The sequence below is a fragment of the Ambystoma mexicanum genome, chromosome 1p (genome assembly GCF_040938575.1).
Source record: "Ambystoma mexicanum isolate Mex_15411 chromosome 1p, UKY_AmexF1_1, whole genome shotgun sequence".
NCBI classification, from domain to species: domain Eukaryota; kingdom Metazoa; phylum Chordata; class Amphibia; order Caudata; family Ambystomatidae; genus Ambystoma; species Ambystoma mexicanum.
Genome location: NC_090921.1, coordinates 444951313 through 445095491, shown reverse-complemented (window position 1 = coordinate 445095491; position 144179 = coordinate 444951313). Strand labels below are relative to the sequence as shown.

The following is a 144179-nucleotide window of genomic DNA, read 5'->3' as shown; positions in this document are numbered from 1 at the left end:
GGCAGCTCCTGATTTATTAGCGGAAGGGGAGGCTCACGAAGTGGACTGAACGCTCCGACATGTCTTACTGACTATAATAGTTTGGGGAAGCCATCCATCGGGAAATCAGGGGGCCATAATAAATTCACAGAAGGGGGGTTTGTGTCTCAAACTCTTGAGAGAAACGCAGATCTCCACTCACCGGGACATTGGAGGCATGAATCAGGAGAGAGAACTGCATAGAGCGACTCTGAGTTTTGGTGCGGCCTCACACCCGCTCTCGCATGGCCCGTCAATGGTCTTTGAACTCCATCAATCTGGTGGAGCTGGATGGAGAGAGGGGATAATATCCCTTTGGGGGAGGATGCCGGCTCCCGCTCTGGAACTTTGAAGAAGATCCTTGTGATGCACACTTGGTCTGACCTGAGGCCTAAGGAGATCATATCCTCAATATAGGGTGTACGGGCGCCCCAAGCGGATTACGCCCGGATTGTTGAAGGTTAATTGATGTTGGTTAATCTTAGGAGGTCATTGCAAGCCTCCATAGTGCTGAATGTCCTTCTTTTAATTTTGTCTTTTAAGTTTTCCTTCTTGGTATTATTGATGATCACACATATTTCTTATTATTCTTACTTTGTCCTTTTTCCTTTCCCGCCATTTATCTGTTGTGTAATGTGCACTGACTCATAGGTAGATGATCCTATTTCATCTGGGATCCTTCTTTATTTTCCTCATCTACCTTAGTTGTGTCATCTGCGCCGATATATGGTTCATTTCATTTGGTGCGCGTTATAAATGAAAAAAATCAAAATCAAAATCAATCAACCACCCAAATTTAACCTGACCCCATTGGGCTGGTATTTTGCTTTTACTCACCATAGACCAATCACAGCTCACACTGTAACGACTCACCTGAGGGAGGGCCTTACCCTCACTCTCTTTAATTGCGCTTGTGTGAGGTGAAGACCTGAGCGACCCTAACATGGCAACCCCGAACCTTAAGTGCATTTCCCTTAATGTGCAAGGCCTGAACTCCCCTCTGAAACATAAAGCACTGTTTCATAGACTGGGGTCCCTAGATGCATAATTTGTATTCCTCCAGGAGACCCACTTGCGACCGGAGGATGAATTCCGCCTTAGCGACAGGCTCTACCCCACCAAATTCTTTGCCTCAAGTGGAATGAAAAAACAAGGGGTTGCCATCCTGGTGCGCATGGGTGTTGCCCTCAAGATCCTGGGGGTGGTCCGGGATGAGGAGGGAAGGTTTCTGTTAGTGAATACTGTGCTAAATGGACGTAAAATCACGTTGGTTTCTATATATGCCCCAAACACTAGGCAAGACATGTTTTTTACAAAATTGTCTAAAGCTTTATTTGAACATGTAGAGGGAGAGGTGATTCTAGGCGGGGACTTCAATGCAGTGATTAACCCACTAGTTCATAAGACTCTGGCACCAACATTAAATGACAGGAACAACTTTAGGGCTCTCACCGCATTGCTAAAGGACCACTTGTTAATTGAAGTGTGGAGGTATTGCCACCAAGAAGAAAGAAATTACACATACTTTTCAGCAGTCCACGGGGGATTCTCAAGGCTGGACATGTTCCTTATCTCAGATTCGCTCATTCACAAGGTGCTGGATGTAGATATACTCCCTGGGGCGCTTTCAGACCACTCCCCGGTTTTACTGACAATGGCCCCTCTCCAAGCCACCCCTCCTATGAGACTCCCCTGGAGACTAAATGACTTCTTACTAGACGACCCAATGATCTGTGCCCATAGAAAAGAAGCTATGGAGTTATATTACAGGGAGAATGACACTGCCGATGTTAGTTGGGGTACAATTTGGGATGCAAGCAATGTAGTGTTCAAAGGGCACTTTATTGAGCAGGCTAGATAGCGGGGAAGGGATAGGAGGCTACTGCAGGAACACCTAGAGAGCAAAGCCTTTAGATTAGAGGAGGCGAATAAAAAGAAACCCTCGCAGCGAGCATTGAGAGACCTACGGATGGCTAAGAAAGCGCTTGAGGCACACCACATGGGGAGAGCGGCCTACTGCATGATGCGTACTAAACAATTTTATTACACGAAGGGAAACAAGGCTAATAAATTATTAGCAGCCAAGTTGGGGAAATAAGCAAGACAGATTAGGATTGACTTCCTGCGGGATGGGACAGGCAAGGGCACTTTCTCAGAAAAGGGTAAATGCCGTATTATTGAAGAATGTTTTTAAAGCACACGCAACCCCTCATTGGGGAGACCCACAAATTGCCAGTGATTTCATAAACACAGCAAATCTCCCACAGCTCCCACAAATATTACATGAGCCTCTAGAAGACCCAATATCTGCAGAGGAAGTCGAATCAGCTATTAAATCACTCCCTCTTGGCAAAGCCCCGGGCCCAGATGGGTTCACAAACAAGTTCTATAAAACCTTTTGCAAGGAGCTCACCCCCCATCTTACAAAACTATTTAACGTCATATGGAAAACAGGCTCGGTTACACAGTCCATGGCAGAATCAAATAAAACCCTAATTCTAAAACTGGGGAAGGATCTGGCAGAATGTTCATCCTACCGGCCTATAGCCCTGCTTAACACTGATGTAAAGTTATTTAGCAGGATCATAGCGACGGCTGGGAGAGGTCCTACCTTTGATCGTAGATAGGGATCAGACAGGCTTTATTCAGGGTAGATCTGCCCACGACAACATTTTCAGGGCAGTAGACCTAATAAACCCTCGCCCCCTTGGTCCCAGGCCCCCTCTCTTTGCTTTGTTTAGACGCCGACAGGGCATTTGATAGCATGTCATGGGACTACATGCAATTAGTACTAAAAGGGTTTGGGTTTGGCCTGAAATTCTCTAGATTGGTCCTGTCGAACTTCCAGATCCCTTCCACCCGAATACGAGTAAACTCGCAATGGACGCCCCGGATATCCCTTGGTAAGGGGACCAGACAAGGGTGCCCCCTATCCCCACTCATCTTTGGGCTAGCGATGGAACCCTTAGCCCAAAATGTTCGCCTTCACCCGGAAATCCAGGGGTTCGAGGTGGGAGATCAGTGCCATAAAGTTGCATTATACGCAGATGATGTGCTCTGCTTCCTGAAAGAGGCTCAGGCCTCGGTTCCACCACTTATGGATTTGCTAGACCAATTTGCGCAGATCTCGGGATTCACGATAAACATGGCAAAATCAACAGGCCTGAACTTGTCCGAGTCCCCAGACACATTAGACGCCTTGCAGGAAAGGTATTGCCTTAGCTAGAAAAACTCCAAGATTACATACCTTGGAGTGCACCTGACTCCCACCTACCCAGACATGTTAAAAGCCAACATCCCTCCCCTAAAAAAAGAGTCTAAAGAATCCCTACAAACGTGGGCACTGCAGGAGATTTTATGGCTGGGGCGCTTAAGCGCAGTTAAAATGACCTTACTTCCGTGGCTTCTCTATACATTTCAGACTCTCCCTGTCACGATTCCTGCACGAAATCTATTGGACCTACAGAGGGAGATAAGCCGCTTTATTTGGCAGCAGAAAACACCTAGAATCCAGCATAATATTCTCACTCGGAGCAGGCAGTTGGCCTCCCCTCCATCTCTCGATACTACTGAGCAGCTCAAATCGCCCCCATCGTAGGCTGGACCAACACAATTGACCCCCCCAAATGGCAGGATATTGAACAGTTTCTCTCTTGGGTCCCTCTATCTCACCTCCCTTTTCACCCGTGGGACGCACATTTCTTCGAAACCCCTCCTCCCGACTACGGGGTCCACTCTTTGTTGCTGGGATAGATATTGTGCAACTTGGGGACTCCCCTCAGGATTAGGCCCCCTTTCACTGGTCACACAGAACCCAGCCTTTACTCCGGGGCTTCACCCCAACTCATACAAACTCTAAGGACAAGGAAAGGTCCCTTCAGACTACAAGAGCTCTATACAGACAACCTTCTGCTGACCTTTGCCCAATGCAAGGAGACGTTTAACCTCCCTGAGACCGAGAGATTTAGGTATATACAGCTCCGACACTGGATCACTAACCCGACTGTCAAAAAGGCTGGCATTAGGCCCCCGACAGGACTGGAAATAACAATCTCGGAAGGGCAGAGCACTCATAGAATAACGACTTGCTACCGCCTTCTGGAAAATGTTTGGAAGACGAGACACTCCCCTACATGCGGGCATGGGAGAGGGAACTGGGGATTGAGGTACTCGGGAGTCGTGGCAGAGAATCTGGGATAGAGCTCATAGGTCCTCCAGATGTACGACAGTTAGGGAGTGTGCACTTAAGATCTGCTACCGATGGTATTTCTCTCTGCAGAAGTTACACGCAATGAATCCAGACTACCCTGATTCATGCTGGCATGGCTGTGGAGGGAGGGGAGACCTGGGGCATTTGTGGTGGCATTGCCCAATCATCCAATCCTACTGGCTAGAAATCAGGTCTAAAATCAAAGATGTATGTGGAACCCTGCTCCCAATGGACCCTCTGATAATGCTACTAGGTGACGTTCCAGACAACTGGACCTACCCACTGTCTGGCCCAAGAGCTAACCTGATCACTCGATTACTCATGGCGGCTCGCCTTATGCGAGCCCGATTGTGGAAAGAACTTGAGGGCCCCCACATAGCGTATTGGTGGATAAAGGCTTGGGAACTTCTTGGAGTGGACAAAATGTTAGTCGCGATAGAGGGTCGGAAATCTAAATTCTCTCGCATCTGGGGCCCATTCTTGGACCATTTGGCAGAAAGGGAACACATGTTTTTCCTGCCTAGGATGGTCAAGTACCTTCTGCAGCCTTGACATGCTTTTGATGTGGTTGATGTACCCGCTGGACTGAAACGCGAGCTGGGGGGAGATACGCCTTCCCAGAGGGCAGGGTCACGAAATGCTACTAGTCTTGGTGAGTCCCTTTTTTTTTCTTTTTTTTCGTTCTTTCTATTCTCAACTAAGAGCGCTACCGGTTCATAAGTCGAATTATATTCTTCCTGAATAGTTGATGAAATCAGACAACAAAATGTTAAAATGAAATGTTGATGTGTTGTCTAAGAGGCTAATTAATGTTGCAATTGTAATGGTGAATGTAGAATCTTAGTCTTACCCTGAGCATGCCGATGAAATTGGTATAAAGGAGTTGCAGAATTGTCAAATGAAATGTAGAGGTACTTCGCACAAGATCAATTAATGTGACAACTTGCAATGATTTTCGATGAAATAATGTCTGCTCAATATTTCAATAAAAAGATGTTGACAAAAAAATAAATGTTCTCAGTGTTCTCAGGCCATACAGGCAGCACAAAAAGACATTGAGGACCTCTGTGAAGAGAAAAATGGACTCCACAAGCAGGTGGCAGCTTAAGAGCAGGTAATGGAGGCCTGTCACACCCTGATAGCAGAGCAAAAGGCTCAGACCGTTGCCTACTATCAAGAGGTAGGGGCTGTTAGGCAGAATCCTGTGCAGTGCACTTAAGGACCACTACACACAATTAAGACCACAGGTGGTAATACAAGTTTTGCCTTTGGTACAAGCCTGTACTACTATGTCAAAGTGGTAGCAGTAGCGGAGCAGCCAGGCTTATCTCAAGAGTATATGAGCAGTAGTAGAGATTACACAAAGGGACCATAATTACTGTGACTCAAGCAAACACTGATTCAAGGTTTCAGGTAGAATAATATAGGTACATTTATTTTTAAACCATTTGTTGTAAACACAACACTTCTATTAATTGCAAAACCACACGAAAAATATACTACAACTAACCAATTCACTTTGTACAGTATGACTCATGGTAAGTACCCTGTGTTTGAATGGACCGGTTTTCCGAAACTAGACACGTTACCGTGAATACGAAGGTGATCACTTTTTGACAGTTCGGTCTACTAAATAAACGCATATCTGTGACAAGAAATGCTACCGGGGCAAAAACACACTTAGCACCTGAGATACCCAGAGGGAGTTGGAGGCAAAAATCATAGGCAATATTATAGTTAGGCAGACAGGATCGAAGAACACTCATAGACAGGAATTCAAGAGTCAAATGGCCGGAGCCAGGGTCCAGTGACACCGGGTGCCTGTTGTCGAGAATCACACAGTCGGACAGTTCACGATTCAGCATAGCCAAGAGTACTTTGATATTGTCAATGTTCGGAAGCAAAAGTTATAAGAAGGAGGGAAGACAAGGGCAAGCCTTGGAGATGAAGAAAAGGGATTCACCGTAATTCCTCAAGCAGGACACAGTACCTTATTCAATGGGGAAGCTGGTGCCCTGGCAGTTGTTCCTGTTGGTTTCCTGCAGATCCACGGTTCCTGGAGCTTCGATGTGAAGGAGGACATCTGGAGTGGTCTGCACCACACAGGGATGAAGCAGGCAGCAGTGACGATGAATAAAAGGTGCGCGCCTTAAAAACAGGAGAGGCTCTTCAGATGGCTATCGGGACCACTACAGCAGTGTGCAGAGATTTCGACCAAGAAGAGGATCCTCTGGCTGTAGAAGATGAGCTGGTTATCCCCACCAAGCTCAAGGGAAGGAGACTCGGGACTGGATCTTCTCTAGTCGTAGAAGGGTAGATAGCTCAGGACTGCAGCAGGGCTTCACCGGGACGGGGTAGTTGCAGCAGCCGACTTCTCCGCTTCTCTTCGGTTCCTTGTAGTTCCATTGGCGACTCTCTGACTTCTAGCCCAAGAGTTTATGCGAAAAAAACCCATTCACACAGCCTGGTTGTCAATCACGCAGCAGGGGGGTTGTCCAGCCCGGACAACCACCTCAGCCAATCATGGCAAAGTGCGATTTGGGTTTCCTAGGATACCCTGTGCAGGGGGTGACTACACCCCTCCCTCACATTCAGGCCACCTAGACACCCAGGCGCCTGGAGGAGGGCTTCTGAGCAGAAGCCCGCCAAAAGACGGTGAACAAAGGAGGCAAACCTGGTTTGCCGCACAAAGTAAGACACAAGAAGGACTTTAACAAAAAGAAATGGCGAATACACCCGACCAGAGCCAAAAGTAAAAGTATTTGGTCAAGCGGGTTTAAGTTCGAGGCTAATATAATAGCCTAAAACAATGCCACGTTTATCTAATATAATTGCGGTAGAAACGTTAGGATAGATACCACTGCCACCAGCCAAGTGTAAATGTTAAAAGAGCGAAACAATGCTCTAGGAGGTACAGATGCAAAGGGATACGAAGTAACCCTTTACAGCACTCCATGGAAGATGGGGTGTACTGGGTCTGTGGTAATTTGACTAAGTAAAGTAAATGGTAACTTTACCCTTTTCTGGGGGACTGTAGTCAGCCCCAGAAATGGAGTCGGTGGGAAGTCTAAAAGACAACCCTGTGTCACTGCACTGAAGGTGCTGTGTAACACACATAAGAAGGGGGCTACTGAAGTGGTGTACTCCAGAGTCCACAATCATAAAACAGGTAAAAGACACATGGCAAAACATGGGTAATAGTGGGGAAAAGCTCACACTGTTACCAAGTGAAAGAAATAAACTCCAGAATTCCAGCAAAGCTGCTGGGGGACTCACTAGGTGAGGGAAATTAGACATAAATGAGAATTCTCCCTAACACTCGCCCCCTCCCAGACTAAGGGACAGGAGGATTTAATCCACTCCTGGATGGACCTCATACCTCTGGTCAGTTGAAAACATCCTACAGAGACCATCAGCATTTTGGTGGTGACTTCCTGCTCTATGCTCAATGGAAAAATCAAATCCTTGAAGGCAGATTGACCATCTGAGTAACTTTGGGTTTTCCCCTTTCATTTGCATCAGCCATCTCAAGGGTTGGTGGTCAGTCTGAATGGTGAAGGTAGGCCCATGCAAGTATGGTCTAAACCTCTTCAGTGACCACACAATAGCAAAACATTCTCGTTCTATTGTTGCCCACCTTGTCTCAGGATCCTTTACCTTCCTGCTGATGAAACAAATGGGGTGTTCCCTACCTTTCTCATCCAGTTGACTAAGGACCGCACCTATACCTACATTAGAAGCATCAGTTTGTACAATGAAGGATTGGTGATAGTCAGGAGCTCTTAGGACTGGAGCTTGACAAAGGGCTTTCTTTAGACCTTCAAAGGCTTGATTGCACTCCTCATTCCACCGGACCTTTTTAGGGAATTTGGAAGAGAAGATGACATTCAAGGGAGAAGCTATGGTCCCATAGTTCTCTATGAAGTTCTTATAATACCCAGTGAGACCTAAGAAGGCTCTCACTTGGGTTTGAGTAGTAGGGGTGGCCCAGTTTTGTATAGCTTGTACTTTGCTAGGCAATGGCCTGATTTCACCTCTTCCTACCTCATGTCCAAGGTAGACCACTGAACTCTGACCAATTTGACATTTGCTTGGCTTCATGGTCAGATGGGCCTGTTACAAAGCCTGCAATACATATCTTAGGTGTTCAATATGTTCTTTCCATGTAGGGCTGAACACTGCAATGTCATCCAAGTATGCCATGCAGAAGTCATCTATCCCATTAAGAACTTGATTGACCATCCTCTGAAATGTAGCAGGTGCATTTTTTAGTCCAGAAGGCATTACCTTGAATTGGTAGAGGCCATCCGGGGTGGAGAATGCAGTTTTCTCCTTGGCATGGTCTGTCAGGGCTTTTTGCCAATAGCCTGACGTTAGGTCGAATGTGCTGAGGTACTTGGCTGCACCAAGTTTGTCCACCAGCTCATCTGTCCTAGACAAAGGATGGGCATCAGTCTTTGTGACTGCAATTAGAGCTCTATAGTCCACGCAGAATCTCAACTCTTTGGATCCTGCCTTTGGTACAAGCACAACTGGGCTAGACCATGGGCTAGCAGAGGGCTTTATAACCCCGTGATCAAGCATCTTGTTGACCTCATTCCTTATGTGGGATCTTACATGGTCTGACATTCGGTACCCCCTGCTTTTGACAGGCAAACAGTCACCAGTGAGTATGTCATGCTGGCCCCAATCGGGTGAGAACAAGGAGGCAAACTGATTTAACAGTAATTTGCACTCATCCTGCTGGTCAGATGTGAGACTGGAAGAGAGATTAACTCCTTCCACTTGCTCATCTAAAGGTAAGCCTCTGAGGAGGTCAGGCAGAGGTTCACTCTCCTCCTCCTCCTGAGCTGATGTTAGGAGCAAAGCTCCTATGTCAGGTCTGGAGACATAAGCCTTTAAACGGTTGGTGTGAAAGACTCTGGGAGCCTCCTTAGGATTGCCTAAGTCCACCAGATAGTTCACCGCTCCAAGTTTACCCACAACCTTGAAGAGTCCTATCCACTTGTCCTGCAAGGCCCTCTGCCTCGTTGGGACCATAACAAGAACAAGCTGGTCTTGAGTGAACTCAACCATATTAGCCCTCTGGTCATGCCAATGCTTGCCCAGAGCTTGACCAGCCTTCAAGTTATCGGTCTCTGCCATCATGTGTGACATTCTCCACCGGAAACCTATCACATAGTCAGTCACTCTGACTGGCATGGGGGAAGGAGCACTCTCCAACCCCTCCCTAATCAGGGCCAATGGACCTCTGACTGGATGGCCCTGCAGAAGTTAGAAGGGACTGAATCCTATTCCCTCCTGAGGAACTTCTCTATATGCAAAGAGAAGGCATGGAAGTAGCACTTTCTTCTAAGGGGTTCTTCTAAAGCACCTATCATGCTCTTCATAGTTCTGTTAAACCTCTCCACCAATCCATTGGTTTGGGGATGGTAGGCAGTTGAGAACTTGTAGGTGACTCCACAGGTTTTCCACATGGCTTGCATGTAGTGGGACATAAAATGTGATCCTCTGTCAGATATCACCTCCTTAGGAAAACCTACTCTGGTAAAAATACCAATTAGGGCCTTAGCCACAGCCGGAGCCGTAACAGTCCTCATAGGTATGGCTTCAGGAAATCTAGTGGCATGGTCCACTAGAACCAGGCTAAACCTGTTACCTGAAGATGTGGGAGGGTCAAGAGGACCAACAATGTCAATCCCAACCCTCTCAAAAGGAACTCCCACCAATGGGAGAGGCACCAATTCGTGGCTCCACTCTTGCCAGAGGTTTGGCAAGTGTGGCAGCTTCTGCAGAATTTGTCTACTTCTGAACCCATCTTAGGCCAGTAGAAGTAAACAGAGAGCCTTTCTTTGTTCTTCTTAAAACTTAAGTGACCAGCCAAAGGTACCTCATGGGCTAACTGCAGAAACTGGAGTCGGTTCACTAGAGGTACTACAAGTCTCTTGCAGTCTCCAGGGGTTGACTCAGTTGGTTCACTGTAGAAGAGGCCATCCTCCCAGTGTAACCTATACTTCCCAGGCTCAGTCCAATTGAGCTAAGAAGCTGCCTGTAGGCAAAGATCTTCCAGGGTAGGACACTCTCTTTGTCCTTTGATGAAGTCTGCCCTGTTGGGTCCACCTTCTGCCAGTAAAGACTGCAGCTCAGGATGGTCAACAGGGTCAAGATCTCCTACCAGAGCAAGATCTTCTTCTAGATCTGATTCTTCAGTATCTAGCTTAACCATACAGGGTTGAACCTCACACTCAGCCTCGGCTGGTGGAGGAGTCACAGAGGTGACTTTGGACAGTCTTGGAGATGTCCTTCTCTGCACAGGAGTGCTTGCTGGTTTCCTGCTGGCAGACTTGGGTTTCCCCTTGGTCTCTTTCTGTCCTGCAATAGCAGTAAGTAAGTCCTGTGGACTTGGGGTGATAGTTTTCTCTATCATGTCCCCAGGAGAGCCTCTCAAGGTTCTCTCCCTTGCAGATCTAGTGAGCTCCTGCTTCCTTCTGCTGGGGGGTCTGGGGGTACCAGACACAACTCCAAGAGTTTTAACGTCATTACCCAGCAGGACCCTCCCAGGTACGTTATTTTGCACACTTACAGGTATTCTGACAGTCATGTCATTACAATGGATGAGAGCTGGTAACTGGGGAACCATTTGCACAGGGCCTCCGGTTAACTTGGTTAGGTGTTTGGGTGCCTTAAGAACATCCTCCACTTTGAAAAAACATTCATCAACCACAGTTATGCTGGCTCCAGTCTCTGATGGCAGGGGTTTCCTGTCCATTCACAAGAACACTATATTTGTAATACTCTTTAGTATTATCTGGGATTGAGTTATAGACATCCAGGTTCTGTTGTTCCCAAAGACCCAAGGACACTAAATAAACTCTAGCTGAGACTCTCATGGGCTCATCAGCTATAACTGAAAGTTTCCACTGGCCATAGGTACTTCATCCACCTGGGAGAAGGCTAAGGAGACGGTGTTGATCCCTGAAGGTTTACCCTTACACCTGGGATCTCCTTTCACATGGCCAGGTAACCCACAAACAAAGCATTTCCCAAATGCTCTTTGGAATGGGGGTTTGTTCTGACCTCCATCTGGTGTGGAACCAGGTGGTACACTAGCCTGATTCGGTTTACCTTGTGGATTACCCTGGTTATGTTTGGGGCCCACTTTTGGATTGGAATTATTGGAATTCTCTTTGTTGTCTTTCTTTGGCTGCTTCCCCTCCTCCTTTTTCTGAGTAGCCCCAGAATCCTTGTGAGTAGCCCTGTTGGCAACCCACAAGTCAGCAGCCTTAGCTAACTTCTTAGGATCTATCTCCTTTGAATCAGCCAAGTGCTGTCTAAGCTCAGGAGAGCAGACATCGAAAATAGACTCCAACATTACAAGATTCCTCAAACCTTCATAAGTGTTCACTTTGTAACCCTTAACCCAACCATCTAGGTTTTTCAAACATTCACACACCCGGGTAGCCCAAGGGGTACCATCATGCTTTTTGAGGTTTCTAAACCTCTTAAAATACTGGGAAGGGGTCTTCCCAAACCTTGCTATTAATGCTAGTTTCACACACTCACAATCCTGTTTATCCTCCTCCCCCAATGCCATTACAGCATCACTTGCAACAGGGGGAAGCCTAGAGAAAAGCCAAGGAATCAACTGATTGCCTGAGATACCTTGAATCCCATGATTGTACTCAAACATTGCTAACCAATCCAAAACATCAAGTTTAGTCTCATACATACCAATCATTTATTTTGGCATACAGGGTCTCTTAGGGCTGGAAGACCTAGAGGACTCTGGTAGAGAAACATTTTCTACAGACAATTTTTTCATCTCTAGTTCATGATTCAGCTCCATTTCTCTGAGCCTTAACTCCTGATGTTTCATGGAAGTTTGTGCATCAATACGTTTCACTTCCAATTCAAGTCTCATTTTCTCAAGTGCAATAAACTCAGGAGTAAGTGTAGGACTGTCAGGGGACAAACCTTGGGATCCTGTGAACAAAGCCCAATTGGGGCATATGTACCTGTAAATATTGGCAAACTAAAAACATCAGTAACATGGAACACATTACAGCCCTATAAAAGGCTTTTGTGTCCTCACTGCAGGAAAGGAGCCTGCAGAACTACATCCCCCAAGCACCTCTGGGGCAGGAACTACTTAATGGGGCCCACGTTGGGCGAGGCACGCACGCGCGTATGCGTCAGAACCAACGCACAGAGCTTGTGCTCCAGCTCTCGACCAGAGAAGACGTGCCGAGCAGAGCTCCAGCAATGGGGATTAGCACGAGGGGCCACGCCCCGCCATACCTCCACAACGGCCCCTCGCCAGCAAAAGATAAGTCGCGCAGCATGGGGGGAGGTCCACAATGTTGTGAAAGCAGTTCGTAGTCGCGTTACTAAAGAAAAGCAGGAAACCGCCCAGAGAAGCAGTAGGGGCACCCGCAGGGGGCACAGCCCAGCACTTCAGGTCCCTTGCATCATCAAAAGCTAAGTCATAGTTTTGGCATCATAGACAGCAGCGCGCATATCTACCGAGCAACGCCCCCACGGGGAGAGCGTTAGTCGGAGCATCAAAGGAATACCTAATTAGCCACGCGGCGAACAAAGCGTTCGCAGCCTTCTAGTGCGGCTGACCCAGTCGCAACCAGCCACGTGCGGCGAACGCACAGCCCAATGCCTTAGGAGGCAACTTCTGAAGACAAGCACCAAAAGGTTTAGGCGGAACGCGGAGCCACGTGCGGCGTAATACCGCACACCCCCGAATTTTCCTCTTGCATGTCACTAATACATAGGCAAGGAGCACACTAGGAAAGGGCATTAACCTAGTGCATGCAAAAGTGTTGTATATGAGTGTGTGAGTGTGTGAAGGAACACATCAAGTAATACCTGCTCTCTTTGCAGCACTGCCACTGCTCCGTAACTGGACCTGAGAGTGCACAGGCAGGAGGCCAGCACTCACCCCAAAGCTAAGTGCCTTTCTAATTTAAAGAGTGGTGCATGCCAGAGTGTGATCAACATATTGTGTAATATTGCATTGTCTATTGTGTTTTCCCCATGTTCCCGGTCCTATCCACTTCCCCTCTCCTAATCCATTTTCCGGTTACCCTCAAGAACTGAACCAAGTCCTGCGCGGATACCTAGATGTATTTGCAGTAGTATGCAACCAACGATTCCCTAACCCTCTTTCCTCACTGGGGTCTCGGAGGTCTGTGTGGGCTTTGGCTTGCAGGCACCTAGACCACATGGGGGATGGTTGGTTCGTGCCACTCCTGGACCTGGAAATTTGGAAGCCTGACAGGAGCACAAGCCCAAGTGTGACAGGTCCCTGAGTGGTACGAGTCGCCAGAATCATGGAGGAGCTCACCAAGGTTTTACAGGACTTGCAGGCCGAACTTGCTGCTACGAGGCAGGACTATGCTGTGTTAGCAACCCAAGTGCGGAGTTTGAGCGCACAAAGATCCCCTCTCCCGTCCAAAGGCCCTGTTCCTACACCAGTTCAAGTTCATGTTTCCCCAGAACCCGTGGTCCCATTGGCCCCACCTGAGAGGTATTCAGGGGATCCGCAAAAATATGATACCTTTTTAACACAATGTAAACTCCATTTCTTGACTAAATCAGCTGCCTTTAAAGTTGCTCAGGCTAGAACTGCCTTTGTTATATCTCATCTCACTGGGGATGCGGCAGCCTGGGCAAACCCTCTGGTACAAAGAGATGACAGGGTATTATATGATTGGGAGGAGTTCCAAGTAGAATTTGGAAAGATATTTAACCGCAGGGCAGCAACCATGTACAAAGATCGGGAACTCTTGACCTTACGACAAGGAGGCAAGGAATTGGAAACTTATGTCACACAATTTAATCGTTTGGTAGCAGAAGCGAACTGGCCCCGGGAAAAACAGATGTCCCTCTTTTATCAAGGCCTGAGGGACGAGCTTAAAGACCTAATAGCTCAGGTAGATCCTCAACCTAGAGATTGCTCCACCATGATCGACTTGGCTTTACGCCTAGATCATCGACAGACCGAACGTCATGGAGACAAAAGGCGTGGTGATCCACGTCCAATAGCTCGATTGGACCAATTTCTTGTCTCTCGGCCTACAGGCCCTGTTGAAAAGACCTCTGGGGAAGAACCCATGCAAATTGGGTCCGTCCGGGGAGCACTTACTAAAGAAGAGAAAGAGCGTCGGCGCAAGGAGGGGCTCTGCTTGTATTGTGGAACTACAGGACACTTCGTAAGAGTATGTCTCAAAAAACCGAAGACACAGGGAAACGCCTCCGCTCGACAATAGTGGGGGTGATACGGTCGAGCCAAGCGATGAAGGTTACCCCAGTCATCGGACTTTTGAATTATGCTCCGCATGTAACTATGTCCGGAACCTTAGGGTTTCTTGGTCAGGAGGTTCTTGTTACCCTTCTCTTAGATTCTGGGGCTACGGGTAACTTCATGGACGTTGCTTATGCCAACAAACTAGGAGTCCCTCTATGTCTAAAAGAAGTACCAGAATCCGTGAAAGCAGTGGACGGAACAGCGTTGTGTTCAGGCCCTATCACACACCGTACTCAGGTTCTAAGTTTACTTTGCCAACAAGGGCATATGGAAAGTATCCAGTTTGATCTAATAGCGGCTCCTCAGTTTGGCATTATCCTTGGGCTACCATGGTTTTGTAAGCATGATCCCCAGGTGATCTGGTCGGAAGGGAGGGTAATTCTGTCCTCCACAAAGTGTTTAACACATTGTTATGATCCCACGCAAGAGCTAAGGCAGGTACAACTGGCTGGGAGTGCCCTATGTGGCACATCCTGGGAGGGTGTTGATCTGAGCTCTCTACCTCCGGAGTACCAGGACTATAAAGAGGTGTTTAGTAAAAAGGCTGCGGAAACCTTGCCACCCCACAGACCCTTCGACTGTCGTATAGACTTAGAACCAGGTGCTGTGTTGCCATGTAGTCGCATTTATGCACTTACTGAGGCTGAGACGTTGCATTTGAAGAATTATATTGATACGAATCTCAGGAACGGGTTTATCAGGCACTCGAACTCGCCTGTATCGTCACCTCTCTTTTTTATACCCAAAAAGACTGGTGATTTGAGAATGTGCATCGATTATCGCAGAGTAAACCGCATTACCATCAAAAACAGATACCCGTTACCTCTTATTCCAGTATTGCTGGATCAAGTGCGCAAAGCAACGGTCTATACTAAATTGGACTTACGGGGGGCCTATCACCTGGTACGCGTACGAGCCGGAGACGAATGGAAGACGGCATTCCGGACCAAATTCGGTTTGTACGAGTATCAGGTCATGCCTTTCGGCCTGTGCAATGCCCCAGCAGCATTCCAACACTTTCTCGACCAAGTCCTGCACGGATACCTAGATGTATTTGCAGTAGTATGCATAGATGATATTCTAATATATTCCGAAAGTATGCATGAACATGTAAAACACGTTTGTGCGGTATTGCAACGCTTACAAGAACATCGATTGTATGCTAAAATCGAGACATGTGAATTTCACCGATCTACGGTGGAATTCCTGGGGTATTTCTTGACACCAGCAGGAGTTCAAATGGATCAGCGGAAAGTCCAAGCTATCCTAGAATGGTCAGTTCCTACGTCGGTCAAAGAAGTGCAAGCCTTTGTAGGTTTCGCCAACTTCTATCGGCGTTTTATTAAGAATTTCTCAGAGTTGATAACACCTATCACAGCATTACTTAAAAAAGGAAAGACATTACTGTGGAGTAAAGCGGCAGAACAAAGCTTTCAACAGTTAAAGCAGGCTTTCACCTCAGCACCTGTACTCAGACATCCGGATCTAGCTTTACCATTGATTGTAGAAACAGATGCTTCTAGTTACGCTCTAGGTGCGATATTATCACAACGAGATCCTCAGACAGGTTTATTGCATCTGGTAGCCTTTTAGTCCCGGAAATTGCTCCCGGTGGAGGTCAACTATGCTATCGCCGATCGAGAATTACTGGCGGTGAAGGCAGCCTTTGAAGAGTGGCAGCATTACCTGTTGGGGGCTCGTCACACAGTCACGGTAATTACAGATCATCGGAATCTGCAATTCATCAAGACCGCAAAAACGCTTAGCCCTCGTCAATTACGTTGGGCATTGTTTTTTGCTGATTTTGATTTCTTAATTACCTATCGCCCTGGTACTGACCACCGAAAGGCAGATATATTGTCACGGTATCCGGAAAAAGAAACAGGGAAGATGCCGGAGCCTCATACCATAGTACCAGTTAAACGTATCATCGGAGTGGTAGGCAGACCCAACATCTTCGAAGATGTTCTCAAAGCCATGTCGGCGCAGGAGTTACAAGACTGGTGTCTAAAAGGAGTACAACATTCTTTAGAGAATGGCATTCCTTATTACGCCAAGGCTTTATACCTACCTACGATTGAGTTAAGGAAAGAGGTGATGCAATGGTGTCATGATGCCCCTACGGCCGGGCATCCAGGGATAACCAAAACTCAGCAAAATGTGGCTCGACATTATTGGTGGCCTACTTTGAATTGCGATGTACGTCTGTATGTCTCTGGCTGTAGTACTTGTGGACGGCAGAAAGCCAGCCATCAAAAACTGGCAGGATTGTTACAACCTTTACCTACCCCACCGTTTCCTTGGCATACCGTGACCATGGATTTAATCGTAGATCTACCACAAATTCAGGGCTTTACTTCAATTTTGGTGGTAGTAGATTCCTTCACAAAAATGAGTCATTTTATCCCTTCTAAGGGCACTCCTTCGGCAGGAGAATTAGCAGAATTATTCTTACAAAACGTAGTGCGGTTACATGGCTTGCCTATGCGTGTTATTACAGACCGTGGCCCACAGTTCACTTCCCGCTTTTGGCTGGCTTTCTGTCGACTGATAGGTATGGAAGTGAGTTTGTCTTCTGGTTTCCATCCGGAGACAGATGGCCAAACAGAAAAAGTAAACCAGGGTTTGGAACAATTCTTACGTTGCTATGCCACCAGTGCCGAAACATCCTGGGTGCAATATGTTTGGTTAGCAGAGATCGCTTACAATAACACTGAACATACCTCCACAAAATATACCCCCTTCTATGGTACCTACGGTTTTCATCCAAGGGTTTTGCCCACAGTCGCTAATTCCCCACCAATAAATTTACCCACTTTGGTGGGACGCCATGCCTATGCCCAACAAATTTGGACCCATATACGTGAAAACTTAGAGGCAGCAAAAGCAATCTATAAGACCTATGCTGATAAAAAAAAGACGACAAAGCCCCTCGTATCAACAGGGTGATCGTGTGTGGTTGTCCACTCGTAACATTAAAATGCCAGGACCACGTAAATTGCAACCTCGATATCTGGCCATAGTCAATCCAGTAGCAGTGAGGTTGAGCCTGCCTAGTCAAATGAAGATTCACCCCACCTTCCATGTCTCTTTGTTGAATCCGGCCCACCCCACTATTCGTACGGAAAGGCCACCGCCCATAATTGTTCAAGGTCACCCAGAATATGAAGTTCAGGCTATCTTGAATTCACAACTACGAAAGGATGGGATCTATTATTTCATTGATTGGGTGGGGTATGGGCCGGAGGATCGGTCTTGGGAACCTGCCCGGAATGTTCATGCCCCAAGGTTGATAAAGCAATTTCATTTGAATTACCCGGACAAGCCTGGACCCAGGTCCTTCTGTGCGGGGGGGATTACTGTCAGGGGACAAACCTTGGGATCATGTGAACAAAGCCCAATTGGGGCATATGTACCTGCAAATATTGGCAAACTAAAAACATCAGTAACATGGAACACATTACAGCCCTATAAAAGGGTTTTGTGTCCTAACTACAGGAAAGGAGCCTGCAGAACTACATCCCCCAAGCACCTCTGGGGTAGGAACTACTTGATGGGGCCCACGTTGGGCGAGGCACGCGCGCTTTTGCGTCAGAACCAACGCACGGAGCTTGTGCTCCAGCTCTCGACCAGAGAAGACGTGCCGAGCAGAGCTCCAGCAACTGGGATTAACACGAGGGGCCACGCCCCGCCATACCTCCACAACGGCCCCTCGCCAGCAAAAGATAAGTCGCGCAGCACGGGGGGAGGTCCACAATGTTGTGAAAGCAGTTCGTAGTCGCGTTACTAAAGAAAAGCAGGAAACCGCCCAGGGAAGCAGTGGGGGCACGCGGAGGGGGCACAGCCCAGCACTTCAGGTCCCCTGCATCATCAAAAGCTAAGTCATAGTTTTGGTATCATAGACAGCAGCGCGCATATCTACCGAGCAACGCCCCCACGGAGAGAGCGTTAGTCGGAGCATCAAAGGAATACCTAATTAGCCACGCGGCGAACGAAGCGTTCGCAGCCTTCTAGTGCGGCTGACCCAGTCGCAACCAGCCACGTGCGGCGAACGCACAGCCCAATGCCTTAGGAGGCAACTTCTGAAGACAAGCACCAAAAGGTTTAGGCGGAACGCAGAGCCACGTGCGGCGTAATACCGCATACCCCTGAATTTTCCCCTTGCATGTCACTAATACGTAGACAAGGAGCACACTAGGAAAGGGCATTAACCTAGTGCATGCAAAAGTGTTGTATATGAGTGTGTGAGTGTGTGAAGGAACACATCAAGTAATACCTGCTCTCTTTGCAGCACTGACACTGCTCCGTAACTGGACCTGAGAGTGCGCAGGCAAGAGGCCAGCACTCACCCCAAAGCTAAGTGCCTTTCTAATTTTAAGAGTGTTGCATGCCAGAGTGTGATAAACATATTGTGTAATATTGCATTGTCTATTTTGTTTTCCCCATGTTCCCGGTCCTATCCACTTCCCCTGTCCTAATCCATTTTCCGGTTACCCTCAAGAACTGAACCATCCAACCAACGATTCCCTAACCCTCTTTCCCCACTGGGGTCTCGGAGGTCTGTGTGGGCTTTGGCTTGCAGGCACCTAGACCGCATGGGGGATGGTTGGTTCGTGCCACTCCTGGACCTGGAAATTTGGAAGCCTGACAAGGACCTGTGGGGGTCCCTGTGGACAGAGGTTGTGCATTCTGAGCAGGCAAGGGAGTTGTAGTGTTTTCTAACAACGACTCATCTACATCTTCACAATTAACACTCTCAGAATCAGAAACATCAGTATCCACATTTGCTGGAGGGGTAGGCCCTTCTGACCCACTCTCCAGACTTTGTTTTCCCATTAACTTTGCAATCAATTCAGATTTCTTTCCTTTACCAGAGAGACTCCTCTCCCTACATATGGTTCTTAAAACCTCAGCAGTGTAGTTCAAGAGACCCTCTTCAGTGTAGGTTTCCATATTTTACATGATTTCTTAGTTTAATAGAATTAGTGGTGTTAGCCTTGTGGTAAGTTGAACCCAAGCAATAGCAGCACTCTAAGTGTAATCACTCTACTTCCAAATCCCACCGCTGCTACCAGTGTTAGGCAGCATCCTGTGCAGTGCCCTTAGGGACCACTACACACAATTAAGACCACAGGTGGCAATACAAATGTTACCTTTGGTACAAGCCTGTACTACTATGGTAAAGTGGTAGCAGTAGCGGAGCAGCCAGGCTTATCTCAAGAGTATATGAGCAGTAGAAGAGATTACACAAAGGGACCACAAATACTGTGACTCAAGCAAACACTGACTCAAGGTTTCAGGTACAAAAATATAAGTACATTTATTTTTAAACCATTTCTTATAAACACAACACTTCTATTAATTGCAAAACCACACGAAAAATATACTACAACTAACCAATTCACTTTGAACAGTATGACTCAAAGTAAATACCCTGTGTTTGAATGGACCGGTGTTACGATACTAGACACGTTACCGTGAATATGATGGTGATCACTTTTTGACAGTTCGGTCTACTGAATAAACACATATCCGTGACATGAAATGTTACTGGAGCAAAAAAACACTTAGCACCTGAGATGCCCAGAGGGAGTTGGAGGCAAAAATCATAGGCAATATTATAGTTAGGCAGACTGGATCGAAGAACACTTATAGACAGGAGTCAAAGGGCCGGAGCCAGGGTCAAGTGACACTGGGTGCCTGTTGTCGAGGATCACACAGTCGGACAGTTCACGATTCAACAAGAGCCAAGAGTACTTTGATATTGTCAATGTTCGGAAGCAAAAGTTAAAAGAAGGCGGGAAGACAAGGGCAAGCCTTGAAGATGAAGAAAAGAGATTCACCCTAATTCCTCAAGCGGGACACAGTACCTTATTCAATGGAGAAGCTGGTGCCCTGGCAGTTGTTCCTGTTGGTTTCCCGCAGACCCATGGTTCCTGGAGCTTCGATGTGAAGGAGGACATCTGGAGGGGTCTGCACCACACAGGGATGAAGTCGGTAGCAGCGACGATGAATAAATGTGCGCTCCTTAAAAACAGGAGAGGCTCTTCAGATGGCTATCCGGACCACTACATCAGTGTGCAGCGATTTCGACCAAGAAGACGATCCTCTGGCTGTAGAAGATGAGCTGGTTATCCCCACCAAGCTCAAGGGAAGAAGACTCCGGACTGGATCTTCTCTGGTCGTAGAAGGGTAGATAGCTCAGGACTGCAGCCGACTTCTTCTCCGCTTCTCTTCGGTTCCTTGTAGTTCCAGTGGCGACTCTGACTTCTAGCCCAAGAGACCTGGCTTTTATGGGAAAAGCCCCCATTCACACAGCCTGGCTGTCAGTCACGCAGCAGGGGGGTTGTCCAGCCTGGACAACCACCTCAGCCAATCATGGCAAAGTGCGACTTGGGTTTCCTAGGATACCCTGTGCAGGGGGTGACTACATCCCTCCCTCACATTCAGCCCACCTAGACACCCAGGCGCCTGGAGGAGGGCTTCTGAGCAGAAGCCCACCAAAAGACAGCAAACAAAGGAGGCAAGCCTGGTTTGCCGCGCAAAGTAAGACACAAGAAGGACTTTAACAAAAAGAAATGGTGAATAAACCCGACAGGAGTCAAAAGAAAAAGTATTTGGTCAAGCGGGTTTAAGTTCGAGGCTAATATAATAGCCTTAAACAATACCACGTTTATCTAATATAATCACGGTAGAAACGTTAGGGTAGATACCACTGCCACCAACCAAGTCTAAATGTTAAAAGAGCGAAACAATGCTCTAGGAGGTACAGATACAAAGGGATACGAAGTAACCCTTTCCAGCACTCCATGGAAGATGGGGTGTACTGGATCTGTGGTAATTTGACTAAGTAAAGTCAATGGCAACTTTACCCTTTTCTGGGGGACTGTAGTCAGCCCCAGAAATGGAGTCGGTGGGAAGTCTAAAAGACAACCCTGTGTCACTGCACAGAAGGTGCTGTGCAACACACAAAAGAAGGGGGCTACTGAAGTGGTGTACTCCAGAGTCCACAATCATAAAACCGGTAAAAGACACATGGCAAAACATGGGTAAGAGTGGGGAAAAGCTCACACTCTTACCAAGTGAAAGAAATAAACTCCAGAAGTCCAGAAAAGCTGCTGGGGGACTCACTAGGTGAGGGAAATTAGCCATAAATGAGAATTCTCCCTAACAGGGGCTCAGGAGAAACTAGGGAGGTTAGAAAAAGAGTTTGCTAGATTAAATAAAAACTTGAGCGACTCCGAGCAAGTGGAGAGGGACAAGGCCACCCCTGATCACAGTGTGATGCCCTCTGTACTAAGGGCCGCAAACCCATTGACCCCCTTGTATACTCAAGACACTGCTCACTTCACGTTTACAGGTTCACGTGAGCCAGAAACTGTGAGAGAGTCAGAATTAAATAGGCCTAGCATGATTGAACAGGCAGGCCACCGCCCATCAGAGATTGATGGACGGGCATCCATGTACCGATTCAAAAATATTATGGCTGATGTCTCTGACCAGGAAGCCTCCTATGAGGAGAAACTCAGGGAGTTAGACCTGCAGAAGCACCATTGCCAAAAGGACCATTTGGTTCACTTTACAGAACACAAAGAGCGTGAATTGAGGCCCCAAAAGAGCATCTTAAAAACCTCCACCCAATCAGGGCTGTGGGGGAACCTGCACTAATCCTGGAAGCAAAAAGGAGTCCGAAGACTACTCTCCTGTGCGCCACAGGGGAGAAGAAACTATGCCCCACCATTCTGAGAGCTACTTACCAGCTCTAAGAATCAGGGAGCGCCTAGACGAGAACGAGGGGACCTCGACCAGTAGCAGCTATGAGTCTGAGGGCGAATGGACTCAGGTGAAGTGGCAAAAGAAGGCTAATAAACAAAAGAAAGCTCAGGTGAAAGACCCCATTAGGTAGATTAAGGCTAGGCTATTAGGAATTTCATGACTCTATATCATAAAAATGCAAAATATTGTCTGGGAGCATCTGGAATTATATGAACAGATGATGGACTCTTTTAACATAAAATAAAAGCCAGAATTACATAGACTATGCCAAGTGGACTTTCTCTCCGGAGTACTCCAGCTTCTTTTCTGGATTGAAAGACCAAAACCATTCAAAGTGGTCCACCGATAAGGCGGCCATCTTGAAGCACTTTTCCGCCTACAGAAACCCCAAGGATGCTCGCAAAGCGGCCTACAATCTGCAGTGTGGACAGGATCAGCCCCCAAGAGAATTTGTGCAGAAGCTAAAACGCATCTTTGTACAAACTACCAGGCGGGTGTACACTAATAGTAGAGAATTTATAACCACCGATTTTCATGCGCTCCAAAAATATATAATGACCCAGCTGGTAAGGGATTTTAATGACAACAGGACCCTGGACTGGGTAATAGAGCAGGCTACCCAGATCTCAGAGGTCCAAAAACCTGCAGAAAACAAAAATCCAACAAAAAAACCCACACCAACCAACACTCCTGCTGCTGCTGCTAAGGTGGCGGAGGTGAAAATTGCCCCCATTCTGGACCTAGAAATGGAGGGGCCTAAAAATACACCTTTTCAAAACCAGCCAAATCAGAGGCAAAGAAGGCCATCTGATCAATCAGCAGCAGGTGGTAGTCAGGTAGGTAACCCCACCAATGGGACCTCTAACTCTGCAAATTATATCAGTCCTAGATATAAGGCCAAAAGACCTATCTTGGGGTATGTGTGGACTCCGCTAGCCCAAGGAGGGATCCAACCAGGTGAACACTGCCCCAGGAAACTTCCCTCCGGAGGGTGGTAATTTTCCAAATCATGGGTTAGGTTTCTTCCCCCGGTACCTTCCAAACCCCAACCTGCAGGACAACCCTCCTTTCTTTCCGCGCTTTCAGGACTCCAGACCACCCAATCCAGGAGAGGGGAAGCCAAGGGTGGAGGGTCACCAAGGGAATCCCCAATACCCAGGGTACTCCGTGAGAAGGGATAGTTACACTTCCAGGGAAATGAAAAAATAAAAAGTCTTCCAAAAGCACTGGGTTTGAGCAAAGACCCCCAAACCAGCCAGAGCGGGTGTCCCAACTGGAGCGCCAGGTCCAGAACCTCACTCAGGATCTGAGTTGCATGTTGAGGGCTCAGCAGCACCCTCAGATGAACATGGCTGCTCAGAACCCCACAAACCAAGACTCTGGCACCCCTGAACAATGACGGGGAGGGAACCCTGACAATCCACCGGTTCCAGAGGAGGAGGCACGGGAGGAAGGGGGGAAGCTTCCTTCCTTACCTGTGAAAAGCCCCTGGACAACCCGGAACCGGAATTAAAATCTCTTGCCCCCAAAAATCTGCAACCCAGGGGTTCCCTGAAGAGGGTGGGTAGGAGAAACTATGAAATCAAAAAAACCCATTTTGTGGAGGAAGTCAGTGTCCTCCAGTTTGAAGAGGAAGAATCCTTGGAGGATTCTGGGAAGAAAATCTTATCCTTCAGGGATGGGGGAATTCCTCCCAAGGAAAATGGGTCCCAACAGACCAGAACAACAGAACCAGACTGGGTAGGTGGGGGACTGATGCAGAATCGCCCATCCCTGAACCCCAGAATTACCATCCAGAAAACGAAATATTGATGGAGGAATCCTCCCCACAAACTGGTTCTAGTGACTGCCACCAGGTAAGAGGGGGCAGCACAGAGATAAGGGAAAAAGGGGATTCCGAAATCCCACATATTTCAGGATGCCGCATTTTTGTTACAGATTCCCAGACTCCGGCACAGAAAACTGTCCAAATCTCCACTGTGTCAGAGTCCAAAATAAAGAAATTGACCACCCAGCTTGCCCAAAATGCCCATAACCCTTGGAGGAGAAAGAAGGTAGATTCTACGCCCCGGTCCGAGTGCAAGTGCAATGTGCATTTTCAGCACTGGTGGACACTGGATCCCAAGCCACTCTTCTGTCAAAAAGGGCCTTTGAGTAGCTAAATTCAGGAAGGGGGAAGAGACACCAGATCCCTCTCACCCCTCTTCCTGGACAACTCCATAACTTTGACGAGAATGAAATTCCTGTCGAGGGGACTGCATATCTGGAAATTAAAATTGTGCGATATAAGGTGAAGCTCCTTGGAGGAGAAAGAAGGTAGATTCTATGCCCCCGTTCGAGTGCAAGGGCAATGTGCATTTTCATCACTGGTGGACACTAGATCCCAAAACAATCTTCTCTCAAAAAGGGCCTTTGAGCAGCTAAATTCAGGAAGGGGGGAGAGACACCAGATCCCTCTCGCCCCTCCTCCTGGACAACTCCAGAACTTCAACGGGAATGAAATTCCTGTTGAGGGGACTGCGGATCTGGAAATTAAAATTGGGTGACATTAGGTGAAGCACCTGGTCATAGTCGTGACTCCAGAGGTGACCCAATGTCTATTAGGTAATGACCTCCTCCAGAGGTTGTCTCCCCTGCTAGACTGTGTAAATAAGGTCCTCTGGACTCAGACTAACCGACTAATAAAATTACAACAAAGTGTCTACCATGTTAGTTTGAAAGGCACATGCCACATGGTTGAACAAACTGTTCAAATTGAGTTTCATTTCCAAAATAATGAAATACCTGACATTACAGTAATTGCTGTAGGACGACAAACTGGTGATGGGAACTGCTCTCCATTCCTGAAAATCAACCTTCCTTCCAGACCAAGTGGCATTCCACACTGGAAGGAAATACTTTGAAATTTTCCAAATTATATAGTCAAAAGTGATGAAAAACCAGCTCAAATTTTAGGTGACATTCAGAAAATTAGAGAACAGCTGTTCCTCCCTAGTCAGTTAAATGAGGGGAAGGAGTCTGTTCTCGCCAGAGTGTACTTGAACAACGGAAAGAGCTTCATCAGAGAAGCCATGTTCAGGAAACTCCCAAAAGATCCAACCATTCTCACATTTAAATTGATTGATAAGTGGGAAATGGGCCTGGAATCTCCCAATTCCAAACATCTCCTGCCTAGCAGGTGTATGCTCAAAATGTCCATTGGTTACAAAAGCATAGAGCATAATTGTTGGGTTGTGCAAGATGTCCCTGCTGCATTCTATTTAGGGAGTGACATTCTCAATCGGTTTGTAATTAATGTGGACCTTATAAATTACAAGGCCTGGTCCCGACTGGGGGGAAATCCAATTGGCTTTGATGATTCTGAAAAATCATTTTGGTCAGCTCTATTGCTGTTGTATGTGGTTGAAGTTCAAATTGGAGAGGAGGTCACCATCCCAGGATGGACCCGACAATTCCCACTTGACTTAAAAATTAAAAGAGGACAGAAGCTGCAAAATCCTAACGCCTATATACAGCTCAATACCCATCTTCAACAGCAGGGGTTGGGGTTAAACCCAACACCATTAGTCAATGTAGAACACAACACCATTCCAATAGTGGTGGATAACACCGACCTCAGGAGTATCACTCTAGGCACAGGCACCATTATTGGAATGGCGGTTGATGACCAACATTTTTCCATGGATCTAGGAAATGAACTGATAGGACCAATTCCCAATGACTGCTATGACAATGACACACCACTAGAAAGGATTTTCACACGGCAAGGGTGGAATTTCTTGATGTACTCTTCTTGCCCATATGGGGGAGAAGTGGTGACCTGTGACATCAGGAAGGATGAAGTGATCTTCCAGGTCCACAACGACTGCCTCTCCTATCTGAAACCCCCTGTCCAGATGAACACTTTAACCAGAGACCTCTCCACCCAATTGGAGGAGGCCACAGAGATCGTTAAACCCGAAGTTTTTCCAGGCTTCATGCAGATGGTTGAAGAGCGGGTCAACCTCGCTGATGCCTGTGAGACTGAGGAGCAAAAGCAAAAGTTGAAACAGGTGTTCTTAGATTTCCAATATAACTTTGCTGTGGACTCATACGACTGTGGTCGCACCGAGATACATACTACCTCAATTTCCACGGACCCTGGAATGACTCCTGTGTTTGTGAAGCAATATCGCTTGCCTCTTGCATCCATGGAGTCCCTGACAGAAATAATCAAAAACCTAGAGTCCTGTGGGATAATATGTCCAGTCCACAGCACCTTTAATAATCCAGTGCTGGCGATTTTAAAACCAAATGGCCAGTCAAACCAGCCCCCCCAGAAACAGCCCCAAGCTGCTTGGTCCAAGGTGCAAAGGTACCGGAAGATGAGATAGACCTGCTCTGACTTACGATCGGGAATCGACCGACTGCGGAACTAAAAGTTGAAAATAACGATGCTGCGGGCCCCAAGCAGCCCATACCCCACTCCAAGGTGTATGCCATCAATCTACCCATGGAGGAGAACTCAGTTATGTTCTATCGCCCTGGCCCCATTGGCTAGAGGGACGAAGAAGGCCCGGTTGGCCATGGGAGATGCCGAAATGGAAAAATCGGCCTCCCGCATTTCCACAAGTTTACTCTCCCGTTGGAGAGATCACAAAACCCAGCCACAGGAGATCTGCACCGACGCTTCGCCTATACATGATGATTGAATCTCACTTCCCCCCTCCTCAGGTTCAGCCCCAGGCGCTGGAGGATACTCGAGAGGCCCCTCATCCGCACGAAAAACTGAATTTCCTGACGATGAACGTCAGGGGCTTAAACTCCCCGCAGAAGAGGAAATCTGTGGCGCTTGCAGAACGATGCAGCATCTGTTGTCTTCCGCCAAGAGACCCACTTGACCACGGCAGATTTCACCCGGCTTCGCGATAGACAATTCCCATTGCAGTTCCTGGCATCAAATGACACTAAGAAAGGTAAGGCGGCGGTGCTCTTCGCCAAGGGCCTCAGACCACAAATCTTGGACACTCTGCTTTGCCCGGAAGGCCGCTTCGTAGTAATCAAATGCCGGATCTACGGCCAACTCTACTCGCTCGTCTCGGTATACGCTCCAAACGACAAACAAGAGGAGTTTTACTTAGCCCTAGAAGAAGCCCTCCCACAATTTGTTGAGGGCCAGACGATCATCGGGGGAGATTTCAACGCAGTGCCAGATCCAATCAAGGATAAATCACACCCTCCAGCTCGGAAAGATTTTAGCTTAGCAGCGGCCCTACTCAAATTGTTCAGATCCCCAGATGTGGTGGACACTTGGAGTCCTACATCCAGAGGAACGAGACTACTCGTTCTATTACTATGTGCATAGAACCTACTCTTGCATCAACCTGCTCCTGGCTTCCCCTCAAGTCTTGGCTTTCACTGACGATGTGACCATTGGCCCTAGGGTTCTATCAGATCACACCCCGATCATTCTAACGCTTAGAGCCCATAACCCTGACCCGGCCAGAGGCGGAGGTGGGCTCTATATGATCCGATCCTGGGAGACATGTCATTGAGAGATGCAGTAGCAAAATCTATCAGGGAGTTTTTTAGGGAAAACAAAAACGAAGATACCTCCCCAGCTAACACCTGGGACACAATGAAGGCGGTGGTGAGAGGAGCCCTAATTTCTCAAGGAACAGCTTACCATAAAAAGAAGCAGCAAGCCCGCCAGATGCTCGAGGACAAAGTACAGGAAGCGCAAGCAGTTGTAAAGCTATAAACTGGACCCCGAGGACCCACCGGGCCCTGCAGGCAGCCAGGAAAAAGCTTGAAGCACACTAAGTGGAGGATACTGCCCAGCTTCTAGCCAGAACTAAACAAAGCTACTACGCCAAAGGGAATAATGCAAACAAATTCCTGGTGGAGAAATTAGCGAAGGTCAGAAAGAGAAACACCATCCTAGGCCTTTGGGATCCCCAGGGTACAATCCAATTTGCGGATAGGGACAAGCTACGAATAGCAGCGGACCACCTTACAGATACTATGTCGGCATCACCGAGATCGCACGAAGAGCAACAGTCCTATCTGCGAGACGCAGCCCTCCCTCATATCACTCCCGCGATAAGAGAAGAGCTAGAGGCCCCGATCAAAAGCAAAGAGGTCGACGTTGCCATCAAAAGTCTCAAACCAAGAGCCCCAGGACCAGACGGGTACTCGACCCGATTCTATAAAATCTTCCGTCCCCAGCTGCTGACCCCCCTGACAACACTCTTTAACTCCTTCGCCCTCTCGGGGACGATTAACCTGTCAATGCAAGAATCGATCACAGTCCTCGCTCTCAAGCCGGGAAAAGACTCCAGGGATAACACGGCATATAGACCCATTTCCCTACTAAATCTGGATGCTAATATATATTCGAAAGTCCTGGCAAACCGACTGGCGAAAGTCCTCCCAGACATTATAGACCCAGAACAGACAGGATTTATAATGAATAGAGCTACTACAGACAACATACAAAGGGTCCTCAATTTGATTGAGGTCACAAATTTAGATTCACGAAAATTAGCAGTACTAGCCTTGGACGCAACCAAGGCTTTCGATAAAGTGGATTGGTCGTTCCTTCGACTCACCTTGGAATCCTTCCATTTTGGGCCCTCTTTTCAAAAACTCATCCTGGCGAACCACCAAGCCCCAAAAACCCTCCTCTGGATCAATGGCCTACTATCCAATCCAATCCCTGTAACATGCGGATCCAGGCAGGGATGCCCCCTCTCCACCTTGTTCTTCACTCTAGTTATGGAACCCCTGGTTCAACGATTCCGCCTCAACCCTAGAATTAAAGGCCTCCAAGTAGGCCCCTCTCAACACAAGATTGCGCTATATGCAGATGATGTGATGCTAACCATAACGGACACCGCTCAGTCACTGAGATCTTCCCTAGCAGAAATTCATAGGTTCGGAAGGGTATCGGGATTCTATTAACTTTGCAAAATCATCAGCCGTATGGGTGGGCCTGGAACCAGAAGACAAAATATCCTTCAGAACCCACTGCTCGATCCAATTGAGCGAAATCCCTGGAGGGCCCCCTAATGATTCTGTGGTGGCTAAAACTCTGGGACATCTTCATAGCGGAAAAGATCACAGCGGCAAATAGAGGACTCCTTCACCGCTTCACAAATATCTGGTCACCTGTGATAGACTGAGACCAGAGCTACCCAGCACTAACATATAAGCCACGTTTAGTGGCGAATGCCCTACTGGCCAAAAATAAGAATACGGTACAACGATCGGAGGAGTGAGAACTGGACAGTGATTGGGGGTAATGGGAGGAGGGACACCTTAAGGGAATGTGAATAGATGGCTTAATCAGTTGCAAAAATGTAAATCTCTGTAATGCATGATGCTCCTGTGTGCTGATCAAAAATAAACAAGTAAAAAAAAACAAATGGCCAATGGAGACTCTGTGCAGACCTTAGGGACCTGAACAAACGGGTCTACATCTCCCAATGGCCTCTTCCTTACATTGAACCAAGGGCTGGCCCAGATCCAGGGTTCAAAGGTGAACACCGCCAATGAACTGACAAATGGATACTGGACCGTGCCCGTCAATAGGGAGGACCAGTACAAGCTAGGCTTTACCTTCGTGGGCAGCCGTACACATGGACCCAGACTCCCTTTGGATACATAAACTCTGACGAGTTCAACATCTTCTTACACAAGGCCATGCACAACTTGGGTGAAAGGGGTAACCTGGCCTATGTGGATGATGTCTTGATTAACTCTGGAGGAACACATAGCAGAAATCTGTTATGTTTTGACCGAGTTGAGGGTTGCCGGAGCAAAACTGCCCTTCCAGAAGGCACAGTGGTGCAGGACCCGGGTCAACTTCTTGGGACATGAAATAACCCATGAGGTTCTCTGTCCCCAGACAAAGAAAGTGGAAGCACTACTAAAAGACCCTGCAACTCTGCGTGAGATAAGAAACCTCCTTGGAGTGACTAACTACAGTAGGAAGATCATTGAGGATTATGCAGAGGTCACAAGACCCCTGGTCGATCTGTTGAAGGAGGGGGTCAAGTAGGAGTGGGGTCCAAAACAAGCCAAGGCAGTAAAACAAGTCAAAAGAAGTCTCTCACAAGCGCCTTGTCTAGCTTACCCTGTCAAAAACAAGGAGTTCTTCTTGGAGACGGAGTTCTCGAATACATGCTTGACAGCAGTATTATACAAAAGGCATGACAAGGTCAATAAAGTAATCTCCTATACAAGTAAGACTTTATCCTCCGTGGAGGGAAAATTCAACGATTGGGAGAAGGCACTCCTGGCAACGGTGTGGGCATTGAAAAATTACCACCCGTTTATCCAGGGGGAGAAAATCATAGTTGAGACTCCACACCAGCATTTGCAATACCTCCAAAGAGACAGAATACGGGCAGGAAATGTAAGTAATTCAAGAATTATTTCCTGGATTCTGTCCATGCAAGGCTTTCCTGTGGAGGTCAGATATGGCCAAAACAAGAAGAGTCCCCTCGCGTAAGGTCTGGCTGACTTGCATGATTGTGCCAGAGAAAACTGTCTTGAGGTCGAAAGTCTCAAAACCCAGGACAACAAGGAGGCGTAACTGAATTCCCAACACAAAATCTATGAAGATGACAAGTGCGAGGGGATGCCCACCGTTTATGTGGACGGGAGCTGCTACCATGTTGGCAACAACGGGGAAAAGGAACTGGTGGCCGGCATTGGGAATGCCTTGGTGAATGATGCCCCGGAGCCCTCCGTTGGGTACAAAATCGGTCCCCGCAGTAGTCAAGTGGCGGAGTTGATGGCAGTTCATCAGGCCATCATCACTGCCATGCAACAGCAACTCCACAAAATGGTCATAATCACTGATTCAGATTATGTCCGGAACGGGTTTGTGGAGCACCTGATCAACGGAGGACCAGAGGCGTGCTGTGTGCAAAAAACAAACCACTTAAACATGGTAAACTCATACAAAATATTGATGATCTGGTCACCTCTAATGGGATGACCATCTATTGGAAAAAGATTAAGGGTCATTCCAGAATAGAGAGCCAGACAAAACTGGAAATGACCCGGCTGATCAATTGGTCAAACCGGAGCAATCCAGGGGGGATCTCCTTGAGATCGAGTCCCTGTTGGGGGAAATCCAGGTCACTGCTGTCACCAGGTCCCAGACAAACGCTCACAATGAACTCTCAACTGCCCAGTGGATTTAATCACGGCACAAAAAGGGGATCTGATTATTGGGAAATTTTACCAAAACATTGAGGACACTGAGAACTTTCCTCTGACGGAAACCGACTACATTAGGAAAGAGGACCTCAGGGTATTGATGAAGTGTCCCAAAATGTTCTGAATCCAAGATGGTTTGTTGGTAAGGAGATCCATCTCTGGATGTGACCAGTGGGTGGTACCTACCTCATTCCGAAGCCTGATGCCAAGTTACGCCCATGACGCGGCCACAACCAGTCATTGGGGGTTTCATACTACACTAGAAATCTTGAAGTAGGTTGGCCACACATGGGGCAGGACCGCAACCAATATTTGAAGGTGTTTTTTGTGTGTGCATAATTTCAGCCAAGTTCAATCACACACCGAGCTCCCCTCCAGAAGAAGGGGATGACACTGCCTTGGTCAGATTTACAAGTAGATTTCATCGGGCATGTGATTTGCTCCTCTAGGGGGAACAGGTACATGTTAACAGTAACTTGCTTGTTCACCATATGGGTGGAATGTCTCTCAGACCCAAATTGCAAGGCAGAAACAGCAGCTGCCCTGATGATCAACCACATCTTCTCGTGTTTTGGCCTAACCCTAAGCATTGAGTCAGACCGAGGAAATCACTTTACCAGCGAAGTGATGACAAAGATGGGGAGATACTTGGGGTAAAAGGAAACTTCATATTGCATACCACCGATCCTCTAGTGGGGGAGTTGAGAGGTACAATAAAACCATTCGAGCATTCTAAAAAAGTTTGTGGCAGATTCGGAGGCAAGTTGGGACATCCGATTACCGCTTGTCCTGATGGCCATCAGATCTACACCATCTTCTGCGAGCAAAACGTCTCCATTTGAGCTAATGACTGGGCGAAAAATGGTGCTACCTCAGCATCTGCTCAATAAAACACAAGAGCAGACACTGATAAACGCCTCCACAAGTCATGAATATGTTGATAATCTAAGAAAACACCTTCAGCATGCTTTTGTGTACGCTCAGCGGAATCTGGAGAAATCGGCAGAGGGGATGAAAACTCAACATGATTTAAAAACAACCAAAATGGAATACCAAGTAGGAGACGGTCTATTTGTACAATTCTCAGAGGAACCAGACTAAGGAGAGAAATGTTCTCCCCTCCTGGCGCGGTCCCTTTGAAATTGTAGACAAAATATCACCTGTCGCCTACTGAATCTGCATCTCCAAAGGCAAGCTGTCAGAAGAGAAATGGTTCCGCATTAATCAGTTAAAGAGTTGTCACGCCAGACACACTTTGCAGCTGACCGAGGAGCCAAAGAAAAGTCAAATAGAGGAGACACCTGAAGAATGAGAAGAAAAGCAGAAGGGAATAGGTAGGTCCCGAGGTATATCTATGTAACAGGGAGTACTTTTAATTATTGTTATAGAACACAAAACTATGGTGTAAAAGTTCAATCATGTCTTTGCATTGTCAAGTAATTATTTGTTGATATTGTTCAAGTACTTTAATAAATGTAAATGTATGTTTTGTCCCACTGATGTCAACCTTCTGGGAGGACTGTCAGTGAAATATTCTAAAACCGGTCTTTATCTATCTCCTATTAGAGTACTAATTCTATTCCCTTTTAGACCGATGAGGACCTCCCAGGGAACCTGGAAAGGGAAGGAAGGAAAGGGAGTGTCGCTCCACACTCTCCAACGAAAGAAAGATGGAAGATATGGGCGTGCTGCTCCACACTCTCCAACAAAAGACCAAAGGAAGATATAGGCTTGCCGCTCCCAGATGAAAGAAGAACTGTGGGGTACATATACCAGCCCAGTAGAACTCCCCTACATCACCAAACTTAATTTTCACCAGTTGCATGAAGAATGACTCCACTGGCTCTGCTGAGCACTTATTTCCTTGCATCAAAACTGGGTTTAGCAGTTACCAAAAGTAATAGCTGCGCTAGCTCTGTTGAGCACATATGGGGCAAGAGGAAACATAGAACACCCCGAAGATTGCTGCAGTTATATTCTTCATATGCACCCAAAAGAAGAATTCTAAAGCAGCCTGGAGCAGCGCTGCTATGCTGAAAGCTCAAGATTTCCAACTGAAAGAGAAAATGTTCTGTGTTTAAAATTACTGCGTACTGATGCTATTTCCATCTTTTCAACATAACACAGATAAGACACATTGAAAAAATCCAAGATTCAAAAATCCAACTCAACATGAGATATCCAGACATCCAACATTCACCCTGCAAAATTCCAGATTCCAGTGCCAGGCCAGGGGTAGCAGACAGCAGATCCAGGCTGAACCTCTAATCCAGAATTAAACCCTACAAAAATCCCAATAAATCAGAGAAAAAGGGGAAAAGGCTGCTGAACCCTTTTGGGATTATCCTGCTTTGCCCAACTACCTGCTTTGCCCAGCTGATGCGCCCTGCTGTCTATTGAGACTAGACTCCGGTTGCCCCGCTGTGTCCCTAGAAGAGAGCGCAGCTGTTGCTCAAGTGACTAAATCTTTGTCCCGTGTCCCGAGTCCTGGCTGGCAGTCGAAACTATTCCATTCAAGTGCTTCTTGTAAGTATTTCCCTTCCCCAGTAACCAAAAACTGCATCCCTTGCTTTGTTACCTGGTATTATGTCCAATCCCATAGAAACCCTATAAATACCCTAGCAAAATCCTTAAAATTGTCAGAATCCTCTGTGTATCCTGTCTTTAGGAAAATCTGTGTTAATCTCCATGTGTTAGCACAATTCTTTCCAAACCATTTCAGTCCGCTATATAAGTCCTTAGTACTATTTTGAATAATTAAATTCATCCCCATACAGAGCTGAACATGGTGTGGATAGGTTAGACCTTGTAAGTAACCTGCTCACGTACCGTGTCTTTCTTTAACAATCTAGCAATTAAATATATAGTTGCAGTAGAATAAATCAGTTTTCTAACAAAACCGAGTTGGCTGTGAAAGTGTTTCCCTTTTTAAAACTCAATTTCCTTTCCTTTCAAGAATCACATATTGTAACCCATAAAGTCACGCTTTCACTTTCATATCATCCATGTTATGAGCCTTAATAACTTAGCATTAAAACTGCATTCCAATTTTGTCTGTTTAGCGCATTTTCAAAGCCTTTTTTCTGTTTTAAACCCACGAAATGTAGCAATTGCAATTTTGCCATGCAGGATTCTTGCTGCACTGGGTTTCCAACAGTGTATGTCTGTTGTTTAGTCCGTAGCTTGTGAGTTTTATTGCCTCTTTGATACAGCCATACACATTCTTGCTTTATGCATTCAACTGCACATGTAAAACAACTGTTTAGTAATTCTGAGTGCCATTTTGCTCATTTTTCAAGGGAGCTCAATCCTATTTTTGCATCCCATTCAGGGGTGGTAGGTCGGATTTTCAATCCGATTTCTGCATAGTATACCTGACTCATTGCTACTCCTCTCCACTCACACAAAATCTGGTTAACAGGGGTTTGAGGGAGTGTTGCCGGGGGAATACTTAACTGTGGTGCCATTTAAAAGCACTACCCACAGGTAACCTTGCTTTCATTTATCTGTGCATTGTATATCTTAAACTAGAAATTTAAACTAAGTGTATTCTATCATTTTACTGTGTAATTATCACACTGGTGATTGCTGCCCTATATTGAATGTGTTTGATTTTATTCAAAATTAAATAAATAAATATTCTATCATTACACACCGGCCTGGTTCATGGTCCATTGAGACACGGGGTGTATGTTAAGGGGGGTGTGAGACGGGTTGGCTGCCTTCTCAAAGCTGAATCCAAATTCATAAACATAAAAGCATTTTGATTGTGCGCTGCACCCTTGGCCAGCATAAAGAGTCCTAGTGTGGAGTGTGACGCCTCTTTAAAATCCTTATCAATACAGGGTGGGATTGTGATTGGACATCTACTATCAGGTTGACAACTTATGCCTACCTCTAAAACATGTCATCTTCAATATTTTTAGGTACACGGTATATCATTGGTTCTCAAACTATAACACCCTCTGTTATACAGCCCTCTACAATTGGTTGGCAAGTTCGTGCCATGTCTGGAACAGTTGGTTCACTTAGCAGCACGTACGCGCATACACAGGTGCCAGGGGGTGGATTTGCCTTTACCTCCCCACTCAATTAGCCCAACATCTCTCATGACACTTGCCTTCTGCCATGAAGATTTTCTTTGGCCTTGCAATGTATTCTTGTCTCTGGGAACATAAGGGTGTGCGAGAATGCGCTATCGTTGTTCTAGGACTCCAAGCTCAACTCTATTTCCATCCTTGGCTCACTTGACTGGAGACCATTATTTGGTCCATTTTGCGTCATTTAAATGTCTTAAATGATTAAAACTTGCCACGCTCTGTGTTCTTTCTTCGCACCTTAACAAGGGATGATTCAGCTTCTCACGTTCACTGCCTTCAAGAATAGATAACAGAACTTGGCTGCTTCAGCTTTGATACCAGGCGAAACAGCCCCGCCATTCGTATCCACAATCTCAGCTAATTCTTGCTGCAACACAGTTCTCTGCATTTCCTCTCCATGGGTCCGGGCCTACTAAATTCATGACACTGATGTCACGCTGCTATACAATGGCGGCTCTGCCTGCAGTCTAGTCACTACATATAGCCAGCTTCTAAGATTACTAAGTCCACTTGCATTGCTACATCTGCACAGTTATTGAACGGCTTGCATTTTCTGCAGGCGTCACACATGTGCAATCTTCTTCTTGCACATGAAAGTTTAGTCAATTCTTAACTTCATCATCAGTTTCTGTAAAATCCATACATTCTCTTCATCCAGTATCTGCAAGATGTCACACTCGTCTCTTGTGACATCACTGGCTCCTCTTTCACTCTTTTTCATATTCCTTCATGGTGTTCCTCCCTCAGATTGTTGTCTCTTTGGGGATACATTTGATAAGGTTTCCAACATACTGGAGGTAGGGTGCGGGATTTCCTGCAGAGGCATGCAACTGCTCCTCTAGAGGATGTTTGTGCGATTCATCCTCAGACCTTCCTTCACAGACAGGATTCTTTCAAGATATAACTTTTGTGTCTCGTTGCCATTGCCGGGGGAAGATAGTCGGTTGGTTGAGTCATAGGCATCTTGTTTTTGTTCAACTGGGTGTGGAACTCCTTTTTCATTGTTAAGGCATTGTTTTGTTATTCTTCAGGAACCCTTTGGAACATGCGCTCGGCGAACCTTTTTTGGAGGAGGTTTCCACTCTCTACTCCCCGAGTATGGTGGAGATCTCTTGGTTCTTTGGTACGAGTAGGTATATTCCCTATGGCCATGGAGATTGTCTGAGGTAACAGAAGTGTTTATTCTCTGTTTTCCTCTCTAGCTATTAACAGTTTACGTTCCTCATTTAGAGTTAGAAACCGTGCATATGACGGCAGCGCGGATGGCAAGGTTACTTGGGAGTTCTTTTCAGGCTCAGTTGGAGGTGGCACCGAAATCTCCCTCCTCTCCTCAGAGAACCCTTTCTGGGGGCAGGAAGATCCTGTTCAATGTCTACAAAGTCAGAGACCAACAACTCCAAAAGCTCCTGGTCTATCTGAACATCCACGCCAGATAGGTTGGAAGCCTTTGGATTTTCCCCTATCTCACTAGTTTGAACTCGTGGGTGTAGTTCTGGATCTTTCTCAAAGAATATTTAAAAAAATTTAACTTTAAAGAAATGTAGGATTTGGCTTTAAATGTTAAAGACTGGCCGGCTCTACAGAAAGCATGTAGATCCAGGCACCAATGATTGGTGCTGCCTGGAGAGTGAGTCAGACAATTCCTGTCTTTTCAAGCTCAAGATATAGCAGCTGAATAATAATTAAATAAGTATGGGGATGTCTGGTTCCACATCATAGTAAACTTAGCATTAAAAATGATTTTATTTGACTCCTATAAAAGAGGCAGTTGATACTTAACATGGTTTCAGACAGTAGTCGTACCATGAATACATACAGAACAACATAATCGCGTTACTAGAGTGATGCTTCTTTAAGATGTAAAACAAGCCTATAAGTAGGTCAGCTATGCGGGTCGCCCAGGCCTTGTCTCTCGGGCACCCACCTCCAAATCACGAATAGGAAGCTGCTTTGGCACACGTACAAAACCTAGCATTAGGGCCATGCAAACCCCTTAACTTGTCTCCATCTTTGCAAGGACAGCTGTTTGTCAGCTGCAAACGGAAGCAAGTCCTCTAATTTAACAATGACGTTTGGGTGATAAAAGCTGATGGCGGCTTTTGCATCAGAAAGCCACCACATATCATCCATACGTAAATCTGCATCCTTTACTCAGACTATTAATTGGAGTCACAAAATCATTCTTTGCCTCATTTTTAAATAAATGTTTTTCTTGAGGTCTTTTCCCCTTTTTCAGAGTGTCACATTTTCTTTACATTGTGCATAATCACAAGCTGCAGGCTGTGTTTCTTTAAGCTTTCAAATTAAGTTGCAGAAACAACAGGAACATTATTAGTCTTACACAGCATTCCGTTACTTGTACTGCTCCTTTCTGATTGGCAGAACATAAAGCTACATTAATACATGTTTTGCTTAATGGATTGATGGTTTTGTCAGATTTCTTTTATTTTTGTACAAACCAGAGCTAAGGTCAATCATGGGTCCGTGTTGCAGACTGTGATTAAATCCAAACTTCTCCACGTAATTAAAGTATGTTGTCTTGGAAATCATTTTCTCTTACTACAAGCTACCTGCCAAATATGTTTAGTGCATTCTAGGGATTCGGTGTATAGACTACCCTTTCCGAAAAAGACTCAATCACAGTTTAATAGACTATACATGTAGCTACATTTAAAATATTAGCAACCAATCATATCCACTTCAAAACGTGTTGTTGCTGACAGGTGCTATGTCCATATTTGCATAAAGTAAGCATTTATAACTTAAGAGTGTGATGAAAATACATTGTGCTCTAGGTGGTCTTGGCGCTCAACATGGTCGAGTCAGGACGCTCTGCAGGCCTCTGTGATAGAGGGTGAGACTAGAGTAAGCTGGGGGTCCATCAGGCAGCAAGACGGTTCGCCGAGCGTAGCTGGACGTATGGCTACATGCTGGCCTACACGGCGGCTTGGGGTTAGGCATTGTTGTCTCATTGCTGTTCAGCTGGTCTGAAGCTTTGGTCGAGACATCTTGAATGTCTTTACATGACTGCAGCTTGACAAAAGTCAGCGTTGCAGTCAGTTGAAGCTCGAGGAAATAACTGGCTCGAAAATGCTCATCAAGGCACTTCTAGCTTCTTCAATGGGCTTGTGTTGTCCTTTAGGGCGGATGGCCCACATCTGTGGAGTGTGTTGCAGGCAGCTGCCTTGTCCTTGGTTGAAGGTTCAGAGACCTTCTGGCCCTCCTTATCCAGGAAGCTTGCAGCAGATCCTAGCAGGGCACGCTGTGTGCTGGCTGGGTACCAGTTCTGGAGTGGCTGGAGGGTCCTCTGAGTTTTGTTTCTCCCTACGTTCCCTGTGAAAGGTTTAGGGGAGGGATCTTGCTTCCCGCTTTGAATAGCCTGGACTTTCTTCAGTGGCAGAAGATGTAAGGCAGACCTTCAGCCAGGGTCCAAGGTTTAGCTCTTCTTTGTTACTTCAAGTCTTCAGATGATCTTCCAAAAGAGGGGCACAGCCCTCCTTTAAATCCATGAATAGGAAGCTGCTTTGGCACACATACAAAACCAGGAATTAGGGCCATGCAAACTCCCTAATTTGTCTCCATCTTTGTAATGACAGCTCTTTTTCAGCCGCGAATGGCAGCAAGTCCTCTAATTTAACATTAACATTTGGGCGATAAAAGCTGATGGGCGGCTTTTGCATCAGAAAGCCAATACATATCTTCCACACGTAAATCTGCATCTTCTCATAAGACTATTAATTGGAGTCACAAAATCGCCTTTTCTCTCATTTTTAAACAAATGTTTTTCCATGAGGTCTTTTCCTATTTCAGAGTTTCACATGTTCTTTACTTTGTGCATAATCACAAGCTGCAGGCTGTGATTCCCTAAACCTTTAAATTAAGTTGCAGAAACGACAGGGAAATTATTAGTCTTACATAGCATTCCGTTACTTGTCTAGTTCTTTTCTGATTGGCCTGAAATAAAGCTACAATATTAAATGTTTTGCTTAATGGAGTTATGTTTTTGTCAGATTTGTTTATTTTATTTTTGTACAAACCAGAGCTAAGAAGAGATGTGGTCAATCATGGGCCCGCGTTGCAGACTGTGCTGAAATCCCAACTTCTCCATGTAATTAAAGCGTGTTGTTTTGGAAATCATGTTCTCTTACTACAAGTTACCTGCCAAAATGTTTAGTCCATAGTAGGGATTCCATTATATAGACTACTGTTTCCGAAAAAGAAAAAGACTCAATCACAGTTTAATAGACTATACATGTAGCTCCATGCTTCCCGCTTTGGTTATCCTGGACTTCCTTCGCTGGCAGAAGATGTAAGTCAGACTGTACCTTCAGCCAGGGTCCAAGGTTTAGTTCTTCTTTGTTACTTCAAGTCTTCAGATGATCTGCCAAAAGAGTGGCACAGCCCACCTTTAAAGCCAGGTGGCCCACAGTGATTAGTGTAGGCTAAGCTCCCTTAATGAACCAACCGTGGAGTCCCTACAAACAATCTCCTGTATGCATGAGGTCAGGTTGCAACAGGAAAGGTAAAGGGGTGAACATTTGTGATACTAAGTCCCACCAATCTTCCTGTCTGCTGTTGACCAAAGAGTCTCAGTGGTTCCTGATTAAAGTAGCAGGTCACCCTTGAAGCTGCGGCGAGATCAGACTCTCTGGCTCCTGCAAATTATGAATGGGATCCCCTACCGGGATGGCCTACTGTAAACACACAGTCCCAGACATGACAGCTCACTGTCAATGATACTGAGGGCTGGCCCTGGCTTCAGGTTGACACAGTTACATATGAAAGGTTGTTGGGTTTCCTGTCTCCTTTGTTAACCTCTGCAGCCAGGCCCCATGTTTGCCTGCTTGAAGTGCCTTCTATTTGGTATGTTAATCACTGCCATCAGCTGCAGGGCCTTACAAAAGAGAAGGGTGGAACCATGGAGCCTTTGTTAGTTAAACAGGCTGGCCATGGCATGGAGAAGCTTGGCCCTCCCCCTTCCTGGAGATGACATAGTGGACTCCTGGCTGTCATATTCCAACTAAATATGACAGGACGGACTGTGCATGTAAGCTGTGTCCACCCAGAGTACACAGGCCCATGCATTTGTCGTGGTGTGAGCATTAGAGAATGTGTATGGATTAGCCCCACACATTTTACTTAGGTTGATCTACCATCATTCCATTTAATTAAACATTTCGAAAAGCCAAGGCGAGGGCACGCCCAACATGCAGATGGTCGAATTCGTCACATTTTGACTCGTTTGATGGGTTTTGCAGAAAAATTGTACTAAAGCAACACCCCAGATTGGAAATTGTAGGAAAGATCAATTAAATAAACAAGGAAAATATTAAAGAAGGAGAACAAAAATACAGTTTCGGCCAAATGAGACCACTTTGATGCATCTGTTGCCTTTTCCTGGCAAAGTCACTTAATGCTCTGTTTGTGCTGCCAGCGCCAGGGTTGTTTGTGGCCAGGTGCTCAGGTAAACATCTTATGCTGAGCATAAACGAAGCTCCTCCACTTCTGGTGTTTCCACACAGATACTTTACCTGAAGCTCGCTCTCTAGACAATCACTGGTCCTTTATATACTTTACAGTGGGCAGAGGCTGTAGAAAATCATAGACCTGCCAATGCATTCCTCTTTCATTAATGAAAGCCCTACCCTGTTTCCCTTTCCTACCATGTCTCCCACCCATAAGCCCCCCCTTCACAACAAATACAAAACTGGATACGTCACTTCAAATAGCATCGCATCATGACACCTGAATAATCATCACACAGGGTTTGCAGTGATAACAAAATATTTGTTTTACTATATATTCACTGGAAAAAACCTTAGTTAAGGTGCAGTAAAGTTGCTCAGATTTAACGCAGCAAAACCCTTGAAATTCAGAGGATGTGGGAAGTCATGATCAGCTTAATTCAGCACACTCACATTGATGTCCCCCATAATGCCATGTCCCCCATAAAGCCATTTTGTATGTCATTGTCAATCCCTTCTCTTATAATATGTGTGCGCTCATGGGAATGTTTATGTTACGCTAGTCATGACTTTCGACGTCCCCTGAATTTTAAGGGCTATGTTGTGTTAAATCTGCACAACTTAACTGCATCTTAACCAAGGTTTTTTCAGTGAATTTCAAGGGGTTTGTTATACCATCATTTTCTTACGGGACACTGCCATGGCCCTCCGTCATGGCCTTGTCCACTGTATATTTTAAAACACTACCGGGCCACTAGCCATGGCCTTTCGCCATGGCCAGTGGCCAAAGCCAAAGGCCGTTTCCACTGTATATGTTCCCCCAATATGCTTCTTTTGGCCGTGGCCACTATACATGTCTTTCAGGCCCACTAGACAGCGCCTTCGGCCATGCCTACTGTATATTTTAAAACACCACAGAACCACTAGCCATGGCCTTCAGCTATGGCCAGTGGCCACAGCCTTTGGCCGTGGCCACTGCCCATGTTCCCCACAGGGCCATTTTGCACCCTTTGCCATGTTGCCCCAATAGGTTACCCACATATCACTGTAAAATGTTGGTATTAATCTCATTTTTAACTCTCTTTTGTTAAATGTATTTTCCCATAACCATGGTTATATCAGCAATGAACTACAAATAACCCTGAATATTTTGATAATATTTGTGGTTATTTTACATGTAATGCACCCAAACCCCAACTCCCCAATTTCACATGGTGTCATACTTCCCCCTCTCCACCTCTAGCCTGATGCCATTATATCCTTTTTCCTCATCCAAATCGCATTTTTTCAACTGTTCATTCACGAATAACCACATTTACAATACATTACTATGAAGTGTGGAGTAGGTGCACTAAATGAGAAACAGTGGGAGCAGTGGCTATTCCGTTTACCAATTAACAAATGCACACATCCAGTCACTTGATCTTTGCTCAACACTGAAATGCGGCCATCAGCATCCCCCTTTTGTAAGATGAACAACTAGTCCCTGACAAACTCTTTACCTGCCCCTCTGAAACCACCTTCACCTCTTTGGAAACATTTTCGGAATACTTTTTGTGGTTACAACATTTCAATACCATAACACCATGGCCCTTACAAGCAGTAGACAACAAAGAAACCTGTTTGTTGATGGAGTTAGGGGTGTGTGAAATCCTGAGAATATGCTGTGTGGATTTTGCAAGGGCATATTCATATTTTTCTAACTTTCAACCACTCAAACAAAATGTGCACTTGCTGCACACATTATTTCAAATATTTCTGCCGAAAATATTGCATAATCACTAAATTGCACATATTTCACTTTCAGAATGTACATTATTACAGGGTTAGGATGGAGAGGTTTACTGCTCAACATTCTTTTGTTCTCCATGAATTGGAAAAAGTTGAGTAAATTGTGAATCGCTTCCCAATGTCTGTAGTTGTAGACCGCACAAAAATATGAAAGATATATTGTTTTTTAGCAAGGTGGGAATTGAGTTTTGAAGGCTGCTGATCATGGGACATGGAAACACTTAGCAATCAGGGCCACGCCTCTATACCTCCATGTACTGCCATCTACAATAGCAGATTCTCGTTTTCAAGCACATGGAGTATTACCAGATTCCAGTTGCCTTTAGATAATCAAAAAAACACTCAGCTCCGAAGTAGGCACCTATACTCAGCTGGCCCTGGGCAAAAACAAATAAACCATTCCGATAAAACGATGGGTTACCCACTCCAATTATCCTTGGTGAATCACAAAAACATTCCTATCCAGTGCCACATTCGCCACATCCTCAGCGACTGATGGCCATGCAATCCAAAAATTGGCATACCAGGGCATGCATATATCGAGAGTATTGGCGTATGTTGGTTGCCAGATTTCACAATCCATATCCAGAGTGTCTGCCGATTGCACAATCCCACTGTTAGAATACATGGTGGCTCTAAAAATACAAAAAGAATATAATTTCAGACTATGACATCTTTTACACAGCGCCAATCATCGTAATGTGATATTCAAATACATTTTTCAATTTTTTCTTTTCAAACATTAACAGATACTGTGTTATGTTTTCCATGGATCATTGGTAATCACAGTAAATGCAGTTTTTCTTAAAAATCGACATTTCAATCAGTTTGTGTGAACTAATCCCGGCTACACAGCTTAATCAAAATGTGTGATCTTTGACAAATTCTCAAATCCCACCATGCATGGCCTGCCAAAATTGGAAGTTCACAAAACCCTGCATATTTCATACATAGGAACCCCAGGTGTCAAATCAGGTCCGAATCAGTCTGTGATTAAAGAACATTTTTGAGACACATCTACATTAAGCTAAGAGAATCAAATTTCAAGGTGATAAATTAAAAGGTGGACATTATACCGAGATTTTGTTTGGAAACACTGATGTCTTTCAGCATGCCGGAACGGCCACGTTTTGTACTGAGCTCAAGCTCCCTTCCACATTCATTATGATTATCCAATGAAAGCGAGAGATAATAATAAACCCCTTGTGTTATCTGCCAATATGGCACGTGAGAAAAAAAGTCTCAATTTATATGAATATTTTAATTTTCTCGAGGGCCACCTCTATAGCCGGTCAATCTTTCCATGGTTAAACTGAGTTCTTGTGCTCAGTGTGCTAGTGTCAGTATTGTGTGAGACAGCGGAAGTTGAAACTATTTTAAATCGATATCATGTGGCCTCAATTCTAGCTCACAGTTAACAGATAAAGCACGGTGCGCATTAGCACCAAGCACCCTTTCACATGTAAATGGTGACTCTTAACACGCTGAGCGTTCCTTGCACGCAGAAAATAGGCCCGGAAGTGCCCTATGCTTTTTACCGCTTTGCTCACACATAACAAATAATATAAATTGTAAAGTATACTTGAAAGTACAAAAGGAGTGCAATAGACCACATTAGACAACAGCTAAAACATTCTGAGAAGCAACTAGAATGTTCTAAACAGAACTTAAGATGGCATCAAAATAGAACCGGATCCAGTAGAAACCTTAAGACAGCATTAACGCAGTGCCAAGCGTTTCCTTTAAATATTCAAATACAGTTTTCCATCCGCAGCAATACACAACATATTTCAAAGTAAGCATCAGCCTCTTAAATCCAATGTCAGACCCCAGCACTTGTCCCTGTGATAATGTATTGGGCCTGAATCACAAAGTGTTTTTAGTGGGGATAAACCTACCACAGGTCACATGCGCTGCCACGTTAAATATTTGCGAAAATAATTTACAGTAATTAGCACTCTGAGAGTTAGAAGAAGCATGGAGGGAAAGAGTTGTGGCCATATGTTATGTGTGTGTGTGTTTGAATGCGTGAATGTGTGTGCGTGTGTGCAGGATCTTACTCCTCGATTTGGGGGGAGATAGAAAGCTGCAGCGCATGCAGGGAGAGAGAGATTGACAGCATGCAGAGAGAGCGACAGCATGCGGAGAGCGAGAGAGAGAGAGCAACAGCATGCAGAGGGAGAGAGCAGCAGCGTGCGGAGAGACCAACAATGTGTGGCGAGCAAGAGAGCAACAACGTGCAGAGAGAGCACAATTGTTGTAAAAATAGATGATGCAGCAGCAATAGAAGCCTTTGCAGCAGCAACATGCAGGGGAGTGACCTTCATTTTGATACTGAACATAAACATGGGATAATGAAGGACTCAGAAAAAGCAAAAGATAGATTGAACCTCCCTAGGTCTCACCCCTTAACCTGAGACATCCAGACGAACAGCGCAGACATTTTCATTGGAGAAAACACAACTATTTCAAAGCACCTCCCGTACAGGCTGGATGAATGGGAATCTAATTTTGGTAGAAAGAACAAACCCATATACTGGGTTTAGACCATAGAAAACACACACCGAGTAGCCAATACAATGTTAAGCGAGAAATCCATCAGACCGCAATTCAGGAATGGACTGCTGCCAATGATCTCTGCATTAACGCCAGTAAGACTGAGATCCTCCTCATCAGAACAGCAGCTTCATCCTTTCCTCTCACTATCTGGTCGCAAACTCTAGGCCCTCTTCTTGCTCTAATTGTGAGGCTCCACCCTTTTCTTCTCTCCTCACATCTCTGACGTCTCTAAGAAGTCAAACTATAAGCTGCTCCACCTCAGAGGTATTCTTACTTTCCTCACTTTCCCCCAGAAGCTCACTGTCTCCAGAGCTCTGGTCCTCTCAAGGCTGGACTACTGCAACAGCCTCATTCTGAATCTGCCTGCCTCTACTCTCCGACCTCTACAACTTATCCAGAACAGGACTACGAGACTTGTCCTTGGCCTCAAGCCCAGGGATCAGATCTCTCCAGCTCTGAAGTCTCTTCATTGACTCCCAGTGGCGGCAAGGACCAAGTTCAAGACCCTCTGCATCATCCACAAGGCTTTCTGGGGCATATGAGCCTGCACTATGTCTTACTAGCTCTTCCAAAATAGCTCCATTCTCAAGCTCTCTGCTCATACACCGCCAACTCTCTGAGGGTCAGTCGCTTTTCCAAGCAGAGAGTTGGGGTAGACCTCTATCTTCGGCTGGGGTCTCCCTCTGGGACAGTCTCCCTGCCTCTTTCAAACTTGAGCAGAACCACCTCTGGTTCCGGAAGCAACTCAAGACCTTAATTTTCGCTTCTGCTCTCTCTCCCCAACTGACCTCCCGACTGCTTCACGCACTGGTCACCTGCCTACCTCTGAACCTGGGCCCAGGCTCCTGTATGTCTAGTTGCACTTCGCACTGCCTCCTGGCTCCCATAGCGGATAGCTCAGCGGCAATGTGCATGCTTTGGAAGCAAGACAACACAAAGCAACACAGGTTCGATCCCTGGGTCCGCGCTGAGAAACCTCTGGGTATTTAAGCGCATTATAAATACGCAACTAAGACAACAACAAAAAAAAACAATTGCGCTACAAAAAAAAAAACAATTCCTGTAACAGTGCCTCAATGCACCCGGGCTGTGTGAGCACTTTAAAAATGCTAAATAAAATAAATAAATAAAATAAAAATAGCACCCCTAGCACTTGTGGTCTGTATCTGCAACCCTACAGTCCCTTCTCTCTGCACTTATGGGCCACTAGTTGGCGTAACCTTTTTTGTTACCTGCACTTAGCCACATGCTGGCTTCACTCTTGCTTTACCTGCACTTCTCCCTTCCCTTTCCACTTCCCTGCACTTGTGTAATCTGAATGACACAGGGCCTAATAAGACTGTTGTTTTGTCCTCCGTTTGTTTCCCCCTCCTTGTCTTGTCACGCCTAGAAACACTTGTGTACAGGCACATTATAAATACCATCTCATATAATATCATATTAGTGCCAGACGTGTGCTTATGCTTTGTAAATGCGGCATACAATGTTAGGTAAGCGACTCTAATGAAATAAAATTAAGTTTGCAACGTTTGGGCATGTGATGCAGATTTGTTGGGGGGGGGGGCTCATTCACTTAAGTCTTTGAAGTAAGGGAACTTGTTGGGCGGGTGCAAACCATAAAAGAAAGTGAGGGCCCATTGCGGCAAAGGCATATGTGAGCATTTAGAGTTGTAATCTCGGATTAACAAAAGTAGTACTTGGTCCTGTCCTGACAGTCAACTGAACAGGGGTTAAGTATCAGACGGGGGCACACAGTGACAGGGAATGATCTGGTAACCACCACATAAAACAGGCATTGTGACAAGCCAGTCCAAAAGTGGCATTACCGTCATCCCCTCTCCTGAAATGGCATATCAATCGAGTAAACCAGTCTCTTCTAATTTATTCTTCAGTTTAACACTGTGACGCTAAAAACTCAGTAACCATGTAGAGTATCGTGTGATTGAACTGATTGACAAAATCCCCACAATCACCAAAAATGCTGTATGAAAAATTACAATTAATTTTCAAAAATCTAAATGATCGCCACCTTTTACATTTCTTTGGGTTGGTTTGTTATTAATGGTGTAAAGTGTGAGCACTTTAGCTAAAAGAGAAATAGAGTAGCAGTGTCTTTAGGAGGCAAAACGATGTTTTAGAAAAAAGGGTGAATGGCATTTTGGAAAGTGGCGTTTGTTTGTTTGTTTATTTATTTACGTGCCAGACCCAGAGGAATGTTTTAAGCTTAGTTACAATCCTGAACATTGATATACATATATATACATACAGAAGAGATAATGCAAAGTACAAATACAAAAAGAATGCAAATAACAGCAATTTACAATATGTACACAGAGGGAGAGATCTCCGGGTCACAGAGTGGATAAGGACCGATAGATGGGCAGGGTTGAGTTAGCAGTTGTTTTCCTTGATCCAGTGAATGTAATTGCATCTAAAGTGTGGGCGGGTTTGGTCTACCCTTAAGGAGGGTGGATGGGAGTTCCAGTGTTGGGCAGCTTTCACTTGGAAGCTGTTTCCTCCGGTTTTAGATCGTTTGAATCTGGGTACTGTGAGGAGGAAAAGTTAGCTGTTCTATTCGGTCGGTTGGGAGAATATCTCTTGAATCAGTCTATGCGGTAGCGAGGGGCAGCATTATTGAGGAATTTGTGGGTAAGTGAGGCTACTTTAAGTGAGATTTTGTCTGTTGTGGTGAGCCAATTATTGGCTCTCCTAATGTCAGAGATGTGTTCTTTTTTGGTATACTCGGTGCTGCTCTGAGAGCGTTATTTTATAAATCTTGAATTTGTAATGTATTTCTTGGCACCTAGGTATAGTGCATTGCAGTAATCCAATTTTGACAAAATTAAGGCTCTGGCCAGGGTGGTGCAACTATTGGTAGAGAGGAAAGGTTTAGCTGCTCTAATTAATTTGCAAGCGTAGGCTGTAGCAGAGGCCATGGAGCTGACCTGTTTGTTGAAGATGAGAGTGGCGTCTAAGTAGAAGCCTAGACTTTTGACTTCTTTGGCTACATAAATACAATGAAGCTCGAGTAGTTAGGGCTAAGTTTGTTTATATTGAGGGTGGTGCCAAGGATGATGAACTCAGTCTTGTCATCATTCAGACATAGACCATGAGATGCCATCCATGCCTGGATGATGAGGTACACTCTGTTCACCAAGGCCAAATCCTTTTCGTAATCTCCCGTCAGCGGTATGAGGATCTGGGTATCATCAGATAGTTGGTGTAGGCCATAGAGATCGTCGAAAAGGGGCTTTGTGAAAATGTTGTACAGAGTGGGGGAACCACATGATCCCTGGGGCACCCCGCATGTGATGGGAATGGCGTCAGCAGATGCCGAGGTCGAGAAGACACGCATGGTCCTATTGTTTAGGAAGGATTGAATCCAACCTATCGCCTCTTGCAAGAAGTGGGCTGTTAATCTAGGTGGTTGCAGAGTATTTTATGGTCTACTACTTCAAACGCTGCTGATAAGTCAAGGAGTAGAAGTAGTGCAGCTTTCCCATTGTCTCTGAGAGTATCGATTTGTGCCTTGAGGTCAATCAGTGCTGTCTCAGTCCCATGTTGTGGTCTAAAGCCGGATGGACGGATACCCAGGAGGTGGATATTTTCTAGGTATTGCTGTATTTGAAGGTAAGCTACCTTGTCTAAAATTTTCAGCTGGAAGGGAACAGTGGTGGTGGGCCTGTAGTTGGTGGGTATAAGTATCACTGTATCACTGGGTATCACTGTGCACAGGCCAGACGGTGAGGATGCCCATTGTTGAGCATGCGCAACATTGCCTCACACCTGTTTTATGGCCAAAAGCACATGCTAGCGTAGAGGTACAGTCAGACATCCTCACTCCAAGCTCTGCCCCTATGTTGTCTATATGTTGGGAACCAGAGATGACAACATGTGCCGTCCGAGTCAGTATGCCAATACCACAGAGAACCTCTTAGACAAGATATCCATTGAGCAAACCCTACCTAAATGCACAGAGACATAGTATTCTTTTGGATGAAGTTCCGGAGGAAATGTGCATTTAAACAAAGAAAGGAGCCTGATGACGTCATATAAAATAGGAGGTGACGTATCTAGAGGCTGAATGGAGAGAAGAAACTTAACAGTATTCTCTAAGAGTTGAAGAACAGATGATACAGATGAGCAACATTTAGGGCTCGAGATGAAGATGCTCATGTTACAGAAACGCTGAAGAATATGTAAAGCAGTTTACATGTGTACAGTGCTGAAACGCAAGTAGGGAAAAGTATTCATAAGGCTTGCTACTTAGTAAATTAGATTGTGGTGATGCGCCAATGTATATACATAGTAATGTATATAACCCGGATGATTCCACAATGCACTTTAGCTGGCCTGAACCCCAATGAACAAGAAAAAGACTTTCTTCTTTTTTTTTACTTTATCTAACAGTACACAGAGTTGCAACAAGACATTCCATACAATTGACTTTTTCTTTATCATGCTACATTGGTATAATGTGACACAAACTTCCAGAGGAATTACTGTAAAAGAATCACGGTATTCCATCACTTCCAGTTTCATCTTCGCGTCTGTTAAGTAAGTATTGTCTGTATCCCCCGCATATATCTTGTGGGCGATTTGTTGAGGGCAGCAAGCTAGAATAAACTTCCTCATTATCATTCACCTAGGACATTTCACCCAGCCAATCCTCTATCGAGGGTGGTTTCTTACTTTTCCATTTCAGTAATATAGCGCGTTTTGCCAATAACAGACCCAAGCTAAGATGTTTACAGTGAATGGGGTTCATCTTGCACACCAGGCCCAACATACATGACCCCTGCTCCCATATGACAGGACTACCGACCATCTTTTCTAACACTGTGCATACATTTTCCCAATATTCTGTTAGTGTCCCGCAGGACAATAGCATTTGTAACAATCCTGCATCATCATTCCCACATCTCAGGCATTTCCCTTCAGTGGTACTATACATTTTTGCAAGGCGTGCCGGGGTGAGGTGCTCTCTGTTAAGTATCTTGAACTGAATTAATCTGTACCTGGATTTGTAGGAGATTTGCTTTGTCAAATTGCACAATTGTGCTCAGTGCACCTCCGTAAAAGCGTTTCCCGGACCTTTTCCCATTCCCCTTGAATGTCCGGTGCCTGCACCTTCCTGATTTATAATGTTATTTTATATAGTGCAGAGGCTGTCTTTTTTGGCCTTACCAGGGACAAGTATGTATTTCAGGCTCAGAAGCGAAGGTGGTTCACATGGGAACCCATCCCAGTGTGTTGCCAGGGCAGAGAGGACCCTGAGATATTTTAATTTCTGTAAAGGAGTGTCTCCAATGACAACCCTGACATCATCCCAGGTTATAAACTGACCATCTGGGAACAGGTCCTTAAAGAGCAGTATACCCCTGTCCCACCAGTGTGTAGCTAAGCCCTCGTCTTGCGATGGCGGTAAATATGATACGCCCAAATGGGCATGTCTGGTGTATACAGTATTGAGCCTTTAGAGTGGCATAGCAGCCTAGTCCATGCACACTGTGTGACCACAGCGGGATCCATTTGATTTTTACTCCTGGGCTTCCCTCCGGTTAAGCTGTGTAGGAGGAAGGCAAGGTCTTTCCCAAGCGTTTCTAGTGCTACGTGCGACGAACTAGGCCCCGGCCCCTCGAACCAGTATGTCGCATAATACGCCTGTGCAGCCAAATAATATAGCTCAAAATCGGGGGCCATCAGCGCTCCCTGCTCATATGGCATTATGAGATGCCTCCAGCTGGTGCGTGCCTGCCCTTTCCACACAAATACTGTGCATGCACTTTGTAAAAGCGAGAAAAGGGACCTCCCTGGCCACAACAGGATTGTACTGAAGAGATAAAAGTGTTTTGGAAGTATAATCATCTTCACCAAAGCTAGTCTGCCCATTAGTGATATAGGGGGTTGATTCCAGCTGTAGATCTTGGTGCAGAGAGGGTCCGCCAGTCCTTCATAATTAAGGGAGCGCACCAATCAAGCCCCACATGCTATTTCAACACCTTAACATCTCACCCGTTGTGTGGCCATTTTAGGCCGTAGAGTTTGTGGGTTCACTGGTCTTCTCTGTCAAGGGGAATATCTCTGATTTGCTGGAGTTCAGTTTGAGTCCCGAGTGTACTCCAAATTTCTGAACTGCTGATAGAACCCTCTGCAGGTATCTCCGAGGGTCTTTTATGTACAACATTATATCACCCGCATATAGCCTTATCAATTGAATTTTCCCTGCAATAGTGATCCCGGCCTGCATATACCGTGCCCTAAGTGGTCCGCTAGTGGCTCGAGTACCAGTGCGAATAGGAATGGGGATAGGGGGCACTCCTGTGTGGTACTCCCAGCTAGAGTCAGGATCGAGGACAGCATCTCATTTACTCATACCCGTGCAAATGGCTGTGTATACAGAATGCACACTCATTTAAAAATATTAGGACCAAACCCATAGTTGTGAAGTACTCTGAAAAAGAAGAGCCAGTACACTGTGTCAAATGCCTTCTGCATGTCTAAGTTGACTGATACCCCTATGGTGTCCAGTGAAATTTTTCCAAGTCTGTTAAAGGGATAGTGCTCAAACATTTTATTGTCCCGAGCGTTCGGGCATGCAGTTTTAAGCAAACTATGATCAAACGTAAAGACATTTCCTATGCACTTTACCTTAGTTTTCCTCACTTTTACACATGCTAAATCAACGAGCCGGGCGCAGTCATCTTGTGCTAATCTTATCCACTGCCGCATCGCCATAAGTTCAACTGCCCTCGCGGCACTAAATCATATCACCCGCCACTGAAGCTGACATCACTATTCCTAGAGATATTCTCCACGTATTTTGACATTAATGGGCAGAGCAGCCGAACGCGCCCAATCATCACCTACGTCTTAGCGTAAGTTGATGCAGAACACGGAATATCAACACACAACATCCTCTCACGTCACAGCACGTCCCATATCGGAATAGAAAACACTATTTTGAAAGGAAACATCAATACTCTGCAATTTACAATGTGATTCTATTTCACAAAAAACGCACGGAGAACATCCAGTGATTTCAATTTACCACCAATTATTGAAAGTCCTTGGGGGCTGTCTGCCAAGGTGTCTGCAGTCCTTGGCAGTTCTACACGCAGTTCTACACGTGTTTCCAGAGAGTCCGTCTTTGCTCTTTCTGCTTAGTGGGAGGACCCACATAAGCACTATCTACACCAGGAAGTAGTCCAGGGAGTTGTCTACCGAGGTGTCTGCAGTCCTTGGCAGTCACTGGCAGGAAATGGACCCACCACTCCCCGGCTTGGTTAAGGACTCTTGAAGTAACCTCAAGCTGGGGGAAGATGGCGAGGGACGCCACACGGCCTCTGACCTCACCGTGGGGAACGGATCACAACTCCAATTTCTACCGAAAACTGATTTACCATCTCAGGCATTCGTGAAATACACTATCCAACAGTCACCAGTAAGACCTCCCTCGAGTTTCCCGGTTCAGAAGGGGTCAGCCGCCCATGACTGCTGCACTCCGGCCACTCTGGGGGTTCTGGACGAAAATCGGCCAAACCTCATTAGTGAGAAACATGGGGTCCCGCCTGCCTGCCATACACCGCCCACTTCCTTTGGCACTGACCTCTGACATTGGGGTCCCGAGGTAGCAAGTGGCGCCTTGGCAGAGTCTATTGGAGGATGGATGCTGACAGGGCCCCACCGCCTCCCGGGTGTCAACAGTGTGGTGGGGCTAGGCGAAGCTGGCGGGTCAGGCAGGCTCGGAGATGGACCTGATGAGAATTACACGGTTCTTGCTACTGGACAAATTAAGCCAGTGACCCCGGCAAAGGCTAACTCCACCTCACCTGTGAAAACGCCCTCCGCGGGTGTGTCAGTCGCACTGATCCCCGGACCAGCATCTCAAACTGTGAAAAAGGTGGCGATGGTGCATGAAGTACTGGTTAGCCCCCCACCACAGGGCCCTGCAAATAAACAAAAGCAAATCCTTAAATCCTCTAAAAAGCAGAGCTCAACGCTATACGTGTCGTCAGTCACGACGGACTCAGATCCGGACAATAATCCAGGTGACGCATGTAACACAAGTTTACTCAGAAATCAGAGCCCAGAGACTGTAACAGACCTCTCATATCTATCCATAACTCAAAAGCCGAAACCGGTTGGCAATCACAAAAATAAATAGAAAGGGAAACGATAAACCACAACAAGTAATTAAAGGGGGAAAGCAGAGATTACGGGTTAAACCCACTCTAGAGGACAAAACTTTGAAAAAAAGTACCCCTCCGATTGAAAAGAAAAAAACGGAAGCAGGCAAAAATCATTGCCAAAACAACTGCTGTCTAATGCCTTAAAAGAGTTCTTCAAAAAACAGTACAAAAGAAAACTAGACTCCTCTTTAGAGCTATCTGACGTAGAAATTCTAGTGGCTATTGAAGATTTTTCTCCAGTGAGGAAATCACGAAAAGTGGAGGACATATCGGGTAAACAAGCGACATTGTCCACACCTACTCTCCTGCCCCGGACCTTGGCAAGTCACCGTGTTCTAGTCCGTTATGTGACCAGCAGGAACTGGAAAACACAGAGAAAGCTAATGGCGAACAGGCAAGTCGTCACTGCAAGGAAGATCCTATTTCGCCCATAAACCGTGACACAGTCAGTACAGAAAAGACAGCGACTACAGGGCAGCAACTTGCAAGAAACCAAGAGGCTGGTGGAGACCACCTATTAACACCACAGACCCAGTCGGTGTCAGCTTCAACCACCAATCCGGGTAGTATGTCTGCTGTTGTGCAATCACCAGCAAAGAAAGTAGACCTTGGGGTAGACAGTGACGAGATAGAGGCTGAAGCCCCATGTGCCTGGCACTTCAACTTTAACCCGGCAGAAAAAGAGTTACCATCAAGACCTCTACCTCCAGAAAAGAAAAATCAACCTGATCTCTCAAAAACGCCTCTAACCCCGATCCATCAGGGAACATCACCAATGTTCACGCCTCCCAAAAATAGAAGACTGAGTGAAATTCCATCCACATCAACAAAGGATACTCATTCTAAAAAAACAGATTTGCTGAACATAATGTCCACTGTGACAATAGCCCTGGCACTTTTTGGCAAGCTATATGAATCATTAAATTACTTTCTGAAGGACAACACAACTATTACTGCCATGATGCACTCAAAGCTTATCTTCGTGGAAGGGTATATCACAGCCCTCTAGAAAAAAATCGACAGAACAACAAGTTTTATGGGAAACAAGATTTGCTTTGCTTCAAGCAGTGGCCAACCAGAAAGTGACAGACAACCCGAACCCTAAAAACAAATCACAGACTGAACCACAACCCTCCCAATGTCATTTTCACTTGACAATTCCGTCAATACAAAAAGGATCAATGATCAAAGGAACTAGGGCCACCAAGACGGACGACGTACTCTCGGACTGCCCATCACCCGAGAAAGCCGTCTATCAGGCAGTAGCTGATCTGAACAGGCGCCCAATAGCGACCAACTCAAACAAAATAATCAACTGTCAAGATCAAGAAGCTTCACCACAGAGGCAGCCAACACTGTCTCAAAATAAGCAACTGGAGGCTCATCCTCCTATGGGCTTCCCATTGTTTGGTACTACGAAACCAAAGACAACCACAAACCAGGCAATAAAAAAAAGCCAAGTGACTATGCGCCTAGGCAAACAGGACAACAAGGCTCAGATCCACAGCCTCAAAATCGGGAATCAGCCCGAGCATACACCCACATGAACCAAAGAAACAACTAACACAAATTCTCTGTACGACTCTAGACACTCAGAAGTCGAGGTGGTGGACGTGTCTAAATCACCAATCACAGTTGAAGACCTTTTGAGCGACAAATTTTCAATGGATATAACGCAGCACCTGGACCAAGAGCCGGGATGGAAAAACTGTGAGCCTGCACCCCAGCCACTGCCAATTGATTGCACTCCGTCTGAGGAAGCATCGATGTGACACCATCGCAGCCAAGCACAAGGTCGTCCTGAGAAGCTGGCTCTTTCTTTTGACCGCAAAAGATATGATAATGCGCAGTCAAACGATGAGACCTCGACCTGTAGTAAACGAGTGCCAAACCACAAAAAAGAACAGCCTGAACCGGCAAATCAGAATACTGACCGTTTCTCTACTCCGGGAGTAAGAAAAAATAATGACCTTCGAGCAGGCGTAAATTTGAGAACAGACGACTAATCATTGGCGAAATATCAAAGACAAGGAAGGGACCACAACCACTGGAAGTCGTATTCATATGCAAAAGCAAATTACTAAAATGCAGTCGAGACGAGAACCTTCAAATTAGAACAACTGGAGAACAATAACAAAGATTTAGTCCTGAACAGAAAAACAGTGCTATACCTCCTAAACAAAGTAAGCAAACTTAGGTCCCTAAAAGCCGATGACTTCACACTAATTGAGCCCTATCATGGGGAGCAGAAAGCCAAGGCATACCTACATATAAAAGCATTTTCGGTTCGAGACATCCCCGCAGAAGTCAACAAAGAACTTGAACACATGGGACTCTGCCTCACCAAATTAATCGAGAAATATCCAGTGAAGCGCTCCTCCCCTCAAGGTCGAACCATTGCGACTAGGGAGCATCGATACACTTCAAAAAACGAAGATCTTTATAAGAGAAACAGACGAGGTAAGCTCTACAAAACCCCTGAGGATCAGCGATACAGACAGAATAGCCGCTTTTCGGGGTGGCAAGAACTCCACAGAACTCCTTGTTGGCATCAGCATGAGAACAGATCAAGACAAAACCAGATGTATATGTCAAGACCTGAAGGACATAGTACTTCAGACCCACGGGAGAACCAGAGCTTGACAAGACCTCTTGAGGTCAGAGTAAAAAGTCCTGACCCCCACAACCGTAAAGCGGGCATAACACACGTCTCAGAAAAATCCAGTCACGACAAGAAGCAAAAAACTCCATGGACGTGGCTCCCTACAGCACTAACCAACAAACTTAAGATATAGCAATCACAATTGGGCAATCAAATACAGCAAGACATCCAATCGCAAGTGCCCCATGATCTTCACCCAGAGACACTGATGATGGGGTCCTGGAACACCAGAGGCCACATAAATCTGACAAAACCTGACAGACCGGATCTAGGGTCCTTTGATATGTTGTGTTTGCAAGAGACCTGGTTGACTGAGAAACCATCACTCAACGGTTTTTCAATACAAATCTCTCTGGCCGTAAAGGGCCTATTAGGATGTCCATCGTCAGGCCTCTTACCTGCGGTGAGAGCTGGTTCAGGCATGAACTTTACAAAAACGTTTGCAGAGTCATATGGGCTTCTAGCAGTTTTGGTATCATGGAAACATCGAAAAAAATCCTCAAAGATCTGGGAAACCACTCAGATGGCAATCATAACCCTCTACTGGAACCCTCAAAGAACCACGAACAACAACTTTTGTGTGTCAGTAGCAGAGGTCATCGATAAAATATACATGGATCAACAGGTAACCAACATCATTATTTGTGGATATCTAAACGCGAAATGCAAAGACTCGACTGGGATCGGAGAAAAACAAATGACAGGATCGTCAAACGAGGAACGTGGAGCCAAATAGTTAGAACTAATGAACTCACGTAACTTTCACAACGTAGCAGAACTACAAGATGCCCCCCCCCCCAGCTGCCCACCTGGGAGTGTGACAGTTCACGGATACCCTGGACTACATTTTCGTGTCGCGCTCTTTGCTACCATTAATCTCAACGTACAAGGTAGTCAGAACTGATGAAAGTGATCACAACCTTCTGACCATGACATTTAACACAAATGGACCTCAAAAATCTACGTACAAAGAACACATTGAAGTAAACAGTCAACAGACGCGTCTCCCACTCACGGCCTCGAACATACTAGACCTAACACAAAGGTATAAAACACAACATCTTGGAGATCCAGACTTTAAATTAGCTGAAGCACTAAACTACAAACTACTGCTATCAGAATACAAAGTAAATCCAACTTTAGTAAAAAAACAAAAGTGTGAAAAACTACTATGTGTATAACAAGATGTTGGTGGATAGAAGAAGGCGGTTAAGGCAAATGAAAAGTCAGGTTCTAAAACACAACACAAAGCCTTCCAGGACCGCCCTGCGTGAGGAAACGAGGAACTACAAATCATGGCTCAGAAACTACTGAATGAGTCTTTATCAAAGAGACGCAGAAGCAATGCTGAACATCGTCTGCAACAAGAAATCAAGAGAATTCTGGGCCCTAATCAAGAAATCGGATCATCAAACCGATGAAAAACCTACCAACTCAGTAGGGAAAGGCCCATGGGTGACTCATTTTACAAACATATTCAAGTCTACTAGTGACTCATCCCCTGCAGCCGTGAAAGAGCACGAGTCATCATGGGTCGATCTAACGGACAAAGAATTAAAAGAGCAATCACAAAACTAAAATCTTCAAGAGCCCTGGGACCAGACTGTCTAACAAATATAGACCTGAAGCTCCATGCCGAAGCATGGACAACATTCATCAGCCGGATCATCGGCCGCTGCAAAGCGCTAAAATCTATCCCATCCACATTTACGTCAGCAGTGGTAGTACCAATATACAAAAAAGGGAACAGACAAGATCTGGTTAATTACCATCCAATTGCCCTCCTGGACATCATTGGAAAGGTTTTTCCATCCCTTTTGCTTGCGAGATTCCAGAAATGGGCAAAAGGCTCACCTAATGCTGATCCTTTCCAAACGGGCTTTTTGAAGAATGCGGGCACATCAGTCAACATCTTGCTTTTGAACATACCAAAGAGTAACATCAAAGCTGGCGCTCCAACTGTCTTTCTAGCATTCATAGATCTGACCCAGCCGTTCGACCAAGTTGATCGGGAAAAACTCTGGAATAAGTTAGAAACCTGCAACTGCCCGCAGTCGCTCCTCGGTCCCATGATTGCTTCGCACACAAAGACCAACATGCGTGTGCTCCTAAGCCAAAAGGGCACCCTCCAGAAGAAATACCATCAAACAGGGGGGTAGAGCAAGGCTGCCCATTGGATCCTGCTGTCTTCATCGCTTTTTTGGGGGACTGCAAAGAATCCAAAAAGCAAATATGATCATTTCCACCAAAAATAGGCAAGTGCAGAGTATTGCGAATGCTATACGCTGACGACAGGATCCTCTTGGACCAAACCCAGATTGGACTACAGCGCCAGCTAAACAAACTGTCGCACTACATAAAGGATAACAACTTAGAAATAAACAAATCCAAGACTAAAATGTTGATATTTGAGAAATGCCCAAAAAAAATGGAAAAACTGACCGGGACCATCGACAATACAAAAATGTAAACGGTCACCCATTTTAAATACTTGGGAGTCATGATCGACAGCTTGAGGACAGAAACAAAAATGCAGCAGGCCCTTTTGGAGAAAACCTGCAACTTAACTGCTCAAATCAGAGCAATAGACAAAATAATAATAATAATAATTAGGCGTTTATATAGCGCTACGAACCCTCAGGTATCTGAGCGCGGCTTATTATTACCCACGGTGTGTGGTGCTCATTTATCGACCTCGGAAGGATGAAAGGCTGAGTTTGGCCCCGCCGGGATTCTAACCTGCATTTACAGGCTCTGCACGGATGTCAAAGCGAGCATTCTACTCGCTGTGCCACTTGATCAGCTAACAAAACATTTGGAAGGTTCTCCCTGATGCCGGCAATCCAGTTTTACAAAACAAAGGTGGTCCCCACTATTACGTACGGGATGGATGCAACCCTGAACCTGCCCACGACAATATGGCCAAAGCTAGAAGGGCACTTCTGGAGGTCAGTCCTAAATTTACCAAAATGTATCTCTGTTGCAGCAATTGGGCAAGAACCTGGACTACACTCCCTGGCAGCGACAGTAGAACTTAGGAGCATGCAGCTCTTCAGGGAAACCTTGATGATTGACAGCCCTCCTCCTTACCATGTGATCGCAGAAGAAATCAAAAACGGTTGCTGCCAAATGCTAAACGTATGGGTGTCAGAAAAGAAGAAGCAAATAGAACAAATTGCATGCAGTGAGGAGCATCTAATCTCCAATCCACAGAGAGTTAAAAAAAAAGGGAAGAATGGGACTGGATCCGGACTAACAAATCCGATGTAGCAAAAAAACAGTTATAACATCTCCAAAGGCCACCAAAAAAAAATGAAGGAACCCCAAGCTTGTTGCATTAAGTTCCCAGACAAAGCACTTAGAAGCCTGTTCATGCGAGCATGCCTCAACCTATTACACACGCACGAAATGTTGGCAATAAGATCATTGTCAAACACTAACAAATGCAGATTGTGCAATGACCACGAGCAAATGGGATCCATAAGACACTTGCTAATGTCGTGCCCGGAAACCAGTCAGGCGCGATCAGTTTATCTGGCCCTGTTGCTGGGGGACCCAAAACTGTGCAAAGAAGGGCCCTGGTGGGCCCGTCTGATGTCGGGAGAAAAGACTAGGATTTTGAAACATGCCATGGGGAAGATTGAAGCTCGCCAGAAATAGTAACCTGGAAAGAACCTTCTCATAATCTTCCAACTTTGTGAATTCTCAAACTTCTTCTTAAAAGTCTTTTTCCGTTTCTTTCCTTCGGACCTGGTAAAAATCAAAGTGATTAAATACAAGTAAATAAAAAAGAAATTTAAAAAAGAAAGTCCTTGGGTTATAGTAGCAAAACTTTATCATGAAGCATACAGTGTTCCTTTTGGGAGAAAATGCGCATTTGACGCACCTTGAATCGCAAGGCTTTGGCATTAGCTTCTTGCTAGACCACCATAAACGGTGACAGGTTGCTCCTTGTTGCTGTTACCGCCAAATGCCATATCGGTCCCGGGCGATCGTCCCACATCAGTGTAATCGAAATCCATCCGTTTAGGCATATCTAGAAAGAAAAATCTATCTGTTGGAATTTGTAAACTATGGAATTCACAGAACGGCAAAATATAGCTGTGTAAAAAACATAATAATAGTATATTTTAGTAGCCATTCTTTATTTAAATTTATCCATTTAGCCTTTAATTCTGCAGCGGGTGAAACCTAATAACGAACACAAACCACAAACAATGGAAACACACAGAAAATATCGGGTAAAGTTGGAGTCTCCGATGTGCTTGAGAGGTTAGCGCTGTAGAGTATGTTTAACTCGCAATGGGATGTAGAAGCTTACGAAAAATTCATACAACACATAGACAGCATTATAACGGAATATTAGCAACAAACTTGGGGTTGGTAGAACTTGGGGCAACCGAGACGTGGACTGCATGCTTACTGTGCTCAGAGTGGCACAGCTCCACCTCACTGATGAGGCACAACAAGTCTGAAACATGTATGGGGTGCTGTAGATACTCTAGTTCAGAAGGGAATTGCCATAGCATTTCGGTGCTGGACTCCCCATGTGGACGGGACAATGCCTGATATGCAAACGGATATTTCCCATCTGTAAAAAGTACAGTGAGCTAAAAGCAATTGCTGCAGACTATCAAAGTGGGAAAAAAACCACAGAACCGGTTATCATGCCATGCTCTTTCTAGAGAGAGGCACCTGCTACCTTTTTTAAAAATGGAACGGAACTGGCAACATAAAATTTCGACAAGCGAACCAAGTCCCCTTGGAAAATGTTCTGCACCCGGCCCACCCAATAATACAATGTTGATAGCACACACTGATATGCCATTGGACGTAGTGGTTTAGATATAACTAGCTTGCATACAGGTTGTGTTTGCGTGTCCTCACAATATGCCCCAACCAACAACCCATAACAATGTAAGCAAGCAATACCGGTCAGAAAATGAAACATTTACTCGTTCGTCCATAAACTCTTGTCTTCATTCAAACTTACATTATATTTGGTATTACCATTCTCTTGGCGTAACGCAGAGTGTCCGCTCAGAACAACGGTTTTCATAGAATGAAATAATTGTTCCAATGTCAAGTTTTAAAATAGTGAACCTTATCATTTTTGCGAGTATTCAACACCTTCAATCTATTGCGAATCCTCCCTTTCTTCCAAGGTCGAACAACAATTGAACCTTGTTTTGAGTGTGAAAAAACATACTGTACAAGACGCATCGGTGTGAACTCCCCACAAGCAACATCAAATGAAGTGACCTTCACTCCATGGGAGCGATTAGCCCGGCCGACCAATGTGGCATTTGAACTATGTTCGAAAAATAAACTAATTGTTTACTGGCATCCACCAATGCTGCGCTATCGTGAATAATTTTTTACCCATCAATCGTGCAAGTGATTTAGATATTTTTGGATACCAGTTACCATTAGGGTAAGTAAAACAGATAATTAGGAAACCCTTTTGAAATAGGCTGAGTGACATCTTTCTACTAGGCCCAAAAATCCATCTCTCTGTACAAATCCAGCTCTCCCATCACCCGGCCCCTAGCTCAGCCAGCCCACACCATCTACTCCCCATTGCCATGTATGCGTGTGCCCTGTTCTCGCAGAGGAATGCGCTCTGAGGATAACTTGAGACAATGACAAGTCATAAATCCAAGTGCCCATTCATCTCCCGTGCACTCACAGCCTCCACCCTGCCAGGCCTGAGCCCACCAGCTCAGACACCAATGTCCTTTCATGCTTTTATCCATCTGGCCCTCCCGTGCCACAAGAGCGGGGCGAAAGCAGGAGGAGGCAAAACATATAGTTACACTGTATGGCATCCTACAACAGGCAGTTGACAAAGAGGATTCATTTGAAAAGACAATTTGGACGCTATGGCCACCTATGTCGAGCTTTACAGAATTCAAGCAAGCACAGACATGTATGTTATTGTTCGAGATATAAATTATAAATTAATGAATCATAAACCGGATTAAATCTACATTATATGATGCTTCTTAATACTTTTAATAGCTTTGAAATTTGAGTTAAATAGCATTCCATTGTCCATATATAATGTACAAAACATTGGGGAACATATCCCAAAAGTTATAGTGAGCACATTAAGAACGCCGCTGAAAATCATTTATACCGCAAAGTCAACGAGTTCTGCTTTAGGTGGACAAGGCTTGTTTGCAATATTTTGTGCCAATGTATGTGTCCTAGGAACAAAACCAGGATCGAATCCATGAGTATGCATGGCCAACACAGTCAAAGTGAGATCTTTCACAAAATCGAATTCCATTTCCTTGCCCACTCATTTTTTGCTTCGTTTTGCAAAGGCACAGGTGTAATGAAGCATCCCAAAGTTTCCTGCAGTTCTCGATTGTTCTCTCCCTACGTTCTCATTATGCGCCAATACGGCTAGCAATGCCCTAGCTTGCATCCCGTCTGTGCGAAATGCAACCTTTTGGGTCCGTACTTTAAGCACATATAATGGAACACCTCCAAATCTCCAGTGTGACAGAATTCTGTAAGTCCCTTTAAGGCTCTTGAAAGAGTTTTATCAAACACAATCTTCTCAAGAACTTTGTTTGGAGGTGAAGATGGAACCAACCACTTCTTCTTGCGTTCCTGCTCCTCCGATAAAGGTCCATGTGCACATTCATGAAAATTTTGATTTTCTGTCCATGAGTGAACGTTGCAAAAGTGGGGTATCAATGAGCGCCATTTTTCGAGTAGAATTTCCACAGACCCATCACAAGTTTCGGAGCTCCACCAAAGATGGTTGCTGAAAGACTGAGACCACAAATATTTTCGTAACCCTTTTTTTTCCAGCAGCAGTCATTTTTTTATTGACTGAATTGGCAATGTGCCATACATCAAATTGATGACGAATGTTTGGAAACTGCTCTCGTATGGCCTTGGCTATTGAAGCATGTCTGTCAGTGGCTATGAGGTCTATTTGCATTCCCCTCGATTGAAGATGTTCGAGGGATTTCATGAAACCATGTTTCTCCATGGCCACAGAGGATTTACATTGGGACACATGCACGATCTCCAAACTCGCAATGTTTTTAGTTTCCATGTTTTGAAAGTGGGATGTGCAACCGGCTATCACACTGTCTGTCGCCAGCTAGCCTGAACCGTTTGCCAAAAAATTTGCAGAAAATGTGCTTTCAATTGACATTTGTTCACTTTTCCAGGCTTGACTAATAGCGGGGAATAAGAATTCTCTTTGATATTTGTAGTACTGTGTTTTAGCAAGGAACTGAACTCCCACAAATTGACAGAAACTCGACAACTTACTAAAAGTAGAGCCACTGAAAAGTAAAGTCCCTGAACATAGTAGATTTCCAGCTGGCACTTTGCCCAGCATCGGTTGAGCGGACCATGAAAATGTTTCATGGAGTTGGGAACAGCTGGCTTGTATTTTCAGGTTAGTGCCTTGTAATACACGAGACACATGCACCAATGGTTGCCCACATATTTTCCCCCTCAATGTATGGAGACATTTCAGCATCAGTATAATCTCTACCAGGCAGCTGTCGAATACAATGTATTTCTTCTCCTTTATTAGCCAATCGTCCTGCATGATTGTGGTTTGTGAGTCAACTGATGTGGACAAATCGCCCGAATTATACAAACTGTAGTCGAGATCTTTGGCAAGTTCCTCGGTCAGTTGCGTTGTAGCCTCAGTCTCTGTTAGTTCAGCTTCTGTTATTTGCACACAAATTGGAGAAACCATCAATGCCGAATGTTTATTGGGTGGACCTTTTTTTTGAGGGTCTAGATTGTGTCAAGTGGTCAGCAAGGAATTCCAAAGCATCTTCAGTATATTCAGTTTCATCTGGTCGAGTTCTCACATTGTAGCAATGGTCCAAGAACACGTTGCTGGCTTTGCCGATCACATTCAATTCAGTTGCAGGCAATTGGACATAAACATCTCGAGTCTGCTTATTGACAGGACCACGCTGCACCTCAAATAGTTGCTCCAGAGTGAAATATGTTTGGCATGCAGCATTTTTGGTTTCATTTGTTGTCTATGTCTTTATACTTCTTTTCCTTCTGGGCCTCTAGGAGATGGGTTGCAAAACATGTTCAATGTATAGCACACATACAGTAGATAGCAATTTAAATACAAAAACATGTTATGAAGAAAACACTATCCCAAAACACTTCTAGGAAATGAAAATATTTGTTAGTTAACCTTGTTTTCTTGATTTTATGTGTAACGGTGGTCTTCTCTGTAATGACCGCACCAGCAAGTTGATCCACCACCTCTGATCCATGTGCCCCCACTTCTAATTCCACATCTTGTGCACATTCCTTGAATAGAATATTAATTAAAAAAAAGAAAAGTCAGTCGTATTGGAAATGTTAACATTCCATCGCACACAAAGCTTACAGACATACCCTCGCAAACAGTGTACGTCATTTAGTCAAAATATACATTTAAAATTTCCCCGCGATTGATGGCAAGTGTACTTGATCAGAGATCACTGTGCAAAACATACTGATTGTAATGCTGCCCTCAAAGATTTTGCAATGTATTCTGCATTAGGGAGGAAGTTTAACGTTAGAACTGAAATCAGAAAAGTTTGAAATACTGCACGTGTATATGAATATCACTGTCTAATAGTATCCTATGTAGGATTTACTTTCTTTCATTCAAGGGAACTGTAAGTATGCATACCTCATACTCTGGACGAGCTGCAAAGGTCGATGTAATTGTAGTCGAAGTACTAGCATCCCCCTGTAACAGAGTACCTGTTTTAGTACGGATGAAAACAGCGAAACGGAACTGAGACAATGGTACATATAAAGAGAAACCCATAAATGACACCTAGTGTAAACAACCGACCTGATACATAAACGCTTTCATATTATTTGACATTCCAAGCATAATACATTCTTGTGATTGAAAAGTGAAATAAAATGACCTCATAGGCGCTTGAAGTTGTTGACTCCTGAAAATAAATGGATGCAGAAACTTGCTCCTTCATTGGCAGTGCATCGTCATCAAGTGGTAAAAGGGAAAATTAGATTTGCATTAGATATTGGGGAAAATCCAACTGTCGAGAATATAAACTTCTGCAAGGCTCTAGGGCTCACCGTTGGTATACTGGATGTGTCGGTGGTTTCGTCACTTGCGATAGAGTCTGTGCTTCCGTCAGTATTCTTTCCTAAAAAAACTGACATGTCAAACACATGATTATGAAAACATTATGCTTCTTGTGAAGGGCACTATGGCATTGTTTTCCATGGTCATAATTACTTCATTTGAGGCTCCACAAACCATGGACAGATGTATAGTGAAATGTGGTATAGTTCAAATGTAAGACAATCTGGTACATATGCAAACTTTAGTAAGACACATTTACTCCGAAAGCACCAATGCGTTCATGGAGTTACCTGTTCAGTATCACACCGCCTACAGCTAATTCATCATCCGGGACTACCCTGAGGCAGCGGGTGCATGAACAGAGTTGGAATTGCATTTGGAAGCAATTTCCGAAACATTCTGGCTCAATGCTTTTTTGTGTATTTTGATTGGTCGTACATATTGTCTGTAAAGTGCAGGCTGCAGACGCAGAATTGATTGGCCAGAATCAAGTCTGGAGACACTGGGTCTTGGTAGGTCATGTAAACAATGGCCCCTGTGCAGAAGATACTTTTGAAGTGTAAATGGTGTTTGGCACCTTGGCCGTTTATAATGGAGGGGGATAGATTGTTGCAGAGGAGGTGAGCGTAAAAGGGCACCAACCATTCTTTCACGTCCCTCATAGACAAGTCAGCATGTACTTGATTCACTGAAAAAATGGAAACAACTATTCATAAAAGTATTTTATTTTGTTGCTGATGTGATGGTACAAATATACTACACATTGTACACTTCAGGATGCAGCACAGTGTGGAAAAAACCCCTGTACCGTCCGCTGTCACTGGGAAATTTGGCACGAATGGCTCCAACGACAGAGGCGGGTATTACTCGGCGAACGCGGTGTCCAAGCCTCCCATGAAGCCACCATTAAAGGAACGATAGGCCACCAGCCTGTACCACCTGTGGAAGAGAAATATACATACTGTATTTAAATGAACATGATAAGTGTACAAACCTTACTTGAAAATGCATCTTGTATCCTATGGCATAGTTGCCCGTACAAATGGGTCAATCAACTTGGGCTTTAAAGTGTACACACATTACAAAAGTGAACCCCCATGCAATTCATAATGTTTGGGGTACAGAGAAATATTATTTCTTAGTTGAAATTGAAAGGCACATTAGATGATCACTATGATTTCCCCATAGCGCGAGAGATGTATTGAATTGCCAGACTACATTCATTTGGCAGTGATAGATCAAAGTTACGACAATATAGGAGACAAACAAGAAATGTTAGTGGCCTTGGTGGTCAAAGTGACATCGCATGTAGAGTCCACTTACTTACCTGGATTGTGAGGGCAAATTGTTGCGTGAAGATTGCGCATAAGCACCATCATAATCCTCAACACTGACCTTGTGAGGCAGGCTGCCCTGAAGTCATGCAGCTCGGTAACGCATAGCAAAGGTGTGTCTTCTTCCAATATGTAGGCCAGGCATCCAGAGTTTTCTCTGCAGCAGCAGTACTCCTCCTCGGTTGGCATGACCTTGCATCGATAGCAGGTACACCAGATGGAAAGGTCTTCCATGCAACTAGGCTCTTGCTCATGATCCAGTGATTCGTCTTCCCAACTGTCGTCTGATTGCCCCATCATTTCCGCATCTTTGTCTGTCAACTAATTCTGCCTTGGAATACTCCGGCTCGTACTGGTAGAGGTGTATTGTTGCCATTATACGACAAAATTAGAATCAATAGTAATGCTAGCAAAAGTATCTGTTTGCATGACCTCCAAGCAACGAAGATAGCTGAACAGAGCAGAAACGAGTCACAAGCTATACAAAAAAGCAGTGAAACGATTGAAAAAGCAACTCTGATGTTGTCTGATAAGAAGCGGTCTGTTTATACTTATTGAGGAAAGAGGCATACTGCCATTTCCATGGAGACACATCATTAGCTGGCGCACAGAGAACGTTGACACGAGACGTGCATTCGCGTTGTGAAATGGCCCGTACGCATCTAGTGTTGTCAGCTTCAGGGGCGGATGATATGATTTAGTGTCATGAGGGCAGTTGAACTTAGGGCGATGTGGCAACGGATAAGATTAGCACAAGATGGCTGCGCTCCGCTCATTGATTTTGCACATGTAAAAGTGAGGAAAACTACGGTCTGATGCATAGGAAATGTCTTTAAGATCGATCACAGTTTGCTTAAAACCACATGCCTGAAAGCTTGGGACAAGAACATTTTTGAGTGCACTATTCCTTTAAAGCACCTCCGTATATTGGAGGATGATGACCTGCCCTGCACAAATCCTTCTTGATCCTCATGCACCATATATGGCATCAGTGGGTTCAATCGGGTGTCGAGAATCTTTGCGAATATTTTTCGCGTCAGTATTTTTAAGGGACAATGGCCGGTATCACCCACACTCTTCAGGTGGCTTCCCTTGTCTTAATAGTAGGATAATAATCGCTTCTCGTGTTGTGTCTGGAAGTACACCATACTCCAGCGCCTCGTTCATAGTGCCAAGAGGCGTGGTGCCAGCTCTGCCACAAATTCCTTATAGAATTCGGCCATAAGCCCATCTGAGCCTGGTGCCTTACTACTCGCTTTTTATAGCTTCTTTTATTTCACCAAGTGTTATCAGTGTTTCCAAGGCATTGCGGGCTTCACCGGATAGCAGTGTTGTGGGAATGTCTGCTAAACAGTCATCAATATCCTGATCTTTAACAGTGCTCTGGGGAGAGTTTAAATTGCCATCTAAATTATAGAATACCTCATGAATGTCCACAGGTCTAGTTACCACCACACTGTCTGGCCTAGTGATACAGGGGACGTTTGTACTGCCCCTCTCGCACTGCACCATGTATGCCAAATGTTTACCCGGCCTGTCTTGTTCTCCATATCTACGTGCAGCTACTGGCCTATCAAAACAGCACACTTCGCTATCTGCCGTCACCCAGTACTCATCTAGTTGTGCTTTAATATTCATAGCAACCTGTGGTGATGGGTTATGCACGTACTCTGTTTGTAGTTTGTCCAGTTTTTTCTCTCTCTTTCAGAGTTCCCGCGATATGTCCTTAATTACCCCAAATTCAGTAGACATAGAGATTCCTCGCCATAGACCTTGAATGCTTGCCACAGCACCAACTGTTGGTTCACTGAACCTTCATTGTTTTCAAAGTCATGTCATGCTAGTTTTAAAGACCGGATCCAGCAGTGCTGTTGCCTTGAATCTCCATGGCACTTTCTGCGGAGATCCTTCTGGGATATCCAACAAAAGAGACACTGGGAGTAATCTGACATTGTCCTAGGCAGTATCTTGGCCTCTGACACCCAGCCCATCACCGCCTGGGAAACCAACCAAAGGTTTGTTCTAGAGTGCATGTCATGGACCGATGAATAAAAGGTGAAGGCTTTGTTGGTTTCGTGTAATATACGCCAGGCGTCCCAAAATCCCAGATCTGTGAAGTGTGTATGTATCATCCGTGCTGCATTTGTCAGTGATCTAGGAGTGGTTGACGTCCTATCTAGGTACACATCCAAAATCGTGTTAAAATCTCTGCCACATATTACCTGGGCGGTAGGGTGCTTGCCGCACTTATGAAAAACTTCTGTATAATACTCTGGGTCATCTATATTAGGGCCAAATACATTGATCATAAGTGTTTCCACGTGGCCTAATTTCCAGTGCACCACTACATATCTACCACAGGGGTCACTTTCTGTGGCATAATGAGTAAGCAGGAGTGATATATGAATTAGTATCATGGTTCCCCTGCCTCTTGTGGAGTAGGAGGTGTAAAAACGATGTTTCCCCCACCCAGGGGCAAACTTGCAGGCCTGGTGGTCCAGTAAATGTGTTTCCTGTAGGAATAATATCTGGGCGCCTTGTCTGTTGACATAGGCCATAACTCTCCTCATCTTCACAGGTGCACCTAGGCCTCTCACATTCCAGCTTAATAAATGTATTCCTTTCGCACCTGTATCAACCATTGTCTCTTATACGTTCTTGTTTCACCTTCATAGCTTCTCGCAGTCTTTTAGCATGGTAATAATATGTTGCAATTAGTCTGTGCATTTTTCCAACTTTTTCAGCCCAACTACCCTTGTCACACTCCTCTCCACCCTCATAGTACCCCAAACTTCAAATATGCATTGCCCAATGAACAACCCCCCCCTCCGAACCCTTCCCCATCTAAACTATCCACTCACATTGAGGGGGGTGCGCTGCCTTTGATGGCCCGGGTCTGCTACACACGGTTTAATCTAGGCCTATCCGAGTTCTTCTCAAATTGTTAACTGAAAGTTGCCAACACTCATTGTGACTACTTTGTGCGCAGGATGGTCACGTCTGTGCTGGACACCCCCATCAACTTGTAGCACTATTCTCGCAACCTCATACATTCTATGGATCAATTCTTAGTCCCTGCTATAATTAGAGCAGTTAGCACCTAGTCACTAGCAATGTGGGACAGAGAGGGTTTCTCAGCTATATGATAACTGCCCATTAGCCGTCCTTTAGCTCATTCCCCCTTGTCCAGTACAACCCATAGTCTAATCCTACTCATCATAATGGTTCTTACTGTTCATGTGTCTAGGGGCCATCTCTACGGTCTAGGTGGTACATTCTCAATCTGTATTCCTATCTACCACATCAAATGCCATATAGTTACAGGTATAGTCAACTTGAGCAGCTAATTCAATGTGCTCCGGTGCTATTATTACCTTGCATTCAATTCTCTTCTTCTACTGATGGCTGCTTATCAGGAAGCGGGATGTTGGCTTCAACAAAGGTAGCGGCTTCTTCATGGAAAGTAAAAAAATATGTGTTATTCTTATATTGCATGCGCAGTCTGGCCGGACCCAACATTGCGTACGGTATTCCACGTTCCCTCAATAGCTTCTTTACTCCGATAAATGTGCGCCATTCTTGCTGAACAGCCAGGGTGTAGTTCGTGAAAATTTGGTGACGCTGGACCCAATTTTCAGCTCTCGTTTTCCTGTGCTGCTCTCAGAACCATGTCACGGTCCCTATAGCCCATGAGTCACGCTATAATCGGGCGAGGCAAGGCACCTGGCTTGGGCCTGGCCGTCAGTGATCTGTGTGCTCGTTTGAAGACGAACATCGAGGACCAGCCGGGCTTCTCCAATGGGTCCTTAAGTAGTTCCTGAACAGCAAGCTCCATAGGCAACTTCAAGGCGTCTTCGGCTACCCCTATGATGTGGATGTTGTTCTGGCGAGATCTCGCCTCAAAGTATTCACATTTCAAGGTAACCGTGCCCAGATCTTTGGCCATGTTTGACACGGTATTTTGTAGCGCTTCTTTTGCATCTTCCGCTGTCCCAATTCTTGTTTCGGCCTCAGTGATTCTATGTGTGGCCTTTTCCAGCTGGGCTCTTATCGTTGTAACATAAATGTTGATGCCGTCCGGTTTGTCATTGATGGCAATGAATCCCTGCTACATCGAGGTAAATACTCCTTGTAGATCCATGGGGGGAGTGGAAACACTCAGTGTTGTTGCCTCTGAGTCAGTAGTAACTTTGTTGCTCATGTTGCTTGATTTGGGGGCAGGTTTGGTAAATCTGTCGATGGCCCGCAAATGTTAGTGTTATGCGTAGTTATGACGAACCAGTGTCCCAGAACAGCTCCGAGCCTGGTACTTTAATTCGGGGGGTCAGTGAAGACCCTAATCTGATTGGTGACTTAGCCGGGTGTGGCTATGGCGGTGGTATCCGTATCCTCCTGTTCCTTGACCCAATCAGGGTCTACACATTTGGCTCCACCCTGCCTGCCGGGCCGCCGGTACCAGTGTCTTGAATGTGTTTATGCCTTCCCCTCTTCATTGCCAGATCACAGACCGCAGCTGCCCCGTGTGCTCAGTCTTGCTTTGTCTGCCGAATGTATCCGGTATGTGTAATAGGGCGCTGAACCGATAGCACCCCAACTATGTCAGTTCACGGCATTTACCCCATATCTTGGTGCTTAGCCTGGTATATCCACCTGGTAAATACGCCCAGAACCGGCATGTGTTGTTCGCCCCTCTTCACTCAAAAGCTCCCCCGTCTGTTCCATGGTGGGGGGGCTTTCCGTTGTGTATCGTAGATCAGCCCTTTGACCTGTTTTCTGGCCGCCAGGTTATTTTGGTTCCTGTTCCAAAGACTCCACTGATGGCTTGCCTTAAAGTTTTAACTAAAAGGAGTTGTGAGGGCGTTGCCTTATCAGCACTGGGCTAATGTCCCGTGTCTATGCTTGAATAACCTCCACCTCAGCAGTAAATGTTGAATCTTCTGTATTGATGTGGGTGGTCAGTCCCGCTATGGATTCTTTATGGAATGGAAGGCAGGGTTGTTCACCCGTCCCTCGTGGTCCTCCAGAGTGAAGTTTCAGGCGTGCGCATGTTGCGGCCTCTGGAGCTCCGCCCGGATTTCAAAAAGGGCACTTTTGCGGTCAGCCTTTCCTCTGGTTTGTCCCCCATCATGTGTAGGAGCTTTATCTCATCGCTAGTTAGCATGTCATTGCTTGCGGTGGCACCAGATCCAAGTTCGATTACGGATCCTTTCTGGTGACACTGTATTCAGCGCAGTGGGATAATGTCCACCGTTCTGGAGCAAAAGTTAGGATTTCCGGTCCTGCAATGCCCCGGGCCGGCAATGTCGCCGTGCAGATCGGAGCGCCACCGTCCCATTGTCCCACCTACTTTGTTTCCAACTTGTCTTGTAGGTGCATACGTCAGGGATTTTGCGGGGAGGTCGGGAGACGGGTTTACTTCTCGCTATGGAGTGCCGAATCTTTGCACCCTCACGAGCTGCCACCGCATGATGCCTGCTTTCAGTGGTGCGGTTGCCGGAAGGTTAGTGGATGTCTACTGTGCCTTTCTGCTGCTGGCTCTCCCTCGCAGTGTCTGTGGGCAGCGCTTTTCACAGCGCTAGCGGGCCAGCAGCACCGTTCCTCTCCTCCGCCAAAGCTCGCATCTGCTGATTGGGCCAATGCACCCGGGTCGAGTAGATCATCCAATCGGGGCACTCATACAGTTCACAGCCTGCCGGGCTATATGCGCAGTGTATCTCACGCGCATCTCCCGACAGAAGGATTCTCCGTGAGCGTGGAGGTGCCGGCCTCAGGCGCTGCTGCAGGCCGTGATCTTCAGGTGATCCTATCTCGGGATCTGTCGATTGCCACGGTTTTTGGGACGGGGTCCCCAGGCACTTCCCCGGGCTCACCATCAGAGCTCACACATGAGCTGCCATTCAGCTATGTGCGCAACAGCGCCCTCATGAAAATTACTTTCAAAATGAGTGGCGCAGTTGGAAATTAGTGATGACATGGCAGGTTTCAGAGAAGATGGGCCTGGCCCAGAACCGAGGAAATAAGACCACAGTGAAATTGATGTCTGTCAAAAAGGCTACAACGAATGTGAGAAAGGAACATGCTTCTGTTTGAAGCAGAATGAAGAAAACTCTAAAGGTTTCTACAGTTCACCATTTAATAGGCTTAAATGGTGCAAAAGCTTGAAAAGAGTGGTCTTCAAGTAACATGGGTGAGATCGTAATAGCTTGGGTCAGGCTGTAACGAAACTAAAAGACAGAGTGAAGATGTACTCGCTTTATTTCCCAGGCGAAGTCAACAGTTACAAGGCCAAGTTCAAAAGCCTTATTGTCTGACAAACTGAAGGAGTGTTGATGGATAGTAGGTTAATTGGAGGGGAGGCATGATTACGCCGAGCTGCCATGCACCTGGGATGGTAGCCTTCGTGCTGCTAGCGTGTGGAAGATTCTAGAGGGGTACAAGGGTGCCAAACCAATCATAGTGGGCTGTGTAATGAAGAGCCCTATAGTTTGAAGAACCAATTGATCGTCGTATATTTAGTGAAGACAATGATAACCAGTTATTGGGGGTGGGTTTTGATGCCCACCTGACCTAGGTACCCAATCATAACCAGTGGCTATATGGAATGTATACGTAGATATTCACTGAAAGCCAACCACAGGTACTCATACGTTTTTAAGTTTGCCACGTAGAATAACGTCAGCAGCGACAAATATTTGTTATAAAACAAGTGGTTCTTATGAAATGTTTCAAGATCAAGCCGTGCGGTGTCAGATGATGCCCGTTGTACTCCCTGTTTTAGCCAATTGATATTAAAACAGAAACACACTTTACCAAACTTCCTGAGTCATTTTGATTATTGATGTTTGAGTAACTTCTGCATCCCATCCGCCCCTAAGTATTGCTACCTCGTCTTAAAGGGCTCGTAGGAGTAAGAGTTTACTGAGTCTGCTGCTTTTCTTTCACTATTTGTATGGAATAACGGCGACGGCCCATTGAACCCACCTTACCGCACTCTCTCTCTCTTTTATATGTAGTGTCATGGGGGTGGAGGGTCATTATTATTTAGTACTCTTGCACATCAGGGTCACTCTGCTTATAGCCACACACACAAACCCCTTCCATTACATTCAAAGCTCGCTGTGATTGGCAATCCAAGGGCAGATCGCTGCCGAGCTGGCCTTTTTGTCACCTTGTCGGGGTCACCCAACTTCAAAGTACCGTTCTAGATGCAGCGCCGCGCTAGAACGTTACTTTGAAGTTGGGTGCAACCCAACTTCAAACAGCTTGTGCAGAGCCATTTTAAGAGGCAATGCACCGTTTATTTTGTGCGCCACGGTCAGTGCTTTGGGCCAGGCTTACTGCGCATGGTCGCTGGATCAGTTGCTCCTAGGCATGCATGCACAGTATCTCTGGTACATGCTGCACTGCCAACCTCCTATTGATGGGAACCAGTCAGTAAGAGGTTGGCAGTGCACTACCTCAGGATGCACCAGAACCACCCATGCATGTGTGGCGCCAGGCATGGACTTGGGAGGGCTGAGGCCCCCATCCACTTTGATGCAGCAGTCATCACACTGCTGTGAGACCCAGCCCGGGCTTAGACGGCAAAAAGCTGTCACATTTGTCTTCTCAGAGAGTGGTATATTTACTTACCTAATAAATACACTGCTCTCCAAAATGAGAAAATAGTCATTTGCGGCATCAGCAAACGTTCAGAGAACAAAAGTCTGCCATGGGGATGATATCAAGAGATCCCCCCATGTGGAAGCTAACGGCTTAACCGCTAGGCTCAACTTTAAGTTTACCCATGCCCACAATGATTAGCGTTCCGTTGTTTAACTAATTAGCCTGTGAGATGCAGAGGTGTGGACAGGGAAAGGCTTGAGAGGGTCCAGAGGGAAACAGGTAAGGAAAAAAGAAAAAAAAAGCATTTTTGTCTGTGTGCATGCGTGTATTGTATGCATGTATGTGATGGTGTGTGTAGGTGTGTGTCTGTATTTTTGTAGCTGAGGGAGTGTATAAGTGCATGCGTATGAATAAATGCAGTGTGAATGGTGTACATGGGTGTGAGTATGCATGTGAATAAGAATGCAGGGTGAAGGTTCTGGGTGCTCATGTGAACGACAGTAGCCGTCTGGGTGTGTGCGTGATTGCACGTGCCAGGACTGGGGTATAAAATTGTCTCGGGCACCAATGAAAAAGTGGCCCACAGTTGTTTGAACAGTAAGCAAGGGGGAGTTTTTTTATAAAATGTGATGCAAATTGTGCATTTTAAAGAATATTTTTCCAGCAACACTGGTCAAAATTACTATCCGCATAGTGAAGCAACTTATCAAACTGGCCCACATTGGCCCAAAAAGTGGCCCACTTTGAACAGAAGAACGGTCCCACACTAGCATTTTGTGTTTTTAGTTGGTCATTGCCCTATAGGCCAGTCCGAGACTGGCACGGGCATTGGAGCATGAACATTTAATGCCAGGAGCATGGCATGTTTTACTGCCATTTTTGGGACAAGCTAAGCCAACTTAAATGTTATGTGAAGGAGGGGCTGCAGTAGGGGAAGAGTACTGCAATGGGGATGGCTGAGTCCTACTGTGGCACTGCATTTTTCATGGATGCATTAAGGAAAAAGCCAGCTTTGTGAGTGTTCTTGTATGGCGAGGGGATGCTTCCTTTTTGCATCGTTTTTCTGATGTTAAGGTCAAAGTCAACATGATAAGTGTTCTTACATAGGCAGGTTGGGGGGAGCCTTTGTGCGGCCTGTTAAGCAATGTTTTCTTACTGTTGCACAACATTATCTACTTACATTAGGTGCAAATACAACATGATGAGTGTTCGTATATGGGGGATTTGTGTAATGATAATGATTTGTTATTTTTATAGTGCTTCCGCCAAAGCACTGTACAGAGAACATATTTATATAAAATGATCACCCAACCGAAGTTGGTACTCTTTTACTGACCTCAGAAGGATAGAAGGTTGGGTGGGCTTTGCTGGGATTTGAGCCTGTGACCTGCAGATCACATACAGATTGCAGCAGCAAAGGCTCAAACCTCTGAGCTATTGTACCAGCTAACAGCAAAGGCATATTTTCTTACTGTGGCATTGCTTTTTTTAACTGGTATTAAGTCAAAGTCAACAAGAACATGTTCTTATGTGGGATACGGCATATTTTGGCAGAGCCAGCATGAACATGTTTTGTTATAGTATCATTACTGGCATCGTGGTTGGTAGGCAGAATTACATGCAGTACCGTTTGGGAAAACTACACGCAATTAAGACTACAGGTGTAAGCACAATCCCACCTTTGGTATAAGTCTGTACTACACAGTTTTGTGGTAAGAGGGCTGAGCAGCCAGGCTTATATCAAGAGGGATGTGAGCAGTACAAGGTGTTAAAAAAAGGACTTGCAATCTCAGTGGTTCAAACAAACACTCAAGGTTACTTGGTAAAACAACATTAATTTGTTTACACAGTCATTTAGAAAACATTCCACTAGCAATAAGCAGCTCAATATCTCACTTTAATACACGCCAGTAGCAAACCAATAAGTTTCTGAACAAGTTAGGCTCTCCAGAGGTGACATCAAAATGACACTTCAGTAAATTTAAATGGGAGTAAAAGACACAAGTTATAAGAATTAAACACAAATACTTTCTTAGGCAGGGCAAATAGTTTCAGTTCACTACCAGAGGCAGTTCAATTTAATAGGCCTAATTCAAAGTCAATGGATCAGTGTCTTGGATAGGATAGCACAGTTCTGGTAGTAAACTGTTAAGTCTTTTCCAATGTTCTTAGAAGTAGTTTGCACGAAAGAGTTTTATGTCAGATTAGGAGCGAACAAGACTCCAAAGTTGGGAAAGTTTCATGAACTTTCACTGCGGCAGAGAGGATTTCTCAACCGCGTTTGCACAGTACATTGGTAAAGAAAAAAAGCTGCAGCTGAGGCAATTGTTCCTGGCAGTTCCTGCAGATCTCACTGTTCCTTGACCTCAGTCGTGAGGACAAGAGGGAGGACGTTGGGAGGTTCCTGCAATGCACGGGGGCAGATCCAGAAGCTTGGCAAAACATTGCTTTAAGGTGTGAGTACCTTAAAGTCCACAAACTAGTATCCTTCTCACTGGCTATCCGGTTTTCAATAGCACTCTGAAGAAAATTTTACCAGTATGGAGATGGTTTCCAGGTGGCTTGCGAGTGGGTTGTTCCCACCAGCTCAAGGGAAGAAGTCGTCCTTGAAGGGGCTTCTCTGTCGAGGGAGTTTCAGGCTATTCGGACCTGCAGCAGGGCTTCACCGGGCAAACCAACGGTCCAGGAGTTGCAGCAGTCGTCTTCCTTCAGCTCGTCTTCGGTTCCTTCGTTCCAGTGGTCGACTCTGCCTGCCAAGTCCCAGAGACCAGGGTGGCTGTCCTTTGCCGGACAGTCAGCCAGCCAATCATGCCAAAGTGCATTCAGGTCTCCTAGAAGACTATGCATAGGGAGTTTCGGGCACCTCCCTCACTTCCTGTCCACCCCAGACACTCAGGTGCCAGAGGCGGTCTTCAGGACTGAAGCTCACCAAAGGCAAATGAACAAAGGGACCAAACTTGGTTTGGCTCGCAGAGACAAACACTAGAAGGACCTTTCCAAAAAGAAATAGCAAAAAAATTCGATCGGAACCTGTTCTCACAGAGGGGACTCAGAGGCCATCTTAACAAACATGGCTCTGGTGGATTTTAGCTACCGGGGCGTTTAAAAAGGTTGCCATGGAGACCGCCAGGGGGCGCGGAGCATGCAGGACGTGTGAGACCAGCGCTCCTCCACCACCGCAGGGCCTATTACTCTGAGCCAATCCCCGGCTGGGAGTTTGGAGTAACCCCGACGGGAACGTGCGCCCCCGCGGCAGAGGCCCAACGAATCGAGCGCTCCTCCAAAAGTGGATACAGCCTGGCCCCGATCTGAGGCCCCGCTCGCCAAGCAACAGAGAGGACACCTTTTCGGATGCCGTGCAGCGGAGCCACTGGGGGCGTCACATCTCGCGGTGCCCCAGGCCTCGGCCGGATCCACTGCGGAACCCGGAGCAGCCGGTCGTCACCTCTGTGGCCGCGGCCCGCGCCCACAAAACCGAGAGGAGGACGCTGGAGCACGCCCCCCCACCATGCGCGGACGCCGAGCGGGCCCCGGAGCTCTGCCCCTGTGGCGTGTGGACATCGCACGGGGCCAGGGACGAGTGGGGCGTCCTGGTGGGAGCCCCCCCACCACCGAGAACCGCTCCGGTGCGGACCACCAGCAGCAAATCAGGACTCCGGGAGCCTCCCGACCCATCCCCCGCGCACGGAGGCCTACTCGAAAAGGAGCCCCCAGTGAAGGGGTCCGACCCCACAATGGACGTGTGGCGGCCCTCGACGGCCCGAAGAAGGTGAGGAGCGCAGCGGGAGAACTGATACTTGAGACTCGGCGGAATGTGTTTGGCCCCCACCCGGCGGCCTCTGGGCACGGACCAACGCAACTCACCCCATAAAAGCTGGCCCGGCCTTCCCCCCTGGAGTACAGGGGTCCCCCCAGAACATTTCAGCTGTGACGCATCTGGGGAAACAGGCCCCTATCACAATCTCAGTCCTCCTCATGAGGACCGGAGCCATCACCGGGGTACCCCCCACATGCGAGCTTGCCTCGCATGTGGGGGGAAATTTCAGCTGTGACGCATCTGGGGAAACAGGCCCTATCACAATCTCAGCCCTCCTCGTGAGGACCGGAGCCATCACCGGGGTCCCCCCCACATGCAAGCTTGCCTCCGTGGAAGCAGGGAGGGCCCAAGACGACCAGAGGAAACCTCAAGGCATTAAGGCAGGGTGAGAGGCGCCCCCGCCCCCACCCAAACTCCAAAGGGCACCCAGAGACTGGAGCTCTGGAACCGATCCAGCCCACGTGCGCAATCCGCTCCCTCCAACGCTTCCACCGGTCCAACACACCCCTCGGTGAACCACACAGAGTCGCCATGCCTTCAAGTGCTGACGCCCCCCCCCAGGAGTGCTAACGAAGGACGACCTCAAGGACATACTCCAGGAGATAAAAGCGATTCAAACGGACATACAAGCCTCTATAGTTGATCTCACGGAAGAGTGGAGACGCTCGAGGAAAAAATGGAGGGAATGGAAAACAACCACCTCCAAATGGACATGTTAGACATGAAATACGAAGCGAGGCTAACAGACTTAGAAATCAGAGAGGAGGACATGGCCCTGAAAATGGACGACCTAGAGAATAGAGAACGCAGAAACAACCTGCGCATTATGGGTGTGACTCAACAGAGAGGCGAGACTGCCGCAGACGTGGGGAGAAAGGTTCGGGGCCTCATCAACCAACTCTTCACAATCGAGGGGGGCAAGGAAGTCCAGCTGGAAAGAGCCCACCGAGGGGGAGGTGGAGCGAGGGGCGACCCAAGGTCCATAGTTGTGCGCTTCCTCCGCTACAGAGAAAAAATGGAGGTCCTTGTGAAAGCGAGAAGGCTGGAGAGTTTCTTGTTCAAAGGAGACACAGTGAGGATTTTCCAGGACCTTTCGGCTTTCACTCTTACCCACAGAAGAGAGTGCCGGCCACTCACCCAGTGGCTCACCAGCCAAGACATAAGATACAGGTGGTCCTTCCCATTCGCCTTGTCTTTCGAACGCTCAGGAGTGGACTATAGAGTGACCAGCGGCAAGGAGGCATCCCAAGTGCTGCAGGTACTCAAAGGGGATACCCCAGAAGAAGGAAACGAGATGGAGGTGCAAGAGCCTCGGAGCACCAGGAGGGAGCCAGAGGGCCCCTGGTCCACAAAGAAGAAGATAAAGGGCCGAAGGAAATTCAAGAAACTAAACACCCCCACAACGGAAGCCGAAGGGGACTAAGTGGTTAGAGGCTCGCTATTAGATAAACTGAGAGATTGAATCAAACATCCCCGGCCGGGGATGCTGAACTTAATAAGATGACTGTGGTGGATGGTGGCTTGCCCGTTGGCAGGCGTCATGATAAAGAGGGGGAAGGGGCAGGAGGGAAGGGAGGGAGCTGGGGATTTTGGGGAACCACACAGTCTCAAAACCACATTGGAAGGCGGCAGCAAGCACAGATCCGGGAAGACGGTACACACAAGACACGGACCCAATGGCAGACAATGAGAATAGGTGCTGGGCTGAGTCACTGCGAATTGGTTCACTCAATGTAAAGGGTCTGAACTCCCCAGCAAAGCGCTCCCTCTTGGGGAGGGAAATGAAGAATGCTAAAATAGATATCCTCTTCGTACAGGAAACTAGAACGGTCACGGGAGAGGAGAGGGCCATCCCGGGAGCACACGTGGGCCAGACCTTCTGGGCTCCGCTCCCAAGAAACGGAGTGGAGTCGGGATCATCCTGCAGAGAACCCAGAGACTCACAGAGGTAACCAGGTGGGGGAGGGAGGAAGGTAGAGCCATGATTATATCAGGTGACTTGCACAACTCCAGGGTCTCCCTAGCAGCTATCTATTGTCCTAATGTGGGTCAGGTTGAATTTCTCAAAGAGGCGATGGGAGAGATAATGGCCAGGACAGAGGGGCTCCTTATACTGGGTGGAGACTTTAACATGTGGGCAAATCGGGAATTAGATCATAGTGGAGGGGCCATCCCGCTAGGCAGCCGAGGGGGTAGACCCCAGGGGAAATTCCAGGGGCTATGGGCTCGTGGACACATGGAGGGAATTGTATCCGGAGGGAAGTGATACACCTTCTACTCAGCGGTCCATGGCACCAGAACGAGAATAGATTAACTTTTCATGGGGCACCAGAACATGAGCCGAGTGGAGTCCTGTATCATCCACCCGGTTAGCTGGTCGGACCACGTTATGGTCTGGGTAGATATTAGTGTATTGGGTCTGAAACCCAGAGAATCCCTGTGGAAATGCAATGACTTCCTGCTAAGGGATGTGGTTTTTAAGGAGGAGATGGTGAAGGCGATCAATGAATATTTTGAACTGAATAACACGGGCAAAGTCAACATAGAGACAGTTTGGGAGGCAGCAAAGGCGACCTGGAGGGGTGTTCTGATTAGAGAGGGGGCTTCCAAAAAAAGGACCAGGACTCTCCTGGCGCATAGGCTACGGGCGGAGATAATAGCATTGGAGGGATCTGAAGATAGATGGGTGTCAAGGATCTCATGCAGGGATGAGGGGACAAAAACGGATCCTGAGGGAATAGTGGAGGAATTTGCAGGGTTTTATGAGACTCTCTACGGGAGGGAAGGAGAAGTGGAGGCGGAGGCACCGGGAGCATACCTTGGAGGAGTAACAGTACCTGTGATGGACCCCCAGAAGCATCAGCCTTAGACGCCCCAATAACGAGCGAGGAAGTACTCAAGGCAATATCAGGTCTTAAGCTGGGCAGGGCCCCCGGGGAGGACGGATTCACCGCAGGCTTCTCTAAGGCCTTTGGAGGCCTACTAGCAGGGTTTTTGGCGGGCCTATTCACAAATATCATGAGGACTGGGAGTGCGCCTCCGTCTTTGGGCCAAAGCACTGATAACAGTGATCCCGAAGGAGGGCAAAGATCCAACTGACTGCCGGTCATATAGACCAATTTCCCTCCTGAATGTGGATGCTAAACTGTTCACCAGGATCATAGCCACGAGACTAGACAGCCATATGCCGGTACTCATCCACTCCGACCAGGTGGGCTTCATACAGGAGAGACAGGGGGCGGACATCCTCCGAAAAACCCTGCACCTGATGAGGGAAGCGGCCCCGAAGGGAGACAACCCTGTCCTGGTGGACATCGACGCCGAAAAGGCATTCGACAGGGTGGACTGGGAGTTTCTACACAGAGTCCTTGTCAAATTGGGCTTTGGCGAGGGAATCAGGCGAGCCATTAAGGCCTTATACACAGACCTCTCTGCTAGAGTCACGGTAAATGGTCGCCTTTAACGAACATTCAGCCTTCAAAGGGGGACGAGGCAGGGCTGCCCCCTCTCCCCAATCTTGTTCGCCATGACCATGGAAATACTTGCAGAGTACATCAGATGTGCCCCGATGGTCCGCGGTATTGACGTTGGATGTTGGACCTTCAAGCTTGGCCTCTATGCAGATGACAAACTACTCCACCTGAGGGAACCCACTAGCTCGGTCCTGGCTTATGTTCGGGTTATTGAACGGTTTGGCCAATTCTCCAGCTTCAGGATGAACATAGGGAAGTCAATGATCTTCCCCTTTGCCCCAGATGCAGACAGGGACCTCACGGAACTGTCCCCCCTGGGGTTTCAAATTCGTACCGAAGGGATTAAATACCTGGGGATCAACATCGTCCGGCCCCACGAAGATCTAAGCCAGGCAAATTAACCCCCGCTGTTTGACAACTTATTCAAAGATATGGAGACATGGGGTAAGGGGCAAATCTCATGGATGGGAAGGATAAACGCCGTAAAGATGAACCTCCTCCCCAGGGTCCTGTACGTTTTCCAGATGCTCCCTTTGGAAGCCCCAGAAGCACTCCTTAAAGAAGCCAAAAAACGCATAACGAAATTCATATGGCAAGGCCAGAGACCCAGAATAGGTTATGAAACACTCACCCTCCCCAAGGATAGAGGGGGGCCGGCCTCCCAGACTTACGAACTTACCACAGAGCAGCCCAGCTCAGAACCCTGGCCCCCCACCTCAGAGAGGACCCCAACAAACAATGGGTCTTTCTTGAAAACTCCCTCCTGAGCCCTGTCGCAGTGGGTGAGTGGTTATGGTTCCCGATGAAAAAGCTCCCAAGGAGAATCAGGGATCACCCAATACTAGTAACAATGTGGAATGCGCTGGAGGGTAAGGGACACGGTGAGAAGGTGACCACTTGGCCCTCCCCCATGAGTCACATCTGGTCCACACCAGTTTTAGAGGAAATCCCAGGCCATGAACACTATCAGCCCTGGTTTGACGTGGGCCTATGCAGAGTTGGTCAGTTGGTCAGGGAGGAGTCCTTTATAAGTATCCAGGAGCTTGAAGAATCCTTGGGAATAGGTAGGCTCTCCCCACTCCTCTACCTGAGACTGAAGGGAATCCTAATGAAACCAAAACTAAAGCCCAAATTACAAAGAAAACTCACCCCAGTTGAGAAAATCTTAGATACCCATGTAGAAATGAAAGGCCTCATCTCACTCCTTTACTCTGCCTTTTTAACCCCCCGGGAGGGAACCACCAAAAGCCTCAGGGGGAAATGGGAAAGAGACTTGGGTTGTAGGATCGGAGATGGTCTCTGGGAGATATTTTAGGACCTCGATCTCCTGCCAATACAAAACCCATGCTGTTAAACTCCTGCACAGATGGCAGTATGACCCGATCACACTTTCTAGGATGTTCCCAGATGTAATCCCCCTTTGCTGGCACGGGTGTGGGGAAAGAACAAACTATTGGCACATGTGGTGGACATGCGGGAAGGTCCAAACTTACTGGGCCGAAGTCCTCAGCTGGCTGAAAGAGGCGGGAGAAGGTGTGCTCCCACTGGACCCGATGTTGATATTGTTTGGCCTTCAGCATAAGGATGACCACTGGGAAAAATTACCGGACCTCTCATACTCCCTACTGTTGGCAGCCAGAGCGGCTCGCGCTAGAACGTAGAAGAGGCCCGCCCTCCCCACTAAGAAAGAATGGGTGATGATTGCCAAAGACATATTCCTTATGGAAAGACAGCGGCTTTACATGGTTCAAGCACCCAAATATAGACAGACTGGCTACAATTTCAAGAGGTGTTTGGCAATACATAGGCCACGTCCTGAGACCCTGAAGCGTCCTTGGCCCGGCCCAAAAACAAGCCCCGACATGGAACGAATGGCCCTGGAACTTGGAAAGCTGGTTGACCACGGCAGAGAAAATCCGGATTGACGCTGCTCTATGCCGCATCATTTCTATAAGCAGACTGCAGCACTCGAGATACTGTGCAGGGTGGGTAAGGAACAAACGCAGGGAATAATGGCCTATAGTTTGATTTGTTGAGGGCGAATGCCCAAATCTTGTAATTTGTGTACCTATGCTGTTGTTTTCAAAAATCAATAAAAATTGAATTAAAAAAAAAAAAAGGTTGTGGTTGGGAAAATCATGGTAATACCACTGCCACCAGCCATTCTGAGAGGAAAGGGTATCTTTTGAGTGCTACATGAGTTTTCTAGGCATAGAGAATACTAGGTATTCCCTCCAGCACTCTGTTGTAAGGCAGGGTGTGCTGAGTCTAGCAATTTAAAAAGACTAGTAAAGTCAATTTAACTTTACATTCACTGGGAGACAGTAGTCAGTCACAGAGAAGGTATTTAAACATTGGGAAGTCTGAAAGACATCCCTGTGTTACTGCACTGAGGGTGCTGTGTGACACATACGAAAGGATGATGCTTATGGAGTTGTCTAAAACTCCATATCCAAAGAACAAAAAGTAAAAAAACACATCAAAATACATGAGTGGGAAAAAAGGCTGACACTCTTTCCAGGTAAAAAAATCAAGTCCTCAAAATCCAGCAAAGTTGCTGGGGGTCTGTAAGGTAAGGGAAATTAGCACATTTATGAGAATTCTCCCTAACAGTGGTAAAAACAAACATGAGTATTTTCTGATGTAGGAATATTGGCATATATTGGAGCACCAGAATGGAAGTGTATGGGCACAATCAGTATGAAACTGTTTTTTTACACTTATGGGGTACTGGCATACAGTGGGCAAAGGCATTGTGAAAGTGTGTTTGAAAATACTCCTGTGCATTGTTGATGACTTGGCATCTAATGGACTTTTTTATGTCTTACCCTAAAAAACGATTGTAAACTGTGTGGTTTTTTTACCAAATGTATCACAGAAAATATACCGTAAAATTCACCATTTCAACCACTTATTTAAACAATTGGTTGGCTCTCCCTCTCCCTCCTTGGTAGCCCCTAAAGATTTGGTCGGGCCGGACAAGCCCAGTTTCCTCTTCAGGGTCCCTTTAAGGTGAGCCCCACTACTTTAGCTCAAGGCCCCACTTGCTACATAATTCTTGATACGCCTTTGGTGATTTGGGGGTGAAAGATGAATCTAATGGGCCAAAGGAAGGCATAATATCCATTCATCCTCCTTGGCTCGGCGGGGTAGGGGGGTAGAGAGAGGGTATCAACAGCGAAATAGGTTTAATGTCCCCCCTCACTACCATCTTTCAAAACTGCCATCCAGCTCCCCCACCCCCAGCCCCCAAATTTTGCGTCTGGCTCCGCCCCTGCATCCACAGCACTCTGCTGGCCCTGCACAGTGTCCTGCAGCCTCTTCAACTTCACACAGTCATTTTAAGCTCTGCTACAATTCTGACCCACTAGAAAGAAACCTTTTTAGGGTTTTGGGAAATGCATAAAACAACTCTTAGGGCATCATCGCGAGTTGGGCTGTATTCCCGGCTGTAATACCGCCGACTGTAATATCCCTAGCACCGACCGGCCCGTTGGTATTACCACTGGATCATGGGTTGGGCCTTAACGGTAAATCCACATTCCTGATTGGGTCCATTGGATACAATGGGGAATTTTCGGTGCTAATACTGCGGGCTAATACAGCCGGCTGTAATACCGCCGAAAACAGGGATTTTCACCTCCAGAAAAAAGAGCTGGAGGTTAAACAGCCGATTTAGCGCCCAACTCGTGATAGGGCCAGCCCTTAAATGCGGCGGTAATACCGTTACCAACGCATTTAGGGGCTACAGCCCAACTCGTGATGAGGCCCTTAGTGTCCATTTTGGCTGAACATTTAGGTGAGTTTTGGCAAATATACAGTATTCATCAGCAATTTAGGAAACCGACAGAGGCCCATAAAATCCCATTATGTGGGTTTCCCCGGTAAGAACCCTCTACAAAGCTCACTCTATAGGCTGTCATGGCAGCCATGCTCTAAGCTGTCTACCGAAGGCCATGAGCATGAAAATATGTATTATGTATGGCTCAAGCGTTTCCTTTCCTCTGTCACAGACTGTCCTGTGGACGCTTTTTTATCACCCTTCTACTTTGAGCTTTTGACTCGTCCGCACTACTCAGTCGGAAACTCTGTTTTGTGGAAGCTTATTTAACCTACACCACCAAATGTATTCCCTAGCGCTGTGACGCCCGATAAATTTATATTTGGCACTGTTCATTTTCTCCAAGCTGATACCAGTTTCATGTTACAACTTAACTACGACAGGAAGCCCGATAGGTTTGTTTGAAATTCTGCATTTCTTGCTCTTTTCTCTAGGTTAACACAATGTTTATAGTTTAACCTTATTAGTGCCCAATGTCAAACACTCAGTGCCATGCTATTTTCTCTGATTCTTAGCGGTTTCAACTCAAACTGCTGTAGCTCACTAGAAATCGATAATACTATAGGATAACCATACATTTTTCATTTCAGTACATTTTTCTCTATAAAATGAGCCAAAAAGCACATGTTTGTGTCACTCCCTGAGGTCACATGACATAATTCAATATGGTGGACACATATCAATGTAAAGAGTATATCTCACTGACCACAAAGGTTGCACTTTCAGAAAACTATTTTTCTTTCAGTAGGTAAATGGGCAACTTTCAAGTATATTATGTTTGCTGCTCAGACAAAAAACTGAAGTTTCATGTTTTATTACATTTATATATTTTTTGAGGCCAAGCGCAAGTGCATCCCATGAGTGTCAAATGTAAACATTTTTTCCAATCCACAAATATTATGAAAAAAGGAAAAGACCAATAATTTAGAAGCATCATTCGGGGAAGCAGGGTTTACTTAGTGGCAATATGATGAAAAGGAAAATACATTTTCTCAGTGGTTCTGGGAAGTCTTACATACATTTCAAAATGGCCGAGATTGTTTATTTCCCTTGCTTTTCCCTGCAAGAATCTCTACAGCAGAACTGGTATGTATGTTTAGTCAGCAGACAATTTTCAGACGTGCTATCTCTGTATGTGAGCCAGTGGGTCATCCAGTCTTTGTGTCTGTCCTTTGACCTTAAAATGCACTACATGAATTATTTTTGTCGTCATATCTTTGTAACCCTAGATCTGTTTGTCTTAATTGCAGTGTCTTTTGAAAGTTACTGACATGTTCTCCATAATTCATTGTCTAATATGTTGAGAGGCTATATGACATTTGACCTCACAATAAGTCATAGTTCATTTTTGTTAATTGTTGTACAACCGTGGGATCAATTTTGACAAGTTAGGTGTCTCTTCGAAAGTCCTGATTTGTGCTTTTTAATTTATGGATCATATAAGGCCTTGGGTTTTGTTATTTGACCTTTGACCTTAGAATTTCCCACCCAAAAGTGTTTTTCTTTTGTTGCTCTGGTACCATTTAGCACATTTATATAAGAGAGGTGTTATTGGAACAGTGGGTACTTTGTCTTGAAGGCCTCAAGCAGTGTGTAGGGGGTATGACATTTCACCTTTGAATGAGCAATTCCAAAGTGTGTTTGTAATTTCTCAGCAACCATTCATTTGATGTAGATGTGTGGTGTATCACTGTAATGGACATGGTATGTGCTTGTCAGAGCACTGAACCTAAACAGGGTAAAGCGCCTGGTGACCGAAGAGAAGCTGTTGAACCCGTAGTGCAGTGGTATATTCTTCCCACCAATGTAACACTCAGTTGTGTATAAAAACAGTCTGAGCGGTCAATTGGTTGAAAGATGTTTGAAGAATGAACAGGACCCTCTGGAACTCCTGATGACTGCAGGTTCCTTCCCGATGATTGGTAATTTCACAAGATAGACTGAAAACTCACTGATTGTCAGTAGGGTAAGGTACGGTACATCCCGACAAGAAAACGACAACAGATTGGAAGTAGACAGCCTCTGTAAAAATACAAGAACTATATAAGACAAGGAAAGGCAAAAGAACCAATAACTGGAAAATGAGCACGAAATAAGGACTCTTACTTGTATATCCGTGAGACGGGAAGCAACGAGGAAAGTAGGATGAATCTGATCTCCCCGGATCCAAAGAAGAGTCCGAAATCAGCCCAGACTCACGGAGTTGAAGAAATCCTCAGTCCGGTGCAAGACCTATTCCCGCCGGCACGCGTACGCCTAGAGTGAAGAATCCCAGAAGTGCTACAGGCAGTCTCTAGTCCAGCACTCGTATCCAATTCCCGCCGGCACGCGTACGCCTAGAGTGAAGAATCCCAGAAGTGCTACAGGCAGTCTCTAGTCCAGCACTCGTATCCTATTCCCGCCGGCACGTGTACGCCTAGGATGAAGGATCCAAGAGTTCCGGGTCAGAATCAGGTAAATAGACAAAACAAAGCATGAGACAAGAATCGAAGTCAAAAGGAAGTCCGGGTCGTAGCAGGAGTTCGTAGCTGAAGTTCGAAGCAGAAGTACCGAGGGCAAGACAAGAGCAAAATCCAATAAACAGGCCAGAGGTCAAGAAGGGACAAGATCCAAAATAGCAAGCGCCACTGTAGTAATCCAAGGAAAACAATCAGAAGCACCGAAACAGCAAACTGGGCGGACTTAAGATTGCGTGACCACAACGCGGGAGTCACGTGACCGGGAAACCGGAGCAACACGTGACTGCAGACGTAGTAGTGGCCATCGTCGCCATGGCAACCCCCAATGCCTTCGAAACAAGCCTTTAGAGGAATAGAAGCGCTTGTTGCTGTTCCTAGCTATTTTGACTCCCGTAAATCTGTCGGGTAAGCGGGAACGTGTAGTAGGAATTGGCGTTCTGACAGTATCCTCCCCCAAAGGTCCCCCGAGACCTTGAGATGCTAGAAACTGGGATAATAGCACGGGTGCATGGATGTTGGACTCAGGTTCCCAAGTGCGATCCTCCGGACCGTAACCCTTCCAGTCTACCAAAAACAAACGTACACCACGTGATAGTTTAGTGTCCAAAATAGCATTAACCTCATATTCCTCCACCCCTTGTACCAATAGGTGGGGGGGACGGATAGGTAATATCACCTGCCCAGAACATGGTTTGACCAAAGACACGTGGAAAACGGGATGTATTTTCCAAGTAGGAGGCAATTCCAACTTGACCACAAGGGGATTAATCACCTCCTTAACAACATAAGGACCCACAAAGCGAGGTAACAGGGTTTTACGACCTGGAATACTGAGATTCTTGGTAGAAAGCCAAGCACGCATACCTGTAGTATACTGCGGTGCTGGCTGGCGATGGCGAACGGCATACTTCTTAGCCTGTTCCTGCGCATGTATTAAGTGTTCCATAACGCTCTTACGCAACGATGTAAGGTCTCTAAGACAAGATTGGACCGCTGGACAATCCGAGGATATACAAAAATCCAAGGGTAGAGAGCGTGGGTGTTGTCCATACATGGCATAGAAAGGAGAGACCCCCGTAGAAGAATGCGCAGAATTATTATAAGCGAACTCTGCCATAGGCAATACGGAGAGCCAGGTTTCTTGGTGTTGTAGAATAAGACATCTCAAGTATTGTTCCATGGTGGCATTGAGTCGCTCGGTTTGGCCATCAGTTTGTGGATGGTAAGCCGTAGAATACCTCTCGTCAATACCCATGGACTGTGTAAGATGCTTCCAAAAACGAGAGGTAAATTGCGCACCCCTGTCAGTTATTATGATCTCAGGAAGACCAAAGAAGCGGAAGACATTGCGTAAAAACAGGTCCGCCAGAGTAGTAGCGGATGGAAGACCCCGACAAGGCACAAAAAGGGCCAACTTAGTAAAACTGTCGACAACCACCCAAATAGTATCAAATCCACCAATCAAAGGTAGTTCCACTACGAAGCATGGCCCAGGGTTTAGCAGGTACTGGCAGGGGTTGTAGAAGACCCAATGGTTTGGCCGGGACGGTTTTACATTGAGCGCAAACTGCGCAGTTTGCGATGTACAGCACAATGTCTTTTGACATGAAAGGCCCCAGCACCAGCGCTTGAGTAACTCCAAAGTCTTACGATGACCGGGGTGTGCGGCCAACATGGAGACATGACACCAAGACATGGCAATCCTGCGGGTATGAGAGTCAGGTATATAGATTTTACCTTGAACGTATGGCAAGGACTGAATAATATCCAGATTAAGATCCTCCAATTCAGGATGTTTTTCTGAGACCCATTGCTGAATGGCTGTCTTCAGGGATGGTTGCAATGTGCAGCCACACACGACCTGGTTGGGCAAGAGTAGTCGACCCTCCTGTGGCCGATGCACTGGGTCTTCAAAAAGTCTTGACAGGGCATCTGCCTTGGAGTGCAACGTCCCCGGACGGTAGGTCAATACAAAGTTGTACATAGAGAAGAACTCATGCCAACGTGCATGGCGCGCTGTGGTGCATTTCAATGATTGAAGGGCCAGTAGGTTTCTGTGATCAGTGAACACTTGAATCGGAGTCTCTGCTCCCAAGAGATGATGTCTCCAAACTGTAAAAGCCTCCCGGACAGATAGCAGTTCACGTTCGGTAATGGTGTAGTTTACCTCATACGGAGTAAGCTTGCGTGAATGATACGCGACAGGATGGAGGATCCCTGTGTCAGGACAAAACTGGGAGAGAACTGCCCCTACTGCCACGTCAGACGCATCGGCCTCTACAACAAACGGTTGTTTGACATTGGGATGTTGAAGTACCGGAGCTGAATTAAAGGCTTCCTTGAGAGTCTCAAATGAATTATGTGCTTCGGGATTCCATTGAAACGGATGCTTATTGCTTGTTAAAGCAGTAAGTGGAGCCACAATGCTAGAGAAGTGCCTAATGAACCGCCGATAAAAGTTTGCGAACCCCAAAAAAGACTGCAAAGCTTTTAGTGTACCTGGGACAGGCCATTTCAATACAGCCTTGACCTTGGTTTGGCTCATCTGAACACCCTGGTTAGTAATGTCATAGCCCAGGAATTCAACTGAGGTAGTATGAAAAATGCACTTCTCTAGTTTTGCGTATAGTTTATTCTTACGCAGACGTTGTAGTACTTCAGTAACATGTTGAAGGTGTAGTTCAAGAGAAGGGGAATATATCAAGATATCATCTAAATAGACGATCACAAACCGATCAATCATGTCCTGAAAAACGTCATTGATGAAATGTTGAAATGTGGCAGGGGCATTACATAGCCCAAACGGCATGACCAAATATTCAAAGAGGCCGTATCTGGTTTTGAATGCCGTCTTCCATTCGTCCCCCTCTCTTATCCTCACTAGATTATACGCACCCCTGAGGTCCAATTTGGTGTATATCACTGAAGAGCCTAGCTGATCCAAAAGTACTGAAATCAGTGGTATGGGATACTGATTCCGTATTGTAACTGCATTCAGGTCCCGATAATCTATACATGGTCTCAGGTCCTCCTCTTTTTTCGGAACAAAGAACAGGGGAGATGCAGCAGGAGAACGGGAGGGCGAATGAAACCAGAAGCCAAAGCCTTGTCCAAATACTCCTTTAAAACTGCATCTTCCTTTAAAGTAAGAGAGTAAATCCTCCCAGAGGGGATCCTAGCTCCCTCCTTAAGGTCTATGGGACAGTCATAAATGCGATGAGGCGGTAACTTTTCTGCCTCACCTTTGTCAAAGACATCTGCGAAAGACTTGTATTCTGGGGGTAAAATAGTATTGACAATACCACCTACCATTGAAACAGATTCCAATAAGGCTTGACAGGGGTTGTTTTTCTCTTGAGTCGTTAGGCCACAATGTCCTGAACAATAGGTTGAGGTAAACGAGACAGATCCTGCAACCCAATCTACCAAGGGGTTATGGAGCCGAAGCCAAGGTAGACCCAGAATTAGTCGAAATTGAGGTGCAGTAATGACATCGAATGAAATGACTTCGCTATGACAACCGTCTATGAGTAAATTCAGGGGCACTGTCGACTCCGTTACCAACCCTGAGAGTAGTGTGGTACCATCAACTGCGTTGACCACCTCGGGTTGTTCCTTTGGTACCAGGGGAATGTTCCAGTCTTTCACATACTGGAGATCAACATAATTTCCAGTAGCCCCAGAATCCAAAACCGCTTCAGAGGACCAGGTTTCGCCGTCCGGAGAAGCAACAACGACCTTAATAGTGAAAGGAACTGAGAATTTGGAGCCCGGAAGATCAATGCTCGAGATAGGGGCTCCCTCTATTGTCAGGCTTTGGAGTTTCCCGACTTCGCGGGTTTCTTGGGACATAGACTCAAAAAATGACCAGAAGAACCACAATAAAAGCATAACTTGTTCCTTTTACGCTTCTCTCTTTCTTCGCTAGATAATGGTCCTCTTATCGCCCCTATTTGCATGGGTTCCCCATTGCCTGAAGCCGAACTTGTCAGACTAACAGGGACCGGGGGCAAAATTCTCTATTCCCCCTTCCTTTCCGCTTTACGGGCATCGATCTGAAGAACTAGATCCAAAAAGTCAGGAAAGGAGACGGGGACCACAGGTACCGTAGCAATGACATCCTTGAGGGAATCCGAAAAAAACCCTTATAAAATAAGGCTGCCTTCTTCTCGTCTGGCCAGTTGGTTTCAGCAACCAATTGGTTAAACTTAGCCAGATACGTCAATAGAGTAGAGTTGCCTTGCTGTAAATTCAATAACTCCAAATCAGTTGCCTGAGATTTGTATCGGGTGTCAAAAACTCTGGTAAGCGCCTCTATGAGAGCGTCACAGTCAAATAACAAATGACTACGTTGCTCCAAGAGAGGATTCGCCCAGACTGCAGCAGTACCCCCTAGGTTAGATAATATAAAAGCGGCCTTAGTGGTTGAATCGGGAAATGATGTTGGTCTACAAAGAAAATGCAGTCTGCATTGATTGATGAACGTTCTGAAGGTTTTTGGTTCGCCCAAGAAACGTTCAGGAGGAGCCAACGGGAATTGTGTCATAACTACCGGAACCGGGTCTGCCCTGGCCTGAGCACCGGCCGTACCAGACCCGGAAGCCACTGCGACTGATGGAGGTTCAATGGCGCTAACCCTTAATCCCGCTTGAATATCATCAATACGGCGATGAGTAGCATCATGGGCAGTTTGCATGTCAGCACGTAAATCAGCCACTAATTGAACCAAGGTAGCCAAAGGATCATTGGCTGTGTCCATTTTATGGCTTCTGATTCTGTCAGAGCACTGAACCTAAACAGGGTAAAGCGCCTGGTGACCGAAGAGAAGCTGTTGAACCCGTAGTGCAGTGGTATATTCTTCCCACCAATGTAACACTCAGTTGTGTATAAAAACAGTCTGAGCGGTCAATTGGTTGAAAGATGTTTGAAGAATGAACAGGACCCTCTGGAACTCCTGATGACTGCAGGTTCCTTCCCGATGATTGGTAATTTCACAAGATAGACTGAAAACTCACTGATTGTCAGTAGGGTAAAGTACGGTACATCCCGACAAGAAAACGACAACAGATTGGAAGTAGACAGCCTCTGAAAAAATACAAGAACTATATAAGACAAGGAAAGGCAAAAGAACCAATAACTGGAAAATGAGCACGAAATAAGGACTCTTACTTGTATATCCGTGAGACGGGAAGCAACGAGGAAAGTAGGATGAATCTGATCTCCCCGGATCCAAAGAAGAGTCCGAAATGAGCCCAGACTCACGGAGTTGAAGAAATCCTCAGTCCGGTGCAAGACCTATTCCCGCCGGCACGCGTACGCCTAGAGTGAAGAATCCCAGAAGTGCTACAGGCAGTCTCTAGTCCAGCACTCGTATCCTATTCCCGCCGGCACGCGTACGCCTAGAGTGAAGAATCCCAGAAGTGCTACAGGCAGTCTCTAGTCCAGCACTCGTATCCTATTCCCGCCGGCACGCGTACGCCTAGAGTGAAGAATCCCAGAAGTGCTACAGGCAGTCTCTAGTCCAGCACTCGTATCCTATTCCCGCCGGCACGCGTACGCCTAGGATGAAGGATCCAAGAGTTCCGGGTCAGAATCAGGTAAATAGACAAAACAAAGCATGAGACAAGAATCGAAGTCAAAAGGAAGTCCGGGTCGTAGCAGGAGTTCGTAGCTGAAGTTCGAATCAGAAGTACCGAGGGCAAGACAAGAGCAAAATCCAATAAACAGGCCAGAGGTCAAGAAGGGACAAGATCCAAAATAGCAAGCGCCACTGTAGTAATCCAAGGAAAACAATCAGAAGCACCGAAACAGCAAACTGGGCGGACTTAAGATTGCGTGACCACAACGCGGGAGTCACGTGACCGGGAAACCGGAGCAACACGTGACTGCAGACGTAGTAGTGGCCATCGTCGCCATGGCAACCCCCAATGCCTTCGAAACAAGCCTTTAGAGGAATAGAAGCGCTTGTTGCTGTTCCTAGCTATTTTGACTCCCGTAAATCTGTCGGGTAAGCGGGAACGTGTAGTAGGAATTGGCGTTCTGACAGTGCTACTCATCAATGGGGCAGATAGTTAAAGTGGCCTTTACGATTTACGTTTGACCTCAAAAAAACAGATCGTAAATTGTGTTTTTGTTATATTATGACAACTCTTGAACAGTTTTAGAAAAGTGTGAAGCCAACACTAATGTACTGGTGTGTATTATCACATGTATTGGATACATAAGTCAAGTGGAAATTATTGTTGACCTTTGGCCCTTATAAAAATCATTCTCAATGTGTGTTTTGCAATTGCTTTTGTAACTGGGTTCCATATAGACAAATGTGGTGTGTTCTCAACATTTTTTCGTATAAAAGGTACAGATAGTGTGAGATGTTTTGGGATTTGACCTCTAAATCATTCAACTAAAGTTGTTTTTGGTCTGCTACCATGTGGAACATGTACACATGAGAAGTGTTGTTCGAATGGTCATGCCATGAACTTTTGTCTACTATGCATCAGGTAGGGCATGGGGAGTGGGGTAGGAAATTTGACCTTTGACCTTAAAATTTGCATTTGCAAACTGTTTTTGTAATTTCTCAGCAACCATTGATTTGATTAGAATGAATGGGGTATCACTGTAAAGGTTATTATGGTATGTGGTTATGGTATGTGCTATGTCATAAATGTAGTATCTAGTCAGAGTGGCCTTTTAATTTGACCTTTGATCTTATAATATTCTAAATATGATTTTTGGTTATATTTTCACAACTCTTGAGCATATTTATAAATGTTGGACACCATGTCAAGTGGCAATTATTGTTGACCTTTGAACAATAATTCTTAATGGGTTTTTGGAAATTGTTTTGAAACCGTGGAACTGGTACAGACAAGTGTGATGTCATCTCAAAGCCATGGTACATACTTTCCTATTAAGGGTAGAGCTATTTTGAGATGTTTTACCATTTGACCTCAAAATCACTCAATGAAAGTACTTTTTTAGTTTTCTTCAAAAACCACAGATCAGACATACATTACAGACATGTCACTGTAATATGGCAATAACACCCCATCACTTCCTGATGGTGTGGCAATGCCACTGAGCCCACGTTATAGGCTTGAGCACAGCAAGGGCCTCATCGATGGGCCCAGGTGCCATTGCCACCTGATCCGGCCTGCCGGATCTGGTGTTATTGCCAGTAGTGTCTCAGGTTTCCAATCCGGAAACCCGGGGTGCTAATGACAATTTATTTTGTTGGAATAAATGGGATGTTTCCCATTCAAACAAAACATTAATTTAAGATGGCGGCCATGGAGACGGAAGGTGGGGCTCCATGCTGAAACCTCTTCCATTTCCACGGATGCCCAGGATGGAGGCTGGAGTGGCGGCAGCAGTTGTGCTGCAGCTAAAAGAATAAGCTGAGTGGGTTAAGAGGGTGTGGAGGGGAGGAAAAGATGACCGGAGGACAGGGCAGTGTGGCAGTAAGATGGCTTGGAGAATGATTTGCTCTTTGAACATTAACTTTAACCGCTTCAATTTGCCAATGGCCATTTCATGAAAATGGGAGAGCCAGCAAAAGGCATGACTTGCATTAGTGTCTTAATAAAGACGTATAGGAAAAAACAAGAAATTTGGTCTCTTAGAAAAAACTGGAGGTTGGAAGTAGAATGCATTTTTACGCCATTGCCTGAATTCCCTTACAATAGCTTTTCTCCAGGGAAAGAGGCAAGCGGGACGTCACTGGGACCATAACCATTCACAGCTACAATCCAAAGAAGACAAGACGAACAAGCTACTGCTTGTTACTGTGGTATAAAACCATTTCCATTTTTGCACCATAAGGAGAAGAATTATTGTAACACTGAGAAGAAGAAGAGTGCCTGAGTAATTGAGAACACTCAGAAAACAGAGACAAAGGACTATGAGGCTCCGCTGGGGAAGTGACAGCTGAGAGAGACCGGGACATGCAGTTTTCAAACCTGGAAGAAAGCTGCCGTGTGAATGTGACACGAGTGAAGCTGGAAGCAGGAGAAACTGGAGTAAGGGATCTGCAATGAATATTCCGAACATTAGGTGGCGGTGTGACCGGGCGTCAGTGGACTGTTAAGCCCAGCAATGACGCCAAAATCTGCTCACATCACAGAGTGGACACCGAGCGAGAGAAAGAGAAGCAGAGAAGCCTGAAGCCAACCTGACAACACAAGAAAAGTTCCTTGTCCTGAATGCAGGCCCGATGATAGTGGTAGGAACAGCATAGATTTATTTTGGACCAAGAACAGATCTTCCTTTTTAACTGACCGATGACTGACGAGCACTCTAGTTAGTTTTGTCTAAGACACAGAAAACCCATAGTTTTGGGAGAGTTTACACCTTTTCATTTAATCGATAAAATACTTCATAATGGAAGTGATCAGTCTCTGTCCTTTTTCAGACCCGCCACATTACCAATGGAAAGGTGGGTCCACTTGGACAAGGGAATACATTCAACCTTGAAAAGAGGCATTATTTTTATGCTACATATAAACAACCTTCTTAAGTGCACAAAGCGTTGCACAAAAATTCCTAGTGTTCTGTTCAGTGCTTGGTAACAGCGGACATGTCGTACACACCATATCCAATAACCCCAGCATATATAAATAACAGCACACACTCTTTACCACAGTCTCCAAATGGGGGTGAAAATGGGCACAATCCTTTTGTGAACCTTAACCACCGCACATTGGGAGACTAGTGGGTGCCTGCATATGCATACTGTTCTAGCCTCTAGAGGAGTATTCACAGTTTAAGTAACAATGTATGGTAAAACAAGTGAGAAACAGAGTAATTAGCCCTCACACATCCATCAATACCCCACACCCATTCCCTCTCACCTCCCTCAATCCCCCTCACCCACGCCCTCCCACCTCCCTCAGTCCCCAACAGAAAACTATTTAAAGAAATCAACATAGAAGCTGAAAATAAAACTAAGATAACTGGGGCAACCAGTGGTTAACTTCCATTTTTAGAAATGCATAATTTAAAAACAGCTGTGGCCTAGTTTAGTGGTGATCCCTGGTCTACAGTGTTGGACGTAGAGGAGACGATGCCCGGATCAACCTGCAAAAGAAAAACAGCTGCAGAGATTTTGCCGTCAACCAGTTGCCCAGGAGAGCGCAAGTAGGAACACAGTGCCCCGTCAGGGGCTCTGATGGGCAGGTTGGACGGACGCAAACTGCATGGGCCTAATCTAGTGGTGAGCCCTAGGATACGGTGTTGGACGTAGAGGAGACAATGTCCGGGTCCACCTGCAAAAGAAAGACGGCTGCAGAGACTTTGCTATCAACTAGCTGTCATGGGGAGCCCAAGGTGGGGAAGAACTCTCTGCCCCATCAGACGCTCCAATGGGGGGGTGGATAGATGCTAACTGCATGGGCCTAATTTAGTGGTGAGCCCCGGTCTACAGTGGTGAACGTAGAGGAGACGATGCCCGGTTCCACTTGCAAAAGAAAGACGGCTGTAGAGATTTTGCATTCAACCAGCTGCCCAGGGGAGCGCAAGGAGGATGGGGTGGGGGGAACTCAGTGCCATGTCAGGTGCTCTGATGGGCAGGTTGGATAGACGCAAACTGCATGGGCCTAATCTAGTGGCAAGCCCTAGTATATGGTGTTGGACATAGAGGAAACGATGCCCGGGTCCACCTGAAAAAAAAAATGGCTGCAGAGACTTTGCCATCAACCAGCTGCCCAGGGGAGACCAAGGTGGGGGGAACTCACTGCCCCATCAGACGCTCCAATGGGCGGGTTGGATAGACACAAACTGCACGGGCGTAATCTAGTGGTGAGCCCTGTTCTACAGTGTTGGATGTAGAGGAGACGTTGCCCAGATCCACCTCCAAAAGAAAGTCGGCTGCACAGATTTTAGCGTCAACCAACTGTTCAGGGGGGCTCAAGGAGGGGCGGTGGGGAAAACACTGCCCCATCAGGCACTCCGATGGGCGGGTTGGATAGACGCAAACTGCATGGACCTAATCTAGTGGTGAGCCCTGATCTACAGTGTTGGATGTAGAGTAGATGATGCCCGGGTCCACCTGCAAAAGAAAGACGGCTGCAGAGATTTTGCCATCAACCAGCTGCCCAGGGGAGCACAAGGAGGATGGGGGCGGGGGCGGATGGACTCAGTTCCCCATCAGGTGCTCCGATGGGCATTTTGGATAAACGCAAACTGCATGGGCCTAATCTAGTGGCAAGACCTAGTATACAGTGTTGGACGTAGAGGAGACGATGCCCGGTTCCACCTGCAAAAAAAAGACAGCTGCATAGATTTCGCCTTCAACCGGCTGCCCAGGGGAGCGCAAGGAGGGTTGGGAGGGGGGACTCAGTGCCCCATCAGGTGCTACGATGGGCATGTTGGAAAGACGCAAACTGCATGGGCATAATCTAGTGGTGAGCCCTAGTATACGGTGTTGGACGGAGAGGAGACGATGCGCCGGTCCACCTGCAAAAGAAAGTTGGCTGCAGAGACTTTGCCCTCAACCAGCTGCCCAGGGCAGCCAGAGGTGGGGGAGAACTCACTGCCCCATCAGGCACTCCAATGGGCGGGTTGGATGGTCGCAAACTGCATGGGCCTAATTTAGTGGTGGGCCCTGGTCTACGGTGTTGGGAGTAGAGGAAACAATCTCTGGTTCCAACTTCCAAAAGAAAGACGGCTGCAGAGAATTTGCCATCAACCACCTACCCAGGGGAGCCTAAGGTGGAGGAGAACTCTCTGCCCCGCCAGGCGCTCCAATGGGTGGGGTTGGATAGATGCAAACTACATAGGCCTTATCTACTGGTGAACCCTCATCTAAAGCATTATTTTACATGGCGAAGACAAACCTCAGAACAGTATTTTCACTCACAGATCAAGAAGAATGCTTGTAATAAACTTGGATTCCTAGTAAGTATACCATGCTGCTTCAAAAGTCACCACATGGTGCCCACAGCGTAGGTATACCTAGCTAGCCACTGACTTACCTGGAAGTTGATTTCAATTATCTGCAACACGTGCCTGCACATTGGTCTGGAAGTTTACGTAGACATCCACTGCCGTTCTCGGTGAAACAATTGCAAAATCATAGAGAGAAAAGAAGTCAGTCATACAAAAGAGGCAAAATCACCCGCCCCAACCCACCACAGCTGATCTCAGTTGTTCGATTTCCATGTTTCCGCGGGCTAACAGTTCAACCTATTACAAAGACACACCAGCAGGAGTCCTCACAATTGTCAAACCCTCACTTCTCTCCAACCAACTGACCCACCACCAAATCTCCAATAACCTTACACTACACGCAACTACAGGCCTCCAATCACTTGGTAATTGCATGCCTTCTATTACCTGATTAAACTTGGCAGATTTAACTTGGAGAAGCCTAGATAGCGGAGGCACAAGCACGTTGCAAAGTGTCAATCTCATACTTCCGAACTCAAAACAACTCTACCCTATAACATAAGATATTAACATGCTTACCACCTGACACTTTAAGACCAATGCAGGAATGAATGTGGATGTGAGTGAGAAGAGTAGCCTTGATACATGTTAGACAGCCAGGACCTTCTTAAATTATTTCAGGACTTGGGCACAATCCCCCTCCTTAGAAATGCAGCAAAAATAGAACTCTCGTCTCTGCATCCCACAACCCGTAGCATGCCATGTAGTGATCACATTAAGAATGGGTATTCCAAGAAGGTCCTCTTATCCCCCAATCAATGTATTATCAGGTTGAAAAAATGCAGGTTGCAAGCTACTAGCCAGTCATAAAATCAATTGCCGTCTCAAATGTATACATTCACACAGCACACCATTTCATACTCACCAAGAGTCAAATATCACTAGCCACATCAGTCACACTCACTCCTTCGGACACACACTGGGTCAAGACACTTGCATCAGCACCCATTTTACCCAACTAGTTAAAACTAGGGCTCAAGACGAGGGTATACGCAGGAATACAGTGTCCACCCACTTTTTTCAGAGGGTGGACTCAGGCCCCTCCCACCAGCTGAAATTAGAAACATTGAATGTCCTCTTCAAATTTATGAGCTAGAGCCGACCTCGGGAATTGAATCGCAGTCTTGAGGTTTGCAGGCCAGACACTTCACTGCTGCACTATAAAATCTGATGAAAAATTACAAACAACTAAAGGTGAAATGTCCCAGTTCCAAGGAAAACATTTGTATTGGTTCTTGGGGTTTAAAGCATGCACACCTTTTAACGTTTTCAAAAACACTATTAGAAGAAAATATTCTCTCTTGGTTTTGTGTGTGTGTTGATTTTATGAAAAGGCAAATGCCAGTCATCTGGTGCAATTTGGGTGGTCATGCAAAGCCAATTTAATGAAATTTGCATATTTCACCTTGATATGCTAATTACTGTGACGTTACGTCCCACTGCGTTTGTTGATGAGTCCCACACTTTAATTTTTAGGATTGGACCCTGGTTAGAACCATTCTCCTGAGCCAGACACCAAGTGTGAGAGTGCATCAGTGGACGACTTTACATACGGGAAAGTAGTAAATGCACATATATGTTTCTGAGTGAGATTATTATGGCCTGTGGGAGGGGTATTCTCCCTGTAAGAATTCTAGCATGTGGGTGTCAAGAGGTGGTGAAACAGTTGGTCAAGAGCAGAGTAGTTGGTGGCTGAAGTGCAAAAGGAGGAAGGAGGGACAAGAGAGGAAATCAAATAATCAGAACGGCACTCGGTTATTGATGGGGACTGCAAATATTGGTCTGTTTTGATTATTGACCCTATCCCTCCCTCCTGATACCAAGCTGAACCCCCACAACTGATCCACATCTTACACCAAAAAAGAGGCCACCCATTCCCTCCTTACTCCATGGTGCTCTGAAGTGATTCCTAGTTGCATGTAGGTATTATAACACCCTAGATATTGAATGCAGTCATGGAGGCACTCCATTGCTTTCATTGGATCTGGGAAGGTAGCTCAGGGGCAATGAAAATCAGCACAGGTTTGAAACCGGTATCTTGCTTAGAGGCTGTAATACAGCATGAAGTACGACATGAGAACCCAATTTAATATTCTGTTTTTCTATCTCGCATTAGGCACCATGATGTGATAGAGAAAAAACATGAGATGATGACCAGAAGGCAAACTTTAAAATCCTAGTCACAGTCAGACACTGAAAGAAGCTATTTTCTTCATGTTGTGCTCTTTGTGGAAAAAAAGGGGGTGCGTGATATCCTGCAATTTTCCTTCCACAGAGACACCAGATATGTGAACACCCTGCCATGGGCATTGTGTATCCATTTTTTGATGTATTGTTGGCTAGTGGTTAAAGGTTTTGTCATTCTCCCACAAAGTGCACACTATCCAAAAAACACATTGGCCCTCATTAGGACCCTGGCGTTAAGGGTTTAACGGCGCTGTAAAAGGTGTCGGCGCCGTTAAACCCTTAACGCCTTACTACGAGGTCCCTTTTTCGGGACCCAACCTTAACGGCTGGTCTAGACCAGCCGTTAAAGTAGGGGCCCGCAAAGGGACTCTCGAGGTAATTACAGTACCGCAATTTGCGGTACCGTACTTACCGCCTTCCCCATTCCCGTTATGCCCTATGGGGCAAAAATGGGAATGGGGAAGGGCCATGGTGGCATGGAGAATTACCGCCCCGCCAACCTTGGAATGGGGTGGTAATTCCCCATTCCGCCATGGCGGACTCCGGCATCGACCATGGTGCTAGTAGCACCATGGTTTTCCGCCGGAGTCCTAATGAGAGCTATTACCTTCAACACGGTTAGTAATCAACTCCCTCTCAATGGTCCCAATGGGACTTCCATAGACAAACACACACAGATACACAGATGGATTAAAACAACCATGCACACACACACACAGTCCCATCCGAGGCAACCGTCAATAACTGAAGCATGGCTCCAGTACACCACCAACCTCGCACTGTATGCAGGAAATGTCAGCAGCAGAATCACAGGTTTCTCCAGCGTGTCTGATTTGTTGAACACAAAGGCAGTAACAGGCATCACCTGTGAAGGAAGAGCAGATGTCAAGAGAGCACATATTTCCAGGTTTTGTGCCTAATGCCCCCTCTTTCTGATGTGACATTTTATCTAGCATAGCCATATACAAAAAAGGTCACCACGTGTAACTTTTAGTGTAAGGATCTTTCGATCACTGATGTACTAATTGGTCCTTCTTTTATTGTGTGATGGCACCCACATCAGTCACCATTCGCTCATTAAGACACATACTGGTCCCTGACATTTGCATCAGACACCCATTTTACCAGAAGAGTAAGACCCATTCTCCTGCACCAAACAAGAGAAGCCTAGATGGTGGAGTCACAAGCATGTTGCAAAGTGCTGCAGAGGCAATGGAGGTGAAACAGTGGACACGGATGCAGAAGATGCAGTGAAAAGCATGCCAGGAGCCCTGCTACAGTTCCTGTCACATTGTGCTGTGCCACACTTAAACTGAGCTCAAATGTTACTCGCCCTGCGCTCTATCTAGATGTGCTACGTTAAGCTAAGGAAAATGTATAAAATTGTATTTATCTGCTGCCCAACACTAGCGAAACAAATACACACACACAGGCAAACACACCCATGAATGGGCACAGCCTAGGATAAGGCTACATTGTACCTTGCTATAAGACATGTAAACCCCAGTTCCTTTGAGGTTTCAGCATAAAAAGTGATATATGCCACATTCAGGGGCAGGCTGTGTGATTTCATAGTCCTTTCTTTATATCTGCCGCCCTCTCCACAGTTGTGGTCTTGGGTGCATAAATTACAGGACCCTGTTAAGGTAGGCTCCACCAGCAGGGGGAGCGGTGCCACGTGTGAGGTGATTGCACCTCAGGTGCTGAAGGAGCTCCCCTGCTGGTGAGCGAAAATGGTAGCGCCATTTGGACATATCGACCCGAAGGAGGCTTGCAGCGAGAGACATGAGAGAGAGAAAACCATGTGGAAACCCAGACATCTCCAGAGGGCACCGAGGCCCTCTGTCGAGTCGGGGACTCCCTTCCCAATCACCATAGGCTGTCCGCCTATCGGTGTGTTGCCCGTTCTTCCTCTTCCCCATCCGGGGCTGAGACAGCAAGACAGAGTAGGGACAGGCAATATTTGGCTTACATGGCAGCCGGGGCCACTGAGGCAGGAGAGAACCAAAGTGCAGCAAGGAAACCCGGCCCTGCATATGACAGAGTGGTTTTACCCGCGGGCCAGGTGTTTTGCTAGTTGGTTCGAAAGTACTTGGGTGCTCTTAGTGGTGTCCCCCCATGGTGGCGCAGAGGTAGAGTTTTGTTTTTCTCCTCATTTCGTGTTTCCAGAATCTCGCCTCGACCCATTCGGTCAGGCGGCGTATTCTGTTTGTTTTAGCTGCCACCATTCTCTCTCAGGGGATGCCCGTGGCTAGAATGTTGAATATTTACCAAAGGTGGAAGCATTCTGTCACAAGAGAGATTAGTGACAGACTAAGTTGATTAGTTAGCACGAGGGGAAAGAGTCTCTCTCAGGGGATGCCTGTGTCTAGAAGGTTGAATATTTACCAAAGGTGGAAGCGTTCTGTCACAAGAGAGATTAGTGACGGACTAAGTTAATTATTTAGCACAAGGGGAAACATTCTTTCTCAGGAGATGCCCATGGCTAGAAGGTTGAATATTTACCAAAGATGGAACCGCTGTGTCACAAGAGAGATTAGTGACGGACTAAGTTGATTAATGAGCACAAGGGGAAACATTCTCTCTCAGGGGATCCCCATGGCTAGAAGGTTGAATATTTACCAAAGGTGGAAGCGTTCTGTCACAAGAGAGATTGGTGACGGACTAAGTTGATTATTTAGCACAAGGAGAAACATTCTCTCTCTGGGGATGCCCGTGGCTAGAAGTGTATTTATCAAAGGTAAAAGTGACAGGAAAAGTTATCTATTTAGCACATGACAAAACGTTTGCTCCCAGGGTATACCTGTGATCAGTAATGTTATGTATTTATCAAAGGTAAAGGTGTTCTGTCACAATAGAGACCAGTGACAGGAAAAGTTATTTATCTAGCACATGAGAAAACGGTCATTACCAGGGGAATACCTGTGATCAGTAATGTTATGTATTTATTAAAGGTAAAAGTGTTCTGTCACAAGAGAGACTAGTGACAGGAAGAGTTATTTATTCAGCACATGAGACTACGCATGCTCCCAGGGGATACCTGAGACCAGTAATGTTATGTATTTATCAAAGGTGGAAGTGTTCTGTCACAAGAGAGACTAGTGACAGAAAAAGTTATCTATTTAGCACATGAGAAACGTCCATACAAGGTTATGTGAGGGGAGCAACTCTTGCAGGCAGCAAATGGTGTTTTAGAGACCCAGTGTATGTATTGTTTGATTTTATCCACTGTCTTTATATAAAACAAAAGCAGGACCCTAGCTCAAATAAAACAAAGAATGTCTACGTTGTTTATTGGTCTTTGATACCATATCTGCTTTGGTTAACAGAGCAAACCACCCCCCCCCACACCCTGCTGTAGGAGTACTCTTGGAGCAGCTCCCTCCTGGTGGTCATCTCACCCCTTGGGCTATCCAGAACTGTGGCACATGCGTGCAGTAAGGTGTTAACCTCTCATACTCAGGTCTCCTACAGGTAGCTAGCTATTCACTCACTCTTACAGGAAGACATAGGTAAAAGTAACACTACAGGGAGAACATCTTACACTTTTGGAGACACTGCTCAGATCCCACAGGGGGTATGGATCGACCATCCAGGTATTGAAAAAAGAAGAAGAAAAAAAACCCACCCCCTTGCTAGTTATTGTCACCATTAGTCAAAAATAACACAAGATTATGTGATATAGTGGATTCGGGCTGAGGGACATAGCCCCAAGGCCTGTTTCATCATACGGGAGGTTCCCTTACACATAACTACAGATGACATTTTTGCCATAACTGGTCCTTTAGAATCTGTCACTGGAAAAGTGAAAAATGTGGGATGCATACAGGGCATGATACCAAATGTTATATGTTATGGTGGAGTTTCTCTTACAGGAAATGTCCTGCCTACCGAAATTCAAGGCAGAGAACCTGTGTTTACCTGTCTGGTCTGGAAGATGGACATGTGGCCTGGACTACCTACTCGCCCTGGAGCTGCCACCCCCACTAAGGATGCCATTGTCATCGCTGCTGCGGTGGCTGAAGCAGAACGGGTGACTATGGACAGACAATCCACCTTGCCGTCTATTAACGAACATGGAGCCTACACCTGGTTGCGCCCCCTTTTCAGGTGACCAACCCGTGCCCAAAGGAGAAGAAGGGTACAAGGTGTGGGCCGACCAAGCTCAGCTTATGCTTCAGGATTGGAAAGTGTCAGAACAGGAGAAATGGAGGCATGTGATAGAGGCCTTGCGAGGACCGGCGCTGAAGACGGTACAGTCCCTGCGCACACTGAATCCAGATTCCACTTCGCTGCAGGTGATGGCTGCAGTGGAAGGAGCTTTTGGCACTACTGAGCTCGGAGAAGATTTGATGATGAGGTTCCTTTCCACCTCACTGAAATCAGGAGAGAAGTTGTCTGAATTCCTCATGAGTATTGAGCAACTTTTGCGTTTGGCACATCAAAGTGGAGGGGTAGCGACGTACCAACTGAACCTGTGGCGCTTAAAACAGATCCTTAGAGGGGCCAAAGATGCTGCCATACCCATCCTTCAACCGAGGCTGTGAGAAAAGCTGGACTCCCCACCATCACATGAAGAGCTACTGAGGTCAATAAGAGTTCTGGAGGAAGAAGCCGGCGATGTCGTGGCTCAGAGTCATCCAGTCCAACACAAGGTCCCAACTCACGACTATGCCCTTGCTCAACAGAAACAGATTGAGGACCTGAAACAGTTAGTGAAGAAATTACAGTCACAGTTACTACCCAGGGAGAATCTGAATGTAACCCCACAACGGGGCTGAGACTTGTTCCCCTCATCACGTGACAGAGAACATCAAGTATTTAGACGAGCTCAAGAGCCGCGAGAATATGTTACATCTTTGTCTGCTCCTTTTCCACCCTGGTGATTTTGCCATCGATGTGGGGATGATCGCCACTCCATTCGTCTGTGTGCCCAAGGACAAGTCTATGCTTGTGAAGCTGTTTGATTTACTGCTCTTAAACCAACCCCGCCCGAACAGTGTCAGGAAACGCACAGGAGGTTGTAGCGGCGGAACAGTTAGAACCAGAAGTAAGCTCCGCTGACACTAATCCCTGCATATATGGTCGGACCCAAGACGCCAACGTGCCGACTACCAAACACTGAGTTAAGGCTCAGTGGAGTCCCACAGCTGACCACCTCAGGTTAGTGCATGAGCTTTGCAACGGCCGACAAATGGCTCCAGAATCATGTAACAGACTACAAACTCAGACCAGTTCACCCAGGGGCATCCCTGAGGTCTTGATTGGACCACTACTAACCATCCCCGTTGAGCTTGAAGGACGGCGGACTACAGCACTATTAGACAGTGGCTCCCAGGTCACTATTGTCTATGAGCCTTACTATCTGAAACATATGTCACATCTGCCTTTGGAACTGCTGTAGGGGTTAAACCTGATGGGAGTTGGCGACGCCACTTGCTGCTCTCTGAGATTTGTGTGCGTAAAGAAACGCCTAGACCAAGAAATGGCTGGAGTAAGCACCACGTTGACCACACTGGCATTAGTGTGCACCACAAGAAACCCATATCCTGAAGTACCCCAGGTCATGGGCACCAACTCTGCCATGTTTGGTACCTTAGCACGGATGTATAGTGAGATGGCTGGACCGCAGTTTGCACATTCGCTGTCAATGCACCTGTTATGACCTTAAATAGGGTCATCAGGTTAAAGGATACACTGCATGCCAGGAGATCTTGAATAGGTCACTTTAATCAGGTTATATCAGGAGATTCATTTACTGGATCAAGGGACGCCCACTGGCTCCCACTACCCAGGCTACATCATTGTCAACTGTCCTGGGTGGAATCTCAACATACAGCATTCCACTGAGTTATACCCAAACAATCCATTCATGACCTCATACATCAAGCACTCAGCATACATAGAGACAATTGACTAAAATCCATACAGGAGATAGGATATCAAACTCAACACCTCCATTCCTTCAGACAACAACCCTAACACCTCTCTTCCTTCAGACAACAACCCCTAACACCTCTCTTCCTACAATACAACAACCACTCACCAAATCACACACACACACACACTTCCCAGTTCCAAACATACAGATAAATTGAACAACCAAGCGTAACTCGGGAGGATAACTCAGCGGCAATGTGCTCGCCTTAGAAGCAAGACGGCACGAAGCAACACAGGTTCGATCCCCGTGTCCGTGCTTAGAAACCTATGGGTATTAAGCATGTTATAAATAACCTATCATCAACTACCATACAAGCAGAGGAACCCGGCCACCACAATTACACTCCTAAACCAACGTACAACGCAGACCTCCCTCCGCTCCCCACCGCCACCAGGGAACCTGGAAACTGCCCCCTTCGAGCACATCCAGCCCCTCCTTGGGCAACCAAACAAACACAAACCCTCACATACCCTGCCACAGGTGAATCAGGTGAATCATGGGGCTGCCACCCCCAAGCACAAATTCCCCACATCAGGACTGACACAAAGTCCTACCGCAGCTAACCGAGAAAACTAACTAACTTCCTAAACAATAACCCCTGGAAGATCTAACCGGAAACATCAGGACCCAGCAACCACACAACTCACACCCTCTACAATCACCACCAAGCACATCCACACCACTTTTATTTATTTATTTAGCCTTTTTAAAGCGCTCACACAGCCTGGGGGCATCGAGGCGCTGTTGCAGAATTTTTTTGTTGTTGTTGTCTTAGTTGCATACTTATAACGCGCTTAAATACACAGAGGTTTCTAAGCGCGGACCAGGGGGTCTAACCTGTGTGCTTCGTGTCGTCTTGCTTCCAAGGCGAGCACGTTGCCACTGAGCTATCCTCCCGGGACTCCCACTCACACCAACAGACAACTACCCACGGAGGAGTTCCAAACATGACAAAACCCTAGACCCTAATCTCAGTTTGGCGGCTGTTCCAAACTGGGCCAACCACCAAACTGGGTATCAACCCAACACAACAACTACTACAGCAAAGACCTCCGGCAACTAGATGTAAAATAGTTACACTTGCCCTTGAGTCACAGATAAATACCACGGATAATGTGGCACTCACTGTGATCCCAATTGAACCATACACAAGAACACATGGGATACCTCATACCCCACTGGTAACCTCTTACTCCTCTTGGGGTCACACCACTCCACCCCAAATCACCAAGTCACCCCATCAGACAACAAAAAGTGGAGGCCTCCCACCACCCTCGTGCCACGAACAGCATGCAGGCAGCGTCCTGCCCCACCCCCATTCCTAAAATCGACTACCTCTAAACCATGCTACAATACTTATGTATGAACACATCACACACTTACAACTTAAATGGGTTACCACCAACCGATGCTAAAGCTCCTACCCCTACAAAGTAAATGGGTTACCACCATCCCATGCTAAATCTCCTAAGCATGAATTCACATGCCTCTACACCATCAATGAGTTACCTCTAACCCATGCTAAAACTCTAGGCATGAACCCACATCCCTTTACACCATCAATGGGTTACCTCTAACCCATGCTAAGACACTAACTAAATATTCATCTCACTGCATACTCATGCCTCTACACCATCACTGGGTTACCACTACCCCATGCTAAAACACTATCTAAACATGCATCTCATGCAGGCCACTGCATACTCACTCACCACACACTGCACATGAATGAGTTACCATACCCACACTTATTAGCATGACATGAACTTCTTGCAGATGTTTTGCAGCATATACATATTGAACACATCTCCATTAAAGTTACTCTGGCTCACGTCAGCTTTTTAACTCTACAAGTCCATGTTGCTATATGTCTGCAACCTAATCAACCTGAAATTCCTCAAAATATCATTCTACCATGTAACATAAAGGCTAACCATTCATGCTGACAGTTCGCAACATCCTAAACAGTGCCTTGACAAACTTTGGTATGGTGAAAAGTCCACATGTTTAAAGTGAAATCCAAATAGCACCTGCACATCCTCAAAACATTAGTGCTAATATCCCATTTCCATACCACCTTTAAGTTAACTCTAAATGCACTACCCCATACCAACCAGTTACATTTTCAAACCTCCTCACTCACCCTCATACAAACCTACATCCCCATCAGGCAGTACTCAACCCACCAATGCACACATTGGAAAGAACTTCACAAAATTCACTAAATGCAAACCTTGACCAGCCACTGCATAAGAAAAATGACATGGTTGAGATGACACTTATACGGCAAATAATAATCGTACAGACTGCACAGATACGCCGTCAAGAAAAACAGACGTATGTTTCTTTTCCTTCCTGGATACATTACTGGTGCCTTACCTACTGGTAACCGCACATGATATTCCCATACTTTTATCATTACGCGTCTGCCCGCAGCAACAGAGTCCTCCAGAATACTTCCTCTTCCTGACTCTTCAGGATCCCGACACCAAACAGAGTCCGCCAACGTCATCACTCCCCGAGCAGCGTGGCCAGGTGCTTTACTTTATACACAGAACTTTGCTTCATACCTTAACAAAGAACGTCAAACCTGCGACCACATTCCATTGAATCGCCAGTTCCCAGGAGAACACTGCTTACGTCATCAGTTGAACAAAGGCTAAGGAGCCAAACATAGCTCCATGGCCCCACATGTCACGCCGTGGCTCCATCTGTCACTAATCCATATTGAGGCGACTCAGCAACACCTCTGATCAGTAAGGCATGGCACCCGTATTACTCGCCCGCATGTCCACAGTACTCCTCTCACATAAATATTATAGTTGTTTCTTTTTACCTGCTAAGAGTGAGACTCTTTTTCCCACTCTTAGGCATTTTTGCTATGTGTGTTCTAGGCTATTTTTGTGTTTAATGCCTATGGGATTTTCTCTCCCCCATAGGAACCATCTTTATTCACATGTGTTATACAGCACCCTCCATGCAGTGACACAGGGGTGTCGTAGCGAACCCCAAACATAGACTCCATACTGTGGGACTGACTACTGTCTTCCATGGCATGTAAAGTCCCCATTGACTTTACTAGTCAAACCTTAGAACTTAACCAGTCCAACCCATCTTACTATGGAGGTACTGGAAAGGGTTAATAGTTTTTCCCTTGGGTTCATTTTCGAGGGGGTACCGTAAAGTCCCGCTCTCTAAAGTTTCTGGCTGGTGGCAGTGGTTACTACCATAAATATTCAACTGCAAATATTTTCCTATGGGATTTTCCCATTATTCGAGGCTAACACTTTTACTGACAGCCTCTAACATACCGCCGGTTTATTTTATTATTGACTTTACTCCGGTAGGTTTTATTTGCCAGAACTTTAATATAACTTTTTTCTCGTGTCTTACTCTAAACTCCTAACCCAGGTCGGGGATCCTTTGTTCGCTCTTTTGGCGGGCTTCTGCCAAGAAGGACTCCTTTCGGCACCTCTGAGTCTGGGGTGGGTCTGTTGTTTGGGAGGGGGAGTGGAACCCCTGGACAGAGTTGCCTCAGCACCTCAGGTCGCACTCTAACGTGATAGGCTGGAGGGTCTCCCGCCAAGAAGACCACTCCACTGTGTGAGTGACAGCTAGGCTGTATGAATGGGTCTCTTTTTGCATAAAAGCAGGGTCCTGAGGACTGGAAGAGCAAGATATCGCCACTGGAACTACGGAACCGAAGGGGAGAGAAGCCACCGACATCTTCAGCATCTACACCACCGGTGAAGCCCTTTCACCTGGTCAGTTGACCCACAAACATAGCATTTCCCAAATGTTTTGATGAATGGGGGTTTGTTCTGACCTCCATCTGGTTTGGGTCCAGATGGTGCATTAGCCTGATTCGGTTTCCCTTGTGGTTTACCGTTATGTTGCTGTTTGATGACCTCTTTTGGATTCAAGGTATTTGAATTTTCCTTGTTATCTTTCTTTGGCTGCTTTCCCTCATCCTTCTTCTGGGTTGCCCCAGAATCCTTGTGATTAGCCCTGTTGGCAACCCACAAGTCAGCAGCCTTAGCTAACTTCTTTGTATCTATCACCTTAAAATCAGCCAAGTGCTGTCTGAGCTCAGGAGAGCAGGCATCATAAATTGACTCCAACATAACAAAATGTCTCCTACCTTCATAAGTGTTTACTCTGTAACCCTTAACCCAATAATCTAAGTTTTTCAAACATTCACATACCCAGGCAGCCCAAGGGGTACCATCATGCTTTTTGAGGGTCCTGAACCTCTTAAGGTACTGGGAAGGGGTCTTCCTAAATCTAGCAATTAAAGCTAGGTTCACACACTCATCATAATCCATCCTATCCACCTCCCCCAACTCCATCACAACATCAGAAGCAACAGTGGGGAGCCTAGAGAAGAGCCAATGAAGCAACGCATTCCCTGTAATGTCTTGAATACCATGGTTATATGCAAACATTGCCAACCAATCCAAAATATCAAGTTTAACCTCATACATATCCACAATTTCTTTACGCATACGGGGTCTCTTGGGACTGGATGACCTAGAAGACACTGGGAGAGAAGCATTTTCCAAAGACAACTTTTTCATTTCTAAGGCATGGTTCAACTCCATTTCTCTGTTACTCACCGGAATGGAGAGTACGTAAACAGGCCGGACCTCTATTGCTGGGGAGTTGCTTGAAGGAGCTAGGGTTGGAGCCTCCTACCTAAGCCTCCTCTCTGTGAGGGAATGAGCTCTTTAAACCGATATGACCACCTGCTGAACTGTACAGACAAGGGGACCGATCGATCAAAAAAGCGGGGAGAACAGACCGTCTCAAACCCAGGCTGTAAAGGAAAGGATAACAAGTTAATAATCTGCCAATAATGAAACTGGTTTATTCCCAAGACTATTCCCCTTTAGTAGTACCTGGTTTAATCTCCCCTTAAGCCAGTAACCTATAAAGTAGAGAGGTCTTAGTATATGGCTACTGTATAATTCTGCAGTATGGAAAAACCAAGAAAAACTATACTTTACCCCTGATGGAAATAGGATCGACGTAAAGAGTCCTGGGAAACAACGAAAGTATAAAATAAAAAATAGGGAGGTTAGTAGGGTAGCTATCCCCGAACGGAACGAGGGTCGCACTGGTTTCGGGATGGTGCACCACAGCAAAGCGTTCAAAAGATGCACTTAGGAATGAAGTCGAATTCCACAGAATAAGGGATTCCAATTAGAGTCTTTCTTACCGGAGTAGTTACTATCTCAGAGTCCAGGAAGCAGGCAGGGGTCTGGTACACAGGCGGTCACGAAACACAGCAGAATCAGTGTCCAAGAGTTCCGGAAAGCAGGCAAGGGGTCTAGTACACGGGTGGTCAGAAAACAGTTCAATCGGGGATTCAGAAGAAGGAGTCCGTGTGCAGGCAGGTCGGTACACGGGAAAAAACAAGGACTTCACAATTCAAGATACAGGGAGAGCACTTCGGAAAGTATGCCGGTTGTAACTTTAAACAGAAGCAGCGTTCTGTATGCCGCTGTGGAATAAATAACAACAAGAGGCGTATCATTTGAAAATGAGGCTCCCCTCTCAACGCCGAGAACTACAACGTAGCAGGTTTTCTGTATGCTGTAGTTCGTGTAGAAATTTGCCATGGCAGCTGCCAGCGCAATAAGAAGGGCGCATGCCGGCGCCGTAACCCTTTATGAAGGGCGATCACTTTCCTGTCCCTTATTTTGGTTTTAACCGGAATTCCCCAATTGTTCTTGCTCATACGAGAGCAACGAGGCAGAACCCTGGAAACGTGGCGCGGCCGAGGGCGAGGTGTAACAGCATCCACCCCCAAAGGCGGCGCAGACCCCCTCCGTGCATGGAAACGGCGCAAGAGAGCCGGAGAATGTATATTGCACAAGGGCTCCCAGGACCTGTCTTCGGGACCGTAACCCTTCCAATCCACCAAATAAAAGGGGCGCCCCCTACGGAGACGAAAATCCAGGATGTCCGCCACTTCGTATTCATCACCCCCATCCACCTGAATCGGAGGAGGGTGATCGGGCAGCCAAACAGAGGGTGGACAAGGCTTCAGGAGACATACGTGAAATACCGGATGTTGATTCCACGAGGAAGGTAAAGAAAGGCGTACAGCCACCGGATTAATGATCTCAATAATGGGAAAAGGACCCACGAATTTAGGTAACAACAAGCGTTTGCCAGGAATCCGCAAATTACGGGTGGACAACCAAACTTTCATGCCCACCTTAAGTAGGTGCCGGTTTTCTGTGACGATCAGCATTTTTCTTTGCCCTGGCCTGAGCTAGAAGCAGATGAGAGCGAACCGTACTACGGGTCGTCACCAATTCCCTTACACAGTCCCGAGCCGCCGGGTTATCAATGGGAAGCGTAGGATCAAACGGTAAAGATCGTGGATGGCAACCATATAGGGCAAAAAACGGGGAGACCCCTGAGGCGGTATGCATGGAATTATTGTAAGCGAATTCAGCAGAGGGAAGCATCGTCAACCAGGATGCTTGGAAACAAAGGCAGAGACACCGGAGATATTGTTCAAGGGTGGCATTTACCCTTTCGGTTTGCCCGTCCGTCTCAGGATGATAAGCAGAACTGAACCGATCGTCAATACCCAATGGAGCAGTCAAAGTCCTCCAGAAGCGTGATGTAAATTGAGAGCCACGATCCGAAACCAGGATGGCAGGCAATCCAAAGAACCGAAAAACGTTCTGGAGAAAAAGGGAATCCAACACAGGGGCAGAAGGCAGACCTGTACAGGGAATGAACAACGCCATCTTGGTGAAATAATCAATTACTACCCAGATAAGTGTCAAGACCTTTCACAGGAGGTAGATCCACAATAAAGTCCATGGAAACCATGTACCATGGTTTGTGAGGCACAGGGAGAGGGCGTAACAAACCCACAGGTTTAGAACGGGAGACCTTGCATTGGGAACATACAGAACGGGATGCCAGATAGTCAATCACATCCCTTGACATGGTAGGCCACCAGGACCAACGGCGTAATCCCTCCAGGTCTTTTGCTGACCCGGATGAGCCGCACATAGGGAATCATGAGACCAGGGTAGAGCACGTAATCGTGCCTGTCCTGGAGGCACAAACAAGCGTCCTTGGATGTAGGGTAGGCCTTGAACCACATCAAGATTGAGAGTCTCACATTCTTCTTTATGCGCGGAGACCCAATCCGAAATCAAAGTCCGCAGGCTAGGTTGAGGAGTGCAGGCACAAACAACGTTACCAGGTAACAAGAGCGGTTTGTCAGAGGATTTGTTATCAGAATGGAAGGCAATGCGTGACAAAGCATCTGCACAAGTATTCAATCGGGCCGGTCGATATGTGATGGTGAAATAAAACTGGGAAAAGAAAAGATGCCAGCGAGCCTGTCGTGCAGTAAGACATTTCATTGATTTAAACGCCAAAAGGCTCCGATGATCCGAAAAAACTGTGACCTGATGTCGAGCCCCCAAAAGATGGTGCCGCCATTCGGAAAAGGCGTCTTTTATGGCTAGGAGTTCCCTTTCTGTGATTGGATAGTTGCGCTCATAGAGCGTCAATTTTCTTGAGAAGAATGCAATCGGATGGGCTTCCCCTGAATCTGGACACTTTTGAGATAGAACCGCCCCAATAGCCGAGCGAGAGGCGTCGGTCTCCACCAAAAATGGGAGTAACGGATTAGGGTGCTGTAACACTGGGGCGGAAGTGAAGGCTGCCTTAAGGATGTCAAAGGCTCCTTGTGCCTCCTGGTTCCATTGATAGGATTTCTTAGAGCTGGTCAAAGCCGTCAACGGCGCTGATATAGAAGAAAAAGAACGGATGAAGCGCCTATAGAAGTTCGAGAACCCCAAAAAGGATTGCAAGGCTTTAATCGACGTAGGAACAGGCCAATCCAAGACAGCCCTGACTTTAGAGCGACTCATTCTTATACCCCTACTAGTCAGGTCGTAACCAAGAAACTCCACTTCAGTGGAGTTGAAGACACATTTTTCAGCTTTGACAAATAGGTGGTTTTCCCTCAACCGTTGCAAGACAATCTGCACGTGCCTCGTGTGCTCCTCACTGTAGGTGAATATATGAGGATATCGTCCAAATATACTACAACAAACTGATCCAAACAGTCATGGAAAATATCATTCATGAATGCCTGGAAGGTGGCCGGGGCATTACAGAGACCAAACGGCATCACCAGATATTCATACAGTCCGTAGCGTGTTTTGAATGCGGTCTTCCACTCGTCCCCTTTTCGCATTCGAACGAGATTATATGCACCCCTAAGATCCAGCTTGGTAAAGACTACAGAAGAACCGAGCTGGTCTAAGAGCACTGAAATGAGCGGGAGGGGATATTTATTTTTTACCGTCACCGCGTTTAATGCCCGATAATCAATACAGGGGCGGAGGTCGCCCTCTTTTTTTGGAACAAAAAAGAGCGGAGAAGCCGCAGGGGACCTGGAAGGTCTAATGAACCCAGTGGCCAATGCCTTGTCAATATACTCCTTTAATACTTTATCTTCTGGAACCGTAAGGGAATAGACCCTACCCGCCGGAACCTTAGCACCTGGCAGCAAATCGATTGGGCAGTTGTAAGGCCTATGAGGTGGCAATTGGTCTGCCCCTCCCTTGTCAAACACATCACAGAAAGACTTGTATTCAGGAGGGATTTCGGTTTCGGGAGATTTAGTTATGGCTCCAATCATGGACATAGATGCTACCAAGGCTTGACAAGAAGACTCAGAGGACACACTAGTGTCTAGGAAACACTTTTCGTTACACTCAGTGGAAGGAAACTGCACCGTTTTTCTTGTCCAGTCGATGGCTGGATTATGATGTTGCAACCAAGGGATGCCCAAGATGACCTGGAATTGAGGGGCTTTAATGAGATCGAAGGAGATCGACTCAGCATGTCCTTCCCTGGTTTGCATACGAATTAAGGAGGTATTTTTTGTGACTAGGCCAGAGACCAAGGATGTACCGTCCACAGCGTGAACAGCCTCGGGTTGGGCTTTAGAGACAACCGAAACGTTCTTACTTGTGGCGTAATCGTAATCCATATAATTCCCGGTGGCCCCGGAATCAATGATCGCCAATGAGGAAAAGGTACTATCTTCGGTGGTAAATACCACAGGAAGGCTAACAGGAACAGAAACAGCACCATGAGAGTCCAAGGAAAGCACCCCCGGCGTAGGGACCCTGTCTATCGCCGGGTTCTGGCGTTTCCCGGCTTTTTGACAGGTCTCTTAGGGCAATCCTTCAAGAGGTGTTCAGCAGATCCGCAATACATGCATAAATTATGCGTTCTGCGATAATCCCGTTGTGCAGAAGTCAAAGGACCTCTTACTGCCCCGATCTGCATAGGTTCTGGAAGCGAAGTAGAAGGAGAAGACTGTTCCACCTGCAGAGTAACAGGGGCTGGTGACTAGCGTTCACCCCTTCTTTCGGTTCTTCTACCATCTATTTGTAATACCAGGTCTAATAGTTCACCAAAAGTGGTTGGAACCACTGGTACTGTGGCCAAAACGTCCTTTAACTCATCTGACAACCCTTTGTAAAACACGGCTGATTTTTTCTCCTCCGGCCAATCAGTTTCAGCTGCCAACTGATTGAATTTAGTAAGGTATGTAAACAAAGAGGAGGTGCCTTGACGCAGATTGAGGAACTCCAGGTCAGTAGCCTGGGATTTATAGCGGGTGTCAAACACTCTGTTCATGGCCGTGATGAGAGCATAACAGTCATAAAGGACGTAACTATTAGATTCCAGTAACGGATTAGCCCAAGCAGCTGCGGTACCCCCAAGATGAGAGAGAACAAAGGCTGCCTTCGTTGTAGAATTAGGGAAAGCAGTGGGCCGACAGAGAAAATGTAATTTGCACTGGTTGATAAACGTGCGATAATGTTTAGGATCCCCAGAGAATCGTTCTGGGGGGGCCAGTGGGAATTGAGTAGCCATAAGCACTGGGGTAGTCGTAAAGCCAGAGGCAGAGGGTATGGGACCGGTTGAACCTGATGCCGTAGCAGCAGACGTATCCACCCCCAGGGTGTGGGGGCTTGGGAAACTCTGCAAATTGTCGATCCTTTGATGGAGAGCACTATGTGCGGCTGTCATATCTGAACGAAGTTCAGATACCAAGCGAACCAAGGTGGTTAAAGGATCAACTTCTTCCATGGCTTCTGTTTCTTTTACTCACCGGAATGGAGAGTACGTAAACAGGCCGGACCTCTATTGCTGGGGAGTTGCTTGAAGGAGCTAGGGTTGGAGCCTCCTACCCAAGCCTCCTCTCTGTGAGGGAATGAGCTCTTTAAACCGATATGACCACCTGCTGAACTGTACAGACAAGGGGACCGATCGATCAAAAAAGCGGGGAGAACAGACCGTCTCAAACCCAGGCTGTAAAGGAAAGGATAACAAGTTAATAATCTGCCAATAATGAAACTGGTTTATTCCCAAGACTCTTCCCCTTTAGTAGTACCTGGTTTAATCTCCCCTTAAGCCAAAGGAACCGGAGTAACCTATAAAGTAGAGAGGTCTTAGTATATGGCTACTGTATAATTCTGCAGTATGGAAAAACCAAGAAAAACTATACTTTACCCCTGATGGAAATAGGATTGACGTAAAGAGTCCTGGGAAACAACGAAAGTATAAAATAAAAAATAGGGAGGTTAGTAGGGTAGCTATCCCCGAACGGAACGAGGGTCGCACTGGTTTCGGGATGGTGCACCACAGCAAAGCGTTCAAAAGATGCACTTAGGAATGAAGTCGAATTCCACAGAATAAGGGATTCCAATTAGAGTCTTTCTTACCGGAGTAGTTACTATCTCAGAGTCCAGGAAGCAGGCAGGGGTCTGGTACACAGGCGGTCACGAAACACAGCAGAATCAGTGTCCAAGAGTTCCGGAAAGCAGGCAAGGGGTCTGGTACACGGGTGGTCAGAAAACAGTTCAATCGGGGATTCAGAAGAAGGAGTCCGTGTGCAGGCAGGGTCGGTACACGGGAAAAAACAAGGACTTCACAATTCAAGATACAGGGAGAGCACTTCGGAAAGTATGCCGGTTGTAACTTTAAACAGAAGCAGCGTTCTGTATGCCGCTGTGGAATAAATAACAACAAGAGGCGTATCGTTTGAAAATGAGGCTCCCCTCTCAACGCCGAGAACTACAACGTAGCAGGTTTTCTGGATGCTGTAGTTCGTGTAGAAATTTGCCATGGCAGCTGCCAGCGCGATAAGAAGGGCGCATGCCGGTGCCGTAACCCTTTATGAAGGGCGATCACTTTCCTGTCCCTTATTTTGGTTTTAACCGGAATTCCCCAATTGTTCTTGCTCATACGAGAGCAACGAGGCAGAACCCTGGAAACGTGGCGCAGCCGAGGGCGAGGTGTAACATTCTCTGAGCTTAAGTTCTTGATGCTTTTGTTCATTTTTAGCATTTAAACGTTTAAATTCCAATTCAAGCCTCATCTTTTCTAGAGTAATGAATTCATGACTGGGTGTAGGACCTGTAGGGGTCCAGTGGACAAAGTTTGAGGTTGCTGAGCAGGCAAAGGAGCAGTGAGGCCTACATTGTGGGACACACCTGATTCATCTAACTCATCAATAATAGACACATTATCATCCTCATCATTTTCCACATTTGCTGAGGGGTTAGGTATTTCAGACCCACCCTCCAGACTTTCTCTAACAACCTTTCAATCAATTCAGAGTTTTCCTTTCTCTACACAATTTTTTCAGATAATCCACAGTGTAACTAAGGAGGGTCTCCTGACTGTAGCTTTCCATATCAGACATGATTAATATTGCTTTTTAGTGATGTTTAGCCTTGTGGTTAGTTGATTCAAGGTAATAGCAGCACTCTTAAGTGACTTGATCCTCACCGGTGTACACCAGTGTTAGGCAGAATCATATGCAGTACCCTTTGGGAACACCACACACAATTAAGACTACAAGTGACAGTACAAATTCACCTTTGGTACAAGTTTGTACTACACAGTAAAGTGGTAGCGATGGCTGAGCAGCAGTATCAATAGTTACACAAAGGACAGCAATTACTATGGTTCAAACAAACACTGACTCAAGGTTTTTGAGTAAAAGAATATACATTTATTTACACATCAGTTATAAAACATTTCACTATTATCAAGCAGTTGAAAAATCACAATCTTAATACACTACACCACACCCAACAGATTCTGGACAAGTTAAGCTAAAAAATGAAGTGTGAGCAAAATGGCACTCCAGTAACTAAAAAGGGAGGGAAAGACAAAGTTAGACAAAAGTTGAGCAGCACCAACAAGTAAGAAAGCAGGGCAATCTAGAAAAAGTAACTACAGTGAGCAAATCAAATCAAGGGGCCTGGGCCAAAGTCAATGGGCCAGAGTCTTTGCAGAGGATCACACAGTTCAGAGTAGTCGCGGTTATGTCTTTGCCAAGAGTTCAGAACGAAGTTGGTTGGACGAAAAGTTACTTTAAAGAATGGAGAAGGACAAGCCGTCAGATTGGCAAAAGAATTCAAACACTTTTACTGCGGTCGTACGAAACGAACGACCAAATTTGTACAGTACCGTAAATGGAGAAGAAGGCTGTAGCTGAGGCAGACGTTCCTGGCAGGTCCTGCAGGCTCACGGTTCCTGAAGCGACTGTCGTACTGACACGAAGTAGGAAGACTGGAGGGTCCTGCACTGCCAATGGAAGAAACCAGCAGCAGAGCAAAGCAACGAATAAAAGGTGCGCTCCTTAAAACCCAAGAAGGGTCCCTTCCTCCTGGCTATCCGGTTCACTGTAGCTGTGCACAGCAAATTCGACCAGAGGAGGGAAGCCTGGCTTGCAGTTTGGCGAACTGGTTGTTCCCACCAGCTTAAGGGGAGAGGATTCCTTGCAAACCTTCCCTGTCGTCGAAGTTTGGAGATTCGGACCGGTAGCAGGGCTTCACCGGGAGGTTCAGTCATGGTAGAGATCCTCTTCTGTCAGCTTCTCTTCAGTTCTCTCGATCCAGTGGTGACTCTGCCTTCTCAGTCCCAGAGACCTGCTTTTTATGCAGTTTTCCCCCATTCACAAAGCCTGGCTGTCAAACACACAGCGGGGTGGCTGTCCCGCTGGGACAGTCACCACAGCCAATCATACCAGAGTGCAACATGGGTCTCCAAGGAGACCCTGTGCAGGGAGTCTCAAAACCCTCCCTCACATCCTGTCCCCCTCAGACATCCAGGCACCTAACGAAGGCTTCTGTGCAGAAGCCCGCAAAAGGACGGCAAACAAAGGAACCAAACCTGGTTTGGCACGCAGAGTAAAACACAAGAAAGAAAAAAGAAATGGCGAATAAACCCAGCCAGAACCGTATAAAGGTAAATATGGTCCGCCGGGTTTAAGTTCGAGACTACCAAGATAGCCTAAAACAATAGCAAGGCTATTTAAAATAACCGAGGTATGAAAAATAGGCCACTGCCACCAGACAAACCTTAATGAAAAGGGAACGAAACAATGTTCCATGAGAAACAGACAAAAAAGGGATAGCTATTAACCCTTTCCAGAACTCTATTTAAGATAGTTTGTAATGGGTCTGTGATTTTTGAAAAGTCTAATAAAGTGAATGGCAACTTTACATGTTCTGGGAGACAGTAGTCAGTCCCAGAAAATGGAGTTTAAAGTGGAAAGTCTGAAAAAGACAACCCTGTGTCACTGCACTGAAGGTGCTGTGTAACACACAGTAAAAAGATGATGCCTCTGGAGTAGGTGAGGCTCCACAGTCTATGAACACAAAAAATGTTAAACACATAGAGCAAGACACATGTAAGAGTGGTAAAAAAGGCTCAAACTCTTACTAGGTGAAAAAAAAATCCTAGAAATCCAGCAAAGCTGCAAAGGACTCAGTAGGTAAGGGAAAGTAGCCTTGAGAACTGTAGGGAGAAGGTGGAGCATTTGTCATGATGCCTACCCCCAGGCATCCGGACCAAGCCCATCAGCCCCGGGAGCAGGCATCTAGACATTTGGTAAAACCTCAGCAGCCCCGGCTAGGGGCTATCTGGGTTCAGGCCTGGCGCCTTAGGCGCCAGGCTCATAGTAGTAATCAGTCCTGGCGCCTAAGGCGCCAGGCTCATAGTCATTACTCAGGCAGACCATGCTGCAAATGACTCCAATCCAACATGAAGCCGGAAAGGGACTATTTTTCTACAGGGACTATTTTTTACTCAGGTGTGGTTCTAGGGACTTCTTACCTGGGACTACTTTTGAGGCTATTTAAACCACACCCGACCAGCAACACACGCTTCGCGTTATTCTGCATCCAGCAGCGTAACACTCACTGTGCCTGCAGCCTGCATCCAGTCTTCTGCCACGCCCGTCTGGAATCCGGAGCTCCTAAGATAAAGAGGAAAGAAAGGGACAAGGTTAGAAAACAAACTTATTTCTATTCCACACCTGATTCTGGATCCATATTGTCTCCGGACCTGTAAAGAACATCATTTCTGCACGCGCCGCACCTCCAGCTGCAGCGCCGCGCCATACTCACCAGTCTTCACAGCATCCTTCGGGTCGGCGCTGCCTACATCATTTGTTCGCTGAACTTCGGCACCTAGGAGACAAAAGAAAACCACAAGGTGAGCCGAGGGAAGCAACAAATATAATTCTTACCACCATAGATTTACCACCAGAGGCATCCTTTTGTGACTCTCCATATTTTCACGTGCCGCATCTGTAAAGAGAGACAAAACAACACGTTTTCCTCATGCAACATTTACCGGACAGCGCCGGGTAATACAGACTCTTACCTGAGCGCCACCAACTACCACAAGAGCATCTTTTCACGAGCCAGCTGCAAGACAAGAAAGGGAGGGGGGAACAAGAGTGAACATCGGACATGTTGAACCCTATGAACTTAATACTTACTGGTCCTCACCAGGAACCTCAGAGTCAATACTCTCCGGAACTCTCCCGAGCCTTCAAACCAGTGAAGTAACTGGAATCGACGCGCCCCTGCAAATCCACGCAGGATGGAGAGCTCATCCTTCAAGAATATAAGGTGAGATTGCTGTGAGGGCATTTCGGAGGTGATTAGTTGGGGAGGACTGTGGTGGTGCCATCACTTGAATCCACAAGTGGCTAAATCCATCTCTCCACTTGCAGGAGAATATTTCTATGGGTTAAGCAGACAAGATTAGGAGGGCAGATCCAGTCAGTCATCGCTGCACTACGCATCACGTGGGTGGAGAGCGCAGCTGTACGGGTCCGACCGACGCCCCTGTGGGAGCCAGGTGAGCGTAACAGAATGCAAAGCCTATCTACAAATCCCCACTCGGGCGTTATGGAAACCTCAGAAACCGACCAACTAGCCCTATTGTTAGGGGAACTTAGGGCAGAAGTGCACTTCGCGCGCCAAGAGACTAATGCCCTCAGGAGAGTACTGATTGTGTCAAAGGAGCGCACTGATGATCTTGCTAGACAATTACTGCAAAACCAAGCTGGGCAAACACCATTATCTGGACTCGGGGGGAACCCAACTCCTGTTTCATCGAGCAATCCTGTGCAAGTGGTTCTTCCAGGGAGCATTCCTTTAGCTCCACCCGAACGTTTTGCTGGGGACCCAAAAAAGTTTGCCGTGTTTATGAACCAATGCCGCTTGCACTTTTTATGCAGACCTGGAGCTTTTCCAAACGACCAAACCAAAGTAGCCTTTGTACTATCTTATCTTAGTGGAAGCGCAGCGGATTGGTCAATTCCATTAGTTAACCAGGATGACTCTGTTCTTTGGGATTTTCAAGGTTTTCAATTGAGCATGGAAAGACTATTTGCCAGATATTCACAGGCACAGGCCCTGGATAATGAACTTTTATCATTACGACAAGGTAACCAGGATCTACTAACCTATATCGCCACTTTCAATAGGTGAGTGGTGGAAACCGGATGGGCAGAGGTAAAACGAATTACATTATTTCATCGTGGACTTCGGGGTGAAGACGTTTTGGCCCAAGTTGTGAACCCACCTCAGGATTGTGCAGAATATATAGACTTAGTGGTCCAGTTAGACCACCGATTTCAGAATAGAAAGGCTGATCGAGCTAAGTTCGAGAATCGGGTATTGGTTAAACCCAATGTTACCCTCAAAGGTACAGATGTATCAGAACCGATGCAGATCGGGGGGGGGGTGAAGGGACCCTTAACTCAAAAGGAAAGAGAAAGAAGACGGCAGATGCAATTGTGTCTGTACTGTGGGGCCTCAGGACATTTACTACGGGATTGCCCTATAAAAACATCTAAAAAAGTAGTCGGAGTTGCTGATAAAAATCAAACAGAGCCTGATTCGGGAAACGACCACGCCCGACAAGCGTAGAGGTCTGCTTGCCGAGCTTGAAGAAGGATACTCAGACCTCGCACTTCATCATACCAATGGTCCTTATAGATCCAAGGCAGCCATCATGTATGCACGCAGTGAGGGCATACATTGATAGCGGGGCCATAGGAAACTATGCGGACCACGAGTTGGCTTCTAGGATGAATCTATCTCTCTGCAAAAAGACCACTTCGGATGTCATCACCACAGTCGATGGAACTGAAATTGCCTCTGGGCTTGTAACTCATTCCACCGCAGAGATGACACTATTGGGTCAGGATGGGCATTGAGAGACTATTGTATTTGATTTAATCAAAGCCCCGCAGTTCCAAATAATACTGGGGATACCTTGGTTGGAAACACATAATCCTTGTATTGATTGGCGAGAGAAGAGAATAACCTTCCCGGATTGTGCACATACTTGTTACCCAAAAATAACCTTGAACCAAGGCCTGGCCACAGTCGCTACTCCAGTCGTGCAGTTACCTCAGGAATATCAAGAATTCCAGGATGTTTTCCAAAAGGAACAGGCAAACACCCTACCACCTCACAGATCATACGATTGTCAAATCGATCTCATACCCGGTGCACAACCTCCATGTAGTAGGATCTACGCCCTTACGGAACCCGAAAACCTTCACCTACGACAATACTTGGACCAATACCTTGTTAATGGCTTCATTCGTCCATCCAAGTCCCCTGCATCTTCAGCTTTGTTCTTCGTGCCTAAAAAGGAAAGTGACCTCAGAACGTGCATAGACTACCGCGCATTAAATCAGATCACGGTTAAGAACCGATACCCATTGCCTCTGATCCCCGAATTACTAGACCAAGTAAAGGACGCTTGCATCTACACTGAATTAGATCTCCGAGGGGCATATCATCTGGTACATGTAAAGAAAGGCGACGAATGGAGGACTGCTTTTCGCACTAAGTACGGGTTATTCGAATAACAGGTGATGTCCTTCGGGTTGTGCAATGCACCAGCAGCCTTCCAGTATGTTATGAACAATGTCCTTCGTGAACTCATTGACGTCTGTGTTGTTGTATACATAGACGATATGCTAGTGTACTCCTCTTCAGAATCAGACCATGTGAAGCACGTGTGTGCAGTCCTTGAGAAACTACGCCAGCACAAGTTATATGCAAAATTGGAAAAATGCATTTTTCATGCTACGGAAGTTGAATTCCTTGGATTTATCCTGACTCCAAAAGGAGTCCGAATGGACTCTCGAAAGGTGGACGCAATCCTTAAGTGGCCATCACCCAGTTCAGTTAAAGGGGTACAAAGCATGCTCGGATTTGCTAATTTCTACCGCAGATTCATTCCGGATTTCTCACATGTTGTACACCCTATCGCAGCACTTTTGCGAAAAAACAAACGCTTCTTGTGGACTGAAGAAGCTGAAAAGGCCTTCCAAGAGCTGAAAGCAAAATTCACGTCTGCACCTGTCTTAAAGCATCCACGCCCCGAACTTCCATACATAGTTAAAACTGATGCATCCAGTTTAGCCATGGGAGCTGTCCTGTCCCAGAAGGATCCTGAAACCGGTCAACTTCACCCAGTAGCATTTTGGTCCAGAAAGTTCTCAGCACCCGAGTAAACTATGCGGTTACCGATGAAGAATTATTAGCCATCAAATCCGCCTTCAAGGCTTGGCGGCATTATCTTCTCAGTGCCAGGCATACCATTACGGTAAACACCGATCACCGGAACTTGCAGTATTTAAAAACAGCCAAGGCCCAATCGTCGCGTCAACTTCGATGGGCATTGTTCTTTGCCGAGTTCGATTTCGTGATCACTTATCGACCAGGTTGTAAAAATGGCAAGGCAGATGCCTTATCCCGAATAGGGATGGGAGAAGCATATGCAAACCCGGAACCGGTGCCTATAATTTCAGAACAACGAATTCTTGGCATAACCACTCTAAAGACACTAGAGGATATTCAAGTAAAGATCCAACAACTCTTCCATCCAACAGCCCTGCAGGACTGGGTGAAGAAAGGCCCGGACTACTCAGTCATCAATGACCTACCTTATTATCAAGGGCGACTATTTCTACCACACAAGGAACTACAAGAACTAGTCATCTCCAATTATCATGACACCCTGATGGAAGGACACCCAGGTATTGCAAAAACTGAAGCTAAAATTAAGAGACAATTCTGGTGGCCCACCTGGCGAAAAGACGTAAAGTCATTTGCAATGTATTGTGGCATTTGCGTCCAAAACAAAAGTCAGAAGAAAAAACCAGCTGGCCTCTTACAACCTTTGGATATTCCACCTACACCATGGCACACCTTATCGTTAGACTTTATTACAGATCTACCTCCATGTAATGGATTTAACACATTCTAGTTATTGTGGATCTTTTTTCCAAGATGGCCCACTTTATTCCTCTAAAGGGATTACCTTCTGCTTCAATTCTGGCCAAGGAGTTCCTCGAAAACATTGTTCGAATACACGGATTTCCTTCCATATTGGTCTCTGACCGAGGTAGTCAATTCATTTCACATTTTTGGAAGAAATGTTGTCAACTGGTGCAAATCGACGTGAGGTTATCAACCAGTCACCATCCCCAGACCGATGGTCAGACGGAGAGGATCAACCAGACCCTTGAACAGTACCTACGTTGCATGCTACACCAGACTGAAAGTAATTGGAAAGATATTTTATGGATTTCTGAGTATGCATACAATAACTCTGTACATTCAGGAACCGGAGAAAGCCCCTTTTATACCATATATGGACATCACCCTCGAACCTCGGAACTAGATTCGCCTCAGCATTTAGAAATGCCTGCAGTTAGTCATTTGCATTCTACTATTACACAAGCCTTTAAAGAGGCAACAGAACATTTCAAACAAGCAAAAGAGAAATATAAGAAAAATGCTGATCAACATAGAAGTGAAACTCCACAATACCAGATTGGGGATCAAGTTTGGCTGGCTACAAAACACATACCTCTGAAGGGAACTCTGACTTTTAACCCTAGATATTTGGGACCTTACACTATTAAGGCCATTATCAACCCGGTAGCCGTCAAATTGGAATTACCCTCTAATATGCGCATTCATCCTGTCTTTCATGTTTCACTTTTAAAACCAGTTCAACCAGGAACAAGATTAACCAAACCACCCGACCCCATCTTGATAGATGGAGAACCTGAATTCGAGGTAAAAAATATCCTGGACTCCAAGATGGTTAAATCAAATCTTTTTTATTTAATCGATTGGAAGGGCTACGGACCACAAGAAAGGTCATGGAAACCTAGTGACCACGTCCATGCACCTCAGTTGGTAAAAAGATTCCATCGCAACTTCCCAGACAAACCAGGGCCCAGGGGAAGAACAACTTTAGGAGGGGCTTTGGGGGGGGAGTGCTGTCATGATGCCTACCCCCAGGCATCCGGACCAAGCCCATCAGCCCCGGGAGCAGGCATCTAGACATTTAGTAAAACCTCAGCAGCCCCGGCTAGGGGCTATCTGGGTTCAGTCCTGGCGCCTTAGGCTCCAGGCTCATAGTCATTACTTACCTCAGGCAGACCATGCTGCAAATGACTCCAATCCAACATGAAGCCTGAAAGGGACTATTTTTCTACAGGGACTATTTTTTACTCGGGTGTGGTTCTAGGGACTTCTTACCTGGGACACTTTTGAGGCTATTTAAACCACACCCGACCAGCAACACACGCTTCGCGTTATTCTGCATCCAGCAGCGTAACACTCACCGTGCCTGCAGCCTGCATCCAGTCTTCTGCCACGCCCGCCTCGAATCCGGAGCTCCAAAAACAAAGAGGAAAGAAAGGGACAAGGTTAGAAAACAAACTTATTTCTATTCCACACCTGATTCTGGATCCATCTTGTCTCCGGACCTGTAAAGAACATAATTTCTGCACGCGCCGCACCTCCAGCTGCAGCGCCGCGCCATACTCACCAGTCTTCACAGCATCCTTCGGTTCGGCGCTGCCTCCATCATTTCTTCGCCGAACTTCGGCACCTAGGAGACAAAAGAAAACCACAAGATGAGCCGAGGGAACCAACAAATATAATTCTTACCAACATAGACTTACCTGATTTACCACCAGAGGCATCCTTTTGTGACTCTCCATATTTTCATGTGCCGCATCTGTAAAGAGAGACAAAACAACACGTTTTCCTCGTGCAACATTTACCGGACAGCGCCGGGTAATACAGACTCTTACCTGAGCACCACCAGCTGCCACAAGAGTATCTTTTCACGAGCCAGCTGCAAGACAAGAAAGGAAGGGGGGAACAAGAGTGAACATCGGACATGTTGAACTCTATGAACTTAATACTTACTGGTCCTCACCAGGAATCTCAGAGTCAATACTCTCCGGTACTCTCCGGAGCCTTCAAACCAGTGAAGTAACTGGAATCGACACGCCCCTGCAAATCCACGCAAGATGGAGAGCTCATCCTTCAAGAATATAAGGTGAGATTGCTGTGAGGGCATTTCGGAGGTGATTAGTTGGGGAGGACTGTGGGGGTGCCATCACTTGAATCCACAAGTGGCTAAATCCATCCCTCCACTTGCAGGAGAATATTTCTATGGGTTAAGCAGACAAGATTAGGAGGGCAGATCCAGTGAGTCATCGCTGCACTACGCATCACGTGGGTGGAGAGCGCAGCTGTACGGGTCCGACCGACGCCCCTGTGGGAGCCAGGTGAGCGTAACACATTTTGACGGTCCCGTGGGAGAAGTGAGAACCACTAACCACAATCAACTTGACATACCACCCGGTCAAACCATGTGTGCATCTGCCCGGAGGTCGAACTATAGCACAGTTGCATGTTGCTGACTTGGTGGCACAGACGGCTGGAACCAGAAATTCATATCCTACATTGGATGTGGTAAAGATCAATTTTGGGGATTCTCCATTGTCAGAATGTGAATAAAATCACTTACGAGACCAACTGGACATGAGGGCCGATGTATTTTCGACCAGTGACTGGGATTTAGGTGAAGCTAAGGGGGTGCAACACCACATCCCTCTAAGAAATACTACTCCATTTCGAGAAAGGTCAAGAAGGCTGGCATCTGCGGATGTAGAAGACGTAAGACTTCACCTCGAAGAATTGCTGCATGCAGGTTTAATTCAAGAGCCACAGAGCTCCTATGCCTCTCCAATAGTGGTGGCGCGAAAGAAGAGTCAAGATGTGTGGCTATGCATCGACTATCGATGGCTAAATAGCAGAACCATACAAGAACAATACGCCACCCCTCAAGTGGATGAGGCCCTCGATTGCCTAGAGGGGAGCAAGTGGTTTTCTGTAATGGATCTTTGGAATGGGTATTACCAGATTCCCAGGTTACACGCGGATAAGGGGAAGACAGCCTTCATCTGCCCTGTAGAATTTTACCAGTTTACCAGAATGCCACAAGGGAATTTCGGGGGCGCCAGCCATATTTCAGCATCTGATGGAGCGAACCGTGGGAGAGATGAACTTGCTTGATGTATTGGTGTACCTAGATGATGTGGTCCCGTGAAGAAGGGACACTAGAAGAACATCACCAAAGATTGATAAAAGTCTTGAACCGCCTTCAACAACAAGGCCTTAAAGTCTCCTGGAAAAATGCCAGTTTTGCTGCACCAGTGTAAAGTATATTGGTCATGTGGTGTCTGCTGATGGAGTGAGCGTAGACCCCTCTAAGATATAAGCCCTTAAGACTTGGCCTCGCCCACAGAACTTGCAAGAGATGAGAATCTTCTTGGGGTTCGTGCCTGGGTTTGCTAAGGTAGCACGTCCGCTCACGGATTTGACCAAAGGGTACCCTGTCCCACAGAAGAAGACGACACTTCAGGGAACTCAGTACACCACTCAGTATGATCCTAAGGAGGTTTTTGTCCAGAGCTGGAATGATAAGTGTGAACAGGCTTTTGCCCAGTTAAAAAAACCTCTTACTGAGCCACGAGTACTGGTCTATGCGGATCCAAAGCTACCTTACATATTACATGTGAATGCCAGTTTTGATGGACTGGGGGCTGTACTCTATCAAGAGCAACAGGGAGGTGTTACACCTGTGGCATTTTCTAGTCGCCGCCTGAGCGCAGATGAAGCAAACTATCCTGCCCATAAACTAGAATTCCTGGCCCTGAAGTGGGCTGTGTCTGAGAAATTACATGATTACCTGTATGCAGCTGCCTTCATCGTGAGAACAGACAACAATTCACTGACCCACGTTCTCAAGTCTGCCAAGTTAGACGCCACCTGCCACTGAGGGTTAGCAGCCTTGTCCACGTACAATTTTCAGCTTGAATATCGCCCTAGAGTCAACAAAGTTGATGCTGATGCATTGTCCCAAAGACCCCACACTGACAATAGCCTCGAGTCCAACTCGAGGACTGAAGTAGCCTCTGTGGCTGTCATGAAAGCTCTCCTTCAAATGGGAACTAGTAAAAAAAAAAATCGAACCAGCACGGTGTATTGACTGCCTCGGAGGGTCTGAGGAAAGTGTTCCTGCGAGCTATTGTGACGTCACCAGCCTGATGGTGTCAGACCTGCCACACCTGATCATGATGAACCTAAGACAAAAGCAGTTACAAGATGAGGAACTGAGGGAAGACCTGCTGAGCAAAGCGAACGGTGCTAGGGGCCCACCGGAAAGCCGACACATGCCCAACAATCCAATATATCGCGAAGAATGTAAACCATTGGTGATGAAGGGAGGCGAATTGCACAAGGAGAGTCAAATCCAAGGGTGACTGATAGACTGGTGGTGCCATACTCATTACGCCCTCTGGTCTTGCGCACTCAGCATGACCAACACAGGCATCTGGGGAGTGAACAGACATTAGATTTGATACAGAATCAATTTTACTTGCCCCGCTTAGGGCCTGAAGTGTAGTAATATTGACACACCTGTGCAAGGTGCATTGCCCAAAAACCTTTAGTCATCCTGCTGCAGATCTTCAACACTTACAGAGCTCTGGACCTATGGACCTTGTTTGTGTGGACTTTTTATCCTTGAAACTGATCATGGCGGGACCCAAAACATCTTGCTAGTAACTGATCACTTCACCTGCTATGCCGAAGCATTTCCCACCAGGGATCAGAAGGTAACGACCATAGCAAAAGTACTTTGGGATGAATATTTTGCGCACTATGGTTGGCCGGCTCGTTTACACTCAGATCAATGGCGAGACTTCGAGACTAAATTGCTCAAAGAACTTCCGCAGCTGATTGGAATAAAGAAAACTAGAACCTCTCCTTACATCCAAAAGGAGATGCACAAGCCAAACGCTTTAACCGACCACTGCAGAGTATGCTGGGGATGTTGAGTGCCACCGAATAATTGAAATGGAGCCAACATATATCCTCTCTAGTCCACGCTTAGAATTGCACAAAGAATGACAGCACGGGATTCACGCTGTACCTTATTTGTTTGGCAGGGATGCCCGATTCCCCATAGATCTGAGTTTTGGAGTATCTTCTGATGGCACAGGGATAGAATGCTACCGAAAGTATGTGCAGGAGCTGCAAGAACAATTGTCAAGAGCCTTCCGATTAGCACAAGTCTCTGTAGAACGTAATGCTCAGTAGAACAAAAAGAGGTATGATGAGAAAGTCCGGTTCCACCGCTTACAACCAGGGGATCGGGTGCTCATCAGGATTTTAGAAAAGAGAGGGCGAAATAAGCTGGGCGACCGCTGGGACTCACAGCCCTATCTAATTGAACGACAAATGACAGGGTTGTCCGTGTTTAGACTGAGACGGGACGGCCCCCCGAGAGATGTGAAGACTCTCCACCAAAATCATCTCCTGCCTATAGAGGATGGTGTGGAAATGGATCCAACTGCTACGGAAATCCCATTTACCCCCAGTAAAAGGTATACCAGAGGTCTTCACCAGGAGCCCCTCCGGAGAGAAATCCGACCGCCCATTGGCACACCTACTATACCGTCTGAAACATCTAAGACAGGAAAGAAAAGCAATATGGAAAATATAGAGCCTGCCACAATTGAAGTAGCCTTACGGTCCTCGGACAATGCGAATAGCACAGAGGAAGATGAAGAAGATGGCGGTGATGAGGGCCTAACCGTCGGCTACTGGTATGGAAGCGAGGATCCATGACCAGCCTCCACTGAACAGCAGAAAATAAGAAGAGAACTATCAAGGTTTGGGGACTCCGATACGGTCTTTCCCATCCAACGGGGAATCCCAACAAGGCCTGACTCAGCAATTATGAATCAATCACCTGCATCCATAGCCTCGCAAGAAGCATTGCCTGAGCATCCTTGAGAGGTTATGCAGGAATTGCGACGCCCTCAGCGAACAGTCAGGCCTGTCAGAATCTTGAGCTATGATGCGCCTGAAATTCAAACTGACGACTTCCGACAAGGAGTGCCTGTCCACACAAGTATCGCCACAGTGATGTATATTAATGAACCAATGATGGGGTCCAGGCAATGGTGGACTGTGCCATTGTTTTGGAGTGAGAAATGTCATGTTGCATTGTATGTACTACGGGAATAGCGAAAACCTTAGGGACAAGGGTTTTGATGGAAAAGGGCGTGAGTGTAATCCCCAGTTCCTTTGAGGTTTCAGCATAAAAAGGGCTCTATGCCACGGTCAGAGGCAGGATGTGTGATTTCATAGTCCTTTCTTTATATCTGCCCCCCTCTCCACGGTTGGGGTCTTGGGCGTGTAAATTACAGGACCCTGTTAATATAGGCTCCACCAGCAGGGGGAGCGGGCCACGTATGAGGTGATTTCACCTCAGGTGCTGAGGGAGCTCCCCTGCTGGTAAGCGAAAATGGTAGCGTTGTTTGGGCATATCAGCCCGAAGGAGGATTGCAGCGAGATAGTCGAGAGAGAGGAAACCAGGTGGAAATCCAGACTTCTCCGGAGGCCACCGAGGCCCTATGTCGAGTCGGGGACTCCCTCCCCTGTCACCATAGGCCATCTACCTATTAGTATGTTGGCCGCTCTCCCTCTTCCCCATCCGGGGCTGAGAGAGTAAGCCAGGGTAGGGACAGGCATTACTCAGCTGACACGGCAGCCGGGCCGCTCAGGTGTTCTCTCCTACAGTGAGGATGAGGATGCCCAGCCCTTCATTTGACAAAGTGGTTTTACCCGCGGGCTGGGTTTTTTGCTAGTTGGACCGAAAGTACTTGGGTGCTCTTAGTGGTGCCCCCCCCATGGTGGCACAGAGGTAGAGTTTTGTTTTTCCCCTCTTTCCGTGTTTCCAGAACATCGCCTCGACCCATTAGGTCGGGCGGCGTATTCTGTTTGTTTTAGCTGCCACCATTCTCAGGGGATGCCCATGGCTAGAAGGTTGAATATTTACCAAAGGTGGAAGCGTTCTGCCACAAGAGAGATTAGTGAAGGACGAAGTTGATTATTTAGCACAAGGGTAAACATTCTCTCTCAGGGGATGCCCGTGGCTAGAAGGTTGAATATTTACCAAAGGTGAAAGTGTTCTGTCACAAGAGAGATTAGTGAAAGGAAAAGTTATCTATTTAGTACATGAGAAAACATTTGCTCCAAGGGGATACCTGTGACCAGTAATGTTATGTATTTATCAAATGTGAAAGTGTTCTGTCACAAGAGCGACTAGTGACAGGAAAGGTTATCTATTTAGCACATGAGAAACGTCCATACAAGGGTATGAGAGGGGAGCAACTCTGGCAGGGAGCAAATGGTGTTTTAGAGACCCAGTGTATGTATTGTTTGATTTTACCCACTGTCTTTATATGAAATATAAGCGGCCCCCCTGTTCAAACGAAACAAAGAATGGATGTGTTGTTTATTGGTCTTTGACACCATATCTGGTTTGGTTAACCGGGCTGTGGGAGCCCTCTTGGGATAGCTCCCTCCTGGTGGCCATCTCACCCCTTGGGCTATCCAGAACTCTGGCACATGCATGCAGTAAGGTGTTACCCTCTCATACTCAGGTCTCCTACAGGTAGCTAGCTATTCACTCACTCTTACAGGAAGAGATAAGTAAAAGTAACAATACAGAGAGAAACACTGTACAGACATAAACACGCCTAATCAGCAGACACCCCCATTATTGTCAGCATCAATCAATACATTCACAGACTACAATGCCACCTACACCCCTTTAACAACTGTAAAGTGTTTAACACCATCAACCACCAATCACCCGCTAACAAAACCTCATTGACACTGTCAACGACCCCTGGACACACAAACAGACCACATACCCAAATACACATGCCTTAATAGACATACACCTCCATGCACACGACTGAGCACACAGAGCTTCAATTTTTGTATCTAGTAACTTGTAAATCACCTAGCTCACACTGGATGCAGATATTCTCAGCATCAGTATCCCAGATGTTTCTTTAGTCTTCTTTAAAAGTGGCTTCTGGTCTGATGAAGACAAACACAATGCAGCAACAGGTGCTATATGTGAAGGAAGAGAAGAGGTCAAAAGAGGCAGGTAGTATAGTGGAACATTTTGTATGTCTTTCCATTTCTCCATAGTTCACCCTCTGCCTACAGACGCACACCGCTGCAGCACAGACTCATCAGCTATCCATCACAGCCACATAGATCCCTCTCATTCACTCACACCAGGCATTCTCACGCCAGATATCACCTGTGAAGGCTTCTTCAACATAAAGAATAAGTACATACACCCAGATAGAAACCGGCTTACAACCATGCATCACAACACTAGCCAACACCGCCCGTCTCCTTGTTGATGTTATGTTCTGCACTGCCTTTTTTCTTCAAGCAGCCATGTGCCGCAGGTCTAATAATTCCAAACTAGTGAATGGGATTTACAATATTAATAATCTGCACCTTAATGTCCCAAAATGATGTAAACGGGTCCTAAAGTTCTTGTTTAGAAATTGTCTGGCCCACACAAATCTGAATAATAGTCAGTTCCATATTAGTTTGCAGAGTTATGCTCTGGAAAAGATGTATTAATTAGCTATCATTTTTAAATGTGCACTTCATATCTACTGCATCATCTAAGTGATCCTGTCACATTTGCAAGCAAATTGAGGCCCAATATTCCCATAGTCAAAATCATGCTGCCACATGGACATGCAATAAACATAAGCCACACTGCCAGATCTGTGCTATGTGCCCATTTACATAGGCTACATTTTCTGCCAAATGTGGTTGTCTCCAAAGTGGTGTTCATAAAGTATTGCCATGCTCATTGGCTCAACAACTACAAATCGCATAATCTACGCAAGAAAAAACGCCCAGAATATATACATAGGTAAAGAAATTCTATGTCAAGACTCGGAGGCTCTGGTTATGCTAATTTCTTCCCTTTACTTTTTGAGCAGCAGTAACAAAAATAAACATTATGAAAAACAATAACTAACAGTGAATTACAATTCCCAAAAAACAAAAGTGAACTGTAGTTTGTTTTTCATAGGTCCGTTAAAACATGTGTCCTTTCCAGTCCAATCACATTAAACCTTTCCCCATAAACAATGACAACTTCCGTGCTTCTTCCTCTTTCTTTGCTACTCGAGCACCTGAGCTAAGTACTTTTATTATTTAACGTTTTAGTGTGTGAATGTTGACTAATATAGAGGCAGTACGCGCGTAAAGGTGTTTATAGATTGCAGGACACAGAGCGCGATAAGGGAATCTTGGCGGAGCGTATCCGCACTAGTACTTGGGAACGCGACGGGGCTTTTAGCACCGGCACTCCCAAGCCTCAATAGGAGGCACTGTCAGACGGAAGTTTGCACCGGGCGCGACGGGACTCCTGAGGTTCCAGCGCCAGCGCAAATTTCTGTGACAGAGATAGGGAGCATATATATGAGCAAAGGATTCTAATAATAATAAAGGGGAACAAATAATAGGAGAAGCCGACAGCCACGAGCGGCATCGGGAGAGATTATTCTGTCAGTGAGCACGGCAGGAAGAGACGCGAACGCCATCTGCGCGGTCAAAAGCAGCACAGCAGACATAACTGTCACTGCTGCAAACAGTAAGTTAACGGGCACAGTCCCAAGAAAGACTGTTTAAGGTCCCAGATCTGCCAGAAGAGGAGGGGAAGCTCACTATAGAGCATATATACATACATATATATACAGATTCATATAAAGACGGGAACAGTCCCAGGCAAAACTAAAAAAGTGTAAAGAGACCCACCTAGCTACGAAGAAAAGTATATTGACAGGGCAGCCGAGGAAAACTGCACTGATAAGATACACGGCACAACCGCATCAATGAGTGGATATTCAGACGACTCATAGGGAATCACGTAAGTGGTCTATGAATGAGTCAAGAGGTACAGAGAATGAACAGTGCCGGCATCCCCCACAGGAGAGAGGAAAGGGGCATAATGGAGGATCAGGCAGCTTCATCTCGGAGCATGACAGATCTAAGTAAAGCGCGCAGGGATAAAGGGGGGAGAAAAAAGAAGACCCGCAGGGCACGTAGTACCCAGACCCCCCCTGGGTTCACCACAGAGGTACAAGACTGGAAAGAGGAAGGCAAGTTTGCGAGACAAATATGATTACAGCTCAGATGACACATCTGACGAAGACAGTAGGAGCAGTAGCAAATCAGACGACCACAGTTCGTCAGAATATCAGACCTCCTCAACAAGTGAAGGGCGAGAGCCCAGAAACAAGAAAGGCAGAAAGGAAGATGAGGTACCACGAGGAGATGAATTCTATCCGGATGAGTTGGTGCACCCGAGGTCAAATGAATGGGAACCCCCAGAGAATATAACACAATACATAAGGAAGAGGCTTAGAGCGCCACTAAGCAAACAAGCCAGAAATAAATTGAGGTCTGAATGCCCCAGACCCAGGGTGCCAGATGGGATGGCAGAAACAGATGGGATGGCAGAAACACCCGAGATTGATGAAAGGATGCTCACATTCCTGGGGAGGTACGGCAGAGATATAAAAATGGGCATAGACAGGTCTTGGAGATCCTGCCAAGATAAATTATTGGATATGTTGGGCCCCATCACAAGGATATGGCAGCTTGCGGAGGAGGCCAAGCAGAAGAAATAAGCCATAGACCCGGAGATCATTGCAGGCTAGACCCAGAGGAAATTATGCCTGCTGGGTAATACAAATACGGCAATAGCAACAGAAAGAAGGAGATCCATCTTGATGAAGATGGACTCGACATTAGGAGAATTGGCCAGATCAGAACAAGCGGCGGCGCCCAAAGGAAAATTATTTGGAGAGTCTTTTATAAAAGACATGGCTAAGTTCGCCAATACATACGCTTCCATGAATAAGCCGCAACCTTCACTCAAAAATATTTTGGAAGGACGTTTTTTGACAAGGCTGGCAGTGAAAAGGGCTGCTCGGCCAGCTGCTATCAGTACCACAGGTCCTACAGTTACAAACATCATGGCAGGGAACAAGAGACCGAAGGGCAAACCCTTTCTTCCTTTACAGCGGAAAAAGCAGAGTCAGAGGCTGGAGAGGAAGCGGCAGATAGCAGCATCAAAATGCCACTGGTGAGAGGAAAAGCGCGCTCGCGAAAGAGTTAGATGCGGGTATACCTTCAGTAGGAAGGAGAGTGAAGCTGCACTCGCAAAGGTGGTTAGAAAATATCATCGTATGCTTCGGTACTTCAAACGGTTCAGGTTTTTCAGTTAGAAATCTGGCAAGAACCGATACAAGAAGTCATACCCAAACAGATATGGTTCAGCAGGGAAGACGAAGTACTGCTAGACAGAGAAGTAGAGCTGCTGAAAATAAAAAAGGCAATCAGCCCGGCCAGAGAGGGACAGAAAGGTTTTATAAGCAACCTGTTTTTACTGAAAGGCAAGCACAAAGTAAGACCAGTGACAAACCTCAGAGGACTGAATTCATTTCTCATATACAGACACTTCAAAATGGAAGGGATACACTTACTGAGGGACATCCTACAGAGAGGAGATTTGTTAGCGAGGATAGAGCTAAGGGACACGTATCTGACAATATCGATCCATCACAGTCAGAGGAGACTATTACAGTTCCTCTGGAACGGAGAGAAATGGGAATTCACAAGCTTGTCGTTCGGACTCGCGTCAGCGCCTTGGTGTTTCACCAAGCCACTGAAACCAGTGGTAGGACACCTAAGAGAACAGGTAATCAGACTGATTATATACCAGGATGATATCTGCATAATATGCCAGGACAGGGATACTCTGGTAGAACAGATCCAGAGAACAACAGATGTATTGCAGCAGTTAGGATTCCTAATAGACTGGGAGAAGTCATAACTAGAGCCAGCCCAGTAGATGGAATTTTTGGGATTCATCCTAGAGACAGTACAGGGCACCCTCAGATTACCTTTGGGGAAGGTGAACTCCATCAAGAAAGAAATAAAGAACTTGATGACAAGGCAGATGATTTCTCTGAGGGAAATAGCCAGGTTGGTAGGTCGACTGTCATCTTCGATACAGGCAATTATTCCAGGACCACTGCATGACAGAGCGTTGCAGAGGTTGAAAATAGAACATGTGAGGAAAGGTTTATCTTATGAACAGAAAATGCCAATTTCTCCAGAAGCGAGAACCAAACTAGAATGGTGGTATTACCACATAGAGGCATGGAATGGCAGGGCGATATTTGGATCCTCCCCGTACCTGGTAATAGAATCGGACGGCAGCCGCTGGGGCTGGGGGGCCAGGTGCAGCGAACAGTCGACTGGGGGGCGATGATCAAACAAGGAATTGGGCCTCCATATCAACTGTCTCGAACTTCTAGCGGGATCCTTTGCAGTCCGTTGCTGTACGCAGGAAAGAGCGAGATGTGCCATCCTGCTCAAGATGGACAACACCTCAGTAGTCAGGTACATAAACCGATTGGGAGGGACGAGATCCAAGATGCTGGCGGAGATAGCCAAGGAATTTTGGCACCTATGTCTCCAGAGTGGAGTCAGTGTGACGGCAGAGCACCTACCGGGGGAACAGAACTAGGTTGCAGACTGGAATTCGTGACACCTGAGGGACTCCAGCGATTGGCAGCTGGAGGAATCAGTGTTCCAGATTCCAGGAGATCATGCATCGGATCGGTCCGTGTCAGACGGATCTGTTCGCTTCGAGGTTGAACAGGAAGATCTCCAGATTTTTCAGCTGGAGATCAGACCCGGAAGCAGCGGCAACAGATGCATTTCTCCAGATTTGGGGGCCAGTGAAGGAATATGGTAGCTGGAGGAATCAGTATTCCAGGAGATCATGCATCGGAGCGGTCCGTGTCAGACGGATCTGTTCACTTCGTGGTTGAACAGGAAGATCTCCGGATTTTTCAGCCGGAGACCAGACCCGGAAGCAGCGGCAACAGATGCATTTCTCCAGATTTGGGGGCCAGCGAAGGAATTTGGCAGCTGGAGGAATCAGTATTCCAGGGGATCATGCATCGGAGCTGTCCGTGTCAGACGGATCTGTTCGCTTCGAGGTTGAACAGGAAGATCTCCAGATTTTTCAGCTGGAGACCAGACCCGGAAGCAGCGGCAACAGATGCATTTCTCCAGGTTTGGGGGCCAGCGAAGGAATACGCTTTTCCGCCAATCACCATGATAGCACGAACTGTGGTGCAGGTCAGGAGACAGGAAGCGACAGTGATTTTAGTGACACCCGATTAGAGGGATCAGGCATGGTTCCCAGACCTACTGGAGATGTCTTACGACTTTCCAATTCTATTGCCACACAGACAGGACATTGTCCTGGGTCCAGCTGGAGAACTTCACCCGCTGGTGCAAACAAGGAACCTGAACCTGATATCATGGGCGATTTCAGGAAAGCCTGTGCCAAGCCAGATCTTTCGGGAACAGCTCAAGAGTTTATGAAAGAATCATGGGCCCGGGAGACCGGGAAGGATTACAGAGGGGCATGGAGAAAATGGAGTAATTGGTGCATGGAGAGGGAGGTTAATCCCATACGAACAGATGTAATTCACGTGGTGAATTTTTTAGCAGGCCAGGCAGCACAGGCTAAAGCATATAGAACAATTAAAACGTACAGATCTGTGATATCTGCAGGGAATGAGTACATAGAAGGAAAACCAGTGGGCGAACACCCATTGATATGTAGACTACTGAAGGGAGTCAGGTACATGAGACCACCGACTCCAAGGTATTCACGCCTCTGGGACGTGAGTGTGGTCTTGAGGATGTTTGAGGCCTGGCCGGACAACGAGAATCTATCTAGGAAAGTTCTTTAGGTGAAATTAACGACATTGTTATGCTTAATCTCTTGTAAGAGAGTGTCAGAGGTCATGGCATTAGAGACAAGACATTAAATCCTTCTCTCCTACAGGTGCTATATTTTACATTGAAAAAAGGACAAAGACTGGGATTAAGACTGTAGAGTACATGGCTTTCCCTGAAAGGCCCAGGTTATGCCCGGTCAGGTGTCAAAGCTTATGAGGCCATGGCAGATAGGGTGAGACCCGCAGGTGAATCGCAGATATTGATAGCGGTGAGAAAGCCCTTTAAAGCAGTAGCGACAGCCACGTTAGCTAGATGGGTGAGATGGTGTGTGACAGAAGCAGGCATTGACATAGGTCATTTTGGAGCACATTCATCTAGAGGGGTTATGGCGTCTTCAGCTATTATGCTAGGGTCTCTCCTTGAGGATATTTTGAAGGCTGCAGACTGGTCAAACGAAACAATGTTTAAGAATTTCTATTTTAGACCAGTAGGCCAGATAGTCTCGTTGGTGGTAAGCTTTAAACAAGCATAATCAGAGCCTCCGAGTCTTGACATAGAATACAGATTTTCAACACCTTTGTTACAGAAAGTCATGATTCTATTAAAGACTCGGAGGTGAAAGATTATTCCACCCATTTAATCTCTGTAATGTATGAATGACATCAAGAGGTATATCAAAAGAGGGTGTAAATTTGGAAATGTTATGTACTGTTAATATTATGCAATTGCCCACCCGTTCAGGAAGAGATGTTTCATGGAATTTATATTTTTTTGACATTGACAGAGAATAAGACATCGGCCTTGTGAGAAATGTTCAGGTTAAGAAATAAGAGAAGTCGTCTACCGGTTGGGGCGCAAGTTATTCAGAGATCGATCAGCGGCAGAAAGAGGCAGATGCACGGAAGTTGTCTGTTTATGGGGAAAGGTTTAATGTGATTGGACTGCAAAAGACACATGTTTTAACAGACCTGTGAAAAACAAACTACAAGTTCACTTTGTTTTTTTGGGAATTGTAGTTCACTATTAGTTATAGTTTTTCATAATGTTTATGTTTGTTATTGCTGCTCGAGAAGTAAAGAGAAGAATTGAGCATAATCTTTTGCCTCTGAGTCTTTAATAGAATCATGACTTTCTGTAATGAATGTGTTCAAAATCTGTATTACCGCCAAATTAGTGTACATAAGGCTCCATAATTTAAATTTGCATCGTCCCTGTGAGAACAAATGCCCAGTATATTGTCAAAGTCGCTTGCAGCTTCGGAGCACAACATTTCAGCAACAAAAAAAAAACACCCAATGTGCAAAAAGATTTCAATAATAAACCGTCAGTGCATACTTACTGCATTGGGAAATAGCAACTGCGAACATCAACGGCCTTTCACTCCGATGCATACATTCCGGGTCTTTATCTCCCTCCACCTCATGTTGCTTTTCCAGGGGCCTACAACGTTTAGCATTTGAGACGAGCTCGAGTTTCACAGGAAAATCCTGCAAACGCTCAAGACTGGGAAGTGAAATCGCACAACCAACTACAACCAACTAACTTTCGCCTCTCGGACTCCTGCATTTGCGGAATGGATTAAAGTTAGCAACTTTCCACACTGCAAAGGCAGTATCAAGGCCAGCCCAGGTCTCGGAACATGTAGGAAAGGAGAACTGGAACTTTCAGAACTGACCTGTCAATGCCTTCTCTGAAGAAATGGAGGACCCGACATGGGCAGTCGTGCTGTGGGTTTCCTGCCCCTGTTTAGTGAAAGTGACCAGCAGGCAGCAAAGCTGCACTCAATGTTAGCAGCTGTAGATTGGGGTGAAAAAATTAATCCTTTACGGAATAACTGCTAATAGTGAAGGCGACCCAGGCTACAGCACGTGTAGGACACGTGTGAGTAGATGGGCAGGGCTTACATTTCAAAAGGGTGCAGTTTGAGTGACAGTGGGAGCAGGAAAAACTGAAAATAAAGCAGGGGTGGACAAAAAATGAACTGGTCCAAGTGCACGGGAGAACATTTGAACACCTATTTATTTTTAATATGTGGACTTATAAATGATGTAAATTGGTGAAGAAATCATATACAGTAAAGAATAAAGGACTCAGGAGCAGAAGGTAATGGCAGGGGTTGGTTTAGGAGAGGTGCAGATAACATAACACCCCTCCTATTGATAGGCATAGCTCACGGCAGATGCAGGTGATCGGAGCGCTACATTTTCTCTCAGGGCCGATCGCCAAGTTACCCATCTCAGGTTCAAAGATCACTGAGTGTGTGGCGTAGATCAATAAGTGTGTGGTGGTGTCCGTGTCTCTCACTAATTATCGCACCGTCATTATGTATACATACATATGTGTATGTGCTACAGGTTGTTGTGCTTAAAGAAGCGCCTGGAGAGCACCTAAGCCTCAAGCTCTGTGTCCTTATGTAAATCGAGGTGAGCAGGTGTGTGCAAGGGAGTGGCTTTTTGTCCGTGCGCTACGAGGAAGAGACTTGATAACAGCATGGCAGGCTTCACACCCTGAGCACTGGGACCGTGCGGAGAGCTGCACACGGGAAGGAAGAAAGGGCACCGAGTCACCGGGGAACCGAAGGAGGATGGCGGCCAAGAAGTGCGCCTTCGGTTTTGTGGGTATGCTGTCTTTGATCGGGCTGGCTTTTTGCTTTCAGTGGATCGCTGTAACTCAGGACTATTTCCATGCCCTGAGAAACTTTGGACTCTTCCAACAAAACGCTGGTGAGTTGGACTTGAATTGGGGGAGAATACGGCAGGGTGTGTGGCGAATATGTGTCAGAGGAAGATTGTAGGTTCAGAAAGAATGAGAAATCTAGGGCCACTGGAGGACAACATACATGTAAGAATATATAACTTTATTTTTAAGTAGTATTGCAATAGTAATTATTGTTCCCCAATGTAATCGTACCACAATTAACAATTTCGGAGGGACAACGAGCTGAGGTCGTCCTGACAGGATTTGAACCTGCGGCTGCAAGTTGATCGTGTGTTGTAACGAGACGCTCCTTGACTTCTTTTGGCTTCGGGTTTTATATGGAATGGATTCTCCATTATACCAGCGCGGAAACGCCACAGCAGCTGTATGTTATGACGTCGTGTAATAGGACCCCTTTAAATACACATTTTATTTGACTTGGTGAGTGAGGTAACACCGGTTGTGACGTAAGAGCCACCCAGAACTGAGTGACCTTAGAACGCGGATATTGGAGCGCCCCGTGGGGTGCCCCTGAGTTTACGAAGCGCAGAGCGTTTCATGTGCGGCAGGAAAGGGGGAGGTGGGACACAAATCTGCTTGGAAATGAAGCGACTCGCGCCCAACCGCCGCCCTCCCTCCACCTGCCACTCTACGTCAACCAAGGCTGTTTTCGACCAATGCCGGTGCCCCATTACTAGATTTTTGTGAACGCAGCAACGTGGAAAAGCCCGAAAAACACTCGCCTGTCAGATAGACCACTCCGAGGAAGTGGTGGGACAAAAATGCCTTGCTGTGCCTTGGTTTACCAACCACTGGCTCATGAAAGCACCTTTATGAGTTATTTTCTAAGTTGCTCCGAATCCTGGGTGTGGAGGTTTGCGCACCCATTCGAGGCTGGGTCCCCTCCGGCAAAGGCGTCCTCGTAGCTGGTATTGCAGGTGCTGCCTCAGAGCGCCAAAGATGGCTTTTTGCCACCCTCTCTTTATCCCGCGATGTGAGTCATTGAGGCATAACAAACTAATGATTTAATAGGCAGTGAGTTGGATTTATATTTCAAAGCGAGATTTCAGGATGCAGTAGCCCACTGTTTTTTCAACATTGCCCACAGTTAACCCAGTCAAAATTAGAACATACTATTTTCTTTTTGAAACGTGAAGCCATCTAACCCACTAACCTCCAAACGTCTACTTAGTTTTGTTGCCTGCAATTTGTATTTACATATTTTACAGCAACGAACTGCATGACTGTATCCACTAGGATTTGCTGGTCCCTGCGCGGCAAAAGATATGTGGTGCACCTTCACACAAAATTAGTCATTAATATCCGTGGGGATCAAATAAACTGACGTTCAGTACCTGGATTTTAACTTAATATTACGGTTGTAGCAATATCAGGAGTAAGGCTTATTCCGGAGTAGTTGACCACATAAGCTAAATCATTTATAGAGATGGGTGCCTCAAAAGAAAGCACTGTGACGGGGAAGAGTAGGACTAAGAGTAATGAAGATCACACAAATCTAATTAAACTGGTCTTTCCTAATAGAAGAAAATTAAAAATAGAAATGAGTGTTGTCTTTCCCAAAATGAATCATCAATATCCGGGGGAGGGAAAGGGGGGCCAGGGGGCTGAGAAACAGCTAGAGGAGATTTGCCAAGAACTTTGCTGGAAAAGTATAAAATGTGTGCACCTTTTTAACCCAAAAATCTATATTGAAATATTCTATGGAAAGCGAAATACCGAAACAAGATGTGTGCTTTGAAGACACTCTCATGTGGTTGTGTGGGTTTGTGGGTTCCAATCATGGTGGGCGAAAACTTGAGCAAACAAGCTTTTTTGGATGTTGGCCTCAAACACCTAGTGGGATGGTAAAAAATTACTGTCAACTGTCAAATCTCGCTTTCAGCCCACACGTAATCTCAATTTGTACCCTGAAAATCAGCACAGGGCCAGGTATAACATCTTCAGTCCAGCAACCTCTCTTCCCTCATCCATTGATCTGGTAATTCATCACAACACATTTGCCCTCTGAT

At 46.2% G+C, this 144179-nt stretch overlaps 1 long non-coding RNA gene across 1 annotated transcript; it reads right to left on the bottom strand.

Annotated features, from left to right (window-relative positions):
* Positions 1-41729: 41729 nt before the first annotated feature.
* Positions 41730-101238, bottom strand: LOC138572522 (uncharacterized). Its single transcript, XR_011303909.1, has 3 exons — positions 98913-101238; positions 60188-60337; positions 41730-43523 (listed from the first exon to the last, which is right to left on the bottom strand). It is a non-coding gene; the product is annotated as an uncharacterized lncRNA (long non-coding RNA).
* Positions 101239-144179: the final 42941 nt, after the last annotated feature.